Source organism: Haemaphysalis longicornis, unplaced genomic scaffold, assembly GCF_048455015.1.
Source record: "Haemaphysalis longicornis isolate Haplotype H1 unplaced genomic scaffold, Haemaphysalis longicornis Haplotype H1 scaffold_12, whole genome shotgun sequence".
Classification (NCBI taxonomy): Eukaryota; Metazoa; Arthropoda; class Arachnida; order Ixodida; family Ixodidae; genus Haemaphysalis; species Haemaphysalis longicornis.
In genome coordinates this window covers 4,484,833-4,623,702 of record NW_027526225.1, presented here as the reverse complement: position 1 = coordinate 4,623,702, position 138,870 = coordinate 4,484,833, and the positions used below count along the sequence as shown (strand labels likewise).

Here is a 138,870-nt window from a genome sequence, read left to right as displayed (position 1 = left end):
GTAATGTCTTCAACGATGTGCTTTGAAACGCAACTTCAGCACTGCAGCCGTTTAATTCTGTTTACGCGGTATGAAGGCAGTGGTATGAAGGCACTGGCTGCGATCAGTGACTTGTTTAGTGCTTCAGTGTGTTTGAGTCTCTTTCTTCGTTTTTCATTGTTCATTTTAAGACCGAACCACTCCCACAAAAAGACCGGTCGCAATTCCCGTGGCAGCTTCCCCTAAGTCAGGGCCCTCACTCGCGTGCCGCACGCTCACCCCTTACGCAGCACGCTTGTTCTTCCTCTCGTAGTACGTTAACGCAGTGGTGACGCACTTCGTATCGGCCTGGAGACCCTGGTTCAAAACCGACGCGAACCCAAATGTGTATTGACTGACTTGTTTTCTTTTTGATGGTGACCATTCTGTACTGTTCGGGTTGGCGACCACAATCAATTTTTGCATTTGATGAGACATGTAAGGCTTCCGCCTTAAAAAATTTCATATTTGCCGCTCTTTCGAGGCGCTTTTTCAAAGAAAGTGCTACGAGTTGTGCCGCGCCTCCGCCAGATGGCGCCACGGGTCCCGCGACCGAGAGAAGACGCAGTGAAACATCCCCCTCGCGAGGGGCACGATCAAATGCAGAGCATTTCCGGAGGCGCACGACGTTAAGTAGTTTGCGTTACGTTAATGTTGTCGCACTTGTGGCAACTGCTGACGAGAGAGCGCTCGTCAGCAGCAATTTGAATGAGTCGACGATATAAGGCGCGGTCGTAGCGTCCCAGTCTGTGTCGGCTTTGTGGCGCAGTGGGTAGAGCACCATGTACATTGCGTTCCGCCCGCAGGGTCGAGGGATCGAAACCTGGCACCGGATAGTATTTTCTTTTATATAGTGTAGGGGAAGGGGTGCGGACAACGACGGTGTGGACTACGACGGGACAACGCGGGTGACATCGTGAGTTACTGAAATGCTCTGCATTTAAAAGAGCCTTTTTCTTACTGTAATAAAATAATTTGTCACAGTTCCCCCCACCCTTCCCTTACCGCCCAACAGGCCTACATCCTCCGCCGACTACAGACCGAAACCTACTTTAACCACATCATTCTATACCACATTTCCCCTTCTCTCTTTCTACCAGACTGCCCACATTGTCACATCCCTCTCAACACCTACCACCTCGTCTTCTCCTGCCCCCAACACGCACATCCCCACCCCTCCCCTTCCCCTGAGCAGTGGGAGTCCGAGCTGACCAGCTCCGCACCGGAGCGCCAGGTCGGCGCGCACTGGAGGCAGCCCGGACAAGAGGCCTCCTGGACTTAGGAGGCTAACCACGCCCTTATATCCCTTCCCTTTAAGCTCAATAAACGTTTTGCGACCACCACCACCACCACAGTTAAAGGTTAAACCTATTCTTTGAATTCTTGGTGCTCCAGAAGGCTTTGGTTTGGCCTAGAAAATTTTCTAAAAGATTGTACGTCCGTGGGACGTCCGGATTCCATTCAGGCGTCCGAAAGAGGGTGTGTTTTGGATGTTTTACTACACGTACCGCACAACACACTACCGGCAGACAAACATAACACGGTAAACTTGCTTCACGCGTTTTGTTAGCAGTTCTCAATTCTTATATACCGTTCCCCAAAGAGATCATCATTGGAGTCGGTGAGCAGCTTCAAAAAGTTAAAATTACGCCTAATTTTGGTAATAAGATGAAACTTACAATACACAAGTCAGGGTGTTGATGTACACAATATTTTAATTGAAAATCAGTATTTTTTCTGTTTTGCCTTGTGGTAACTTTGTATGCATGTTCACGGGAGGATGTCCGTATGACATACGGAAATGTGTATCCTCCGTACAGCCGTTGCTGGATGTACACTGTAAGTCCGTAAATGTATACGTCCAAACATGGATGCACAGTGGCCGTCCAAACTTGGCATTGGTTGTTGGGCTGTTTTTCGAACGTTCCAGGGACGTCCGTGGTTGCTTGGGCATTCCCGGGGACCAATTCGTCCAGTGACCGACCCGGTGAACCTCCAGCACAGTGCCTTTCGGCCCAAGCCTGGAGTAGAGCGTCTGCCGAGCCATTCTCTTCAACAGCAACCCTCCAGACAATGGTTGGAAACCTTCTCGGAGCCCCCGGGGGAGAAGCTGCTACGATTCAGTGTGCCGCTACCCTGTGCGCACGTTCCGAGCGCATTATTCAATCAATTGACAGAATCGGATCCTGCTGTTGCTCGGCTTGAGTCATGCTGTAAGCTGGCCCGGAACGCAGCTGTTCCTGTACCATCGCTGTTCATCTCTCGCCATACAGTAAACCAGTTAGGTTTTTCATTAAACACAGCTGTTGGGCAAGTTGGTGCATTATGATTATGAGCGCTTGTCCGGTCGTTCTTGATTTGTGTCGTTGTCTGAGTCGCGCTCTATTTTAGATGCAACGCATCTCTATAACTCGCCTTGTCCCGCGTTGTCGCGGCGTAGTCCGCATCCCTTCCCCATTCTCCTCGCCGCGGTAGCTGCGCGCTCCGCCGCTCTCACCGCAGCGCCATCTGTGCGTCAGCGCGGTCAGCGCGCAGCTTGCGCTCGGCTGCGCTCGCTCCCGTCGCCGTGCCAGCTGTGCGTTAGCGCGCAGCTTGCGCTCGGTTAAAAATTTACACCATCTTCCCGCGAGGGGAACCATGGGGTAGATGCGACGCATCGGGGGTGAACATGCTGCGTAAATAGGACACACAACAACAGCAATCCACACGCTGACATCGCTAACATAACGTAAACGCAACGGCAACCCCCGATGCGTTGCATCTACCCCACGGTTCCCCTCGCGAGAAGATGGTGTAGATTTTTTCAGTTAGGTTTTGCCTCCGGCTTTTTTTTGCCGTCAACACCATTGCAGCTGCTTCGGCTAGTAGCCGTACGCCAGCCACCACTGCATGACGGAGGCGACGAAGCCCGGCTCGGGGACGCACGCCTTCGCCAATGTACTCAAGAAACCGCCAGACGCCCTCGGCCGTCCAACGCACGTTCATTCCGGCTCTAGCGGCCGTCCGTTTCAGAGGACATTCCATGTACGTCCGTGGGACGTCCGGATTTAACACTTCCGTACGTCTATTCGAACGTCCGAAATTGGATGTATTCTGGATATTCAATTAAAAATTTACAGAATCACAATACATTAACAATAAGCATATGTTACGAATACTATTGGTGGTGATATGTTTGAGTGGCGCCCCCTGGCTCTGACGTCGGCTTAGGGACTCGCGCCGCTGCCGTCTGCTACACTCAGCTTGTGAGGGACAGCAGTGTCTGTGCTAGAAATCGCCCGCTTTGTTGCTGTAGTGCATTAAAAAGCGTATTTCTAGGGATTCAGTTATTTTGCCAGCTTCTGACGCATTTGATTAATTTGAAGCTGTATCCCCCACAAGTTTGCGATACAAGAGGAGATAGAGAACAACTTTCTTCAGAGCATCGGTCAGAAGATCGCGTGTAAATCGTCCTTTCTAGCTTATTCGCGAGGATCAGCGCTCAGAGAGCTCCTCGATAAGTATTCAAAATGCGAAGGCTTGTCTGCAGTATTTTTGAGAGGCTCTTATGAAGATTCAACAGAGTAATGCTACGTACCAATCAGCGGGCCCCTACACGCGTATAGCACGGCAGGAAATACAACGGCTGTCTTCTATTTCTTTCGTTGTTCTTGTCTTGTATCAGATGAATGTTTCTTGTTTTTTTTTGTGCACAACGCATTAATTTTTCTGCATCATCACAAACGTCTTATTAGGAGGTTTGGGGATGTTTGGGAGTCTCACAAAGATACTGTGGATATTTTGTTCAGGTTGTATGGCACACATTCCTTCTTCGCAAATTGGCTTTCTTATGGCTGCGTGCAAGAAGGTGCATATCCGCAGCGTACGTTGTTTATTCGCATGCAAATATAATGAGAAGGTTTGTGCTACGCCACCGCGATCGCGCCCCAAACAACGTTGTCCGCAGTACTCGAAGGCGGCTTTTGTGCCCCGAATTTCTATCGTAACCATTGTTATCATAACGAACTGACTCTCAACCCGAACAATGATGACATAATTACAGCTTTGAAGGCATTATATACTCGCTAACTAACGCAATAAATACTATACCTGAATATAATACAAGAATCGAAACCGATGAATATTTCTAAGCAGGTCTTTATTGCTTTCCAACCATTCCAGGCGCAAAAAACAAATCCTATTTTACTCTAGATGGCGTTTTATCAATTGAAGAAAATTGCTTTTACTCCCTTCTCCTGGACTCGGGACCCGGTCCAATAACCAGGTCAATTTCATTGTTCTCCTCCCCGTCCTTCTCCTCCCCCTCTTGAGTGCAGTTTTCCTATAACGCATATCGGAATATCGGGATGTATGGCTGTGGAAAATGTACCGAAATATCCCTCCAGGTCTGAACAAACAGAGTGTTATTGTATCTTTAACGTATACGTGACTCGTTTTGCTCAATAAACCTCCCACTGGTTAGAAGCCTCGTATAAAACCAGCAGGCACCTATACATACAGTGGGTTATTTAGAACTCAACCTAGTTTTTGCAGCCCATAGTGAATGTCGGCAAACTTTCATGCCATGACAACGTAAAGTGATGTGATACAATACTTTCGAGCGTTCGGCAAGGTCGCAAAAACTGTTTCACGTTACATATGATTACCACGAATAATAATGCCTTCCGCCAAAGCCGATAGCCCTGAAGGACTAGAATTTGTTTTGGTCTTCCATTTTCGCTGTTGTCGGTTATTAGCAGCTGACTAGCCGCGTTTACATGAATGCGACAGAATGCGATAGCAGCGCGTCAGATTTCCTAGCGCATCACAAGTAATGCGATGCGCTAGCGTTTACATGTAGCGCATTACCCCTGGTGCGATGGTGGAGCCATACGGTGTCGCACATCGAAGGTAAAGCAGCGTTTCTGCCGCTTCCAAAGCTTCCGGAACGGCTGGTTCTGTTCTTTTTTCACGACTCGCATTTTCTGACGTTTTACACTCGATTTAAACGTTTTTAAATGCAAAGCTGCGTTTGCAAGGCTTACTTTTCTTGTCGACATAATTTCTAATGCGATGCGCTCGCGTTTACATGCACTTCGAAAGTCGACTTGCACCCCCCTCAGCACGCTTACCATCTTAACTACCTCCCCCACGACTGCGGAGGAAGTGGCCATTGCGCTGGCCCTCACCCAACGTCCAACCCCTCCCAAGTAGTCACGGACTCCAAGCTTGCTCTGCTGCATTTTGTACGGGGGACCATCTCTTCTGAAGCCCTCCGCATCATCCAGAGTAGTAACCCGCCTCAAAAGATGGTGGAGTTGGTGTGGGCCCCGGCTCACACTGGCCTGCCGGGAAACGAACTTGCCCATGACATTGCCCGCGATCTCACACTCCGGGCTGGTGTGAGCATCGTCCCCCGACATGGCGCGCGCTCCTCCAAAGAACGCCTCATCACGTTCAACGACATCGTGGAGCACTACCGACTCTCTCGTCGTACTTTATCCCCCGCCCATTCCTCCCTCACACCTCACCAAACCCGCTATTGGCGACTCTTGCAGACAGACTCCTTTCCATGCAGAGCCCGTCTGCACCACATCCACCCCTCATCATTCCCGTCTCCCAACTGTCCCCAATGCGGCCATCGTGCCACTCTGGAACATTCCATGTGGGCTTGCCCTTACGACCCCTTCCCTCAAATCTCCAGCAGCGAGCTATGGAGAGAGGAGTTGGGTAGCTCTAGCCAGGAGATTCAGGAGGCCCTGGTACGCAGGGCTACCGAAGTCGCGGCTGGCCTCCGCCCAGCCGCCACCAACCCTCAGTAACCGTGGCTCAAATAAAAGTTTTCTCTCTCTCTCTCTCTCGACTTACGCGTCTCAATCCACCCCGGTCTGGCGCATTTATGCGACGCGCTTTCCTAGCGCATTAGCCCCGTTTACATGGATGCGATGCGCTCGAAAATTGATGCGATGCGATGCGATGCGCCACTTGTCGCATTCATGTAAACGCGGCTACTGTTCTCTTTGTTCGAAAGATTGCTTAATACAGAAGCTGACGCCTAGCTCCGACTCGTCGCGCTCCGCACAGGACCGGCTTCGTAAGGAAGGGCGCGACGCCTGAAATGCTTCTTCCGTAGCGGTATCTAAAACTATACTTTACTCACACCATGAGCTAGTGTATGCGATTTTAATTATGATAAAAAGTTACCCACACTCCAGTTCTGGTGCGGACAAGCAGCGGACGTTGACTGAGCGCAAAGAAACAGCAGGGAGAGTGAGCCTCAGTGAAGCAGACGACAAATGCGAGAATCCTTAACCCTCTCATGCATGAATTAAATCCAGAGAATACAAAAATTATTTTGCACCAAAAAGTATTCGCAGGGGCCACAAAGACTATGAAAAAAATTTATTTCAAGTGATCAAGAGCCTCTGTATGAAAGTATCAACGTGTCCCCATTTGAGGACATCATGCTTTAAAGGGACACTGAAGTGAATATGTCAAGCTCCCGTTTTTGCTTGCACTGCGTAGACTGGCTCAAATTAGCCCACTTTTCATCGTTTATCCGGTTGACAAATCGGTAATTATTTTACAAAGCGCCAAAGAAGAAAAACTACCATGCGCGGTTTGCGGCGGCCGCACCAACTAAAGCTGTGACGTTGGGAGGAGCGGGACCGTGATTGGACGATGCCCAAGGTGAGCAACCAAACAAGTTTCGGTTTCGGTTTCGGTTCTGTAAAACACAACCTGCGGCGTTGTTGGATGGGCATTCTCAATAACTCAGTAATCATCGTACCGCGCTTCTGCCATGTTGTCAGCTGTAAAAATGCATAAAGATAAGCCTCCCAGGACGGCTTGGAATCGTAGCATTCACTAGCCGAGGCCTACGCAGTGCATGGACGCCCTCCGAGTACCCGCCGACGCACAAATGTCATGCGCTTCCCCCCGCCCCCCTATTTGGAGCTTGCCTCACTCATGTCTGTACCGTAAAATGCGTGTTCGCACCAGGCCACCAGGCCAAGGGTCTGTTCATTCTGGCCTGTGCCCACTGCCCGCAAGCAGTCGGTGCTTATGGACAGCACGCCAACGAGAACTCGCTAGCGCGCCAGTGCCAGCCTGCGCGCGTTCTGTGAACTAGTTCGTGGAGCCATGAACGTTGCGGCCCAAACAAAGGTGAACTCAATGTAGAAAACATCGGCAGAAAACAAAAAAGTTAACTTACAAAAAAAAAAAAAAAAAAAAGCACGTACCCGCGGGGACTCGAACTCGTGAATCGCAAAACACTCGGCGGTGACATACCTGCAGCCTTGGACAACTCGGCCACGAGACGGACTGCGCCGACAATGGTAATATTGGGTATATATTGTACAACCAGTTTACATTTTTATTTAGTTTTGGCATTTCAAGCAGCTTAGGTGACTATTTGTTGTATTGTGCTCGTGCAGTAAGCGTCCCCCGAGTTTCCGCAATAGCTCACGTCTAGCAATTGCATTTCGTAGACGGAAAAGAGTTCGCAGATGCGTAGTCGTGCTGCTGACCGTTGTGCTTGTTCGCCCAGCGCAAAAAAAGTGCTTCCCGCACCCTATTTTTACGCTGTACGGTAAAAAATAATAGTTGATTTTATTTCCTTAGTACCTATATTGACTTCGCTGACTCTTCTCCCGCCTTCAAGAGGCCTTATATTTTCCTACTGGCGTACCAGTCAGCGAAGCGTCGCATGTGCGCTTGTGTAGCGCGCGCTTGTGTGAAGCGACCTTGACTTGGAGCTAGATACAGTGTACAAACTAACCAAGTAAAGAAAGGCCCATTCTTCCATTCACAAACGTGTCCTGGCTTCGTTTCAACTGAGCGAACGAACTGCGACGACCCGTCGTCGTCCGGCGGACGAAACGCTGGGCCGACTGACTCTGTCTGAAGGCCGGGGAGCCCTGCAGATAGCTCAGCCAGTTGCGAGCTCGGCTCCTCTCGACGTCACACGAAAACGCCGCAGAAAATGGGCGAGCGTAAAGAGAGGAGGACAGCATTTTCGAATTAAGTTTTCTACTAAATAAAAGCGCGTAAACGCGCCCAGAGTGGTCGTAAAATGGCCTGGGGACCCCGGACTACAATTTGCGCAAGTAATCCCGCAATGTTTACATATCACTTCAGTGTCCCTTTAAGTTGATATTTTTGTTTGGTTTCAGCACACATGAGATATATAATACTCTAATCATTCTATTGAGCATTCATGCTAAAACACTGGTAGAAACAATTGCAATTCAAAATTGAATGCTGAGGATCAGTCTTGCACATTCAGCTTAGGTGCTGTGGAAGGACTGGAAGCACTCGGGACACAGAGGCACGTTGCACCGACCGCAGAGGTACCTTGTCTTGCTGCGGCAGGCAAGGCTTCGACAGCGGCTGGCGTACTTTTGTTCGCTCTTCTTTGGGAAATGGCGCCCGCCATCGAGCCTCTTTTCCAGGGGCACATGGTTGAACACTCTCTTCTTTATGGGGGCTGTCGGCGAATCGTTGGATGGCCGTCCTCGTCGCTTCGAGCTCTGTGCTGCTTCACCACGAAATATGAGCGCCTTGGCAACGCGACTTCGGAACTCAAGTTGGTCCATTGGATGCTCCACACCTTTGTCCCACCTCCACACAATCCAGGCGTTCACAACTGCGCGTTTAGTAGATGGAAGAAAATCCTCAAGTAGCCCCTCTTATTCCGGACGTCGTTTCTGTACCTTGCAATCAAGGAATCCACGAGGTCAACACCTCCCATGTGTTTGTTGTAAAGTTCCACGGAGTACGGCCGGGTGACATCCATTACTTTTCTCTCTTTTCTGTTGTACCTCTTGGTAGTGCCTTCAGGCTGCCGTCCGGCGTAGCTGGAAACAACGTGAACAAGCGAGTTGTCCAGCCACCTTGTCACTGTGATGTTGTCGGCTGAGGTGCAAATTGATGTGCTTCCCCTTCCATCCGCTTTGAGCTCCTTCAAGGGCTTGAGCTTTTTATCCGCTCCTTGCAGACGGTTTGCACGGCATGTACCGACAAACAATATTCCATCCTCTCTCAGTTTCCTGACCAGGGCCATAGAGGTGAATAAGTTATCAGCATAAACTTTATAATTTTTCCTTTCAAGTCCCTTGGACAACCTGATGACAACTTCTCCGGCCATACGAATTTCGCTTGAAACATTGGATCGCCCCCCTGTTGCGCCTTGGTATACCTCAAAACGGTAAATGTAGCCAGACACTCCTGCTCTCACCCATACCTTGAAACCCCAGCGCTTCGGCTTACTCGGAAGATATTGCTTTATGGAGGAGCGCCCCTTGAATGGTATCACCATCTCGTCGACGGATTGGTATTCCTCGGGATCAACTGCCGAGCAAAATGCTTCGTTGAGTGCATCAATGACTGGCCTCATTCCAGCTACGCGGTCATTCTGGAAGCTCAGAGTGTCGCTGTTGTCTTTGAAATGCAGAAATCTTCGAATCTCCTCAAAACGGTTGACAGCCATTGAATCGGCGACAAGGTCATTCGAAGTCCGGATTCCGTTGACCAGTAATTTCTGATTCTAGGATATCTGATGTAAGTCATTACCAGGCATATGCCAAGGAAGACCTGGCAGTGTCAACCTGAGGTTCTCTTTCCCTTTTTGCACGGCATACAAGTTTGTCTGAAAAACGATGTGCTCCAGTAACGATTCAGGAAAAAGAGCCAGGAAGTAGTCAATGGGGAGTGCACCGTGCACATTGACTTTATGCTTACCAAGGAAATCGGGAGCCTTTCCTGCCCAGTCGTTGTCTTTGTCGGCGATCCACGGTGTGCTGTTCTTGCTCACCATAGATGTTCTGGAGGGGGCTTTAGCTGCACCAGAGCTTGTCGAAGCGCCGTTATCACGCACAGGCTCGCTGTCTTCACTTTAGTCTCCCGAGCTGCTCGAAGTGCCAATATCGGTGAGGAGCGGCTCCCAATCATCCGCTTCGGAATCGTCACCAGAATCAGAGGAGAGCTCTAAAAGAGCATCAATTTCTTCCCTGGAAAGTCCCCGCTTGGAACACATCTTCGAAATGTGTGGTTTTGCCCAAGGTTTATGGAAGCGGGAGACTTTTTCACATTCAATAAACCGCGCAAAAGCAAACTCAACGATGCACGTAAAGCGCGGGAAAAAACAAGGACTTTCAGCACTGGCTTGGCATTTTACGAGTATTATTTTTTTTGGTGGCGCTGCAGGTAAGGCTATACGTTTCTTGCATATTGTCCCCACTTGAGGACATCTGTTCTTTTCTTTCTCTACGGCCCACCGCCAAGAAGAAAACTTTAACAAAAGAAGCTCATAATATTCAGGAATTGTTCTTTGCGACCATATTTTTTGTAGTTGAAAAACACCATAACCTGTCGAGCAAATGTTTTTTGTTTTTTTGGAACATTGAACGACCTTAAGCAAGCCTACTGCCCCTCAGAACCTGGCGATTTAAGAAACACAGACAGCTAGCGCCATCTGTGAAACAAGTTAGGAACTCTGACGCGTCCTCAATTGAGGACACTATGCGGCTAATAGCTCGATGCAAGTAACTGGATGATGTCTGTAGTAAGATAAATATGTGTCCTCATATGAGGCCCGTATGCATGAAAGGGTTAAGGGAGCACTGACACCAATTTTCGGCGTTAATATTATTGCACAGTTCGCTTCCTTCACTCAACAGAATACCCTGGATGAAATATGAGCGGCCTGCGACGCGAAGAACATAGTTCAATTGGATCTCATTTATCGCGCCGACGGAGCAGCGCGCGGAGCGGCACTCAGCAAATGGACATCAGCGTAACATCATCCCGGGAGAGCCAAAAGAAGTGACGCGGCAGCGCTCGTCAGAAGCTCGTGACGTCACTTCATGCGCGCGGCCCCACGAGCGGCGAGCGGGCGCAACGCCCTCTCAAGCGGGCGCCGGTGACGTCCGCACAAAGCGGTGAGGTGAGGCAGGGAGTATGCGCCGTTCGGGATGAAAGCGCGGGAATTTGAAACAAACGATTTTCAGGCCATTCAATGTAATTAACTATCGCGCGCTGAAGTATTTGAAGGGCTGTTTCAGATTCGTCAGGCCATTAAGCATCGATAAAAGCAATAAAAGTGTAACATGAAATTTTCGTGTCAGTGCTCCTTTAATAAGCTTGCGTCACGGAGACGCGCTTCGCAGCGCCGCCCGTGTTCGCGCTCACCGCCAATACCGTACAACGCCACCGCACTACCGGACAGACGAGTATACACGAACACGGTAAACTAGCGTTTTAATAGAGGTTCTGAATTATTATATTATGGACTTGAAATCACCACAAATTATGTGGGGTGCCGAAGTAGTCCTAATAAGACTGTCTAGCCGTGAAGCGTCAAAAGCAGCGCCTGGCTCGAGGTAGGCGGATATAAAAGTGAAAGGTTGGCGGCCGATAATAGTAGTGCCACAAACATGTTCGTTTGTATCGTGTGGTGTGATGGCAGTTTCAACGAATGGCATGTCGTCGCGAAAGGCCACAAATAGTCTACTTGTTTTGTTAAATCGCCGCGAATGCAGCATGTAGCCACTTAACCGAAACTCCTCTCCCACACGCGGTTCAGAGATGGTAATGAAAGGGAAGCGGTAAGTGTTCACAAGGTAGCGAAAGTCCGCAAGCTTTCAACGTAAGCCACGCGCATTCCACTGGAAAATGGTAGAGTTCCTAGAGATTTCTAGGAATTCTAATAGATTGCAATTTGACCTGGTCTTCCGAGGTTAAACGGTTACGGGCCCGCATTTCTTCGGCCACTCAGGTTTTAAAATGTTTCGCGGGTTTACGCTGGGGCAGCGATTGCCATTCCATGGTCATGCTGCACAACGGCTATATGGATGGTGTGCTGAGGTACAGCCTCCCAATCCTACAACGAATGCCAGACACAAGCAAGAAGAGTCTTGAGGCAGCAAGGAACAACAATTTACGCATCTGCCTTGGGCTTCCGAAGGGATCTTCGAGCGTCGGAACCCTTGCAGAGGCACGTTGTTTGCCTTTTGACGTGGTTAGAAAACAGGAGACTCTCCGTGTGTACCTGAGGCATCGGCTTCACTCAAGAAATCACTTTTTAAGTCGTATAACCTCAACTTCAAGCTGCTCGAGCTCTGGATTCGCCCAAGCAATTGGCAGAATACCCCTGTTTCCAAACCAACCGAAACAAATAATTCCTCGAAATTTCCCTCCATGGAACGTTACTCCCTTACAAATTCAATGTCGCATCCCAATTGGCCCGAAGAAGACAATGCCCCATACTGAAATACTACATATCGTGATGGAATAATACATGTATAAAATGCATTCGGCCAGAACTCACATATTTACGGATGGATCGTCCTCCCCGCAAAGCTCTTCATCTGGAATGTACGTGCCACTTACGGGTGAAATATTCTCATTTCGTCTGAAGCGAGCAACATCATCTACAGCGGCTGAGCTATATGCCCTTAAAGAAGCAATTGTTTACGTCCTACGCCACCAGCCGCATCAGTGGAGCATCTTTACAGACTCCAAGGAAGCTCTGCAAATTTTCTCAAGGAGGAGCAGGTCTTCCCCTCACCATACCGCAGCCTCTGATATCTCCTACCTTCACCACCTCGCTTGCAATTGCTGGACACTCTATAAAATGGCAATGGATACCTGGCCACTGTGGTATTAATTGGAAATAAAAAAATTGGGCCCATCTCCCCACGAGGGGGGACTCGAGTAAATGCGTCGCGTAGGGGGTGGGTGTATTGCGTTAACGTTAGTGTTTGGGGGGTGGTGGTGGGGTGGTAGTGAATGTGTTAACTATTATTGCTTATTACTATTAATTATTATTATTTCTTTCATGTATTAATTATTACTTTCGTGATTTTGCGACTCGAGTCCCCCCTCGTGGAGAGATGGGTTTTTCTTTTTTGTGTGTGTGTGACGCAAGAAGTGAAGGCAAGGAGTAGGTTGTTGTAAGTCGTTATTTATTTATTTGTGGCTGTTGTCGTTGTATTGGACGCTGAGAACGACGGCTTCGTGGTGGCTAAAGTGTGCGTTGCAGCAACTGGTGAAGACGAGATCGATGCAACTGCTGCCGTGTATCAGCAGCTTCTTGACGTAGTTTGAATGAGTCAAGGATATAAGGCGCGTTCGTACCCTTTGATTCTGAGTCGCTTTTGTGGCGCAGTGGGAAGAGCACCATGTACCTCGCGTTCCGCCCAAAGGGTCGTGGGATCGAAACCAGGCGCCGATAACTATTATTTCTTTTATATAGTGTAGGGGGAGGGGTGCGGACCTGTTGTTAAGAGCGAGGAGGGTAGCGTGATGCGGGAGAGGAGAAGTGGGGGAGAGGGCGCACCTGCGCGCTGAGCTGTTGCGGACGGACGGCGGACGCTACATGTGAGTTAAAGAAATGTTCTGTATTTAAAAGCCGATGATGCGGCCCGTATGAGCCTTAACCACCGGAAATACCGCAAAGTGTACTTTACGAAAACAGAATCTTAATTTCTACCATGGCCCATCGCTTTGCAGTAACTGAAAGAAACCGGCTATGGCGCAACGAACCGAATAACGAAACATTTTTGCATGCGATTGACCCTGAATTGACGTCAACACTTCCAAGACAGCTCCATCGTAGGCTGAAAACATTATATCATCGCCTACGACTGAACTCGGCCGGCCTACACCAAAGGTTACCTTTTTCGCCTCGGACTGACGACCAACCCGTACTGCGATAACTGTTCTTCCATAGAAACCGTTGAACATATTTTATTATAATGTGTGGCCTACTTGGCACCAAGATCCAGTTTTTTTGAAGATACTGAACGCCTAGATCAAGGGCCGGTAACTTTGAAGACCATCCTAGGACCATGGACTTGCCCCTCAAAGCAGCGTCAGGCTCTAAAAAGTTTGTTTTCATATTTGGAGGATATTGGCCACATTTCCAAATTATGAATTCTGTGACACAATCTACAAAATAGTCCGTCAAGCCCGTCAAGCCACGCCAGTGGTTTTTTGTTTGTTTGTTTGTTTTTTCTGCCCACATCTCTCTAGGGCCTGTTTTCCCTACATCCCCGACCCCTAGCAGAGAAGCATGTAGGCGATCGCAAACGCCGGCAAAACTCTGCTTTTTTAGGTGCAAGGAATCTCTTACACTCGGCCTGTCCCGCGTTGACCGGCGTAGTCCGCACTCCTCATTGCGCATGCGCAAACTCTACTCCGTTTTTCTCTCCGACAGCTGTGCGTTATGCGCTCTCTCCGGCTCATTATCATAACAACAGCCGGCGCGCTTCGCCTACGTTCGCATGTGCTCCGGTGCGCTTGTGCGCGCATGTGTGCGCATGCGCAACTTTCCTCCGCTATCTCCTCTCCTTCAAGCGCGCATATAAAGCGGTGAGCGCTCGGCGCCCGTTCAGTTAAGCGCGCGCTTTCGCTTGACACCGTCGACTCCGCTTGACTTTGCTCGTGCTTCGCTTGACGACGACGACTCCGTTGAATCCTCCGATGAAGACGGTCTTTACGTACTTGGAACTCTACGTGTGATTGAGCATCATTTAATGTTCACTACACTTCAACCACATTTGGGTAACCAACATAACGGAAACGCGAATTGAACCCCGTGAGATGCCTTTCATCACCCCAGGGTTCCCCTCGTGGGAAGGTGGCGGAATTTTTTCAATAAAGAGCCTTCTCTCTCTCTGAATTATTATATACCCTTCCCCAGATAGGTCAGCGTTGGAGTTGGTGTGCTGCTTCAAAAAAGTCTAAAAAAGGCGCTTTTTTTTTCAACGTTTATGGAAATGTAGAAAAAACACGCGGGGTTCTCTTGCTAGTGAATCAGACCCCCTTAGGAGTAGCGATAAGTTAAGGTTCACGACGGGTATGGGTGGGAAATAGCAAGGGAAAAATAGTGGTTTGGGTTATGAAATGCATGAGAGTGTCCCACACTGCCTTCGCTAAATTAGGTGGGTAGGAGGGACGCAGGAGATCATTTAATAAATTTGGTCGTAAGTTAGCGGGAAGGGTGTCTAGGAGAACCTGTCTTTCAGTTTGAAATCGAGGGCATTTCCAAATAATGTGTTCAGCGGTGTCCGGAATTTCACAGGGGATACACATGCCTTGATTAGGTGACGAATGAAAAAACTGTTGTCGTTTTGCAGGGGAAAGGTTGGTAAGTGTCATTAGCTGTCTTAGGCGGGCTTGTTAGAGCGAGAATAGGACTTGGGAATGGGAGTGTGGTTGACCAGGGAGGCGAGAAAGTCTTTTCGTTGCTGTTTGATGGCGGTCCGGTGCTCGTCAGGGTCATAATCGCAGTCCGAAGGCGTCAAAGCTGGCTTGGGGCACGGTTGTGAACGATGCACGTGCCGCCAAATGGGATGCCTCATTTCCGGGGATTCCGGCATGGCCGGGCACCCACGTGATGGTGACGCCGATGTTCTGTTGATGAAGGATGCTCTTGAGTTCTTGGATCTTCTTAACTCGTAGGCTATATTGATAGTTGATGGCGACATTCCAGGAAAGCTTCCCGACTATCTGTGTGAACGTGTATGAGCTTGTACATGGAAAAAGCTGATATATTATGAACAATATGTGAGAGGATGATACTTTCTAGTTCTGCCCCTTTAATGGTGGTATCTGGTGGCAAGGAATGAACGCTATTGAAGTTAAATGCCGGTATATGCCACGCCGCAGTTGTGCTGGATTCTGTTTTAGATGCGTCAGTGTAGATGCTGATTGTATTAGGGTGGCAAGGGCGTGTCTGGTGTTGTTTTGCAGATTTCCGCCTGTTTTGTGGTTGGGGATCGGGTTTAGGATCCGTTAATGATAGGGTGGTCCATGGTTTTGATGTGTTGGCTATGTCTGGCAGCTGCGAGGTATTGTGGCCAATGGCTTCAAGGATGTGTCGTCCGTACCGTGAGGTGGACAGTCGTTGACAACGACTTGCATGTACAACGACTCGTTGTACATGCAAGTTACGGAGTGCGTATTGCCCTGTCGGCGTATGTAGGCATGTCACTGCAGTCGTAAAGGTCATGAATTCTAGTGTAAGTGGGTAGGCCGGTAATGAGTCGTAGACTTTCTCTATTAAGTATTTCAAAGGTTTGTTGTTGCTTTTTAGTAATATTGAGGTAAGGATAGACATACATGACTCGTGAAATGAGGAGGGTGTGAGCGAGGTGTCTAAGGTCATGTTCTTTAAGGCCAGACTGGTGTGTCGTGAAGCGCTTTATAATGCGGAGGATCTGTTTGTTTTGATTGTGTTAGTGACCCATGTGGTAGCCTGGCTGTCTTGATCGCGTAAGCCTAGTACCCTAATAGATGATTTGCGAGGAATAGGCTGATTATTTGTAATGTACAGATGAACCCTGTCACACGGGCACTTTCAATCGCGATTGAGTCGATCCGGATCGAGTTCAATCCGGATCGGGCACCTGCTACACGGCAGTTTCAATCGCGATCGAGCTCGATCCCGCTCGAACTCAATCCTGGTTTCTCAAGCGCGATCGAGGCTTCCAAGCGCGATCGAGCGAAAGCCGCGATACTCTCGTCCCCGCTCAGTAATGGCACAGAATGTGACAACTTTAACTAACGCCACAAATTGTGTCAAATAACTTGACCCAATAAGCGTGAGGTAATATTTACATAGTTACGTATACCTACGACCGCGCGAAGTTACCAGACGCCGGCCGCAAGTACATGGTTAGCGCCATCTGGCGAACACGAGCGCAACCCGTGCAACTTCTCAACCGCGATTGAAACGTGCCGTGTTAGCGCCATCTGGCGAACACGAGAGCAACCCGTGCAACTTCTCAACCGCGATTGAAACGTCCCGTGTAGCAGCGGCAGCACGTCGAGCGCGCTCGAAAACTCGATCGCGATTCACTTCAATCGCGATTGAAAGTGCCTGTGTGACAGGGGTATTAAGGGTGTTGGTGTACAAAATCTTTTTAATTGAAAATCAGATAAGCTTTACTGATTTTGCTTTTATATTCAACTTACGCCATTATCTGATGCCTCGTTGAAACTACGTCCATGGGCGGATGTACTTCGGACATACGGAAAAGTATAGCCTTTGTACAACCCTTGCTGGATGTCCACTGTACGACCGCAAATGTTCATCCAAACAAGGACGTGCAGTGGACGTTCCAAACCGGCATGGAAGTTAGGCTGTTTTTCGGACGTTCCACGGACGTCCGTGGTTGCTTGGGTAACACTGCTGACTTCGCTGCAAGCGCCACCAAAAGACGGTGGTCTTCTGTCGCCCCCGCCACGTAAATGCCTATATCTTGTTTCCTGCCCACCTCTCACGCTCTCCTCCCACAATAGACAAACACAGTAGAGGCTTTTAAGAGGACTGTGATTTGGGCGAGTTGGTGAAAGTTCATGATTGACAATCCAGCGCGCTAAAACACGGCACAAAAAGAACGAGAAGAAACGGCACAAAAAGAACTCTCGTTCTTTTTGTGCCGTGTTTTCGCGCGCTGGATTGTCAATCATGGACAGTAGAGGCTTGCTCAAGTCAATTCAATTTTGCCATGTTCCACTGCTTCCGCCACCTGCTCAGGCATTTTGTGACTGTTGGACTTGGAACACTGCCGCAAGTGGGCACCGGAAGCGCTTTTTGTAAATTTCAGGTGAAAATTTTTAATTGCGATCAAAAAAATTATGCAGCCATGCAAATAATTTGCATTAGAACAATGCAAATGTCACTGATGTGTTGATTCCCCCTCAAATATGCCTGTCTTTCCTCAACAAAGTTGAAGCATTAACAACGCTACCAAATTTAGTACGGAAAAGCACGTTAAAGTATTCTTTTAACTTTTGGCCAAGTGGCAGAATAGAAGGACAGACATACCCAAATTTAAGCTCCCGCAGAAAGACTATCATCTTTAAAAGACACCACTTCTTCAGCAGTGCCGTGCAGTACCACTGGAAGAGGCCCCCGACACTGGGGACTTGACCGAGGAAGGATGCACACACGCAGGCGTTAGCAAAGCGTGTTTCCGGTTTTATTCGGGGTAGGTAGGAGAACAAAAAAAAATCTTCTTCAGCAGTGCTGTGCAGCGGCAGAGGAGGAGGAGGAGGAGGGCCCCTCGCCGCCGCTGCTCGCCTTGCCCTTGGGCGGCACGTAGGGCTGGACGAGGTGGCGGGAGAAGGCGCGCACGCGGTCGGCGCCGCGCACCTCCTGGTCGAGCAGGGGCAGCCGGGTGACGTGGAAGTCCTCGTAGAGGTCGGCGATCTGGTCCAGGTACTTGGCCTGCAGGCGGCAGCGGGCGGCGCACATGCGGCACGGCTCGGGCCCCGGGAAGAGCAGCTGGTTGACCACCACGTTGTGCGTGTCGATGCCGCACTTGGTCAGCTCCTGCACCAGCCGCTCCGTCTCGTACAGCGAGAGGAACTCGGCGATGCACACGCACACGAAGGTCGTCTGCTCGGGGTCGCGGAACTGGGCGTTCACCTGCCGGATCACGGGCAGCATCTCCTCCACCTTGGAGGACATGGCGTCCGCCGTCAGCTCCTGCAGCCCCAGCAGGCCGGCCACTTGCGAGATGAACGGGCTCAGGTGCGACTTGAGGCGCAGCAGCTTTCCCATGCCCTTCTCCATCACCTACAAGGGATGGGTGAAGAGAATTGCTCGCATTTGCACCGAGGAAGTGCTCACAGATGGTATTCTTGGCTTGGGATTTGGCGAGTAGTTTCATATTTACTGCCAATTTCAGACTGAACAAAAAACCAAGGACAGTAGAAAGGAAACAGGCACGAAGCTGCGAAAACATGAAGCAAGCACTTTACATCTTCACCGATTCTGCTAAGTGTCGGCATTTTGTCCGTGTTCCCTTTCTACCGTCCATGGTTTTTAAAGCGAAAGCTTTCTTAGTAGAACTGATGGCGTCCTATGAAAAAACATGCATTTCCCAATAGACTAGGAAGCTCTGGATGAAGAAGGAGTACAATAGTATACCTTCATCTCATAAACCATGTACTGATATACGCTTAGATTGTTCATAGATGCATTTACTTTGTGCGTAAAAAATCATCACATGGCTTTGTTCTTCGTTTCTGATTTGGGTCTTTGAAACAATTAAACACACTTCCAGCGAAGGCTGGATGAACTTTTAGCGAAGGTTCTGACACACTTCTGACGCAGTTTTGATGTCAGAAAGTTGTCACGCTTCTCTATACTTTCTTCAAGAAGGGATTGTAAAGTTTTTCGTTGAAGCTGAATTTTGCAGTCAATATTCCTGGCTCTTGGTCATACTGGTAAAGCCAACAGTGAAGCAGTGTTTGAGATGATGCCACCTTGAACAAGACGTACAGGCAGTTTCTCCAGTTCCGAGAGAAGTAATGAGAAGCTGACTAGATGCCAATAATGTGAGTGGGAGAACAGTGATAAAGGTGAGAAAGAGGACAATTTGTACTTAAAGGGACACTGAAGTGAATTTGTCAAGCTCCCGTTTTTGCTTGCACTGTGTAGACTGGCTCAAATTAGCACACTTTTCATCGTTTTTACGATTGACAAATCGGTAATTATTTTACAAAGCGCGAAAGAAGAAAAACTACCATGCGCGGTTTGCGGCGGCCGCACCAACTAAAGCTGTGACGTTAGGAGGAGCGGGCACCGTGATTGGACGATGCCCAAGGTGAGCAACCAAACAAGTTTCGGTTTCGGTTCTGTAAAACACAACCGCTGGCGTTGTTGGATGGGCATTCTCAATGACTCAGTAATCATCGTACCGCGCTTCTGCCATGTTGTCAGCTGTAAAAATGCATAAAGATAAGCCTCCTAGGACGGCTTGGAATCGTAGCATTCACTAGCCGAAACCTACGCAGTGCATGAACGCCCTCCGCGTACCCGTAGAAGCCCAAATGTCATGCGCTTTTCCCCCATAATTGGAGCTTGCCTCCCTCATGCCTGTATCGTAAAAAGCGTGTTCGCACCAGGCCAAGGGTCTGTTCATTCTGGCCTGTGCCCACTGCCTGCAAGCAGTCGGTGCTTATGGCAACAGCACGCCAACGAGAACTCGCTAGCGCGCCATGCATGTGCCAGCCTGCGCGTGTTTTGTGAACTAGTTCGTGTAGCCATGAACGTTGCGGCCCAAAAAAAGGTGAACTCAATATAGAAAACATCGGCGGAAAACAAAAAAGTTAACTTACAAAAAAAAAAGCACGTACCCGCGGGGATTCGAACTCATGACTTGCAAAACATTTGCAGTGACATACCCAGCGCCCCAGACTACTGAGCCACGGAGCGGGACGCGAAGGCCTTGCTAATATAGGGTATATATTGTACAACCGGTTTACACTTTTATTTAGTTTTGGCATTTCAAGCAGCTTAGGTGACTATTTGTTGTACTGCGATCGTGCAGTAAGCGTCGCCCGAGTTTCCACAGTAGCTCACGTCTAGCAATTGCCTTTCGTAGACGGAAAAGCGTTCGCAGATGCGTAGTCGTGCTGCTGACCGCTGTGCTTGTTCGCCCAGCGCAAAAAAGTGCTTCCCGCGCCCTAGTTTTACGCTATACGGTAAAAATATCAGTTGATTTTATTTCCTTAGTACCTATATTGACTTCGCTGACTCTTCTCCCGCCTTCGAGAGGCCTTATATTTTCCTACTGGCGTACCAGTCAGCGAAGCGTCGCATGTGCGCTTGTGCAGCGCTTGTGTGAAGCGAACTTGACTTGGAGCTAGATACAGTGTACAAACAAACCAAGTAAAGAAAGGCACATTCTTCCATTCACAAACGTGTCCTGGCTTCGTTTCAACTAAGCGAACGAATTGCGACCAAGCAATTTTTTTTAACCTCCTTGATTGCGACGACCTGCCGGCGGCCGGCGGACGAAACGCTGGGCCGACTGACTCTGTCGGCCGGGGAGCCGTGCAGTAGCGCAGCCGTGGCGCAGCCAATTGCCAGCTCATCCCCTCCTGACGTCACACGAAAACGCCACAGAAAATGGGCGAGCGTAAAGAGAGGAGGACAGCATTTTCGAATTAGTTTTTCTACTAAATAAAATCGCGTAAACGCGCCTAGAGTGATCGAAACATGGCCTGGGGACTCCGGACTACAATTTGCGCTAGTAATCCCGCAATGTTTACATATCACTTCAGTGTCCCTTTAAGCCCACAGACTTGCAATGTGCTACGACACCTCTGTTTTAGGGCCAAATAACAAGGTAGGCGACGAGAGAAGGAAGGAGAAATACAAGCAGTTCAACGACCAGTAAGGCGGCGCAAATCCTGTCTTGTTTCAGTGTTGATACAAAGCCGTAATGAAATATGTATGTAGGTATGCACATCTGCATGCACAAACATCTTGCTGGTACAAGGCACACGCCACATTCTGAGATAAGGGTTCCTCAGATGCACTTTATGCCTCCTGGTGCACTGGAAGGTAACTGAGAGTGACATAAGATGACCTGAGCTTGTCTTATTTTTGGAGACATTGCAATCAAGCACTACTGCTGCGCCAATATGGATTACGGGTGTGTTATACCCCTGCTACACTAGCGTCCGAATGTCATTTCAACCAAATGTCTTTTGACTCAAACGCCGAGTTGTGCTGCTCTACTGGGTTTTGAAATGCCATTCGGCTCAAATGACATTCGAGCCAAATGAGCACCCTGAGGGACATTTGGGGCTCTCGAATGCCATTTCTAGCACTCTCGCATGCAGCGTCTTCGATTAGCAATAAAAAATGTAATACTTCGGTACGTAAAATAAACAAAACATTTTCGTTTGTGGAGCTTTGTTCGCTGCTCATTTACTTACAATATGAAATCAACATATTTAATTTTCATACTCTCAAAACCAGTGGGTCATTTGTAAAAAAAAAAAAATGAAACTACGCAAACAACCACCACATTAGAGTCAAAACTCGTGTCTCTTCTAATCTGATATCACTTTACGGCCTTCGGCTGCTCCTAAATTTGAATGTACGAAAACAGAATGGGGCGACAACAGCGCCACTACAGAATGTGAAAGCTTTTAATTGCCATCAAAATTGTAATGTAGCATGGCGTATTCTGAATGGCATTGGAAGCACCCCATTTGAGTCAAATGACATTTGGTTCAAATGACACTCAGTCCCTAGTGTAGCCGGGGTATTATTCAGTTCCCACGCCAAGAAGGAACACACAGATTGCAAATGTGTTGTACTTTGTTCCCAGTCTTTGTCAACAGATGCACATTGTTGAAAGACGGAGGCACCATATTAGAAAAACCTATGCGTCTGATGCATGTCTAAACTGCCAGATGCACCCAAAAATGCCGTTTCGTTCTCAAAGTCCAAGTCCGCCCCTAAAAGCTGTGCCAAAGTGCCCCTATAACATAGGCAATTTTAAACCGGATTGAAATAAATCCAGGTTGAGGATACCTGTCCACTTTAAACTATAATTGAGATTTCCAACTGTTATCAAAAATGGGTGCTAATATTCTTGTCCTTGCTGTATGGAATGTTGAAGCTGGCTACTGGACTACTTTTCACATACAGTAGCCGACCGTTTTTTCGGACTTCGAAAATTCAGACTTGCTGGATATTTCGGACTTTCACGAGGAATTGCCAGTTGTCCTTAAGAGTAAAGGCTCACAAATTTTTCGGACTGCTTTTTTGTTTGGACTATTTTTGATTCCCCTCCAGATCCGAAAAATTGGTCAGCTACTGTAGTTATAACCTGGCAGTGTTGCAAATGCTCTTTCCAGATAAACATGTTCACTTCTGAGCCAGTTGTACACACACTGAATATGATGGCTCTGGAGAGGACCATTCATTTCTGCACTGTATACACTTGTGTCATTATTGCACATCAGTTTAACTTGCCTGTAAATGGTGAAAAACAGTCTTCGATTTTAGTTATTTGCAGACACTCGTTAACAGCACAAAAGGAACAGGATGGAAAAGAGAAACACATGCAACAAGTGGTGGTCCTCACAGTGCTGTTTTTTTTTTTTGTTTGTTTTGTTATTACTTGCGTTTTTCCCCGTCATAATTTGGGACTCACAGAACTACAGCTGGGATAAATGATGCGTGCCATGGCAAGCTGCCTTTGGCAGAAGTAGACCACTAAAATCCTTCAACAAGCTTGTAATGTGTATTCACAAGTGCTTTCTTCATTGCTAAAAAAATGCACAAGTGACTTTTTTGTGTCGGATCAAACACTTGAGCACCACTTCTGGAACTGCCCTGCAAACGTGCACAGCAACGGCTGGATCATCCCCAACAGTAATGGTGCCGACGCATTTTGATCACCCACACGTCTATTACCCTACGTGCCAACTCCACTGCCTCGGCACAGGCCGATTGCCAAGTCCTGGTTTTCGTGGATTTCCTTTTTCCAAATAACTCCATCAAGGAGTCCTTTTCAAGCGAAGCTTGTATTGACTCACTTGTGTCGTGGAGGCTCGTAATGGTGTTCCAAAAGCTTCCCAGCGGGTTGGGTGGTGTTTGGTTTGGGGTTTCGAGTTTTGGTTTGGTTTATACTGACTGGTGACAAGCTTTCCACACACCTGTTCTCTTTAGGGGAGGGGTTGGGTTAGTTTCTTTCCCTTTGGTCACATGAGGCGCCTTTTCACAAACACACATCCCACGAGGCTTTGCATGAGGGCAGCATGTAATCCACATTGTACCTTGCCCCTTCATGAACAACATGGTGCTCCCCTAGGCTGTGTTCTGGTGCCACCATTATTCAACTTGTGCTGTTCTCTCATGACCTGGTCCAAGCTCAACATGGACCACACCTGCCCAGCATACAGCTAGCCCACGACTGCTACCCATCTAAACCACCGTGTTCAAGCGTTCAAGAAAGTTGCATGCCAAAAGGGCGAATAGTCTGTGGCTCAGCTTTTTTGGGCTCCCTGCGCTGTCATAGGAGCTACTAAAGCAAGTACCACTCACGCTACTCCGTTGCCATTCATTCTTTTTTCACCCATAAGCTGTTGGTGCCGGGATTTCCCATTCCTAGTGTATGGTGCGGACAACGCTTGCAGAGAAAAAGAACAGGCTTCGCCACCAGATATGTAAGTTGCTTGCCATCGGCACAAGAGGATGGCATTGCTGCATGTGCCACTCAACAAGCACTGTGCATGCCTTCCGGGATAACTTTTGGGTGACACCAACGCCCACAAGTGTAACACTGGGCTGCACTATGCGGCCAGCAGTTTCAACTGCGCCAGTCCCAGCAGCCACTCACCGCATGAGTAGATGTTAGGTACCCACGAGAGGAGCGTGTTAAGGGCACAATATGAACAAGTGGGGAGCACGCAGTGGCTGCAATGTGAACATCCTCCCAAGGTTTGTGCTCATGAATTCGAGGCGTGACGGCAGCATCTCGATTTCCCAAGGCACTATTGCTGGTGAGAAAATTAAGGAAGTATTTAGTTGTTGACTTGATGATGAAACTCAAAGCATAAATTTGTGGTCCTCCTTCGAATTTTCCCCCCGTTACAATGATGTGCGTTTCAACTAGCCCAGTATTAGGTTGCATTTGTTACTGTAGAGGGTCAGGGTTATTGCTGTCCATACACTTGCACAACACTCCAACGCAGGTAAGGCCGAAACAAACTAGTGTAAAAGGAAGCACCGCACCGCACTGCAATATGACGCATACAGACGCCCGGCGCCAGTTTCCTTGTAAACATTTAAACAAAAGGAAGGTCGGCGGTGAGCTCTTTACACCGCGAGGTGACCTTTAAAGCTTCTTTGAGTGCGACCACGAGCACGCCCTTCCTCCAATCTGACTTTCTGGCCTGGCGGGCCGGCTCTAGGCCGTTTGAGTACAGCTAGCGGCGGGGAGCTGGGAAGCAGGCGGCTACTGGCAGCCAGTATAAGCGCCCCACCTGTGGGAAGGAGAGCAGTCGGAGGGTGTGTCCCGTGGGCGCCGTGTCGAAGATGACGACGGAGAAGTTCATGCTGCGCACCAGCTTCATCACCTCCGCGTAGCTCATGGCCTCGTCGATGCCCGGGAAGGCGCCCAGGATCTCCTGCATCATGCTCTTGCTGGCGCGGAAAGGGTCGCCCTCCTCGAAGTACTCGTCCGGGAGCTCGGAGAAGCCCAGGTTGGGGTCGATCTCCATGGCGTACAGGTTGGCGAAGCCCTTCACCTGCGTCGGCACCTTGGAGAACTTTTGGTCGAACGCGTCCGAGATGTTGTGTGCCGGGTCGGTGGAGATGATGAGCACGCTCTCCCGAGTCGCCGCCAACTGCACGGCCAGGCTGCAGCTGCAGGTCGTCTTGCCCACGCCGCCTTTGCCGCCGACGAAGACCCACTTGAGCGACTTCTGGTCGATGATGTTCTTCAGCGACGGCTCCAGGGGCCCGCCGGCTGACTTGTCGTCACCCGCCGTCTCCATTGCGGCCTGCCCGATGCCTCGCTAGCGATCGACTTTGAGGCGGGCGGACGATGTAGCGGCTGCAACAGCGCGGCGATCACAGACGCTGCTTTGCTGACAGGTTATTCGACGTGCCGCATCAACGTTGGCTCCATTGAGTGAACGGCAGTGGCCGAGCGGCTACGAGCCGCCTCGGCTACAGCTGCTTCCGCCTGCTGAAGCCATTGGATGACGTCATTTTGTTGTCTGCGAGAGCTCCGAAAGATGTCCGAAAGTTCGGAACGAGCGCCAGGTGGCCGGGTTTCCTCAAATTTGCATCATAAAAATCTTAGCTCGGCGTTGCTTCCCACCGGTGACAAGAGACATGCTAACTAGGGATAATAAAGGCGGCTGACTGAACCCGACGGCAAAAAACAAACAGAAGGCATGTTATTTTTTGCAGCAGACGACAAATGAAGAGTTGCGGCAGTACGTGTACGTGTACGTGCCAGAATTTCTGAATACGCGCAATTTTTACCTCGCAAACATTCGTACTTGTACAGGGAACGGTGGTTTTAGCTAACACTGTTATTCTTGAAATATAAAATACGTTTTGGGTAGCTTTGATGTGACGTGACCATCCTCCATCATAGAGGACGTGACCAAGGTAACCAAAACCCTGTGACAAATGCACGATACGCAACTGAGGCATTAATAAAACAATAATGTTATTAAATTTTAAGTTATTTGACAATATAATTCTTGTCTACGCGACCAAAATGTTTGACTTTTTGTTGCTAACATGAAAATAAACATCAATCCACGTGCAACATCATGGCGGCGTCCACATCAGCAATCGCTTGAGTACTGTAGGAATCGCCGGTATTGTGGGGCTTGCAAGCCCAGCAAAAAGGTTTGACACGCAAGCGTAGCACATGTCTGCAAAATCTGCGATGGGAAGAAGCAAAGGCGACGAAGGTACGCGGTTTTATGCATCTCACTACACCATTTTGCTTCCGTCACGAGTCATGACTCTCGACGCTGAGGTAAAGTTACGTCAGACGGAGCGTTGACTTTCATTTCGGGTTCCATTTGACGTTCCAGGCGGAATTGATTCTTACGGAACTGCACTTCCCGTAACTCGCCCTTGCAGCTGTGGCATCAGTTTTTCTTTGAGAAGGCTGTGTCTAGCGTTCCGTCCAGACGGAACGGCAACTGTCACTAAAGTTCCGTCCAGAGGAAACACAACTGGCGTTGAGAGCAGTCTTTCTTGATTTTTACATAACCGGCCAAACCGCTACCGCTCACTGACTAGCCAGAATCACTGATAATTATTAATCATTATTAATAAGTACAGATGATACAGATCCGGCCGACGCCCGCTCCACAATAATTAAGCGAGAGCAAGTATCGAAAACCTAAGAAAAGCAAATTGTATCTGATGTTGTGAACAAACCACGAAGCCTACGTAGTAAATGTCTGCAGATCAATCTATGCCATCTCGGTTTTTTACGTGCGCAAGAAAATTCAGACGCTCAGGAAAAACGCCTATCGTGAACATTTACAGTAACGCTTTTGAAAGGCAACCCACAAAAATGGCTGATGGCAGTGATCCGGAGCAGCCGGGCGTGCAAAACGAATTGGTTGCAGTTGGGATTATGGCAGTTTCTGGTGTCAACCGCTCACCAGGCAAGTACCGTTACTTCAACGAAAACCGACACGAAACCAACTGCTGATAACTGCGGTACATCAGGCGGATTCTGCAGTAGCTAAGCACCTTACTGCTGTCATCTGAACAGATCTGGCCGGATTCTAGCAGTTTTAGCCGCACGATAGTTACACTTGTGTCAGACTGTTTGCCTTCCGGACAACTGTGGCAACTATGGCAGCCTATCCTCTCAATAGTTGTTAGCGCATTAAGTTGGCCTGACGCGGTTGAGTTCTCCTGAGCTGAGGTTTCATAGTTTATGCTTGAACACAGCCCATGCCCCACTTGGTTTTTACCTGATTTTTTTTTTATGATAGCTCATCCTTTGGATACTGGTTGCCTCTCTTAGGAGCTACAAATCGTAGTTAAAGAGCCAAACAAACTCAAATCTGTTAATTTCCTCCGGGATGGCTCCATAATTTCTTCTTGAGGAAGTTTGGTGGAGTATGGAAGATTCAGTCCTTCAAAATGAGGGTAAAGTTGTGTGTCATATTCATTGTTTTCCGAGTGACCATGGGAGTCCTCGAGTTACTTTTGTTTGTATTGTGGGTACTTGAATGCACCACATCTCGGTGTTTCGGTGCTCTGGAAGCAAATATAATATCAGTTTTCTATCTATCCAGCATTTGCCTTATCTGGTTACGTCGTGTGGAATACTTGCATTAACATTCTTTTAAAGCTTGAGCTTAACTTTGCGTGCATTCAGAGTAAAATGGCCGGGAAAGGTGGTTTCGCTTGTGGGAATCCACAGAAACTTTTCAAAAGTGAAAGGGGAAGGGGCCACTACCTGGCACAACTATGGGATTGGGAAAGCTAAATTTTGCCTTTGAAAAACTGGCAAAATTGAAATATAACCAACATTTGTATAAGTACAGCTCCTTCCAGCCAACCCCCCCTCCCCACCTTTCTTGAGGATTCCAGTAGGAATGCTGAGCCTTAGTTTTAGTTTGTTCACTGCGCAGTAATTCGAGAAAAGAAGGCCAACTATTTTGATCAAATAAACATCACAGTAAATTATGTTGGTTTGACTTGATGTCACGTTTACGCAATGTACTTTGTGATGTACATGCAGCACAGAGCGATAAGGCTACATAAATGCGACTGGTTCATTCAAAACGACACCTGGGGTGCTGCAGTAGTACAAAACTTCAATGAGCCGTAAAGTAGGAGTGGTTCCCTAGTCTGGGAATCCAAGTGATGACCAGGCAACCGATGCCCTAAATACCATAAGTTGCTGGACATCCAGGTGGTCGGTCACTGGTAATCAGGTTCTCCCACAGCTGAGGGATGGCTGCGTTTTGGACATTTTTTCTGACTTGCTTTATGGCTAGATAAAGGACTTCCATGCCTTCTGCGGAACAATTAAAATCAATCTCGAGCTATTGTGAATGATTGCTTAAATAACACTTGAGAAACAGTTAAGATCTGCCCAGTACTCTGAACAAGCCTGACATCCCACGACATAACGTGTTATATATATATATAAAAAAATTGTCTATTGATCTGAGCGAGAAAGTCTGAAGGTGATTGCGGATTACTCTACGATTACAGCATCAATTACAAACATCCTGTCTATAGTCGTTGGTGTAACAGTCCCATTTGGTGCCTAGGCCGATCCCCCATCGATGGTAACGGGGATGAGTTTGCAGTTCAGCCAATCCTGTGTTGTAAAAGTCAGCAGCGATCTGAAAAAGTGTATTGGTGCACGCTTGTTGGTGCATGCTGATGTTAATTAAATAGCGCTGGAACGGGACCAGAGTGGCAAGAGGGACTCTAATGACTAGCTACAAAAATAGCGAGAATATCTCGATCAATGCAAAGATCATCGATCATCCGCAAGAATGTCTCTTTGCATGTTTCCTTTGTGTAGATATGAATTTGTTTCGAATCTCCTTATCGTTATTTCCTTCTTTTCTTCTTCTTGTTCTTTTTTTTTTTTCAGGGGTATATATTTCGCCACGGTGAAATATACTCATCGTTAGGCAGCACCCAATCGTGTCACTCTTTCTTTCCCTGTTCAAATGCTGCTGTTTAAAAATCAGTGTTAGTGACAGCAGCGATCACAACTATTGTAAATAAGGAAAGACCAATAGCCGCGACGTCCCGGCGATACGATGGTGCTCCTATTCACAAGATGGCGATGGAGAAAGACGAAGCAGCTCGAGCGAGAGCTGCTCCCGCGTGATGACAGGCACCGATGATGATAATCTATCTCATCGGTGCAGCAATGATGACCCCTATAAAGTTTCTACAATTATGATTTGAAATGGACAACGTAATTGCCAAAAATTTCCCATTAACAGCTGACTCTGTAAATCAGTTGTGCAGAGCTAAAATGCAAAATCATGCCCAAGTACACACTACTGCAAAATTTGGGGGCCTCAAACATGCAGACGGGAAAGAAAGGGGGGGAAAAAATTCATTTATTTATTTTACAGTTTTGGAAGACTCTATTCATTATTCTAAGGACCTTTGCTGAATGGGTACTTTAGCCATTCTCTAAAGACAAGACAGCATTGGTTTGTTCACGATGATTTATTCTCTGCAGGCAGCGGCGACGGTGGCAGGCAAGAGGCCGCCAAGAGCGTGTGCCTCGTACACCTCGACCTTGGGGTGGGTGGTGCCGAGCGGCTGATGGTGGACGCTGCGCTGGCCCTGCAGTCTCGGGGACACCCCGTCACCATTGTCACCACCCACCACGACCCGCAGCACTGCTTCCCCGAGACGCGTGACGGCACCCTCAAGGTACGAGACGGCACGTTGGGCCGCAGACTTGTGGGGTGTCTCATTAACCGTCTGATGACAGTAGCAATTTTTTAGTGAAACCGCTATTCATTCATTCATAGCTTTATACGACCTTTGTTTAGTACCTGGGGCTCAAGGTCAGGTGCACATTAGGTGTCAAACGTCCTTTTGTCTCCTGAATACTATACTGAGTAATATTGTCTCCTAAGACCGTGACCGTCACCTTTGCGCTCTCAAACTCTTAGTGGTGTCCCAGTGAACATTTCGGGGCTGTGATCACCGTGACTGCTAGGTTGGCTGTCAACGTGTTATGATCGCTTGTGGTCGCTCCGCAGTTTCCTGAACTGTGCTCCAATTCCAAGTGAACATTTAGCCAGTGCGTGTTTACCCCTTCTTTTATTTTTAATCTGACCTAGTGATCTCATGACCACGTGTAGTCGCTCCGCGGTTGCCTGAACTCTGCTAAAATTGAAAGCGAACATTTCCCCAGTGCGCTAGAACATTTCTCTAGTGTGTTTTAACACTTCTTTTACTTTTACCTCGAACTACTAAACTCTGTCTACAAACCTCTTGTCTTTTTTTTTTTTTTTTTTCATTTGTGTCATTATTCACCTGACGTAGCATGTTAGGCTACCTGCTGGATAGACCTCGTCAGCACCATTAAACTGCCTTCTCTGTCTCTCCTAATAACTAATGAGCGTTGCAGGTCCTATTGAGTGCGACTGTTCTTGGCAGGATGCCTACCCTAAGAAGTAGCTTGTTGACTAAAGAACAACAACATTTTGAAGCGAAAGATTCAAAACATTTTGTTTTCTTTCGTATTTGTGAAAATCGTTCAGGTGAGCACCAATATAAGCCTGGCCATAGACAAGAATTTGATCAAAGTAATTAACAATGTTATTAATCACAGAGGTGGGTTCCGCTGGAGGAACTCTTGAGCGAAAAAGCAAAATAAATTTACAGGCAGACGCAGTGAAATGTCTGCTAGTCGGAAACAAGCAGAAAAGCCAATTTATGATTTCTGGTGACCAATTTCAAGCGTACTGGATCTGCTGTTTGGTCTTCTCCGAGAATTTCAAAAGTGTCCGACCAATGTTTTCCTGCGTCATTGTGTTTTTAGTTTTGCCGCAGACCTCTGGTGCACGTAAGCTTGCCGTACTTCAGTTTACTTGTAGGTGGGGTAAAAATTTGTAGAATGTAGAAATTTGTTTGCAACTGCGAGTCTCGCAACTGCCACTTACTAGAAAGCCGCGTTAGGTGTGTGGGTTGCCATTTGTGGCAGTCACGGCAGACGGACATTGCTGCAAGGCCAATGTGCTTTCTATCCACACCACAGGATGCCGACAGCAACAGACCCACTTTGGGCACAGTTGGAGTGGTGTATTTAATTGCTATACGCAGGAAGAGGACACCTGATACATGCCATCCCAACGACTCTACTTCAAAAAAAAAATCAGTGTCCTAGCCTTATGCATGTTGTAGTTAAGAACTGTGTGAATATTTTCTGACAGATTAAACCAAGCATTCAGCACGTCTATATTGTCAAAAGGCACAGCCTGTGGATAGACTTTGTGCACGCCTGGGGTTGTGAACTGTAATCTGGGGGTGTCAGCAATGACACCCTAGGGGTTTGAAGAAGCAGTCAGCGGTTGTCAGTTACGACACCCTAGCTGAGGGTGTTGTGTGTTCCAGCGCACATAAAGGGGGAATTCGTGTCATGCCCTTCTCTAATAATGCAAAAGCATTATGTGCCTCACTAGTTGAAAAATCTGGCATTGTTGGCCGTCCGCATTGGATTACCTATACCAAAGAGTTTTGAGCAGAGTGCAGTGTATAGCACAGGATGGCACATAAGGAGAGCAGGTGCACCAAACCCGCGGAGCACTCAGATTTTGGGAAAGTATTGGTGTGAAGTGAAGGTGACTGTGTTTATGTGCTACTAAATGAATAAAAATAATGCAGCAAAATTTTGGCGGGCACTGAAGTCTGCTTACGCATGTCGACAGAAATCCATAATGCGCCTGCGTTAAAGCATGTGAGCAGACTTTAGGGCTGCAACAAACTTTTTTTCCCCAACTGGTTACTCTCACAGCTCAAATTTAGGATTTTAAACTTGCCCAAGCATCTGCTGGAGAGAAGTGCCCTCTGCTGTTTTGGTTGCCTCTCTCGGAAAAACTCTGCCACGGTGGACCTTTTGTGAGTTCATGGTGGGAAGAGCGCGTCGTATGAGATAGCACTGAAGGGTGTGGGGACCTGCAGGTGGTGACCGTCTGCGACTGGCTCCCGCGCTCCATCCTGGGCCGCTTGTACGCTGTCTGTTCTTACCTGCGCATGGTGCTGGCCGCCATGTACCTCGTCTGGTTCAGCGACCTCCGACCCGACCTCATCATCTGCGACCAGGTGCGGGGCATTTTCGGGGCGTCTGCGACCAGGTGGCATTTTCGTGACTCCCAGACAAGTCGTGAAGGGGGAGGGAAGATTGCACGGTGCCCTCTGACTGACGGCACTGTTTGAAATGGTCCTTTTAGGATGAGGATCGAGTTCATTTTAGATATTGGTAGGGCTTTTGTGGCAACTTCAAATGCAAAACATTCAGGACTTGAGAGCGTTTGGAGTTGGGGTACTTCTCTGGGTAGCTCAGACTCATCGCTGGCACCGAAAGGGCCAACAGTATCCTGGTGCTCAAAAGAGCAAGGTAGACCCTTATCAGCATTTGACCAGGGGAAGGGGAAGACCTAGTGCAGTTCTTTAAAGGATTTTTTTTTTTTTCTGGTTGCAAACTGTTCAGCCTTCTCTTTGCCAAGTAGCATCAGAAGGGTCTTTTCTTTGAGAACCTTTCTGAAGGCGTGCCCTAAGAAGCCAGCCACGCTAGAGTCTCCCTCCCCCAGTTACAAGGTGAATATTTGCGTTCGAAATTGAGGCTAGCCAGAGCCGGGAATTCCTGCCTCATGCTCCGAGGTTTGTCACAGCTTTCATTGTAGTAGATGGGCAAAACTGATATATTGAGAACCCTTGGAGGAGTACTGACACAAAATTTCAAAGCTGAGATAACTACGTAAAAGACTTTCTGTGTGTATGGAAATATCTCCCAGGAAGTTTGAACAGTCGCCGTTGAGTAGAACATATTTTGAATAAATTTTAATCTTTGCACGCAAGAGAAAGCTCAGAATGGATAACCTTTCGACATCAGCATGATGTGTTGCCAGACCTCCGATGCCAGGGCACCCGGGATGTAGCCAAAGTGCTGGCTGCTGTTGGCCTGCGCTCCTCTGCCTTGTGTATTGTGTCACAGTTTTGGGGTTGCTGCCACGCTACCGACCGAGTGTATGCGACCATGGCCGGTCTGGGCACGCTCACTCGCTTGCTCTATCGCACGTGTCCAGACCAGCCATAGTTCAACAAAAAGAGTGACATCAGGAGCCTGGTCCAATCATGGCAGCTGCCGTGGTATTGGTTTCGTTGAAACTGAAACTGACACAAATAAAGGAGGCTGTAAATAATTATTTAACTGTGGTCGCCCGTTTTAAGGTGCCATTCTATGATTACTGTGCTGGGAGGCACCCATAGCAGATAAAAATACCTAACCTGAAAATTCCATGTCAGTACTCTTTTAGCAGCATACATGTAAGTTTTCTGTTTGATACTGCAGGACTGATGGGGGGGGGGAATAAAGCATGCACAGTGTGATAGAAGCTCGCAGCATCCTTGTTGGGTGACGGTGCTTTATGAGGCTGTAGCCCGAACTGCTCAGACTTGGATGCTGGCATCAACACAGAGTTATAGCAAATGCATGCATGACAGGGGCAGCTGAAAAGATAGGGGCAGTTAGTTAGCAGATGTTTGTGCATGTACAGTTCCCCTACGGGAGACAGTTCCGCATATGTGCCGGTAGCGCTTCCAGCCTCAAACCTCCACAGCTTCAGTTGGCATTCTTTGTCTCCGTCCGTGTTGTGTGCTCATCGTAGCCAGCAGGCATGTGAGAGAGCGGCCCTGCCCCTGGCACGCAGGTGTCTGCGTGCGTGCCCGTGCTGCGCCTGTGCCCGGGTGCCCCCCGGGTGGTGTTCTACTGCCACTTCCCGGACTTGATGCTGTCCCCGCGGGGGGGCCTCCTGAAGCGCCTCTACCGCTGGCCGCTGGACGCGCTCGAGCAGTGGAGCACGGGCTGCGCACACCGCGTCCTCGTCAACAGCCGCTTCACCGGTGAGCAGCGAGAGCCTCGCCACAAAGTGGTTTCCCAGTTAAGCGTCTTCTCTGAGCATCTTTTTGAAGTGGTGGACAGGCGTTAATCGACCCCTAAATCTGGCTGATTAACACCTGCCCATCACTTCTGGTTGTCGATCAATTCCCTCTCGCATTCCTCCTCCTCCTAGCCTCCTGGTTAGCTCAGTTGGTAGAGCGACTGCTCCAGATAAGCGGTGGTGCCAGGTTTGAATCCTGGACCAGGACGAATTTTTCTTCAACCGCGAAATTTCTGGGAAAGCTGTACAGCTTTCCTTTGCGGCTGCACGGCTGCATGCGAGGTGGATGTCAAATTTTCCTTCACAGAAACTTACGCCACTTTGTGGACCACCTTTAAATCTGATCGATTAAGGTGTGGAGAAGCAAATTGGAGAGCAGGCACCCCAAAGTTAAAAAATCAACGAGTTGTTCCAATCATAGGAGTCTCTGGTCAACTTTATCTGTTCGGTGCAATTTGGATTTGCCATAAGGATGGCTTTTCGTAGAGCAGGCCCATTTTATGGCCATCAGTAAGTTTGCGGGAAGAAGGTCAATTTGACCTATTTGCTATAAATGTTATTCAAAAGGACATAATTAATATTGAGTTTTGCCTGAGCTCCAACTTGTGCACGGTCCGGACACTTATGTCAGCTGCGTTACTTGCTGACCCCGACTAGAAAGTTGTGTGGCACTCTTGCTGTGTAGTGTTTGCAAACATGGCTGCTTTGTGAACATCAGCAGAGCAACTGCTGTGTTTGTGACTTGCGGGTTTTTGTGTTTGGTTTCGTACAGACTATCTGCGTTCCCCTGAATAAGCAAGATCGTTTTGCTACGGCTGTGTAACGGCAAAAAAAAAATATCGGAATCGAAATGACCATTAATCATTGCTTCGTTGCAATTAGCGTGGGTCAGTTTAGCCACCATCCTCACTGTTGCTGGTATAGGGTTGCCACCTTTCCCCGAAGAAAAAACCGGCCCTTCAAGGGGAGAGGGGGGCGTGGTATGTAGAAGATTGCATGGGTGTTGAAAAAAAGCAGCCATGTTTTTTTTTAATTGAGATGCAATGCCATTTCGTGGAGCGTTTTCCTACAGAGAAATCAACATAACGTTTGCACTGAAGGTAATTGAGATTTTAGTTATTGCTCTGAATGTGCTGCACTGAAAAGTGACCGCAATTGCTGACTGGGCCGACGGAATTTTGTTGTGTTGTTCCTCCCTTTGGTCCTCTCCATCTCAGGAATCGCGCCCGGCTGCGTATTTTTTCTGCTCGCGTGTCTTTGCACAGCTTGTCGACACATATTTATTGTCGTAGTTGCTCTATTTACGCTTACAAAAGGCAAAAAAAAAATAACCGCGACACAATGGCCAAAAAAATTGGCCAATGTCGGCCGGTTTTAGATACAGACCGGCAACCGGCCCGCTGGTAAAAAAACTGGTCGGGCCGGTCTAAAACCGGTCAGGTGGCAACCCTACCCGGGTAGATGAACCATTGTTCAATGCCCTCTGGTCAGCCCTTGGTCAGTCCTGGAACGAGCATCAGTTGTGAAGCAAAACCATGTTTCAGCCTTCAAAAACTAAACTAATGGAGAGCGAGATGGTGGCGCTCTTAGGTTTGAAATCTCAGCCTCACTGCGGATAGTCCATGGGTAGCCCAAGGATATCCTACGCCTTAGGGATTTATACGAAAAAAAACGAATGCCTCATTGCTTCTCTGAGTCTGCAGTGAGTCCAACACTGTAAATCAAAGAGCCCCGGTCCCTGCGCGTTCTTCATGAGCAAGCCAGGAGTGAAACTAGCTGCAGTACTGGTTCATCTCTTCTGCCTCCTCCACTTTTGGCGACCACTAGAGTGACTAAATAAGCTTTCAAAGTGCCGCCACTGAAGCACGCAAGCGAGCAACAGTGGCAATTATAGTGTTTATCAGTGTTCCCAGGTGCCGCCTCTACGGTCTCTTTGCTAACTTTGACTGGGTCGTTTTTAAACAACACTGCTAAAGACGCAGCAACACGGCATCTTTGTACACACTTCAGCAGCTGAAAATGCGTCAGAGCGTGGGATCTTTGATTCGTGTTCGGAACGGCGTCACTTGCGCGCAGCCACAGAACAGGGAGGACAAGCTGAGGCGACCACAGTTGACCGACAGAAAAAGCGTAAACAAGATGGCGGTGCCCATGAACCTTTGCAGTGTAAACAAACTTCACGTAATGCGAATTCAACTGACCAATGGTCATGGTGGCAGCACGGAACAGTCGGAGAAAAGAGTGTTGGTACTCTGTTCCTTTATCTAGTGCAACTCGTGGGCGCGAGAGAACAGCTGCCGAACGTGCTTTCCCTTCGTGACTGAGTTCCTCTTCCTCTGCGCACAGGGGAGGTGTTCCGGCAGGCGTTCCCCCGGCTGTCGGGGGTGCCCCTGCGGGTGCTGTACCCGACGGCGAGCCTGTCGTGCGTGGAGCGCCCCCTCGAGGGCTCCCTCGAGGAGCTGGGCATCGAGAAAACCGAGGGGGCCCTCTTCCTCTCGCTCAACCGCTTCGAGCGCAAGAAGAACCTCGCCCTGGCCCTGCACGCCGTCCGTGAGTGCCTCTCTCCCTCTCTCTGTTCTGAGATAAGCCCACAGTGCTGGTGCTACGCACAGGTAAACTGATACTGTGCCGTGCCCCACCCCTAAACCGGCCTAAATGATAACGAAGCACCCTTATTTACGAAAATAATGCCGCAGGTGAGCCAGGAGACCATTTAACAGCAAAAAAAGAAAATTTCAGGTGTTGCAAAAATTTTGGCATTGCTGGGGTTTGAGCCCTTGTCATTCGCGCCAAAACCCATGATTCTACCTCTAAGCTACCGAGGCCAAAAAGTGGAGTGCTTTTGTGGAAAAAGTGAATAATCTGCGTACTAGTCTTCTAAAAAGGAAAAGAAAGAATATAACTCATGTGGATTGTGCCATGCAGTGAAGCAATGTCTCAACTCTTTACTGCGAAGGAAAGTTTCACATCCACCTGAATGCAGCCCTACGGCTACAAAGGAAAGCTTTCCTTCACAGAATCTTACTCAACCTTGGGGATTTCCCCTAAATCCCTTAATTATATGTTTGAAGAAAGCAGGAAGCTTTTTTGTTGGGGATAAATGTTTTTGAAGTCCTATCAAGGGCACTTATTGTATTCGCAACGCACGCAAATTTCTGGAGAAGTACCTGACGGCACAAAAAAAAATGCTGGGAGTTGAAGACGAAACTTGGTGGCGCAAACAGCTGGCCCAGATTTTTTTGTTTGTTTGTTTTTGTTGGGTTTTTTTCTTTTTTTGCTTTCATTTCCAGATCATGTACCTAGTTACTCACTGTCGTTTTATTAATCGCAACTAATGCCCCCATTACAAAAACTAACAGTGGCACTAGAGTCGGCAGTGGCAGACTTTTATTCTGCAGCAGTTAAATGTTTAACGTCATGTCCTTTGAGATGCACACAAACTCATAGCGCCACCTAGGTGCTGCAATAGAGAAAAGAACCTGCGGTTTCTCACTGCCAGCCATTTAGACGTTGCCATATTCACACTATCAGTCAGGTGATAGAGAAGTGCGCTGAGTATACTGAACCCCTATATATCGCCTTCATAGATTATGAGAAAGAATTTTACTCTGTCGAAACCTCAGCAGTCATGCAGTCATTGCGGAATCGGGGTGTAGACGAGCATTACGTAAAAACACGAGGATATCTGCAATGGGGCCACAGCTACCATCATCCTCCATAAGGAGATCAGTAAAATACCTATCAGGAAGGGTGTCAGACAAGGAGACACAATATCTCCAATGTTATTCACAGCATGTTGACAAGAAGTATTCAGAACGTTGGATTGGGAACAGGTGGGAGTAAGGGTTAATGGAAAATACCTCAGTAACCTCAGTTCAGTCCGAAACCGTCCACCCGGTGGAAATTCTCTGGGCAAACAAAATACGGCGTCCTGAGCAAATCAAAGGGACTGGGAGGCAGAGCAGTTTTTGTGCACGTTTCAACATTTCTTGAAACACATTGTTAGGCAAGTTGGTGCATACTTGTTCGAAAGATTAGAAGCGCTTGTCTGGTCATGTTTCTTCTGTCGCATTGTGGTCGAGTTTCAGAACAGTGTTCCGTGCCCACAAGGCCAAGCTTTCTACAGTGGCGTGTTAAAATGTGTTGGTTGTATATACCTCTGCGTAGGTATGCTTTTTTCTCTGTTGTGGCTTCTTTTTTTTCTTTCTTTGTTTTTTTTTTTCTTTTTTTTCGTACGAGTTTAATAAAAGTGTTGTTAATGTGTTTCACATTTGTTTTCTTTTTGTCTTTCAATATTGCATTTTACATACAACGCATCTCTTTAACTCGCCTTGTCCCGCGTCGTTGTCACGGCATAGTCCGCATCCCTCCCACATTCTCCTCGCCGCGACAGCTGCGCGCTCCGCCACTCTCACCGCAGCGCCATCTGTGCGTCAGCGCGCAGCTTGCGCTTGGCTGCACTCACTCCCGTCGCCGTGCCAGCTGTGCATTAGCGCGCAGCTTGCGCTCGGTTAAAAATTTACACCATCTTCCCGCGAGGGGAACCATGGGGTAGATGCGACGCATCAGGGGTGAACATGCTGCGTAATTAGGATACACAACAACAGCAATCCACATGCTGACATCGCTAACATAACGAAAATGCAACGGCAACCCCCGATGCGTTGCATCTACCCCATGGTTCCCCTCGCGGGAGGATGGTGTAAATTTTTTTTTAATGTATGCAGTGAGCTGTAGAGTCCTTGTTACTGTACATTTGTATTGCCACTCCTGCCCAAGGCCTGCCACTCAGGCCGACTGCATTCAATGAATAAATAAAAAAAGAAATAAAGCTAATTTCTCAAGCGAACGAAATGGGTTAAAACATGAGCTTCCTCCCGTGCAACCTGAGTCAAAGTCAAAGCCAAAATCCAAGCTGCTTCGACCACGTTGGAATGGCACAATCGGATAGCCGTCGGCTTCATAACACAAAAGACCCAGGTTCGATTCCGACCACGAGAAGCGCTTTCTTTCTCGGGACACTAGATATGCCTTAATGTCTTATCTTTTCTTTATATGTCGCATGACAAAAATGCGAATTAAAAAAAAAATAAAGATATGCCTTTGCTTATCATCACCACCGTTTTGTGAACCCATTGTTTAAAGTTGTCTTTTCTGCAGTTTACTTCCGCATTTTGGTGCCACCAGTGGGGCAATGAAAACTTCACTTTACCTAAATAAATAGATAAGGCCCGTAGGTGACAAATTGATCCCAGTGCAATATGTGTGTGTGTGTGTGTTGTATTCCAGAGCATGCCTCCAAGGAGGTTCCCTTGCACCTGATTGTGGCTGGCGGCTACGACCCCGAATGCCGCGAGAACGTGGAGCACTGGTCGGAGCTGACGTCGCTCGCCGAACGGCTGGGCGTGGAGCGGCGGGTGAGCTTTGTGCGGTCACCCAGTGAAGCGGCCAAGCGTCACCTGCTGCACGCCTGCCGCGCGGTCGTCTACACGCCGGCCAACGAGCACTTCGGCATCGTGCCCGTGGAGGCCATGTGCCTGCGTCGGGCCGTGGTCGCCTGCGACAGCGGGGGCCCCACTGAGACGGTCGTGCATGAGGAGACCGGCCTGCTGTGCGCGCCGACTGCCGAGGCCTTTGGCGAGGCCCTGGTGCGGCTCGCACGCGACAAGAGCCTGGCGCAAGAGATGGGCGAGCGGGGACGTGAGCGCGCCGAGGCGCTCTTCTCCTGGGACCGTTTTGTGGGAGAGCTTCATCAGGCTGTGTTTGACGACGAGCCCTGATTTCCACTCCTGTCTTCGAGTACTTATTCGTTGCATTGTGTTGAGATGTGGGTTGGTGGTGGCCATTTGTGCAGTAAAGCGCCCCCCCATGACACCACTGGTGTCGTCTCTGGTCCGTATTGACGAGCTCTGATTGGTCGCTTTTCTGTCGTTTTTGGTTGAAATGTGGCCTGTGTGCGGGGTCGGGGGTCGTTTTTGCAGTAAAGTACATTTGCAGCGCCACTGCCATTGCCTTGCTGCGGTTGCTTCAGGTTTCGTTGCGTTGTTGCACCGAATCTCCCAAATCCCAGGAGGCCGTCTCAGGTGATGGGTGGAACCTTTACTGGCCATTGGCGAAATTCGAAACAAGGTCACTTGCTGGACAGTCCGTATGATGTAGTATGTGTGGGCATGCCTCTTCTTCAAGCTGTCACTTTTCCGTGCAGTAATGTGAATCTTTTGGTTGTACTGCTGTTGTTATGCTTCGTGGTAGTGCCAGAACTTGTACTGACTGTTCTTAATGATGTGTGCTGGTTTGGTACAAAAAGACGAGGAAGATGCCAAGGATGTACGCTTTGTTTCTGTCTCATCCAAATTCCAGCCTCCTGTGTTATGTTGTCAGAAAGTGTTGGGTAGTCGCGTATGGGTGTGACTGTTAGCAGCAGCGATTGGCAGTGCTCGCTTTGCAGATGGCTTGTGGGATTGTAGGGCAGGGCAGCCAGCTGTTGACATGCATAGATGGGCAAAGTGGTGCAGTGCGGAAGCACCTGGTTTCTGCCATGTTCAAGATGCCTGCCACCAGTCTTCATTTTCATTTTCTGTTTTTAGTGTGAATTTGCGAACACTATTAGCCTACCCGTGCTGGTTCTGTGGGAAATTTGTGAGGCCTATTTTGTGAAGCCTCCCATGTTTTCAAGTTCATAACGTGCTTGCACAAAGGTTTATGCGCCGTAGAGGGAGGGGGCGATGCTTGCATGCGACAGCGCTACGTTTGGCCTAACGTCATGCCTTGAGATAATGTAGTCAGCTGGTACCCGCGCTTAGCATACGAGTATGGCGTTGCTTGGCATGTCGTACAGCTCACCGTAAAGGTTATACATAACATTAAGCCTAAACAAATGAGATGTTAGGCCTAACATCATGCTTTGAGGTACAACATCGTTAACCAGCTTCCCATTGGAGAAACTAAGTTTAGGCTTAGCATCTTAGGCTTAACCAATGCCTACCTGACAGTTGCTGCCACGTGCAAAATATGTGTCAGGCAACACCTCGGAATAAATGTTGCGAATTTTGTGCGATACAATAAATCACTGCTGCTGTGCTTACAGTTTGCACAGTTGTACACCACCAAAAACGAGGGAACGTAAAGTTTCTTTTGAGTGTCCCGCTTAAATTTTAGTACGCTTTCACTTCGACCACTGGTCACTGATTTCGGGACCAAGTTTGGAAGACACCAGCAGTGCAGGTGCTTACAGCCCAAAGAAGGCCGAATATTTTTTTACTTGTGCATTTTTTGTGTACCCTTCATCTTGTGTTTCCTTGTAAGGCAATTCTAGTCTTCATTCTGTTTAAAACTGTGGGTGATGTTACTGGATTTCTGTTTGAAGGGCATGAAATAGGGATTACCAATCGCTTTTTGGCAGAGGAGTCGGTTTGTAAGCGTTTGATACCGGTGATATGGTAACGTATTGGAACTCTGCAATGCCAAAGTTGTCTGTAACTAAAGTATTGCATGTTCTAGCTCTACACAAGTCTCATTTGTGAGTAGACACACCCTTTGGCATGAATTCGAGTTTCTTTTTTAATTGGGCATCCTTCTAGCAGCATTTTTCTTTCTCTTGTCTTTTGGCAAGTTGCATTGAGCGGTTTCTACTTTCGAATAAATCTTTGGTCTCTCTTTGCCTGTCTAGAACAGTTTTGAGCAGTTCCAGGGCACTCTCCCAAGCTGCTCTCGCCATAACGTAAGCAGCTGCTTTGAAGCAGTTCTGGGTAGGCCAAACTGACGTACAGAAGGGGACTTTTATCGCCAGTGCAGCCTACAGAGGGACGCAGATAGGCACATTAAGAGTAGAAAAAAACTGCACGTCAAAGACAAGACTAGTCCTGTCCCCTTTGTACTAGTCTTGTCTTTGGTGTGCAGTTTTTTCTACTCTTAAAATGCAGCACCAACTTGAGAGAGAGAGAGAGTTTTGCCGGTGTTGGCAGTCGCCTACATGCTTCTCTGCTAGGGGTCGGGGATGTAGGGAAAACAGGCCCTAGAAAGAGGTGGGCAGAAAGAAAGAAGAAAAAAACACTCGCATGGCTTGACGTTCTTGACCGACTATTTTCACATTGTGTCACGGAATTCCGGAATTCACTATTTTAAATGTCCTCCAAAGAAGAAGAAAAACTTTTCAGAGCCTGTCGCTGCTTTGAGGGGCAAGTCCATGGTCCTAGGATAGTTTCCAGAGTTACCGGTCCTTGGACTAGGCGTTCAATATCTTCCCAACAACATGCTGTACTGAGAGATGCATAACTGGTCACATGGCCGGAACACCAGCATGCGATACCACGGGCACTGTGCCAACGGAGGCTGCTACAAAAGGTACTCTTTGTTCGATGGTGATTGCAGGGATGAGGTAACACTCCAGGGCTGCCACGTGCTCACCAAGGCATGACGAAATGGGTGAGTTGTCAAATAAAAAAAATAATTGCCGAGGATCGCCCCGAGGAGATACAGCCACATTTGCCGACTTACGGCCATGCGGTTGTGATGATTCAGCAGGGAGAAATGAGCTCTCTGCTGTGTTACTTTTTCCACCATGGTTTCTCCACTCGAATCACAGAAACAACATTCCACGACGTCATAGAGACCTTGCTAAAAAATGGCTGGGGAGTCGTCACCGCTCAATTGCAATGCATTTGTGTACAGTAGTGAAGCCAACTTTAAAGGGACTATGGTATGTATAGCAGAGTGGTGTATGCTTTGCATTACTCGACAGTTCCCATTTCAGTTTCTACAATTTTTTTCTTTTTTTAAACTTCCTTAGCTCCAGTGTGACCTGTGTGACTCGTAAAGTCTCGTCCATCCAACAAGGATGTCCTTGTTTTTAATACATGTGGTCGGTGTTGTGCTTCGATTGATTGATTGACTGAATTTGGGGTTTTAGGCGCTGAAGTTACACTTGGCCTATCAGGCGTGCCATAGTGAGGGGCAGCTCTGGATTAATTTCGACTGCCCCCGAGATCTTCAACATGCACCGAAATCTCGACACACAAGCGTTTTCACTTTCCGCCTCCATCTGAAAAGTGGCCACCGCAGCCGGGAATGGAACCAGCACCCTTGGGCTCAGCGGTGCAACACCTGAGCCACCGAGTTACTGCAGCCGGCATGGTGTGCCCCGAGCCCAAGAATCAACACACTCCAAATCCAGTATCAAAAGCGCTTTAATCACCGCCCACATTGCTTCGGCACACAATATGACTAAGTGGTACTGACTAAGGCGCGTTGCAAAGGCCGCGCCACATAAATGGAGATGGTGCCTGCAATTGGCAATTTGTAGACGATTGGCGATCCCTCAAACATCCATTCCACACTGGCCTCGCAGTGTGCGCAAGACGAACTGAAAATTCTTGGTCATCGTGTTATCACGTCATACGACATTCCTTAATAACATACTACAATGCATATATAATCACTTCCCTTGTCATTTAAGCCAGAGATACCTGGTGAAGTGGAAACCTTCCAAGCATTCTGTGTTTTATCTGATAGCTTTAGGTGCAGTGGAGAACTTCGGACACCCTATGCAGCTTTGAAAGTGACTGTGCAACATAGGGTACCCCAATGTTGCCGGATGGCCGAAGTGGGTACAACCATGTATGGCAGGAACAGCATTGCAGGCCCAAAAAAACACACTGGTTTTGGAGCATACAAGTAAAGTCACCTTAACTCAGAAGCACTCCAAATCGTGATTATCAGAATCTGGCTTAAATACGGTGCAAATCAACACATTGGCTGTGGAAGTTTTAAGACAGAAGAGCAGTCAGGTGGGCTTACCGCCAGAAAAACAAGCGACTGCGCTGTATCGAAGACCCTCACAAACTACGACACGCACTCTTTTCCACCTGGACTGGCAGTGCGAAGATCGTGGTGGAATGAAGAGCGGATAAAGGACTTCACAGCAGGCATGTGACATAAGCTATGGTTGCCAGGTGTTCACTTGACAACAGCAATTCGGCTGCGATGATAGTGACGAACATTACGAGCTGATGACCGCTGTTTTTCGGTCACTTTGGCGATTGACCATCCTCAAGTGTCGCACTACTCCTCACCGAGTCTTCGCCGAGAAAAGTCTGCTTCCTTACAGCACCAAAAACGTTGAGTTTCACGGCTACTGACTACAAAAGCATTTCGTGTGTCCACAGATTGGAGTGCTTAAAAAGCTTGCTTGACATACGGCATTTCTTCTAGGCCAAAGAAGAGCGGTAATGGCGCTTCGTTTTACATAACCGTGAAGTGCTGTAGAAACAGGCCTTACAGTGCGCAAGACGACGTAGACAACAGTGCTGACAGAAACGCATGGTGCCAATTTTCCCATTCAGGGCCCTCGGCACAAAACTTGAGGGTTGCTGACGACTTGACTATGTGGTCCAGGCATAACCACTCCAACCAAGGGTGCAGCAGACCTTGTAGAGGGAATGCACTCTCTTCCTTCAAAACACATACAGACGACAAATCAATGCGTGCTTGCCTAACACATCACTTTAGGTCGGGTCACCCTAGACAGACATCCACGCATGCTACAATGCAGCTTGTAAACACGATGACTACTCCGCTTAATGAAGGCAGAACACACAAATATTCTCTGCTCATTAGAGGAGGCTTTTCGAGATCCTTAGCTAACCTGCACTGTCTGAAAACTTCTGAAAAACCACGGCATGCCCTTAGCAAGATCAGAAAACACTGGCCGGGACTCTAAAAGCAACCTGTGTGGGAAAAATCAGTCTAGAAACAAACAAGCACCATGTCTCGTGCGAAAACAAATGCACTCGCAGAATACATCGCCTAGACTACATTTGGCCTGAGACATCGCCACGCAGACCAACTGCTTTTTCTCACAAAGCTGCAACAATTGCAGTAGGGAACAAAACGAGATTTGACACACATCTGCTTTCAGATCCACTTACGGAAAATATAGGGTGCACTGGCATGGACAGGGAGGAAAGCCCAGTGTGGAACAACCAAATGCGCATTGCTTAGTATTGTAATCCGCAGTACGAGAATGTGTTTTAAGCCTTTATCTGCCGCACCACACTGCAGTGGACTCGTGCAACTGGCCACAAGAGGTTAAACAAAACGTCCTCGTTACTGCAGCTAAGGCGTTCCACCAGCACAGAGGCATCAACGCCATGTTGCCAGGACGTCGGATGCAACCTCGCTACCGATAAGAACACTTCAGCCTCTCAACACCTGTAATACCGAAGGCAAAGCCAAGGCCCCTGCTAGGACTGTCCAGTGAGAGCAGATCAGTGACATACTTATGTAAACCTGGGGCGTGCCCAAATGTCTGTGCAACAGAGATTGAATAGAGGGGCTACATTTAATGAGCCATCAGCAAGCGTCCACTTAGGCGTATTGGTTGTAGCCCCGAAAAAAATTTCTCGCAACTGAGAATAAGCAAGTCCTGAAAGTATCAGATCTATGCATAATCACGGGTACGCCCTTTTTGAAACGAGCCAGCTTAAATACATTGACATTGACCACGAAATGTTTTGAGGGATGCTTAAAATGCGATTCTGCGAGGCTGTTGTCCCAGCATTTTCACTAATGTGTTTGTCGCCGTCTGAACATGTTTCTGATGCGTCCAGCTGCCTTTTGGCACCTTCGATTTACCAATACTGGATAGTTTCCATGCGGTCCCACAACTTCCTTTGGACAGGAGGCCCAATAGAAATGAATGAGAAAAGTAAAAATGACGGGTTGTATTTATGGCAACTCCAGTGTTAATCATCCATTACGCAGCACAGTAGAAACCACACAGGGCAAAAAAAAAAATGTGTGAACTCATTGACACTGCTTTCGCAATGTCATCCAGATCAACACTCGCGAACGCAACACCGCAAGGGGACATGAAGACAAAATACAATCTAATTTGACAGAACTAGCATGGGGTAACTCATCCCACACAATTCTGCCCTAAAAGATGTTTTTAAACTGAATAATGATACTGAAAAACTTTCAAATTGCGTACTCACGACGTCATCGTATGACGTAATAGGGGGAATGCTTAAGAGTTACCAGCTAAGTAACCGTACGTGAGCATTCAAATGGTACGGTCAAACAGAAGTAGAGGCATTGCTACAACTAACTGCACAGTTGTTTCTTGGAACGGCATTAGGTCCCACCAAGAAAGTGGGTGGTGTGTTGTACTGTTTTATGTTTTTTTTTTTCCTCCTAATATCTACGCCATTAATGCGAGAATGCAAAAGCATTAGGTCAAAAATCCAGCATCCCTGGCATGCAAACGGCACACAAAATGGAAGATGGCTTAAAAAAAATTAGCACCAAGGCAATCGAGTAGCAACAGTTCTGTGTAAATTTGGGTCTGAACGGGATTTGAAGCAAGGATCTCGGATTGCAATACTTAGCACGCATCCCCGACACCATCACAAACTGGGAAACCTACACATAGGTTATAAAAACAGGCCTAGTGAATGCTTTGTGACCTTTGATTGAGAAACGTGCGTTGAAGACATGCACGGAGGCCTCCGTGAGTAATTTGAGCGTGCTAGTTACAGATGTAGCAATGAGGCAGAGTACTTCCCGCTACAACCTTTCCTTGCTTGGTGATGCGGATGCGAGTATGTGGGTCGTGGTGGTTGTGGTTTGCGACAGGAAAAGGAAAGGAAATGCTCTGGGGGCATTTTGAGCTCGGCAGGGAGCTCACCTGCATACAACCCAGTGCAGGGGAAGGGAAGTAGAGGGGGAGTGAAAGGATAAAATGGAGAGAGAGAGAGAGAGAGAGAGAGTATAAAGAGAGAGAGAGGGTATAAAGAGAGCTGTCAGTCCGGGAACATCAGTTCGAGCACTGCTGCACTTCGGGCTACAGCCGCTGCGTGAGGCCGGTCGTCTCCAGGTAATGGAGCAGATGGGCGAAGTAGGGTCACAGTAATGGAAAAACGAAAAAGGCAAAAAAGGGAAAGGGCGCTGATGATGACGATGAGATGACACGTTTGGAAATTGGACACTCGTGCCTTTGCAATCGCTAGATCAAAAGGGATGCTTAGGAGTTTTGTAACTCTTTGTTCGAACTTTGTGTCAAAATTGGTATCGCTGTTACTGGTACAAAGCAGTCTTTGTCGTAAACCGGACTTGTATTTTGTCTTCAAGGCCCCTTCAAAATCACTGCTTCAGGTTAAGGTATCTTTTCTTGAATGTACACCTACCCAAAGAATGCACGATACTTTCAAAACACCGCAAAGAGTGGTACTACAAACCATTTGAGGGCTCGTTATCAATAATTTTATAACAGTTTCGTGACTGCACCAACAATTTTGCACATTGTCCACGGTTCCAACCTAATTGTCTTCAAACAATTGAGCACACACACTTTAGAGGCAGTTAAAACCTAAGCAAAAGAAGTGGACTGTCGTGTGGAGACAGCACACTTGAGGGAGCTTTCTTAAGGCAATTTCTCCGCCGTGTCCACGGCCTTGTTTGCAAGTTAGTAGCACAGCCACAATATTGGCACATCAAAGAAAGCACTGGAAAGGGTAATCCGACACAAACACAAAAAACACAGGGCGCACAACACGTCTATCACAGTGTGTGCTTTCACAAAGATGCTTATTGGACCTCTTGTCACCGGTTTTGCAAAGAAAAAAAAATGTAAGGCACCACTTGTAAGTGTTGCCACAGGAATTGTTAAAATCAGTTCCGGCACGAGCCTTTTTTCCAACAAAGCAGCTTTCAAGCTCCCATCAGATCAGCTGCCTTGAGTGAAGCTATCGTTAGAAAAGCAACAATAAGAATACTCGCAATGGACAACGCCTCGTGAGATTTTTAAATCACCAGATTAGCAGCTGCCGACAACAAGACTATACTGCTAGGGCAATTGAGATAGCTATGTGGACCCAGATTTTTTTAATCGCGTTGCAAGTAGCCATGGCCTGTTAATGCTCGCATTAAGAAAGACTTGCCGGTCGTGCATACGCAGATGCAGATCTGTGGCCTCTCAAAAAGCCCGGTTCCAGAACACACACCGCCGCCATCACAAAACGAGACTCGCTGGTTTTAGGCGGGCACCCAGATACTTGGCAACAAGCAAGGCCTGATTCTCGGTGGTTGCTTCTCGGTCGACTCAGATCTTTGGCTGCCACGCGGAGAGCGGGAGAGACCGGCTGGTACTAGATCCTCGGCTGCGGTGCCGTCACACAGCCACCGGCGCTCCCTGCTCGTACTCGTCAATGTACCACTGCTGGTTCAGGTAGACAAACCGAAGCAGCAGCCGGTACAGAGTACTCCGCGCCGTCACCTCGACGTACATGGCCACAAAGAAAGCCAGAAAGAAGAGCACTCCGCAGGCTAGTGTCACCAGCTCCGAGTGGCTCAGGTCGCTGGACCGGCCGGTACCAGACACCGAGGCAGCAGTGGTGGCGGTACCGGGCACCTCCTGGCGGAAGCAGACGATCGTAACGCTGGCGCAGGCGACCATGATCACCACGGCAACCACGAAGAGGCCGTGGAGCAGCTTGTCGCGCGGCGAGCACGGCGGCAGCCGCCAGGCGCCGCCACCCGCGCGGAACTTCTTGTGCCATTGGTACTGGTACTGGCAGAGCTCGCAGCTTGGGGGCTTCCGAGACTTCTTGCTGAGGATCTCGAGCCACCGCTGCATGCGACAGAAAAATGACAGAGTCTAGGTACAGGGGCGCAGTAAGAAGCGAGAGACAATGGGGCTCTTCGGTTATCAGTTTCTGCTCAACAACACTGCATCTGTTTTCGTGACCACTGAAACCGTATGTGCAGTCATGAAAAAATGAAACGAAAACACGAAAATATGAACCAGAACACACCAAATTTAAAAATATGTTAGCGGAGGTCCAAAAATGGTGCGCTATTGGTATATTTGGAAAGCCACATTTTCAAACCTTGTTACTGTAATTGGGCTACACGGCGATTTGACGTGAATGGAAAGCAATCACGTTATTTGTGAGTTCTGGTTCATATTTTTGTGATTGCGTTTCATTTGTCCATGACTGTACAATGCACCAGGTACCAATTTTTTGCTTCTAACGTCTCCTCATACATTTGTAGGTCGTTGGCTCGTAAAGGTGAACTCTGAGGATATATTTTGTATGCAGTACTCGCTGAAGACTCCTCAAGAAGCGATCCAGCATTCATTTTTCACATGTATGTTTTCAGAATCCTCAGACTGCACGTGGACTATCCACCGCGAGTCCGGGATTGTAAACCAAAGATCCGCAGTAACGACATCGGGGGCTGGATTCCCCAAAAACGTGTGAAGCGATGGCTGCCACATCAATATGACGCTGATTTGCCATGAGAAATGTATGCTTTTTGGTTTGAGAGTCCTCAATAGGTGAAAAACAACAGTTGAAAGGCAATTTACTCAAGAGAGCCAGTTGAAACTCCGCTAGAAACCACACAACCAAATTGACTTGTTTCAAGTGATTGATTGTAGGTTTTAACGCGCCGACACAACGCAGGCGATGAGGCGCGCCGTAGTGGAGGGCTCCGGATTAATTTTGACCACGTGGGGATCTTTAACGTGCGCCGAAATCTCGTACACACGGGCTTTTTACCTCCATCAGAAAAGCGGCTGCCGCAGCCAGGAATCGAACCCGCGTCCTCGTGCTCAGCAGCACAACACCTTAGCCACTGAGTTGTTTCAAGAGGTGCTCCAACTCGCACTTCAAGCAGCACTTGTAAGTGTTGCCGTTTTTCACCTGCCAAGGCCACCCAAACCAGGAAAAGCTTACATCTCCCACGACAAAACGCCCTTTGTGCAATTTTAGAGAGTTCACCCCTGGACGGCCTCACTGAGAATAACCTGTTAGTGCAGTTCATTTTTAACATGAATTGCAACTACGGTGCTTGTCAGGCTATTCATAGTGTGAGAAGAGAATTTATTATAAAACCACATATCAGCACGCAGCGACTAGTGGTAACAGCGCTGCCCGAAAAACAGAAAAACAAAATCCAATCAGTTTCCAGGTACTCCGGGCAGTTAACACTTTGCACGACAAATGTCTATGGTGGTAAAACAAGCTACTCCGAAATAAATCTCACATGTGTTCACAGAAAGAGTTCAGAAACTCGTTCAAAGTCAATACGGCACAATAGTTATCCAGTCCTCACAAAGAGGGGATTGAAACGGATCGATCCATTTGTCACATCAATCCGACACAATTGGTAAGTTTCTTCTGCTTACTGAGCGGTGCAGAAGAGGAGGTTTAGGTGGAAACCTAAGCAATTGTAAAGCTAGAAGCAAAACAGCTGAAATGTTTTATGCCGGAAAGCTAGAGAAAACACGTTTCTTGATTACTGTCACAAAATATGTTTGTCACATTTAGAGGTAAAGCTTATTCTTTGAATTCTTTGTGGTCGAGAAGGCTTAGGATTGGCCTAGAAAATTTTGACAAAGGGGTGTACCTAGAAGCACATGCAAGCAAGAGAATTTCACGGTGGGTAGGGTACTGCTAAGGGAATTTTATGCTGAAATAAACTTGGTCTACAACATACTGATTTGCACTAGGCCTTATATTCCAGCTTAGTGCAATTCCTGCACAGAAAGATCCCAACTACAGCACGGGTTATCGCAGCGTGGAGTGTGCTTTTTTTGTGAAACAAGCAGCTACGTTGTGAACAAACCAAGGAAGTTGTTTTCAGGCCACAGCTGTATTGCACTGCGCTCAACCGATCTGCTGCTCTTGATGTTGAGGGCACTGGAAAGTAATAGGGCAGCGGTGTATTGGAACCAAATATCTGCACTCCACCTCCCACACCCTCCTTCTTGTTTTTTCTCCCGAAAGTCCTACGTACTAAGTCCTTGTAAAAAGGTGCGTTTTGAGTACGGTTTTAATATTTTGTGCCTTAGACTGTCAAAAAAATTTTGCCAGGTTGAGGCAGTAGTTCTTTTCGTTTTCTTTATGTAGCTTTTGTTGCGCCAAGCGTTACTTTCCAATAATCTTTTTAATCCAACTCAAATTGCTCTTGAGAATTGTCGATATCGACTTTTGCCTACACGGGATTCGCAAAATGTTCTAAATCGTATTTATTCACAGGTCACGCTTTTTTTTTTAGCATGACATGGAGACCATTTTAGAGGAGGAGGATGTCAAAACATTTCTCGTCGTAACGGTGAGATTATTTATGGTGACTTCAGTTGCAACGCAATAGAATCCAGGCACGTTGACGACAGTTGATGCAGATAAGGCACTTTCTACTCACACCAACTTTGCTACAAAAAACTGTGTACGAACCACGCAACTAACCACCTGCGCAGGTTGAAATGTTGTTTTCATTAAATTCCGTCTCCCGCAACCACTGTTGGAGACAGATGCATGCACTCGTCATTGTCAATGGCTAATGCGTCGTACAAGCTTCAATTCGTGGGTAGCACATGTGTGATGAAGATCAATTATTGATTGATTGTGGAGTTTAATATGCTGAAGCTACTCCTGGGGTGTGAGGTGCTCTGTAGCGAAGGGCTGTGAATTGGACCACCTGATAATCTTTAACGTGTGCCGAAGTTTCAACGCACGGGAATTCCCGTTTTCTTTATGCCTCCACCTTGGCTCAGCAGCCCAAAGACTTTAGCGCTGAGGTTAGTATGCTGAAGATGCTAGCAGCGGAGATGTGGTTTCATCCTGAGCAGGCGAGTAGTGTTCATGAGGTGTATACATGTACTGTCCGTTTCCAATCTGCTTCACGCTTGCATAAGGTCCGAATTCACAAAAATACGACTATTACATATCACACTTGTTTCCACATATGACCGCAGTAAAGTGTGTTTGTTTAATAGCTTCCGGAGCATTACAGCCCACTATAGTGTTCAGTAGAACAAACTCAACTTCGTGACTGGCCTGTTAAGATACGACAGCGCAAGGTATTCGCAGAATGAACACAGGCAACACAAATAAAATAAAAGGTGGATTAACAAGAGACGAATGCTCTAACAGTAATTTATCAATTTAAAAAAGCCTGCTATGGATTAAACAATGAATTATCTGCTTTTAACTTCATTTTATTTCTTTATTTATCTTATTATTTTCTTTATTTCTCCCTTTGGGATCAGTTTAATAAATTATTCACACAAATAACGTCCGGATCTGATAACTCGCTCTGCGGTACCTCGAGGTGCGTTAACCTTGGGGAACGTATGGTTCACACCGGATGCGCGTTATCCTGATCCGACAATAACCGTACGCATATATCCAGGCAGCACGGCAAAAACAAGCCTGGGAGATACCCGACACAAACAGCTCCCTACGTACGCGCCCGGGGCCACTAACGCTTTGCGGCAAGCGCTGTGATTCAGGGCGGATATGAGAACGATATCAGGGCCCGCGCGCGCCGCGACTTCAGCGCACAGTGCGTTAACCTCGAATTGGCCCGGGCCGCGAATCCCGAGTATCGCCCTGCCGGCGGCACGCGCTATTAAGCGCGAACTCGAAGCACACATCTGCAGCCGGTGCTTCCGTCACCCATCAATGAACCGATTTGCGAATTTATACGTCAATTCTGAGCGAATTCGAGAGCTATGCCCGAGCAGAGGTTAAGGCCCCGCACCCCGCAAACAAGGGGCTCGCTGGAATCATCGATCCGACGGTCAGCTGACGATCAGCTGTGAGTATATACGTGCCGTGAGGCATCCGCAGTGGATGTACTGCACGGTTCCGGAGCATCGGCAGGGGGAGATGAGCGGGTCATCGTCTCGCGCCGGCATGTGGCAGATCTTGCAGAAGGGCCGGCAGTCGTCCACGGGGCCCTGCTCGATGATGAGCTGCTCGCTGGCGGCCTCGTCCGCCGCCGAAGCGCTCACCGCCGTCGCCCAGACGTGCACTTCCTCGGCTTCGTCCATGGTACGCGCGAAACACCATAGCGAGCCCCGACCCCTCGGCTCCTTCGGGGGACCACCTCCGCCAAGGGTTCACGCCCAGGGACGCTTTGTTTACGCCCGGGCCGCAGCAGCAGACGCGCCGGCTGCGAGAGCTACCGCCTGCGAGCGAGGCGACGGACGACAACCACAACAACGGCGGCGTTCGGACTGCCGCAACAGCCAATGGGAGCCGCCTCGCGCGCTCGCAGCGTCGTGACGTCACCGACGCCGGGGATCGCCCGGATCAGAGATGAGCGGCAGCTGATACCGCTCTTGCGATTTATCCCGCTCTATCAGCTCTATCGCGAGGGGGGCTATCAACTTACGCGGTGCATTCGCGCTTAGTGGAGCGCGGTCGTAGAAAAACACGGGTATGCCTGCGACCGCCGCACGCGCGTGCGTGCGTGCGGAGGGAGCGACTGCCCTCTTTCGCTGGTTTCGCTCTCGATACTCGCTGCGTCGAGCGTGATGGGTAGGCGGCAGGAGGGACGCTTCGCCGCTTTCGACTACTCCGACTACTCCCTCGGCGGGGAGGGGAGGAGGAGGAAGCAGCACCAGCCGAGCAGGAGGACCCCACGGGGCGGCGTCGATCGGCAGCTGCACGGTTCCTCCTCGCCCCATCGACGACGGATGCACCTGGAGCTGATCGGACGGCTCTGTTGCCAGCTCCCCGCACCCTCCGTCCCCTCCGTCGCGGTGCCATGTGTGCCTTCCGGCTCGTCCCCGGTGGTGCCGACCGCGGGCCCGAGTTGAGCGTTGTGGCGGACTGATCTGACGTGCGCGAATCGATAGAACACATAGGGCGCGAGTCTCCGCACTTCTTCCGGACAAGTTTGTCGCCCGAAGTTCTTGCCGACTCCGCCGGAGTCGGCTGCGCCGGACTCTCTGCGGGCCGCTCTGCAGCTCGGTCATGCGTCTCAGGGCGTCCAACCATGATCGATCCGAAGGTGTTCGTCGCGTTGCTCGTACTGTCCACGGCGTTCATTGTGGCTGCCATCGTGGGAGCGGTCTGCTTTCTGTGAGTATGCATTTCACGTACCGCCGCGCGACGAAAAGTAAAAGCGAAAGCCCGCACACGCGAATGCACGTGCATGCAACCTGTTCCGCCTTCCTATGGATGCCTGCCAAAGTAGCGGCGACATTTCGCGCGTCCCGTCTTGGATAGAGACACCGAGCGCGTAATTGAACAAAGGGAAAAGCGTGTTCGGTCTGGCCGCGCGCCAGAACTCAAACCGGCATAGCGCCGCGACAACTTCGCTTGGTTTGCGTCGAGCCGTCAATCGCGGAGTGCGCGCGCTTTGACGGCCGCGAGCGCAATGTAGAACTTTCCCTTTCTCATTTCTAGGTGCCGTGTCCTCAAGAAGGATTCGCGCAGACGGCTCAAGGACGACTACGTTATAGTGCTTGATGTGAGTTTTCTGTGGCCATTCTGCCATTCACCGAGACACCGACTTGCATGCGCGCATTCTATAGTTCCATGCACTCTGGCGCCGTGCTGAATTTCCAAAATGCGAAGCGAAGTGCATTTATTAATTGCTTCTTCAGTTGGTTTTTCTTATTTGCCTGCCTGGAGTAGCCTTGATCCCAAAGACGCTCCCACCATAAAGTAAATAATAATGGGCGAATAAAATGCGGAGTTGAAATTTGGAGCAGTTCTGAGCGGTCGTGAAAGTTTGGGGCAACTGCTGCCCAGATTTTCTTTATTCAAAAATTTGGCAAGTCGTACTTGCGCAAGCAGTGACCGCAACATAACTGAACTATCCTGATGCCATTAAAGGCAGACGTGCTTTTTTTTAAAGCATAGGTTTGCTGTTCATGCAGTAGGAATTGTGTAATGAAAGTTTTTTGAACTGGCCACACGAGGTGCGAATTTTTGGCGACTTGATTCCAAGTAAATATCACATTACAAGTCTAGTGACTGCAGATGCAGAATTTTGAGAAAATTGTCAAGTGTGAAAACATGAAGTACCACAATGCAAAACAGCTGTTGGACTAGTGCATGGGGCATGAGGTTAATTTATAGACTTGCCAGTTTAGGCAAGATCATAGTTTAGTAATGCCCGTTGTGTTGTCGACTTCTGGTGGCATTGTCCAATTCTGTGAGCCTGAATTACTGCCAACTTTTGCTGAACTGTGGCAAACAAACTTTAAATTATAGCCTTTGTGAAACAATTTTAAAGGGGACATGATTTTTTACGAGTGCTGCGAATGACCATCCATACCCCCCAAGCACAATGAAAAAAGTGCTTTCCTTATGAAAATATCCCTGCAACTTTGCCAAACGGAGTTATTGTTGGGGTTAAAATAATGCTTGAGGAATTAAATTTTTGAAAACCAGAAGAGACACCACTCTTCATGGTGTTACAGGCACAAGTAGTTTCGTTTGAAAGTGTTCATTAGGGATTTCTCTTGTTTTTCCTTATCATTGCCCCCCGGGAAAAAAGGAACAGGGTAGGGTACTTGCTGCTACAGGGAAGAAAAAAAAGAAACGTGCCTCAAAATACTTACCGCAAATTGCGTCTAAATGGATGTGTTTAACATTTCAAGACGATCACACCACTCACATTGTCTTCTTTGTTTATCTGCCATTCAGCAAATTACAGTGCCACTGTACATTTCTCCAAAATGTCTGTGTAAAAAGTTCTAGAAAACTATGCGTTGTAAAAGTGCAGTGGAAAACTTTTTCTCTCAGTATCGTTTTTTTTTTTTTTTTTTTCGTCGACGCATTCACCATGTCTTGACCACCTGGATAAGACCAAATTGCCCGACCTCCCATTAACTTTTCAGCATACATCGATACACTGAGCGGTTCGAGCCCTCTGTTAGCATTGTGCACAACAATAGGCAACGCAGGCCACAGCAGTGGCACACTTCTTTTTGTGTGACACCATTTTTTTTTCCTCCCTTTTAGGGAACGGAACCACCACCCCCTTACAGCTGGCGAAGCACTCGGGCGGACGTGTGAATAAATAGCCTCTTTCTCTCTCTCTACTGTTGTGTCGGCCACTGAGATCATTGTCAGGAAATCGTTTCTGCACTGCGTGTTCACGAGACAGACCAGTCGCACAACAGTTTGCCGTCTCAAAACACCACACTTGGAATCCATTTCCACCACTCGCACACCTGATGCAGAAACCTGCACCTTGTCCCTTGTAGAAGGCCTTGACGCAGCAGTGTGTTGAGCCAACTGGCTAGTGGGTGCTTGGCAGTACTCGCACGGTGCAAAAAGCAAGGTGCTCCACAAGGGAGCGGCCTGTGTCCTTTCCTTTTCAATTCCCCCCCGTTTCGCGCACCATGTATGCCATCCAACGAAGCCAGTGCTTTCATGCTGTTGGAACACCTTGGTAGAAGCAGAGTTCTTCAAAGCCGTTCAGCCACACTGGCCGTGTAGAAGCACCCGTAGAACGGAGTCTGGGTGTCTCAGCGCATTGTGGGGCTTCCCCAGGTCACCAGGTATACGACGGCTGGAAAAGTTAGCTTGGATGAGGTGCTTAAATAGTTGGATGTGCAAATACCGCAGGTCAAAAATGAAACTGGGTTAGAAAATTAGTGCGGATTGGAGTGCACTTTAAAGGGGCCATGAAGACAAGGTATGTTTGGTTTATTAAACACTGCTTTGTCCCAATAACCACAGTACCGAATTTATTGCAAACCTCAAAAACTGATCTAGATATTGCGGAAAGTACACGAAGCAGCGACAACTCACCAGCAAATTTCTCGCCTTACGGCATCACGGGGACTTGTTTGTGCAATTAGCGGCCGCCAAATAAAGCCACTGCCGAGATTGTTGGAGTGCCTGTAGTTCCATTTGATCGTACCATTTGAGAGCCCCAACGTGAAGTATAAACACACGTTTTTTTTTTTTTTCGAAGGAAGTCTCACAGCGAGAATCGTGTTGAGCGAGTTGTAGAATGGTGATTCTTTTGGACTGAAGTTTTTGTTTTGTCTTCATGGCCAATTTAGGGAGGGGACGGTGGATGCCATGGTGCCAATGGCATGGGAAGTAAGAACTTAAGAAAGTAAGAACCAAAGCTGCACCTGGGCATTACAAGGCTCACCACTGTGGAGGGCTAGGGATTAATTTAGGCCACCTCGGAATCTTTTAACGCGCGCCGAAAGGGGCGTTTTTCGTGTCCACTGGACAAGCAGCCACCAAAACCGGGAATAGAATCAATCACTACTGTGCTACTATCAGTAGCACGGAGCCCCAGCCATCATGACGGGACGAACAAGAGCTGCCAATTTCTGCAACGACTGAAACCTCCAGGAAAACGCAACTCTTTGCAGCATCTATCTTGGAAAGGTGATGTCTTTATCGAAGCAGGTGGAAGCGCTTACTCTGTTTATTCCAGACTGCGCACTGGGAGAGGGGGGAATGCGACAAGTGACCACTAAGTGGAATGTGGTGTCTGCGAACTGTGCAGGTAAGACTATTAGCGAAGGTGTTGATCAAGGATTGAACTAAAAGAGAGCAGGGGAGAACCGGGTAGACAGGAGTAGTTTAAATTGCCAGGCTATCGACCCAAAAGTTCCAAGACCCTAGTGCTGCAAAGCAGAAATTCCCCCCTTCCTTGAATAAAAAGTGACATATTGGCCACTTAGGTTTGGGAACGCAAAACAGTTTGTGGACGTTGAAAGTTTTGAGCCGGGCTGGCAATGGGGATATCAGCTCATCTCACATTCTGGAAGCCCTGGGCCCAATTTCCACCGGGCCACCCTGGCCCAAATTTACCCTATTTTCTGTTCAACTCGATTAGTTTAAAGACAAGCTTCTTTCAGGAAAAGCTTCACAGAAACATCGTAGTCACCAAATGGCTAAATGAACGACCGAAAAATGATAACCGAGCACCATGTGTGACAAATGGGCGTACTGTCGACTTGGCCGTACAGTAGTAATGCACCCAACGTTTCCAAAAGTGCAGGCAGCCTGCGCAATGTGGTAAAAGGAACGCCTAAAACATGCTGCCAGAACCGCTGGATTGGTGCAAGGGCATCCTGCTTAGTGGAACCACGAAGACAAAATACAAGTTTGGTTCATTGGAAAGACTACCTTGTTCCAATAACTATGGTACCAATTTTGTCACAAACTTCGAACAGACAAAAAAGATCTTAAAGAAAACATGTGAAGCAGTGGCGACTTAAAAATTATAAGATGTCACAGAACCTTATTTGTGCAACTGGCGGCCACCAAACTAACCCATCACAAGACATGACTTGGCGGTTGTGGTGGGGCCTCTAGCGCCATTTGATAGCATAACTTGAATGCTAACATGCTAAATATTACATTTTTACTGCCGTCCCGTATTGGGTCACTCCTGCCCATAACACGTCATTGTAGCGCAAAATTCGAATGTTTTGCAACTGTTCTTGCGTCGTTTCGGTTAGGAAAACAGCCTTCGTGGCTGGAATGGAGCTGACTGAAGTGCTGAAGGCCAGTTTTTCAAAAGTAAACTAACTTGTATTACATCTTCATGGCCCTCCTAATAAGATGGGGAGGGTAACAGGGGCCAAAAGGCTCTCCACATAATTTGCCTCAACGTGGACTCATGAAAACTTTCCCAGCCGTCATAACATGGGTGCCGAACAAACAAGCGCGTCGCAGGTTGGCGACGGCAGCTCCTCTCGCAAACCCGCGAACTTCTTTTTTTCCCATTCGGGGCTGCCGTGGCAGCCGGGTGAGCCCTGTTGTTCTCTCTCGAACGGGGCGGCGCCATTGGAGGTCCTCCGACCCGTCGGGGGCTGACTAGGGGGAGAAGGCAGCGCGGAGCGGGCAGCAGCGTCAGCCCTCCTCCTTGTCATCCCTGCTCTGCTGCTGGGAGGAGGCGCCGCGCTCGAGCATCTCCAGCCTCTCGGGGTTGGCCATGCTCCGGCGGATGGCGGCGGGGTCCTTGCGGCTCCACTTGAGGAGCTCGTCGTGCATCTTGGTCGCCCGGGTCGGGTTCAGCGTCCAGAGGCAGCCCTTGCGCTGCTGCGAGCCGGGCTTCTCAATCTTCTCGAAGCACTTGTTCAGCGACAGGTTGTGCCGCACCGAGTTCTTCCAGCCGCTTGGCGCCGTCCGGAAGTACGGGAAGTTCTCCCTGCACGCAAAGACGACGCGCGGTTGGCGTTTAAAGGGGCCCTGCAACACTTTTTGGAAGTGAAAGCTTTGTTAGTGGGACTGATGGCGTCCCATCCGACCGAAAAACTAACGCATTTCCCCACAAACCAATTGATCAACCAAAAAGCTTTAATAAGATCACTGGGCACATGGCGCATGAATTCAAGCTTCTATAGTGTCAAAACAATCACGTGAAAATCGTGAAAAAGGAACGTTCTAGATAAGACAATACACGCATCAATCATGAAGAAGAAAGAGTAAATAGTATACCTGTATCTCATAAAGCATGTACCGGTGCACATTTAGATTTTTCGTAGATGCGTTTACTTAGCGCACGAAAAATGGTAGCATTGGTACTTTGGGTCTTTGAAAGTTTCACGATCAATCGGATGCACTTTTAGCGAAGATTGGATGCACATTTAGCTTTTGCACTTCTCTCAACTTTGCTTAGCAATGGATGGCGAAACGCAAGGTTGGTAGATCTTAAAATTTCGCTTTCAGGCGTTATAGAGAAAAATCAAGAAAACCGTTTCAGTCCATGGTGTTTTAAGTGACGCCGTTTTATTTGGGATTCACCAAGGCCCTTGACGAATGCTCCAGTGCAGCACCTGTGTGTTGCACCCTTACTTTGTCCCCGGCTGTTTGCATTGTTTGGTGCCGTGGAATAATGTGTGTTAGCCCACTCAGAGTTTTGTAGCAATTCTGCGAGGCCAATTAAAGCTTGCCAGTTATTCCTTCCAGGTATAAAAAACTGTATCCAATTGGAAAGGGAAGAGTAAAAACAACGCTGGCAGTGCAGATGAAACGACAGACAGAAACAAGCGCAAAAACGAGACAGGCCCTCTTCTGCCTGTCGCCTTCACTTCACTAGTGTCCCATCATCTTACACACGCGACCACTGTGCAGGACCAAATGGAGCCTGCGTGGCAGACGCCCTTACGTCATGAAGCTGTATATCTCGTTGACCGGCAGGCTGCCCGTGCTGCTGTTGCGCAACGCCATGGCGATGAGGCACGAGTAGGAGTAGGCCGGCTTGGGGTAGGCACCGGGAGCCACCACGTCGTCTGCTGGCGGCACCACGTCGTGCAGCGAGGCCACCACTGCCGCCTCGTCGTCGTCCGGCTGGGCGGTGGTCGTGGTCAGGTGCTCCAGCGTGGTGGTGGTCGCCGAAGGAGTCTGCAGGGTGGCTGCCGCTGCGCATGCACCCCGGTGTCAGCCACCACTCTACACTTCGCCACTACGCACGAAGAAAAAATTCTGGGTGTTCAATACACCAAAGCCACTGAGCCACCGTGGTGGGTTACGCACGGAGGAGAGGGAAGCCCTGAGAAGGCACGCTTTTCAGGGGTGGCCTTACAATCGCCAGTGCGGGATGTGGAATGTGCTTTTATGTACATGCTCTTTCAATTTCTGCGTTTGAGGCAGCTCTGTCCTTGCAGGGACACCAATGCTGTTTGGACTTGGTGTCCTTGGACTTCTGTTAAGCAGTCAAATAATGAGCTAAGCGAGTCACACGTCACAACACAGCCACACATAAGGCTTGAACTAAATTCACTTCAGTGTCCCTTTAAAAAACAGTTGCTTTCAGTACCAGGTTTGGGTGGTGGAGTGGTCCAAAGGGCCTAATTGGACCTGCCGAAAACACAATTGCACTTCCATTTGGTTCTAATTGAACAAGGGTTGTGTTTTCGGCAGGTCCAAATGGACCACCAATCATTTTTTTAAGGCCGGGTAAAAACATACGACTACGCAGGGTTAGTCGGACAAGTTGGGGGTTGTTCACGTTGAAGTGGTACAGAGCAAACAGACGAGGGACCGAGAAGAAAAGCACAAGGCGAGTGCATCCTCAGTTTGCGCTGTGGCGTTTCAACATGAACAGTCAAGCGCCCTGTAGTGTTACCCGTGTTCGTTGCCGTGACAGCTGCGGCGAGGGTAACGTTGAGCTGCAGCGTGCCCTGGGAGCTGGTGCGGTGCGTGGGCAGGCCCGTCTGCGGGTCCACCAGGAGGCCCTCGAGGCCGTCCAGCTCCGATATGAGGGAGATGCCCGTGGACCACATGGAAGGCGGCTCGAACGCGTCCAGCGAGTCATCGCCCAGGCCGCAACGCAGCTCACCCGCCGGGGAGAGGTCCGCGCGCATGTCTGACTCGATCATCTCCTGCAGCTTGAACGCCTCTTCGTACAGCTCCATGGCTGCACCAACCGTCGGCGGCGTCATGAGCGTGCCAACAAACTGTGACAGCAAACTTCCCCTCACCCACCCCCCCATCATGTACAGTCCTTGTGCAAATTTTCTAGGCCTAACATAAGCCTTCTGGACAACAGAGAATTCAAAGAGTAAGCTGAACCTTCAACTGTGACAATTATTTTATGACATGTACGAAAAAAAGGTGTTTTCTCTAGCTTTTCGGCATAGAACGGTTCAGCCTCGGTCGAGATGTAAGCTTGTACATTGAATTTTTTGCGGCCTAGAAAATTCTGACGAAGACGGTACATTCTGTCTGCTCCACATGAAAATACACAAGATTCCGTTCCCTTTTGGGTACAAGCCTGGCATTTCCTGTGGGCACCTAGCGCCATCTACTGCCTCGCTTGGAACTCTCCTTCTATTCTTTTACGCAACCGCTCAAAGAGCTGCACGGTTATACCCCAGCAGTGTAGGAGTAGAATCGTGGGTTATGGAACGAAAGCCCCAGCAACACCATATTGTTTTTCCACGATTTGTGATTTTTTTTTTTTACTGTTACATGTTCACTTAGCTCAATAGATCTTTTTCCTGTAGTAGTGCTCTGCGCATGTGCTACTCTCGCTCCCAGCGACTGATCCGCCATTATTGGGGGGGCAAAATGTAAACAAAATGACGCCATATTGGATTAGTTGCGGAATGCAAGCCAGCTAAGTGCCGCTCCATTTTCTGAACCCTGAAATCGGCCAACAGGTAGGCGCTACGCCTGCCATTGAAAAATTTCTCGGCCACCAAAACCTGTGTGGCGCCTGAGACGTCTTCCTCAACTGCGCTGGGCACGCACAAAAAAAGGGGGCATGTTCTTCTAGGATCTCCTAAGTGTGGTTCGGGCTCAAAAAAGGTCTATTCTGCCTATTATTTTCGTTGATAAAAGTGGTTTGGTATCTTGCAGGTCGCTTTGGACGAGGGGCACAGCATATATCAGCAAGTTTGATTGACATTCTGCACTGCACTGTAAATGCATCGCTTGCACCCACCTTGAAACAGAATATCTCTTACAATACACACACAAGATTACCACATGTTAAGTTAAAAGGACAGACAGCCGATTTTTGTGGAGTGGAGGCCCTCAACGTCGTACAAAAGCCAGTTTTTTATACAGGGCGGTAACTTCTACATAAATTGGCAGCAATAACTTTCGTTTGGCACTAAACTGTCTGAAGACTGAAAGATGGTGCTGTGCAGTGGCTGAATGCGGAGCTATACCAGAAAAACCATTTTGGTTCGAGATTCTTTAAGTGCTGCCCTTTCGTTTAAGATAGAGAGCATATGCTGCACTAAATCGGTTGGCTGTCCCAAGGTCAGCAAAAACCAATAAAAGATGAACCGAGAGCCACGCACGACCGCATGTTCCTGCAGTTTGTTCAAATTAGTCGCACCGATGCCATTTATTTGCTGAGAATTGTAGATGGTAGGAGAGTAGTGCAAATGTTTTCCGTGCGCGTGGCGGTTTTAGTCTTCAGTGCTGATTGTCATACGATACGAAAAAGGTAGATTTGCAGCTCGAGGGGGGAAAAGCACAATAAAACAGTACCGCTCTCAAATTATACCTAAAAAATGCAACTCACAGATGTACAAGCAGCAGCCTACTAAGAAAGACAAATAAATTGAAACTACTTGGCGAAAAAGAAAAGCCATGTTCAATGTGCAATGAGGCGCGCTCGTTATTTGCCGGATTAAAAAATGTGCCCTCCCCCGGGCATATATAGAGATTCCTTTCACGCCAGGGCGCCGATTTTCTCGCCAGAATGAAAAAGACGTTGTGGATCCCCTGAAGTTTCACTGGAAACGAGTTTGAAAGGGACTGTGGCAAAGGACAAAGCTCCCAGTCCGCATACGGTTCGCGCCTGTCGTAGTCAGTGAGCGCTCTTTCAACGCGGAAAAGACAAAAATCGCGGTTTCGAACACGCTGTGATAGGCGGTACAGTGGAGGGTAAGCGTCTTCACGGTACCGAATCCAAATATCAAAACGCGCGGAACATTGTCGACGGGCTCTACTCCCACCATTCTTTTTTTTTCAGATCTGTGGAGGGAAGTAGCTACAGCAGGGAAGCAAAGCATACGGAAGCTAAATGTCCAGCAATGCATCTGGTTTCCACCAGAATGCGTTAAAAATGGCCAATCGGCATCGAAGGTGTCAACGTCATCGGGCAAACCGCGCGAAGAGCGGCTGCTTCAAACTGAGCGCCCTTCGCGGCGGCCGCTAGCGCGCAGCCGCGGCCGCCCTTTTCTTTTCCGAGTGGTGCGCTTGATCCCGTACCGTTTTCCGGGCACATTCGGCGCCCGTCTCAAATTTTGCCACCGGCAGCACCGCGAAAACGTTCACCTCGCAAAAATAAAACCCGTAATACAGTGTCTCGCATCTTCTGCGCCGCTATTGTACGCGCCGAACGTTTCGTCACCCCCGACGCCCGGATCGGGCTTTGTTTCGGAGGCGCGCGCGAGATCAGTGGCGCTCCCGTTGAACGGCTCACCTGGTCGTCGCTGGATTCCGCTCGGACGGTGTCCCAAAGTGGTCGGTCGACGCTCACATTTGTCTCACCGGTCAGTTTTCCGCCGGACACGGGCAATGCAAAGGCAAATCGACGGCCGCGCGCGAGAGCACCTCGAATTTTCGTTGCAAGGCCCCAGGACAAAGGGGAACCAAATTTGAAAACCGCCCGCCGCCATTGGCCGGTTTGCGTCACGTGGTACGCGAAAGTCGCGCGCTTATTGGCGGGAGCGGCTAGCATAGTAGAAGGTGTGGCAAAAAGCACATGGAGTTGTATTCGTGCGGGGAGAGGAGGGTTCCAGTTTTATAGCAAAACAAAAGAAACAAGGGTAGACAGGTAACAAGAGCGGTCAGCTGAGAGTTGCGGAGTACGTTTGTATTTGTTTCAAACCCCGCCATTGCGCTCTCAGCTGCGCTCTTGTTGCGTACAGCCGTTATGGAGGCGCGCGCGCTTCGATGCAGCTGCGGGATGATCGAAAGGATACTACGCTTTGAAAGCAAACAACGCAGACTCCGCCTCGGGTTTAGCGGAAAATTCCATTTCACAGATTGGGTGGCTGGAATTTTCCGATGCTCCTGCACGTTGTACAGGCCGATGTGAGACAAGTACTTGCGGCAATACCTAACACACAAATGATGCTCGAAATTTCTCCTAACTGCGCACAGGCTTACAAACAATTGTTTTTTAAACAGCCTTTGTTCGGAAACGACCCATTTAAATTCGCGGGTACATTGTGAGGGTGTTATGGTTGCTTGGCTCCCAGCACACTTACACAAGGCCAAGTGCTAACGGAAAGTTAATGCAAATACAGCTGCACTAGATTTACACCATTATTGAGTTCTCTATGTCCGTAACGGTTGCCATCTAGTGCATGTTTCAGGCTACAGCAGAAAAATAAAAGCAAGGACTTCGGTAGCACTACGGGCTGCATAGCACTCGCATTGCCACTTTCCAGCTATGTGCCCTCAGCTGAAGTCGAAGATCTTTGGTTGCCAAAAAATTGAACTGGGAACATTTTCTGAAGCCCAGTCTGCCAGCAGCATAAGGTGTGGTGGCATCATATGCTTTCTCCATTATTACACGAAGCACACTTCCGCGCTTGTCAGAAAAAAGTTCAAGACGGGACGGACCCGAGCACAGGTGCTGAAAGACACCCTTTGCGCAGCTCCCAATCCATTCAGTTTTTTCCTGTTGTGCTGTCACAGGTGATAGATACGCAACACCTGCACAGAATGCGTGCAAGCTACCGACACGAGTATCATAGAGCACTTCACCTCGTACTAGAAGGCTACGGCCTAACCATATAAAAACTCTTCCCACATCCATTATACTTGGAATTCAGTCAGCACCGGTGTTAAGTACTTTGCTGACCATAGCAGTCCCCATCTTTCTAAACACTCTTGTAGAGTTGAAATGCTTTAGGGCCGGGAGGCTTTATTCCGCTTTTCGCCTCCATCAGAAAAGCGGCCGCTGTGACCGGGAATCAAACCCGCATCTTTAGGCCCCTATGTTGAACAGTCGTGTAAGTAGGGGCATTCCAAGACTTTAAAGAAGTCATCTAAGGAAGATGTATACCTAGGTCATAATTTCAGTGAACTTTAATGTTAGGCTTATCTTGGCAAACCCCTGTAGGGTGTTGATTGTTCTGCCGAGCAAAAGGTATTGCATTTAGCAACCTTACTCGGCATACGACGACCTTACGTTTGAGGTGCTCACAAATGAAGGAGGATACAACAACCCTACACATGAGGATCTGAAACAATTTGTGTATGGAAACTCTCTTCCATTACAAAAGGAACTACGGGGACATTTGCAGTGAAACTTTAGTGCACAATACAGGTTAGGTGATTTCTTAATTGCACATTGCATTGGTTCTGCAGCAAGAGCTGCTAACGCTATGGTTCCCCCGAACTATCAATGCTGCTAGAATACGTGCGATCTTTCAAAATACCGAAGTGATAGCCAGACAAATAGGAAGATATGCATACAATATCACTCGGCTAGCTCTCACTGCACTTTAGCCAATCCCGACAGGACAGGGGGGCCTTATAGTTTGTAGGCTTAGGAAAACATGCTACTGTTAGTTGTATAGTCATGGACAAATGAAATACAGACAAATATATGAACCACAACAGGCAAAATTGAAAAGTACTGTTTGTGGAGGTCCAATAATGTCACACTATTGGTATATTTGGAAACCCACTTTTCCGAACTTTGGTACTGTAATTAAACCATGTGTCCATTTGACTTGCATGGATAGAAATAGTGCTATTTGTGTGTTCTGGTTCGCAGTTTCGTGACCGTGTTTTGTCTACGACTGCACCTATATATACTTTAACTGAGACAATGGTATATTGTGGGTACTATTAAGGGAGCAGACCGGTCTTAGAGCTATTTTTTTTATTTACCAATTTTAATGAAACTGCACTGTGTTATAGATTTCAAATCTGCCATTAGATTTTTTGTAAGTTGATTACAATTTGAGTCAATGATTGCCATTATTTTGGGCCACAGTTACAAAATAACCACTGCATACAGAATGGAAATTACCACATGGCTAGGCAGACAAATGACTAAAGAATACAACATAGGAAGAACTTTTTTGATTCAGCTATTTTTGGTCATTTTACAACACAGTAAACTTTGCTTCTCCTGCACTCTGCCAGAAATGGCTCACAGGTGGTGCGAATTGAACACAATAAAAATTTTCCAAAGCCTCCATTTGAAGAATTTGCTTCCAACATTGTTATTCTCCACACATTTCGTATCAGAAGCAAAAAGAATTAAAGTTGCACCTGCTCTGGGTGCCAAGATATCTGAGGGCGAAATGCTAGCTTTGCATTGCAAGAAAAGTGCCTTTTCACCACCGAATTCTGCGCTGAGCTGTAGAGTGCATTATAAAATGACAACAAAATATGGTGCCTTTTGATGAGGAAATTTACATAGAAAAATGACTGTGGAGGCCGAAAATGCCAATTTTCAGAAAACGCTTTTGACCGTTTTTCGGCCCCCAAGACCCAACTGACCCCTTAACATGGTCAAGCCAATGCATGCTTCATAATACATTGAGGAACGCACAGATAAGGTTTCTTTCTTTTTTTTTTTTTTTGCAGTGAAGCTGTATACGGCGAGCATGGTAGGATTTATTGTGTCTATCAACAGCCTACAGGGCGTACCACTGGTGGAACGCACACTTGTGGTGGACTGGCCAAGAATTAAAGAAGCTCCACACGTTAATGCTAAGTTCTGGCGTCCTCCTCTAAACTAACTATCACTTGTCTGGTTTGGGGCACCCACACTGCAGTCGCTGACAGCTGTCACTGGAGTGTGCTTGACCACGTTTCACCCTGGCAAAGTTACAAATGAAGTTCTTGGAGTTGGGTACGAATGAATTTCTTGCAGGTTTGGGCATGTTTGAAGAAGAAAGATTCCGTCAAAATTTTGCCTCTGCGCCACACGCATCCCCACAGTCGGTGGAATTATTCTCTCCTCCCTGAAGTAACTGGAAGTAGAGGGTTTGTGGTGTTTCTAGGTTTGTGGTGTTTCTACACCAGGACGTCTCGCAAGACAAGAACAGACATGAAGACAACAGTTCTTCCATCCTTCTATTGACCGTGTCATATTTTACACCATTATCGCGTATTACAAAAAAAAAAAACCTCTTCCAGACACCCTTCTTGTGACACCTACACCCACACACCACAACTGCATTAGACGTGCCAGATGATGGCAGTTTGCTAGAGTGCAGCAGACATACGACAAAAACGGAATTTTGACTAGACCTGATGGGGCCAACACGAAAGTTGCAGTCGGAATTGCACTTGTGCTCAACGTTTCCCAAGAACATCACATGGACTGGTGAAATATTACACGCAGCTGTCAAAGCCCCGACACAATCCCTACGCTACGCGAACATGCTTCCCTGCGCCATTTTGCTGCTTCAACCACCGTTGTCATGCCTTGTCCCTAAGTCATGCGCATTATTTTTTCATCTCGAACACACGCAGGTTCAAGCGATCGTCGATTTAAAATGCTCTCGTGCACGCTGGGCTCTCCGCTTTAAGCTGTGAGAATCCTTGTGACCCGGTACAGGGTCCGTCACTGTGGGAAATGGAAGCAGGTGATGGAATGCGTTATGATAGGGTCAGAGTGTAGACTGGTGGCGAATTGAGACGCTTCTTTCCGACAAGAAGCTGATGCATTCCCATGGCAGGGAGGGCCGAATTTTGACACTATTTCAAGCTCCTTCCTTTGGAATTGTAGGAGTGTTTTCTAAGCGGCAATCGAGTTGTTCACAGAGCCGTGGTTGACGCCATCGTCTGGAGAACCACTTGTGTACGCCTGATTTTTCCTAGCGTCTTTGACACAATTTCTAACGACAACTTCCTAGAGCAGGTAACCTGCAGGAAAGCTGAGGGCATGATGTGCAGCCCAACAGCTGGCAGAAAGGAGAATTCCACTGAGCGTTTTTTGTGAGTCCCCAAACAGAAGTGTTCAACAGATTGTGTTCAAACTACCCTTGTAGTTTGTCCAATCGTACAAGGGTAGTTTGAATGGGACGTGCAAACTATCTGAAGCCATCCAATTTACCGAGAAGCGAGCCATGTGACCTTCCTTACACACTACCGTGTCAGCAAGTGGTTCTGTGCAGTGCTTGAGGTAGTGCTTTAAGAAAAGAAATAACTTCAGCTTCTATTGAGAGTGAAGAAATAAACCAAAAAATATTGCAATCCACTTCTTCGTGAGCAGTCAACTTTTCAGGGAGAAGACGTCCACGCCAAATGCGCTCGTGTCGAAACCATCGCACAGCCTACAAGGCCACACTTTTCCGCATGGACCAAGGCCAGCTCACAGGCACGAGAGTCTGAATTTTAACCACCGCGCACCAGGCTTGCGACCGCAGACGAGTAGTCAGGCGAGACTGCGTCCGGCGTTCCACGTCCACACACAGGCACCCGAAACCCCACATTCACCTCACATTCCCCCGAGGACACCACCACACTCAAGGGCACGCCACAAGAGCGCAGCTTTCCAGATTAAGCACGATCGCACGCGCCAGAGGGCGCAAGCAGCACGTCACTTCAAAGCCCACTTCAGTTCTCAGAGGTCCCTCCCAATCACGCCGCACTCAGAGCTAGGAGGCCGCCGCCGAGGGCTGTGCTGGGTACGGTCCCTGGAGGGGCGGGGCACTCAGGCGGCTGGCGAGTTCACTTCCCGTGACCGCCTGCTGGGGCGGGGCCACCACAAACACGTGCACCACCTGTTCCTCTGTCCGGCTCGCGTAGAACACCAGCTGGCCGGCTTGCAGCCTCAACGGTGGAGCCTGCCCCCCCTGCTGCTGTTGGAGAGCGGGCGGCTGCGGAGGGGGCGGGGGCGTGGTGGACGCGGTCTCGCCGTTCTCCGCCGGCTCATCTTCGACGGTGATCTCGTCCTGAACCACTTCCTCTTCGACCACCTGCTCCCCCTCTCCCTCCTCGTCCTCCGCAGCTGGGCTTCCGGTCGACGAGGAGCGCGCGCTTTTGCGGGAGCGGCGGGAGGAGGAACGAGAGCCCGGTTTCTTTTCGGCGCGGCGGCGCCGGGCGGGCTTCTCGGGCTTCTCAGGCTCGTCGGGCTCCTCCTCTTCCAGGCCTTCCAGGTCGAACTGGGTCGGGTCGGCTGCGTATAAAGAGAGACTTCCAAGTTGAGCAAAGAGGCCAAACGCACATTGACATGGTTCGGCTAGCCTAGAAACTAATGTCTGCGACATCACTAACAGCACAAATCACGTTCCCAGTTCAGCACCCGCTATCGCTTTTCAAAAAGCAGGAATAAACAGGAACATGTATTGAATATGGCTAGTTACTGCTCTCGCTGTGAACAGGTTAACTTAACCAACAGTGTACTGTGCACCTGACTTCAGCCTTAGCTTTTCTTAGGTCTGTTGAAAGGAAGACCAAAACGGCACTACCGTCAACCCCCCCTTTTCCATCCTCGTTTTGAAAGGTTCGGAGCTATTTGAGAACAGCAAAGGAATTGTCCAGTTGCTGTTAAACAACGTATGGAATAGCTGCTGCCGGTTATTCCCTCGGTCACCACCCCAGTCGACCCCTCCTCCATCTTCACCTGTCAAGGTAACTGGCACCTGTGATGTGCAGTGGCTGCCTCCACCCACCCAAGCTTGTTTCACCACTTGACCGCCGGTCAAGCACACCCCTTGCGCAACGCTACATGTTCCCCTGTAAACACACTCGTGAAGGAAATGATCCCTCATACTTGTGGCTCCAATCACAAATTGGCCGAAAAAGAAAACGGCGAGCAAGACCAAACACGGCGCTGAACACTGTTGCATCTTCACCTTGTGACACAAGCACAGCACTGCGTCCCACAGATTTCAAGGCCGAATGTTGCTCCAGTTTCGGCCACTAAACGGTGCAAGTTTTTCCGCCTACCCTCACTTCTTGGTGGAAATGCAGCAAAGCAGAACACTCGACCACCAACATCCCAACGGATTAGTGAACATACTCTCTGCATGCAGCAACTTGCGGTCTTTTGCACGGAGATGAAGCAACGTGTGCGTCACTGTGAATGGGACAACGCAATGCGCAGGCTAAGCCAGCGAAGCGGGGCGTAGCAAAAGTTGGAAGAAAAAAAGAAACGACTCACTGATGGTCTTGTCCACAAGCTCCCGATTGAAGCGCTCCTCTCGCTTGAACTTGTTCTGCGAAGAGGAACGACCGGGTTCACAGCTGAGCTCACAAGGCAACATAAAAGAGGACGGTATTCTCAAGTACAAGTTGTAAGTACAATCTCCCCAACAAAATGGCTGCCGTGATGGAGAGCAAATGGTTTCTATGAGGTGCTTAATGCCTGGCTTTAGAAGCACAGAGTCTAGGACACACTTCTGTTTTCGTGCTTTTGATAGGTGGCCCCCTATCGCTATATTCAGTACTATTTTAGACTAAGTTACGTTCACTGCACTCTAACCACTCAAAGAATCACCTTTTACATCGCTTACATTATTCTGGCTTGTTCCAATGCTATTCGTTAAGATGTAACTAAATTATTTATCTTCTTTTTCTTTTGTCAAAATGAACACATGATCATTGCTTGCACGCAAAATCAGAAAATTGCACTTTAACTGTATCACATAACTTTGATGCAACTTCATGTCCATTATTTCTATCCGTTACTAGTACAATCTGTCACTGTTTTACAGTGAGAAGTGAAGTGAAAAAAAAAAAAAATTGTTCATCTATCAGTTGGAAATGGTGCTGCGGGGAAAAACCCATGACTTTAGCCACCTTTTCGAGCCAGCTCTGAAACCTCAGGCTCAATGAACACCTCCTCCCCCAAGCAAAATAAGTTTTGAAAAAAAAAAAAGAAAAAGAAAGAAAAAAAGAGCCACATGAAACGTACTACCGAACTCAGCCACATGGCTAGAAGAGGAAGAAAGGCCGGTAATCACAGCACATTTGGAAGAGGTCTAAAGCCAGCGCCATTTTTTGTGGATCACCGTTCTAAAGGCACATTCCCACTGGCGATTTGTCTCGTCGCGCGACGGCGCGAGTCGCGCGATGAGGCCTTGAGGTGGTGTTCGCACTTGCGATGAGCGATGATGCGACTGCGTTCAGCGCAGCTGCTTCCCGACTTGTACATACGACCTCGTTGGTGCGTCAACCATTCGAAGTCAAAGAATACGCGACAAAAGCAGGTAGAAATCAAACTAAAACACATGCTACTAACCTGGAGCAATGCCGAAAGCATTTGCGGGTTGCGGGAGGAGCAGAAAATAACAAACTCACGAAGGCTCTTTTCAACATATTATTGCACGAAGAAATGCACACGCTTGCTTTCACGCCACAACACCCGCATCACGGCCCACAAATGTCGCTTCTTTTCACAGGCGCAACGTTCTGACGCCTCCGAACTCTACGCGTGTTTACCAGTCGCCGATAGACGAAGAGGCTGCAAGCACTGCAAGTCAACCTACCGTCTCGCTGTCCACCTAGCTCTATTTACAATCCATACACGCTTCTCCACACTGATGAGTTCCACGCTATTCGTTGATTAGTGCACGCGTACGCTGAAGCCACTGACCAAAGAACCGATGCACACGGGAAGTTGCTTGCCGGCCCGACCCGGGCGGGTACAGCGATAGCGGGCCAAGCGCCTGGCCGAGCGAGCCAGCGGCGGTGGCGGCGCTCGCCCGCCCGCCCGCAGCGTTTGCATACCGGATGTAAAGAAACGTTTCGTTTCCGGCTACGTCAGCCTACTCCGCGGCCATGATTGGCTTACCGGTTTTGCGGGGCCGTCGCGCGACGAGGAAATTCGGACCTAGAGCGATCTGCTCCGCCGTCGCAAAACTCCGAAAAGCGACGGCCGGCTCGTCGCTTTGCGACGTCGCTTTTCGTCGCGCGACGAGGCGCATCGCCAGTGGGAATGTGCCTTAATAATTGGAGGCACTCTTATTTGAAGCAGTGTTCAACATACTCTCTTTTAAAGCAAAGATCTGCATAATTCACTCGTAAAAATATGTGTTGCACTGTTCCAGTCGCTTCTTAATGCATGTGAAATACGGTTCTAAATACATAACAAACTGTTTAGCAAAAAGTTCAAGCTGGTAAATGGATCCTGTGTGGATCCAGATTAAGAGTGTAGTTAGGCCATCCAGGGTAGAAATCTCAGTTGGAATCCATTTCGAGAGACACATGAATGTGGGGCATGCATGCTTCCCCCCTTTGCTGTCAGTGTTTCAAAACAAGTTCCCTGGGCACACGCAAAACAGATGGCTTCAAAAATGTGCGCAAACTCTGTATACCCCCACCCCCATAAAACAATATCAACGCCCTTTCATCTAACGAGGATGGTTGAAACGCGGAGCGTTCTTCCATGCAACATTTGTCGAAGTCAAAAGTCCAAACTGTTTCACAACCGGACAGGCGTCGGCCTTGTAACACGAGGGACCCAGGTTCGGTTCCAACCATGGGGAAGAATTTTTTTTCTTGAGGAATTTTGCGTTTCATCACTATCATTGTCATCATACCGCCTTGTGGAAACCCATTGCGTAAATTTAGTTGGCTTTTTTTTTGTAGTGCATTCTGGTGATTCAATATAAGGCTTTCGGTTTAAAAAGTGTCACCTTGAGCTCCTGGCGGGTGCGCGAGGGGAAGAAGGTGGCCATGAGGGTGAAGTCGGTGCCGCACGCGCTCAGGGCCTGGTAGAAGCGTGCCGTCTGCGCCGCCGTCCAGACCTTGCGCCGCGTCGGCTGCCGCCGGAACGACTTGTAGCTTGTCTCGCCGCCCGTCTCGTAGACCACGCGCGCCGCGGGGCGCGCCGCGGGCCGGCGGATCACCAGGCTCTCCTCGTCGAGCGTGATCTCCCCGTTGGGGCCCAGGCGCACCCGGGGACCAGCGTCCGCCTCCCGCTCCTCCCCCTCTTCCTCCTGCTGCTCCGCCTCGGGCTCAACATCTTCCACCGCCTCCTCTTCCGCACGGGTCGAGCCGGCGTCGTCCGTCCCGTCCTGCTGCGAACCCTTGCTCGATTTCTCCCTGGGAGAGCAGGACAGGGAGAGATGTTTAGAAAGAAGTGGCCCTTCCGCGACAGTTAAAACGTCACGCGGAAAGTTGCTGGAAAATCGACACACTTGGAGGAAAGCGAGAGTGGGTTAAAGCAGCAGGGGAATTTTTCTCACGCATTTTCGCCCACATTGGGGTGCAGGTAACCACTAAAGGGTAGCTGTACAGCGCCACTAAAGTGGCACTGCACAGATACTTTTTGTTTTGGTACAAAGCGACGAGCACTTCTTGACTGTCACGCTTCCCACCACGAAACCATATTGCTGTCTAGAGGACCAACAAACGTGGACAGAGCTAGAGGGTAGGTGATGGTCAATCAGCGAGAACTATGCATGATGGCTCAAGTAATGCCTACACTTCTTGCGAGATTTTGGTGGCACCTAACGAAGCTAGCACAGCATAATTACTACAGAGACAGTGCAAAGACGATGCAGGACGAAAAGCATTTGATGACAATTCCACATAGTCATATGCAACACCAGCCATCGACGCCCTTCATGCACCCGAAAAGCCACCACCATTGCAGCTAGCCAACTAGACATGTTATGTAAAACTGCACCTGAACCCTTCATTTAATTTGCAAACAGCATTAACTCGTATTCGCACACGAAATAAAATTTGTTATCGCACATTATGTACACATATCTAAAACGTGCAATTCCCGACTTGAAGAAAACAATTCAGAAAGAACCAAAGTGTCAGAAGCAGAGCTGTGGGCATAAAACGGCAATCCTGTTCTGGTGCATACGGAAGCCAACTAATAAACAGAACACCTCACGTGCTCACCTGTGAAGATTTTTACAAATAATTCGTGCAAGCACAAGGGACCACTGGCTTCAACACGCAGGCTGCTCATGTGTGACCTTTGACCTCTGCCCCCATTGCTCCAAAGCAGAAATAACAGCTACTAATATAGTGCACAGCTGCAGGATACACCTAAGCTATCTCTCACGATGTAAAAATGCATGAGCATCACTTTTCACCGTGCTACACTGCCAATATTCTTCTCTCTGCTGTCTTTTCCTAATCTCTGTAACTGTGACCAAGAGCCTTGGACAATCAACCCTGTTGACCTATATTCGGACTTAAAGTTTAAGTAACCTTAACGTTGAGCCTAATGACATGACAAGCAATGCCAAACTCATTTTACGTCAAGATGAAAGTACCGGTTGACGACGTTAAGCCTAACGTTAGGCTTAGCGTTGTCAACCGTAACGTACTGCTCCCCACCCCCAGTGATGTGTCAGCAGTTTGGAGGTCAGCACCTACTATTGTTTGCAGCCGCACGATGTGTCACAGCCAATAGGGATGCTACGCTGAAGCACTGATTTGATTGATTGATTGATTGATTGATTGATTGATTGATTGATTGATTGATTGATTGATTGATTGTAGGGTTTAACGCGTCAAAGCTACACCTGGGCTATGAGATGTGCCGTGGTAGAGGAGGGCTCCGGAATAACTTTGACCACCTGGTAATGTTTAACGTGGCTGAAATCTCGACACAGGCATTTTCGCTTTTCACCTCCACTTGAAAAGCGGCCACGACTGCCGGGATCGAACCAGCGTCCTTGGGCTTAGCTGCACAATGCCTTAGCCACTGAGTCACCGTGGTCGGTGCTAAGCCAACACATATGCCCGCCTTCACGATTAATAGGAATTCATGTTCGCCGCCAATGGAATTTTTTTGGCCCAGGTTCTGGTTACGCATGGTCAATGGAAGTTTTGTGCCCTATCTTGTGGCAATGCGGATCTGGCGACCACATGTTTTTTGCCAAGTGATCCAAGTAATGCTTTCCTTCCACACACAAAGAAGTCCCTCTTGTGAATTTTCTTTGGGGGGGGGGGGATAACTTCGGGGCTGTTCAATGTGACATGCGGACGATGGTCACATGGGGGCGGGTGTGAAAGTTGCAACAAAGTGAGTGGCAAGTTGTTTAGGCCTGCGCATGATACGAGGCACAGGTGTTACTCGCTGAAATCTAAGTTAACAAGAAACAAAGAAAAGAAATCGTTACATGTGGATTTGTTCAATGCTATGCCTCTCCACTGGGACGAGCACCAGATGGGTACATGTAAGAGGCATCAGATGGGGTACACCACGGCCTAAAGATGACTTGTGCGAGATCTGACAACACAAATTGAATAACCACACATACACATTCCTTTTTTTTTGCTTAACATACTCGCTTGTTTAGCATTTGGCAATACAATGTGGCAGCATGTCTGTCTTGGTACAGTTTGGCACAAGTAGCGCAGCACTTGTGCACAGTTAGTACGCAAGTACACACAAGTACACAGTACACACAAGTACACAGTACACAAGTACACAACCTCGGCCACAGGTGAATTCCTCCGTGAATAGCATAAGAGCAGCAGGAGACACAAACTCACTGCATGGGATTTCCAGGCGGGTTGTAGTAGATGAGATCTTGCATAGTCATGGCACTGCGATCGGCGGGGAGCTTCCGCAGTGTCACGGACCTGGACCGCCGGGCCTGCACAACAGCGGGGGTGGGCAGCCGTTTCAATCACAAAGCGAGAAATTACGCAACAATGAAAGAGAAAGGCAGCATAAAGAACTGCAGGGTTTTCGAAGGAACTAGCAAGTACACACAACGTGGTGGCAAGTAACTACATGCAACCACAACAAATGAGAGTCTAAAGAAAATTCAAATTTTGCGGGTTCAACACACCGACACTACACCTGGGTTATCCTTGGGCACGCTGCAGTAGAGGAGAGCGCCGGATTCATTTTTACCACCCGGGGATCTTTCCAGAATCTCGAACACACAAGTGTTTTCGCATTCCACCTCCATCAGAAACGCAGCCACCGCGGTTGGGAATCGAACCCCCGTCCATGGGCTCAGCAGCGCAACACCTTAGCCACTGAGCCGCCGTGGCAAGCGAGAATTTCCTTCAGACTAGGAGCAGTAAAGGCTAGGTGCTGCAATGTATAGTGGGCAAATGTTCCAAAGGAATGCCTCTTGCTCAAATGTATTTATCAACCTACTGCCCACCCTCCAAGAATCGCATTATCTTCACCCCCTTTTGAAAGCTGCATAACTCCTCCAGCAAAAACAACCTATTTCCCCTCCAAAGAAGCATACAATGCACCATCTGCAAACACTACCAGTGATTTAATTTTGATTACAAGAGAAGAGACTTGTCTCATTTGATGGGGGACATACGGGCTGAGTAACGTGAACCTCATGAGTAAGCAAAAGAATTGACATTTGGGCAAGTTGGTATTGGTTTTTAACATCTAGAAGACAAAAGCGTCGTCCTGTCAACTGAAATTCTGAGTAAGCAAACAAGATATACTGCAAAAACGCAATTCCCTGTAGAATTTATGTTTTTCCGGAATGTCCCCTGCAATGTCTTTCACAGAATGTCTTCTGCAGAATGTCTGCTCAGCTGCAGAAGTACACAAACAAGACATTCTGCAAAAACATTCCAGATGACACATTCCAGGGTCTAAACTAACATCCGGGTGCAAAAGAAAAAGTGCCAGCAGACGTGTCGTGAGAAAAGCCGTTCAAGGATTCTCTCAGTAAATGTTGGTCCTTTCTTGAGGGAAGGGGTTCTCAACGTCGAAAGGAACCTAAGAAAGCGGCCATGCCAGGAGTTGTAAGCTCTGGGTCAGCGTCTTGGGTGTCACCACCGAAACACACTATCATGATGGGTTCAGTGATGAGTGATAAAGTAACCACGGATGCATCACCGATGTGCCAAGCCTGTTCTACACGGTGCGAATTTACCTCTGAAATCACTGTTGCAGCACTGCATATGCGGAAAATTATTTATTTTCGTTGCTTCCGAAGCTACAAAAATATAACGCTGCAGCAGCGACTTCGCAGGTAAATTCGCACCTTGTAGAACGGGCTTCAGAGGCAGCCATATTTTTGCAGTTCAGCCACATCTTATTTTTTTTTGCTTGCTATCTCCGTAATTTGGGTAGGCACTCTTGGAACTGCCTTGAGGCTATCCCACCCTCACAGTGGAGCATGTTTTGTTGTTGCTCACACCGGGCCACACCCGCCTCTCGTAGCTGAGATAGAGCACCATTAAGGTTCTCCCTATGGTGGGCAGCGGAGAAAATACCACCCACTGCTCCGCTTCAGTGCCCACTGCCTTCGGTAGGCCACCCACCACTCCAAATGACACGTTTAATATGCACGGCTAAGCAACTAGAAACAACCACTGTGCAAGAGTAATGCCAGCAGCAGCAGCAGGTCGCACCTCCTGCCATCTGGCTATGTAAAAAGGAGCCTGAACAAGTGGCTGTGAAGTCTCAAAGATTTCCAGCTGCGTGCACATCTTGGAGTCAATGCTTGCACTTATCGCTTTCTTTTGTTTAAAGAACTCCCAGATTTTTACCATGCCATAGCACCACAACACCTCGTGTTCGACCAGTTAAGTTTTTGTGATGTAAATTTGAAGTTCTTGAGCTTAACTGCAAACATCGTTTCTGTACAATGCTAGCGGCATTACACAAGGTTTCCACAGAGGAGAAGTGGCAGCTTTAACTAGCTCTTTGAACCTACAACTAACGTGCTCATTGAGCACCAATTTTCTGCTACCAATGAATTCGACAGTTCGTGAGAGATGAGCAGTGGTCGAGAAAAGTTCGTGCCTGCATGAGCTCTGCATTGCAATGTCTGGAGATGAGAGGCCCGCCTAAAAGAACACCTCTGCACTCTCCACCAGGAGTTCTTGAACGTGCACCCTTTCGGCACCGACAAGCAAGAGCAGCAATCTTCCATTTTGTATATCATATGGAAATTGCCCTTCCTGCATCCTGCATAGCCAAATGGATAAATTTCACATGGCCTAACTCAATGTAAAACATACCTAACCACTGCTATTAAAAGCGAAAGCGTAGTGGGACCGATGGCGTCCTGTCAGAAAACTAATGCATCTCCACATAGATCGGTCGGTCGACCGCAAGGCTCTGATAAGATCTCTGGACAGACGGCGTGTGCTAGAAGCCGGGCCTTCATTGTGTACAAACGCAACTACTTGAAAAATCTCAAAAAAGCCACGGTTCTAGTTAATACATGCACCGATCATGAAAGAGGAGTACAAGAGTATACGTTTATCTCAAAACGAAGTATCAGTGTACATTTAGATCGTTCGTGGACGCGTTTAGTGCGTGAAAAATCGTAGCATGGGTTCGTTTTTCATGCGTGATTTGGGTTCGTGAAGGATGGACAATTGATTGGACGCAGTTTTAGCGAAGGTTAGATGATGAACTTTAGATGATGTTTTGATGTTAGCAACCTTTCGCGCTTCTTTCAACCTTCTTGACAAGAGATGGTAAATATTTCTATGAAAAAATAGGTACAGATGTTGATTAAGAACAATCTCGCATAATTCTATACTTTAAAAAAAAAATAAAACCCCAGCTCAAACTCGGGCCATTATAATAGGAACCAAAAACTACCTTACAGCCACGAAGATCAAACAACGGCGGTGGGCCCTCTTAACAGTTGTGTAAAAGAATGTCCCCAGTGATAAAACGAACTGGTAGGCGCTTTCACTTCTGTATCATACATACCAAAACAGAATGGTGCTGCCTTGTCGGCATCAGAATCCACCCCACCGAGAGTGTATGCACCCCTGGCCACCTGGTTGGGCATCCGGTAGCACAAATAATGTGCCCGAACATGATTTAAAGCAGCCATGAAGACAACATGCAACTTTGTCCAATAATGAAAGAACTAGCATTACCTAACTCACTCAGCTACATTCCAGCCGCAAAAGACGTTTCGTTAAGCCAGGAAACGCAAGAAAGATTAAGGAAACTTCAAAATTTTGCACTACAGTGACAGAATGCGGGCGGGAGTTATGCAATAGAGGCCAGCACATAGAGGCCAGCACAATCAGTGTGCTTACTCCATGTTAGCGATAAAACGAATCAGAAGTCCCACTACTATCACCCAGCCATGTTTCTTGGGAGTGGCTTTAAGTCGGTGGCCACACATCGCGCAAACAAGATTCTGTTACGTCACGAAGAAATTTCCGCAAAGCAGCTGGGGTGTCGCCACTGCTTTTTCTTTCATTTCATTTACTGACCCTTAAAGGGGCCATGAACACAAAATACAAGTTTGTTTTATTCGAAAGATTTCATGTCCTATAGCGCCTCCAGCATTTGTCTGGAAGCAAACTATGGCTTATTCACTGTGAAATCAATCAATTTAAACTAAAATTTTGATTCTCATGCCAAAACGTGTGTCTGAACGACGTTTGCAGTGACATCATAAGAATGGGTCTTTCGGCTAAACTTGGTGTGGAGCGGAGACATGCTTACTGTTGTCAACCTAGATGGCACCACCACACCGCGGCAAGCTGTTTTCTGCCTTTGGTTTGTTTGTAACCGTATTTAAATCTAACTTGTTTTTGTTCATGGAAAAAATCATTTCGTGAAACATGGTGCTCGCTCGACAAATATAGTCCCGTAAGACACCGTCGCTTACGTCAATCGGCCAGTGTATTCTGAGACAACCCCAAAGCCCCGCAGTGCTGTGCATCTAAACCAAGCATAGTGCGCGCAGTACCAACAGCAGTATGCATCCGTGTTTATATGTTTACATGTGCTTTCGTAACTTCTGCTGTTTGTCCCGCTATTCTTACTGATATAAAAATAATGTGCCCTAAATTTAAGGGCAAATAGCTCGTTCAGCAAGGTTATAAGTTCTGCCTAATTTGCGTTTGCTTTTTTTGGCCTCCGCCAATCGCAGAGCTAGCTGGCATGACATGATATGTTCTGTTGCGGCAAATGAGCTAGCGGGTCGCATGGCCATTCCCTTTTTTACTAATTATACAGCTTATTTGAGCGAAATTTATGTTAAAATTGGTGTCAGCATGATTTTAACGAGGCAATCATTTTAATGAACCAAACTTGTGTTTTCTCTTCATGGCCCTTTCAAAAGCCCAAAGGCATTACATAAGGGGGGCTTTGTGAAGGTGTGTATCACGTACAATATCTGTCTTCCTTAATATCCCCATTATTTGTTCGAAGTCTGCGATAAAATTGAAATTGTCACTGGGACAGAGCAGTCTTTTTAATAAACCAAACTCGTATTTTGTCTTCATGGCCCCATTTAAAGGGACTCTGCAAGGCTCCCAATTAGCGCTTTCACTTTTTACTTTGCGTCTGGAAGCACTGTCACAGCTATAGTCATCGCCAGCACAGAGCAACCCTGTGTGATTGGCTCGCCACAGCAGCACTGTCGCCTTCCGCTTATGCCTCGCTTTGTGGGGCTTTTCCCTCAAGTGGCTATCGAATGCATTCCTTGCTGCAAAAGGAAAGCCAGCCAACAGCTGCTACACCACTCTAATAACGTAATTTCAGTGCTAAAACAACACCAAGACTCGAGAAAGAAAAAAATCTTTTGAGCAACTTTCAAGTTATCTGATGGGCACAGAGCAGTAATTTTTGGCTGAGGTACTTTGCAACGCCCTATACTAAGTACTAGATGTGTTGGTTGACTACGTTCTGAAAGCATTATACGCCTCGAGCTTCGCGATCGCTGCGCCGCCTGCCGCCGCTTCTCCGCGGCGTTGACGGGATTTGCTCTGCGTGGCTGATAGGGGCTCGTGCAGTGTTTTGGTTCTATTTCGCTTCTTTTCGCCTTTCCGCGCCCTAAAAAAAAACTTGTTATGGTGACGACTATAGGCAAAGAGTACGTTAACGTTTAGGTCACTTAAAAAGCAGCTGCGTCTTCGTAGAGTACGTGATCGCCTGCAAGAGCTACCCGGGGACGCGATTCTGCGCGCTTCGTCGCCGCTCTTCCGGGCGTCGGCGACGGCAGCAACATATCACCCATGTCACCTCCAAAACATCAGGCCCAAATGAATTATACTGACGCCTCGTTCAGACCTGATACTGGCACAATGAGAGGTTGGATTCATTTTGCAGCGAGGACAACGAATGCGGCTTCGTTTCGCATATATACGCCGCAGAAAAACATGTTTTGGGGATGTGATTACCCAATCCCGGACAATAACTTATGCCTTTTATAAGAATATAAACCATGCGGAAATGTAAAGTATATTCCAAGCCTCTGCGTCGTTAAATATGTGCCCACACATGCCATATAGCAAGAACCAAGGAAATGAAACCACGGAAAAATAAGTGCTGTAGCAATGCGGAATTTAGAAACATAATAGCTCTAACGAAAATGAAAAAAAAAAAAAACCAGTGCAGCTTCTGGCATGCTAATGACGTTCGTCTAAACTTAAGCCAGGAAGGTTTCACTAGACCAACTATACGCGAAATGCACTGCTGGTACCGGCTCGGCCGGCGCACCGCTCCGGCGCCCCACCCGGAACTAACACGACAGCAGGCAGTGCTACTACGCCAACTACAAACACAGTCAGTGATCACGCCGGCGCTCGCGCGTCACGTGTGCCCGGACGTGTACGCCAGTGACGTGTGTAGTGTGTGCGGGCAACATCGCGCAACTCTGGCCCACATTCTGTGGGACTGTGCAGTGCACCCCGTGGAAGCTGCCGACCTCTACGGCCGGCTGCCGGACACCATAACGAATGCCGTATATTCGACGGACCTGGCCGCACAAACTCTAGCCGTCCAGCAGCTCGAGGCTGCTCTCGCCAGGCAGAAGCGGAGCGAGTCGCAGACGGGGGGGAAAGGGACGAACTCCCGAGTACCTTTCGCGCACCGCTCACGCCGACGCCGGCGGGGCCTAGTCCCGAAGACGTAGTGAACGTGGGTGGGATGTGGAGGCTCTGCGTATCCCGACCTCCCACTCCCTGCTGGCCATAAATAAAGTCTTTCTCTGTCTGTCTGCTATTTCGCGAGACATCGGTGGGGGGGCGGGGAGGGGGACGCCGTGTACAAATGCGGAGCGGAATCAAGCAATGAACGTTTTATTAGTAATCCCACACATAAATTTCGCGTTCACTTTCCTTTTGTTTTTCTACTTCAACAAAGAGCTGATCGTACGGCGGACGCATTTTTGGAAGTATACAGGGTAGGCTGTTCAACAAGCGATGAAAGATGTCGTTGAAAGAGTGTGGTATGAGATAAGGCCCTCTGATTTCAGTTTCTGGTTTATTCTGCAGGCTCCCTGTGCCATATGACGATATTTCGAAGAAGCATTTAGTCGCGGACGCGGATTATACTGTAAGCCCGTCTCCGCGCTGCTCGCAGAGGATATATGTAGCAGATGAAGGTCTGCGGGCGCGCACCTCACGACGACGACTCTGTACTCCCGAGTATAATTATGCATTGTCCATCGTACTTTTGTTGAATATTCCCGAAATTAACACAGACTGGCTTGTAAATGGTGGTGATCAATATCTGAGGTATAATATTGGCAAACGTAACTGGTGTGCTGTCAGGTATGAGTGCTCCGCTGATTATGTATACGCACAAAACCGATTTAAATCGTAGTGTACGTATAGCCGTAGCATGAACATCTGAGGAACCGGTGGTTACGGAGACACGGCTAGTAAATTCAGGTCAGTGTAACTACAATCGGCTCCATCATACGCTGGTTCCGCAACGCTGGCCTGTGACACACACCTGGCGCTTATACAAACCGAAAATACCACACTAAGATCGCGTCGGAAACATTTACACTCTCGTAAACACACCCCATTTGCGAACAGAGGGACTGCTTCACACAAACATGGATTTCAAACGCTTACAAACGGTAAATCTCAGTCGTGAACGTGCCGCAAAAGCAGCGGCGGCACTGGGGAGCGGGGCGCGGACTCCCGCGCCTGCTTTCGAAACGGGCCGCTAGGGGGATTTCAGTGGCGCCCCTACAGGCCGCGCTCGAGGCGTATAGATTTAGAAAAAAAAGTTGAAATGAGTGTTGCAGGGTCCCTTTAAGTCAAATCCCAGCGCCCACCTTTTTCTCTGGCTTGCGTGGCCGGCACTCGGGTGACGTGCTCCTGACAGGAGCTGGTGACTCCTCCTGTGGAGGGGGAGGGGGGGCCTCAGCAGGAGGGGGGGAAGGTTCCCTCGGAGGGGGCGGAGGGGCCTCTTTGGAAGTGCTGCTCGAAGACCCCCTGGCCACCCTGCAAATCAGGAGGAAGGGGCCAGAAAACAACTTAGACAGTGAACAGCACTCACAGCTTATCACACCAGCGAGAGGCACGCAAGCGCTTAAAAATTCACCCGCATTTCCCCAAAGGGGAGCATGGGGAAGTGCGAATGCACGGGTGATGCTATGAGGGGGAGTTATGTTGAACTGTGTTGGCATTCGCCCGTTAGTTGCATTTAACACCCCCGCGTGATCAAGTGGGGATTCACACACCCCGTTAGTCGTTCTCTGGAAATCTTGGTGAATTAAAGTGTATGTTCGAGGAGATCACACACACACGCAAGTAAAGTGAAACGACAGTATTCTTTATTCAGCACTTGTTGGTGTTGTCGTTGTAGTTGACGGTCATTATGACCGCCTTGTGGTCACTGAAATGTACGGTCAAGAGTTGTTGCAAGACCGCGTGTATCAGACAGTTCCTCGCAAAGGCCAGGTCGATGTAGCTGCCGTTGATGGTGGTGGGAGCCTCTAGCGGTAGGCACGTCATGGAGTGGTTGGCGAGCATGTATTCCATCAACCACTCGCCGCCCTTTCGCACGTCCACGTTAAAGTCCCCAACAACCACGACCGGGTCCGAGGGCTTTACGCGCCTGGCCACACTCTCCATCGCCGCGTCCACGTATTCGACGACGTCGTCGCGCGAGATGTTTGGCGCGAGGTAGAGGGTGACGACCACCATTTCCGTCGCCCGAGTACGCGTCGGTGTAGACGGCACTGTACGGCGACTTGTCCCTGACCAGCGAGGTGGACACGGCGTGCGACACGAGGTTCGCGTAGACGTGACCGACGAGGTAGACGCCGCAGTACTCGCCCCGACTTCCGCTCCTGGCGAAGCAGAAGCAGTCGATGGGGAAGTGGGAATGCACGGGTGATGCGAAAGAATTCTTCTTGGCCAACCGCCCTAAGTGGGTATGTGCTAAAGAAATTAGGAACTCTTCTTGGCCAATCGCCCTAAGTGGGTATGTGGTGCGGATGGACGGATGGCGGTGGACGCGTGATTCAGGGTCGCTTAAGAAGTGCATTCGCACTTAAAAATTTACACATACAAGAATCACTAACAAAATTGCACCACAAAACTGAGGCCAACATGTTTCCGCATGCCGCCAAGGCAGAGCTGTGGATGCCAGCACAGCCCCTTGACGTGTATTTTCGTGCAGTAAAGACATTTCCCATGCAAATGGCTCCCCCCCGTCTACCTCCAGTCAATGTTCACCAAGGCAATGCAACCGTGAAGGTTCAAATGAGCTAGTTTTATCTGTTTAGGCCTCTTTAAAGATTGCTCAATCAAATGAAGTTCAGCATACAACTTTCACACAAAATGGCAGTGTATTCTTAGCTTCAGTGTCAATCGGAAGACCAAACGGAGAAATAAAACCCCGTTTTAGTCCAAAACTGGAGCTACTACAAGCGTGAACTCATAAGGAAGGTAGACATGCTTTTACAGAAGTGGGGTAAGTGAACTGATTTGAAGTCGAAGGCCGTTACAGCAGTAAAGACCGAGTTCACCGTCAGGTTGACACGGTAAACGTGACTCATTCCAGAAACTGGTGGAGGGGAAGCTTGAAACGATAGTGACGTTCACCGACAAGGCGAAAAGGCGAGACATACAACAGAGGACAAATCCGGCTTGCTATACCTATTCAGTTCCCTAGATTTTCCCGGGTTTCCCCAGGCCCTGTGCAGTTTCCATTACACGAGAATTCACATCCAAAAGGACAAATTTAAAATTATTCAGTTTCAAAACAAATGACATGACACGCGGGCACCATTCAGCAAGTTCTAGGAGGTGCCTTGGCTATGTGCTCCTTCTCCTAATTATTCCATGCATTTTTAAAATCTATCATTTTTTTTTATGGTGGTGAAAAACGACAATGCCAGTGCGTTTACATTTTGGCTTAAGCTAAAGAACCCCAGGTGGTCTAAATTAATACAGTAGAATGTCGTTGATACGTTTTTAAAAAAATTTGAGGTAGAAAAGCACTATGGGGTATTTTTAGAGTTCACAAGAACGTAGTAACCACGAAATTGTATGAACTGGGAACGTATCAATGGGATTCTACTGTGCTTAGCCGCCAACTATGGTGCACCTCATAACCAGGTGTAAGTTCAGTGCACAAAACACTGAAACTTAAATTATCAACGAAATTTCTTGTTATTTTCGGCTGAAGCAGAAACGTACGCCACCTTCACGATGCCTTAAATATAAGATTTCCAGCCGTGCATATGACAGCACATGTGGGAAAGAAAGGCGTGTGTGCCCTTCACTTGGAAGCTTTGAAGATTCGCTACCTGCCCTTGTTTACTAGGCTCTCAACCGGTTTATCAGTTTTTTCACTGCTTAGACTATGAAGCACTGCAAGCCTCGTCTTCCAGGTCAGCACTGATACGTCAAGCTGATAAGCCGGCGAGACTTGTAGTGCCCTGCCGGGACTGTGGCGGGATGCTGATTACCCCAGGATAGACATGCAAGTGGGACTTTGCCCCCCACAAGAGCCGTCAAATGGTGCACCCCGTACCAAAAGCGATGTGTTGCATTGACCGATTTTATTCTGGCAGTAACGATCATAACGCAAGCAGCCAGTGGAAACTAGTAGGCAATGGCAACGAGGCAGACTGTTAGAACACATCCTGAACGACCACTAAGCAAGTTCGTGTGGCATGCGTTCGGGCCAGCAGGAAGTCAGTTTTGCCTTACGTCCATCTTTTTCACCGGTGGCTATCCAAGCAACCTGTATGATTCTCGTATGACAACCGCAATGCTCGTGGATTTCTGCACTTTCAGGGTATTTTTCAACAAGCGATGACATTTGATTCTTTTGCGAGGATGTTGAAAGCCGTCTCTCTTCTAGATACCATACATATAACCCAGACCACCTGCTCAACACGTTTTTTCACCTTGATTGTTCACCTGTCGACATTAGAGGCATTTGTTTTTAACCTGGGCTGGTGCAGATGAATGCAGTGTCGCGCAGACCAGTGAAGAGTGCAACTGGAACTATATTCTAGTAAAAAAAAAAATAAACATATGCTGCACTACTTGCACTAGTGCAAGTAAAATATCCAGGAAGATTGAAAATATACCCCCCCCCCTTCCCTAAGTGATGCAAAATTGCGATCTTTTTCGGGATACCTCGCACGAACAGGCTCGCTTACTTTGGAGGCGAGTGCGGGGAGGGTGGTACGGTGGACGGGCGCTTGGGTGCCTTGACCGCCCGAGGAGGCTCGGCCACGGCGGGGGCTGACTCAGCTCCGGCGGGGGGCTCGTGGGGCAACTCCGCAGCGCGAACCTCGGGTCGCTCCTCGGTCGGCGCAGTGGCCGGCTGCTCCGTCACGCTGGGCTCGGGCGGAGGGGTCTGGGCCCGCGGAGGGGCCGGGGCTGGTGCCGGGGCAGGGGCCGGCTTCCGGGCTGCCGGTGCGGCGGCGCCGTCGGTCTTGCGGCCCAGATTGGGCTTAACCGAGATGCGTGGTCTCCTCGTCGACATCGCCACGCTGGAGAGGTCGGCCTCCTTGGCGAGCGATCGCGAGCCTTCGGGTCGAAACGCCGCCGAGCTTAGCGCAGGCGGTGAAGCGCCCTCCGCTGTTCTACGCGGATGGCTCGCCGACGCGGCGGGGCGTGTGCACGCGGCGGCGTGGTGGTATCATGTCTCGTGAACGGCCGCTCGAGCAGCGGACGCGCCACAACACCGAATGCCGGTCGGCGTCGCTACAAGTAGGGCGTGACGCAAGGCTATCGTCAGCGTGTCGTGGCGAAAAGCGGCAGTTCTGCGCGGCGTCGTGGAATTTGAGTCGCAATCGCGGCGTCTGCCCGCGGGGGCGGCGGACTGGGAAGCGGGAGGAAATGAGTCGTCGCGAACGGGGAGGTGCGGACGGAATCGGCCTGAACTGCCGGCTGGCTCCAAGGGGCGGCCGACGAGGCGACACGACGATCAGCTCGGTGGCGTTGGCATGGCACGCGTTGCGTTCTTCCCCCACTTGCCCCACGCCACGGCCACTCGACGGAAGAGAAGTAACGGGCCTGCCGCTTCTCGCAGCGCCACTGGGATAGCGCGTGACACCGGTGTTTGCCGGTACAGCCGCTAGTTTTGGTGGGGCGCCACATACCGGTAAGTGACCCCCGTTTTTGGTCCGTGAACAATATACGGCTTTCCCTCGATCGCGTCCTAACCGCAGAGAAAATTAAGATACTAACGCAAGTATCGTACAAAAATGATCTCCAATATCATCTGATTGACAACCCCACGTTTTTTAGAAGTTTGTTGAACTTTCCCAGCCCAATAATTGTCACACACACACACACACACAAAAACATTGCAGCGCGCTCACCTTCGCTCAAAATTCGAAAGATAGCATAACAAGCAATTATTTTGAAGAAATCAAGATAACAAAACCATTTTTGTTATCGCGGATCACGCCTGGCTCACACGTGCCGATTAATTTTAATAGCACATCTGTTAATTGCTGGAGCTTGGTCTCTTGGCGTTTGCAAAAAAAAAAACGAAAAACAAACTCTTGGCATGACCTTCGCGCAGTGGTTTTAGCAAAATTAATGCTGAGCGCACGTGTGCGTGCGCCTCGTGAGGGGCGCACGGCGTCGTCCAGGCTTCCACGTGGGCTTGTGCCACGTGAACCCGCCTTCGTGTGCCTTCGTCATCTTTGGCGCGGTGGCTTCCGTGGCGCGCCGGTCGCTGCAGGCCCCCTCCCCCTCCTCCCCGCTGAGCCGGACGTAGGAGGCTCGGGCTGTCGGCGTATCCTGTTGTCGTAGTCGTTTATGTAGTCACGGTACTAAAACACCGGGACACTTCCAACGCCTCGCGCTAACGCGTACTAAAAGAACACACCGGGACACTCGTTTTCCAAACGCCTCGCCCTAGAATGCTTCGAAGACACGATACTTTTACAGCAAAGATGCCAACGGTTTGATCTCCGTGGGCAAAAACGCCAAGGCACCCACATGCTTCACTCCTTCCCAGGTTTCACGTTAGTGGGGATGGCCCGGTTTTTTTGGTTGGTTGAGCTTGAATTCCGTGCAGCGTTGTTGAGACGGGAAAGCCCTGTGAGGGACGGAGGGATGGCGACGCGCTCGCGATTTCGGTCGGCGGCGACGACGTCTTGGGTTGCCACTCGCCGTACGAGGAACGTGCATATATTTGCTCTTCCCGCTCTCCTGACTGTCAGTGTGGGGAGAAGCTGTACGTATAATCCGAGCTCTGCTGTTTCTCCAGCCTTGCACCACTATACGAACTGCGCCATTTTTTAAACAGCGCTGCAGAGCTGTTTGGACCGACACAAATCCGTCCGGCGTAGACAAAAAAATTCCCCCGCATTTCCCCGAGGGGGAGAATGTGAAAGTGCGAATGCACGGTTGTCGGCCCGCTTGCGGCGCTTGCGCTCGGCCCCCGCAGCCCACCGCCTCGCCGCCTTCTCTTCCATCGGGTTTGTAGTATCACGTGTACATCAAGCCGCTATAACGCCGCTGAGTCGCCAACGCACGCCGCTGACGACGTAGTTTGAATGCGTTAAAGATATAAGGCGCGTTACTCGCTGATAACCGCGTGGCGTCCGTGGCTTAGTCGGTAGCGCGTCGCGCTGCGGCCGCAAAGTCCTCGGATCGAAACCTGGCGCCGGATGCTGTTTCCTTTTTAAAAAATTCCCCCGCATTTCCCCGAGGGGGAGAATGTGAAAGTGCGAATGCACGGTTGTCGGCCCGCTTGCGGCGCTTGCGCTCGGCCCCCGCAGCCCACCCCCTCGCCGCCTTCTCTTCCATCTCTTCCATCGGGTTTGTAGTATCACGTGTACACCACGCAGTTATCAAGCCGCTATAACGCCGCTGAGTCGCCAACGCACGCCGCTGACGACGTAGTTTGAATGCGTTAAAGATATAAGGCGCGTCTAACACTGATATCACCGTCGCGTCTGTGGCTTGGTCGGTAGCGCGTCGCGCTGCGGCCCGCAAAGTCCTCGGATCGAAACCTGGCGCCGGATGCTGTTTTTTCTTTAAACAGCACTGCGGACGCCAACGCCGCCGACGCCGCCGCCGCCGGCGGTGGATGGTTTGGGGTCGCTTATAAAGTGAGAAAACTCCGAGCACACGTGAGCGCGTGCCTCGCGGCGACCATCCGGCGTCCCCGGCCCGAGGCTCCGGGCACGACTGTGGCTTAGCAAAAAAAAAAAAAAATCACGAGCGCACACGAGCGCGTGCCTCGCGGCGACCGCCCTGCGTCGTCCAGGCTTGCGGATGGTGGTGGTGGTGGTGGGGGCTCATATTAGGGGGCTCGGTCAAGAAGAGTTCTTTGTTTCGGATGGGCTTGCGCCACATAGCTCCCGCCTCCGACATCGTCGTGTAGCGACGATGTCGGCCGAAGACGGTGACGAAGACGGTGACGACGAATCATGTTATCCCATCCTTTCACAATCACACGTGGAGACGGCCACCGGACCAGCTGACGAAGAAGTGGCGGTAAGCTACCAAGGCGAGGTCGAGCTACAAGAGGATTCCCTACGCGGCTGTGCCGCGCGCGAAACCTGAGAGAAACCTGAGAGACGCGATGTGTGAAGTCGCGCAATGATGCTCTCCTGGTGGCCGTAATATCTGTGGGATTCTAATAATTCGCTCAGCAGCACATTACCAGTTTTCCGGGAGCAGCCAAGAGTATATTAGACAAGTACCTTTATTCTTGGCAGCCGCAGACCTGCGTGCAAATCGAACTACGCCGACCGAGTCCCAAGACCATACGCGGCAACCGCGTCGTCTGCTAGCGGTCAACCACCAAAGATGGTGCCGGTGCCGCTGCCCTTCTCGTCTCCTCGCCCCCCCCCCTCCTCCCCCCATCCGCACAAAAAGCGAAGAAGGCAATGTTTCATCGCATGCGTTAAGTCCCCTAATCGATCAAATGTTGGATAATTCTGCTCCCTGCTGTAGTAACGTTGTTGCTGTACGCCAGCTGGAACTTCAACTTGGAAGGACCGCTGTCAGTGCCTTCGATTTGGCTGTACTCACTCAGGCAGTACAGCCTTGGCCCCTCTATTTCCCAGTGCAACTAGCGGCACCTGCACCTTCCTCTTCGATTTTCCAACGCTTCAAAGAGTGCAGGATTAACTATCGTGAACATGGTGCAGTGCAAAATTCGCTACGCGGGTGTTCGCCAGACAGAAAATAGGAACGCGATCCGGGGAGTGCGCGCGAAGGGGCAACGCCGGAGGAGGGTTCTCGAAAGAGCAGGCCACTGACACACGAGCCGCCTCGAGAAGTGGTGATGGTGCGACGAGTGGACGAACGGGATATTCTCCTGGTAGAGCCCTGGCGATGGCGACCGTCGAGAGGAATGGGCTTCAGAGGGTGCTGCCCAGGGGCTGACCAAGCAGTGATGGGCGTGACCGAAAAGTTAAACGGAAAGTTCAACAGCAGAATTTATCGACAGGATTGAGGCTCCTGAACGAGCTTCGGAGGATGCTGTCCAGGGCCTGGTCAAGTGGTGCGGCGCGGCCGCAAAGACATCAACAAAAGTCCAACTAAAAGCTTTCTTCGCCTTCCCATTCTTTGAACGTTCTAAGCTACCCCGCAATAGGTGTATGACGGTGCGCCGGTTCACAACGCCGGCTTTTTTCGACCCATTAGACACGCAATTCTTTGCATAAGTAAAAAAAAAAAACGTGCAGCGAGATCGTACTCGTACCGCATTACTTGTGGTACGCCTATTTTCAGTTCTTTCCTCGTAAAGGACCGCATAAAAAACATCGGCGGGCACCTAAATACTTCTTGTGAGTTGTGGTTGCGAAATGACCGATTGGCATCGTTGAGTATCCAATTTTTGGCGCCTCGGGCTGTTCTGCACTGCGCAGGGCGCCCTGGATTGCTGACATGACTGCTGCGCCGCTAGGTGAGGGGACAGAGACGCCTTTCCGCACGTGTTTTCCTGATCTGGAAACCTGCAGCCGGCAGCGTCCAGGAACACGCATGAAGCCTTCAAGCATAGCTCGGCAGGCTCACTGACGAGTGCACTCACGCACTCTTCACTCACCACTCATGAGTGAGTGGTGAGTGAGCCTCGCGATCGTCTTGGACTGGCGAGAGTGAGTGCGAGTGCGAGCCCCACGCGCCGTGAGCCCCGAGTCACCACTCGCGCCATTTGCGAGATGAGCGCCACTATTGCGCTTGTACTTGCCGTTGGCTATTCATCACAGGTGAGAGAGAGAGAGAGAGAGAGAGAGAGTTTTATTTTTAACCAAAAGAGGGGAAATGTCTCTGTCGGAGAGCTTCATGGAGTCTGGGTGCCTCCGTCCAGGCTCCCACTGATGGCATTCTCGATGAAGTCCACCAGGCCACATTGCTCGTCCTTGGTCTTCTGGGTGGCCAGCCACTCTATAGTGTAGTGTCGTCTAATATGTGCATAAATGGGGCACTCCCATAATATGTGTTGTTGGCTGGCGATCACATTACAGGTGTGGCATAATGGGGGTGCATCTGTCTTTGCCGCTCGCTTTGATGGTTGTTAATGGCGGTGTTGCTTTTTGCTTTGGAAATATGTAGTCACTGAGCTCCTGCTATGGGGCACTCTGGAATTATTTCTCTGGTGGCGTGTTGATTTACGAATATGATTTGGATGGACAGTTGAAACTCGATTTTACGAAACCCGATTTTACGAATTTCTTGATTTAACGAACAAATTAGGATTCCCCCCGCAGTTTCCCATAGGCTTAAGGCTTTTACGAACTCGAAATAACGAAACAGACTTCGCCGCCAAACCCGATTTAACGAATCAATCTGGGAAATAAGATGCATAGAAAAAGAGGTTTTTCCAAAAATGTCTGGCATTGCTCTGCCAGCGCAGGAGCGGTAGCAGACTGCCTCCGCACTTTCAAAGGAGCTTCCACACTTCTACTTCCGAGGCTGCGTCGGGCTCCACAAGCCCGCACCACGAGCAGCAAGAGGATATCGCCCAGTTGTTGGGAAGAGCTTCGTCGGCGTCGCGAGGCGGCCGCAGATCAGAACTTCGACGACTTCGTGAACGCCGACACAGGTGCACACACTGACACAACAGAAGTTCTCGACGACGATGAGATAGTGCAGCTTGTTTCCGGCGCACAAGAGGAGTCCGAAGATGCAAAATATATCCGGATACTGTCGAAGCTCCTGTGCCCACCCCAAGTCAGCTGATGGACGCCGTCGACCTTCTGCGGCTGTTTGTTGGGGCACACGAGGGTGCCGAGGACGCTTTGACTTCACTGGCCAACTACGAGAAGTACGTGCTCCCGAGGTTCACGAAGCGTGCAGACGAAAATCACGAGCTTTTTCGCTAGGCAATAAATTCGTCGTTCTCTCGATTTTACGAAGTTCCCGATTTAACGAAATAATGTGCGGGTCCCGCCGACTTCGTTAAATCGAGGTTCAACTGTATATATACTGTTCGGTTTCATGACACATGAAGTAAGGATCTGCTGTACACACTCACGTGCGGGAGGAGACGACGAGTGGTGAGCGCGAGTGAGTGCGAGTGGTGACAGCGAATATGGTGAGCGCGAGTGAGTGCGAGTGGGGATAGCGAGCGGTGAGCGTGAGAGCGAGTGAGAGCGAGTGGTGAGGGCGACTGGTGAGCGTGAATGTGAGTGAGCGTGTGAAGGAAAATATATTTTTCTGTGTGAGTGTGAGTGAGTGGCGCCCAGTTTTGCCGATATATGCAATGTAAAGGCTATCGGTTTCAGAAAAAAAAGAAAACAACAACAACAAAAACAAAAAACGCGTACGTCTATCAGCCCGCTAGTGGTGGGCTAGCAGGCGCACTGGCTACCTTTCTGTCCAGCCGTGCACACCACTGGGTGGGCACGCTCACTGTGCAAATAAACTATGACTAAGGAGAAGGGCAGCGGAACAGTTGCCGAAGCCGTTCTCTCCGCATGCCCGGGTGTTTCGTGGTAGAGCGCGCGCTGATCATTATTTGTGTTTTATTTCTGAGGCGTGCGCTTTTTAATTGGAGCGTGTCGGAACCAGTGAGAATTTGTGCGTCGCGATTTTTCGTGTATTTTGAAGGCGGCGGCCTTTTCGCTTTAGGGGTCACTTAAGGTGCACTAGTCGGCTGGCCGTCTTCTCTTTCGAGTGGCCGTACCATAACCGTAAGCCAACGTTTTACAGCGAAGCTATATATAAGATCCCACGGTCTCGCGCCCCCGGCAACACTTTACCCAGCGGCCTGTGTTCAGCGTACGGAAAAAAAAAATATTAAAAATATAAAAAATCTGGCCTCCATGTTTTCATATGACACGGCCTCACTTACCCCTGGAAGAACGTCTTCCCAGCGACGCATTTGTGCTTAGACGGGAAGCCGGCTCTATGCGGATTAGTGCAGGGAATAAGTTAGTGCACGAATTAGTGCGGAAGCAGTGCAGGGAGATATGGGTTGGCGTCGTTTGAAGTTCTAGAAGCGCAGAGCAAAATATGTTTTGAGAGGAGGTTGAGAGCAATGGATCAACGTAGGTGGGCAGCTAAGGTTTTTAGGTACCTATACTTGAAAAGCGTGGACACGAAGTGGCTATGAAAACTAGAAGGCTAACGATGAAATACGGAAAGTACAGTGGAGAATCCAAGTCAGCCAAGGTAACAAAAAAAAAAGGGGGGGGGGGGGGGGGCAAGGCAGATATAAACGGATAAATGGAGAGAAAATATGGAAGCTAAAACTTCGTTAGAGATGTACAGGGCTGAGAAATTAGACATCAGAAAGGAAAATTTCTGCGATAATTCCCAAGACAGTGCTTTGCTTTTTGATGCTAGAGCGAATTCGAATTAAGAGCTTTGTAGGGAACTGTACACAAAAAGATGGGGTATGCGTGGTCTGCGGAAAAGAAACAGAAACTATGCGGCACTTAATGTTAGAACGCGAGTGTATATATCCAAATCTACATGAGGGAAATATTCGGCTTCCAGAGGCCCTAGGATTTAGGGGTAGCACAGAGGGAGTTAACTTCAAGACTTTCGAGGCGACGGAAATAAGATTATAATGCTTGTGGACGAAAAGCAGAGAGGGGAATGTTGCCTAGGACAGCTACCACCTGTAACAGGGAAAAAAAGTATTTTGTGCCTAAGAAGTTTTTTTGTGCCTGCCCTAAGCTATTATTAAACGAAGAGTGCAAAACATACGTATATTGTTTCTTTTTTAGTTTTTTTTTTTTGGCAAGATGACGCGTCATCACCCCGCTACAAAGGGGATACGTGGGGATACCAGTATCGATCATCATCATATATCGTGTAATTGAAGGACTCCAGCTGGTCACTGGAGTAAGCTTGGTTTATTCTAAGCAGGCTTTCCCATACTATATTATAGGCACTACCCATACCGTGTGTTGCACAGTGAAGAATTGCCATGCATCTGCGGAAGGAGCATCGTTACAGCGCCACTTCATACTCCTCTCCACCACCGCGCGTAACCTGACACTACCGCCGCGTATTTTCAGAGTCGGTCCCGCGCGGCGTCTCCCCCCCCCCCCCCCCCCCCCCTGACATTGCGCAATGCCGTGCTCTCACCGGCATCTCACCGGTAGCCACCTGTGTGGCGCACTAGAGCCAGTGCTGTGATTAAATTTCACATAGCAGAAATCCTACATAGCAAATATAAGGGCAGCTTCGCTGGACTTCCCTCTTCACAGGGTGAAAGCGCTTCGATTTTTTTCTGTTTTGTTGCAAGGCCAGTGGCGCGAGACGCAAAGAGCGCGCAACTTTTTTCACTGGAAAGTGAGTGATCTGACAGGCAATGTTGTAGGGGAGGCGTTGACCGAGCCGTCCAGTCGGTCGCAAAGTCGGTCAACTAGCCGACGCGAGCCTCACTGGCGGCCGGCGCGGGCGACCAGCATTTCCGTGGTGTTGCGTTTCCCTGGCAAGTGACACCGGCGAAATTTGTCTGTGTAGCAAAAATTTGCCCTTTTGAATAAATACTTCGTCTTCACTTCCGGCACGTGTGAAAGTTGCAGCACAAGGTTAATAGCGTGTAGCGACGCTTTCGCGCTCTTTAAGGACCGATCGCTGAGTGAATCGTGTAAATACCAGCTACCGGACAATGTTTATCAAACCCTTCAAGATCAAGTCCAACGTTCGGCTCAGGAACACTGACCGGTACGTTTAATTTTTCCCTGCTAACGGTCTCGCATTCGCGCTTACGTCCGTGCTGCGAGTACTATCAACCTTCACCGTATCATTGCCTTTGCAACTTTCTCGGGCACGCGACGTGTAACGTACAAATTGCTTTACATAGTGCATCGAATTGTGAAAAGACACGCAATAAAGGAACCTCGGAACCACTGCTCTCTTCACACCCATACTGCCTCCAGTCTCGTCGAAACTGCTAGTCTCCGTACACGGCCATATGCCTTGCGAGCTTCCAGAATTCAAGCTGGTTTCGACTAGTTTCCCACTCTAATCTCCTACCCAAAGCTTTGTGACGCCACGGTACCCGGTGGTCTCTTGGAATGGATCCGCTAATTATTTGTTTGCCGCACAAAGAGAATAGCATATCTGGAGAAGTTTGACAGCTGTGCTTATCACCTCGTGTATCCCGCAGGGCAATGCCTTACGCCGTACATTATTCAAAATTTTCGTGGGTGATGTCACTTGCTAACGGCGCAGCACACCCCTTCTGCCGGCGACCCCAGCATTGCAGCCGGACAAAGCTCTTGCGACTATTAATAACTGCATGCTGAGCTTGACGACACCGTGGAATATTGGGAGTGTAACGACCTTGCATTGAATGTTGCAATGCAATGCACATCACTTCCTCCAGGCAGTGCAGTCATACACCCTGACACTTCACCCTTGCTGAAGCGCTTGTCTCCTTTACGTTTAGCCCTAAAATCTTCCTGGTGGGCTCGGAACTCAATTTTGATGCCGAAATCTCTTAAGTTACATCCAAGGCTAGAGGAATGTTAAGTTCTTATGACTGAGGTTTCGCGATGAATCAAGGAAACCGTGCTGAGGCTTCAATACAAAGCGCTGGTGCACTTGAAATATGGCACATTGATATGGGACCCGTATTAAGCCACCCTTCTAAGAAGTGTACACATGCATGCTGTACATAACCTTCCTACTCTGTGAGGGCTCTTCAGTACCACCGCGCCAAACTACAGCTATCAGCACTGTGGAGTGATTTCGCCGTGTCGGGTGGACATCGCTAACCGCACAGAAAGGGCGCCACAATCCACATGCTGTACACAAACATTGTGTGATGGTCATTAACGCTGCATCAAGGAGAGCTTGGTGAGGGGTCTTGTCATATACAAGAGGTGGGGTGCTTGCATGATAAAATGAGCATGTTTTGCTGCGGAAACAAACAGCCGGGTGGGTGTTCTGAAATATGGTTTATTTTGCCACCCCTTTGCAGCAAGCGCCTGCGTGCCCAGCTGGAAAAGCAGTTCCCCTCGCTGAGCCCCAGTCAGCTGGACCTGGTGTGTCCTGCGTCGGGGGACCTGTTCCAGCTGCGGCTTCTCTGTCACGGGGGCGACTCGGTGACCGTCTACTGCCTGGACGCAGAGCCCGTCTTCTTCGAGCATGCCGGGGACACCCTCTTGCCCACCGTGTACACCCTGTGGCGGCTGCCCACCCTGCTGCCCCACCTGTCCACCTGGGAGAATGTGGTGGAACGGCTGGCCGGTGAGTCTCTTCCATGGCAGGTTCGTTGTGAGTGACCGAAGTGCTTTATTGTTTAAATTTTTATTGTTATTTGTGTTTAATGCACCAAAGGTACACCTAGGCTATGAGGCATGCCGTAGTGGAGGAGGGCTCCAAGTTAATTTTGACCTCCTTGAGATCTTGAACGTGGGCCAAAAGCTCGACACACGGGTGCTCTCATTTTTCGCCTCCACCTGAAAAGTGGCCACCACGGCCGGGATTGACCCCATGTCCTTGGGCTTAGCAGCACAACGCCTTAGCCATGGAGCCACCGCGACGGTTGTGACCAAAACGCACCTCCAAGGGCATTTCCTTTTCTCTCGGACCAGTACGACATGCATTAATTTGAATTAATACCGTTTCGATCAGATGTTTAGGCTACTGGCCAGTAAAAGCAGAAAAAGAGTATCCTGGTGGTGTTTGTTGCCTTTAAAGAGACCATGAAGTCAAACTAAAATTTTTATTTACTAAAGAAACTTCTTTATCCTGATAACTATGACAAACATTTTATTGCTAACTTCAAACAAATAATGAGGCTATGAAGGAAAACATGAAGTAGTGTTGACCCACCAGCTACTTTCTGAGGACTTCTCTCTATGGGTTCATAGGATGTCGTTTGTGCCATTGGTGGCCGCCTAAGCCACTGCCAAGAAACAATTGGTGGAGCATCCTGATTCATTTCGTGTGTGTCACTTGAATGCTAACGTGTAATTAACACACTGATAGAGATGTCTTTAGTGCCGGCCCATGTCACGTCACTCCTGCCTATATTATGCTGCCGCAGCACGAAATGGGAAAAGTTTTTCAATATTTCTCTCATTTCTTCGATTAAAGAAATGTTTTTCGTGGCTGTAACGGAGCTGAGTGCATTACCAAAGCCGGGTTCTTTCAAGCTGAACGAAGTTGTGTTTTGTCTTCAACAGGGTTCGCACAGGTCCTTGAAAACCTTGAAAACCCTTGAATTTAGAAGTGTCAATTTCAAGGCCTGGAAAGTCCTGGAATTTTTAAATGGTCCTTGAATACCCTTGATTTTTCCGGAGAGAATCAATGGCCCTGCCTTTTCACAAGAATTTAAAGTGTTTGTCATGGATTTTAGGTGTTAACAAATGTAAAGAAACATTGTAAGAATAAAGTTTCAGTGTATTGCGTGAAATTACAAGTTTGGTGGATTTTCATTATTACGAGGCAACATTGGGAGCAGGCACTTGTCAATCCAATCCATATCATAATACAATCCAGTGAAAGCCAGCTTCTGTTCTCTATCTTGCATCTTCCATCTAGTCTGTGCCTCATACGCTCCATCTACGTTTGCTTTTACGTGTAAATGGCGGATGTGCACATAGTTCATCCTGCCTTGAAGCAACACTTGCTCCAGCTGATGCTCTTGCTGACAAAACAGGAGGTGCAGGCAACATGGACTAAGTTTTTAAATCAAACAGCCTCAGAAAAACACCAAGAAAAAAGAAAAACGTGTAAATACCAGCCTAGAAATAAAAATAAAGCTGGGGGAGCATTTACGAACCCGTTAGCACCTATCTAAATGTGCACTAATGTGCTTAGGTATTGTGCAATAAAAAACTTTTGCATTGTGTTGGAAAGGTTATAAATAATCCCAGATAAAACATTAGATGGGAACCTTGAAAATGTGTTTTGTGGTCCTTGAAAGTCCTTGAAAACCCTTGAATTTTTGCTTTTGAAGCCTGTACGAACCCTGTTCAAGCACTGTTCCGGTGAAAGAACACGCTGGGGCTGTGTTCAAAGGTGAGTTTGGTCTCACAGCTTGCGAAGCAGAGACAGCGGGCAGACCATACCAGCAACAAAATTGGAGAATTGAAATAGAGGGAGGAGTCTCGACGATTACAACAGGAAGAAGACGGCGACACAAAGCAATTAAAGAAGGCACAAGTCGTCTTCTTTCTGTTGTCCTGGTCGATAATTCGCGCCTTCAACCAATGTTATACCGATTCGGCCAAGCAACCACCTGTGCAAGAGGGAGGGGAACACGTGTGGTTAAAGAAAAGTGACAGGCAAGTTAGGGATGAACCGTTTTCTACGTAGGTGGTGCAGACCTGATGGCGCCCGGTCTGACCGGCTGCAGCGAGCGGCTGTCGGAGGCCCGTGTGGGAGACCCCGTGGCCGTCCGGGTGGCTGGCAGGGCTGCCGCCGTGGCCGTTGGGCGCTTGCTCCAGAGTCCGCAGGTCCTCGTGGCTAACGAGCGGAGGTCGGGCAAGGCCGTGGCCATCTTGCACGTCCTGGGTGACCAGCTTTGGGTGCACGGGGGCAAGAAGCCGCCGCCACCCCGGCTCAGCGATGCCAGTGGTGAAGAGGACGGAGAGCAGGGGACAGGGGTAAGCCTGCCCTAACCCATATTAAAGATGATGATGATGATTATTGTACGGTTTAACGCGATGACGCGCGCCGTGGTGGAGGGCTCCGGATTAATTTTGACCACCTGGGGATGTTTACGTGCGCCGAAATCTCGTACACACGGGCGTTTTTGCTTTGCGCCTCCATCAGAAAAGCGGCTGCGCGGCCGGGAATCGAACCTGCGACCTTGTGCTCAGCAGCGCAACGCTTTAGCCACTGAGCCACCGCGGCGGGTCCATATTAAAGACAATAGTCTTTCGTGGGCTGCTCAAACACGAAAATTTTGCCCTATCTGACTGTCTGTCCGTCAGTTCAGTCACCTGGCTAAACTTAAACGAATCGTTGAACGAGGCATGTATATAGGCAAAGCATTTCCAGTCTTCTAAATCTAGAATCCTGAAGCATATTTTTCAGCGTCATTCCCCAAACAGAAATATTAGGCATATTTGAGGAAAAACATCAATGCATAACTGGTACTTCGAGTGTTATTATAATTAAAAATAGATGTGGGCTCAACTTTCGCACTAGTAAATTAAAAAAAAAAACTTGTTTAAAACAATGTTTTAACCACAAAGAGGCTCATGCTAAAACCTCACCTTCTTTGCGTTTATGACGGGTGGACCGAGACAGGAGGGAAACAGTGTGAGAGGTGGGTGGAGGACACAGGCGAGGCAGTTATGTGGCGCCAGAAGACGGTCGTCTTTTGGTGACATTTGCAGTGAAGCAGGCAGATACGTGGCCAATTTTTTTCTCAAGCGAAAGCTTTCTCAGTGGGCCTGATGGCTCCCTGTCCTAAAACTAATGCAGTTCCTCATAGACCAGTTGGTCGACTTGGTAAGATCTCTGAACGCAGGCCGCGTGCGTTAAACTGGGCTTGCCTGATTGTTTCAAAACGGTTACTGGAAAACCGCAAAAAAGGAATGGCTCTAGATTAGACAATACACGCATCAATCATGAATAAGGAGTACAATAGTATACCTTCGTCTCATAAACCGCGTATCAATATATGCATTGGCTTAGTGTGTAAAAAAATCGTTGCATGGGTTTGTTCTTGGTTTGCAGTTTTAGTTTGCGAAGGTTTGACAATTCATTAGATGCACTTTCAGCGAAAGTTGTGACGCACTTTTGACGCAGTTTTAGTGTGAAAAAGTTTTTGCGCTTCCCTCAACTTTCTTCAGGAAGGGATCGTTAAGTTTTTCTTTTTTTGTTCACTGTTTTAACGTTTGCTTGAGAGGAGTTAGCTCGCCTTAACATATACAGTGGTGGAGCTCCGTTCATACGTTTTTCACCGGACCGGGAAGACAAAACGTAACAACCAGGAAAACGCAGCAGCGAAGAAACCTTCGAAAGTGAACAAAAACAGTGTAGCTTTGACTTGCTACCATGTATTTCTGCAACTTTAGCTTTTGACCCTTAAAAAACTTGAGAATGTAGGATTGCTGCTGGTTGCAGTCGCTGGAAAACACTGCGTGTGGCAATGCAAGGTCCCTAGCGATGTCGACTCTTCAGCACTGGCTGCTTGTCTACTGCGTTTAGTACGTCAAGCTTTTCCTCAAGGGAAAGTGCCTTGCGTTTTCGCGATGCCATCAAGGCATGGCAAAGTTCGCGGTTGCAAGTTCAACAGTGTTCTCAAAGCTTGAAGCGCACGATGACGACACAAGCACGTACTATCCTTGCGGTGGTGCTTTTATGGCAAACATGCACTTCCGGCATTTCGAAGTGAAACTTCCGTGGTAAGAGCAGTGATGATGGTGATAGCATGAGCGCGGGTTCTCAAACATCCTGGGGAACCCTGCTAAGCTCCATTAAGTGCCAAGTAAACCCCATCCCCCGCCATTTTTCATTCCACACTACATTCACGTGCAATAAATTCAAAAGGAAGCAAGCTTGTTTGCTTTTGAAATGATTTATGTGAATGTCGACTTTACGCGAGCGCATACGCTAGCAGAACCTATCTCCAAACAGAAGAAATGTGCATGGGGGTAATATAAGGCTGACATTCAAGTGCAATAGTTTAACCATGTGGCCCATTTTCGGAGTCTGGCTGTTTACAAGCTGCTGGTGGGATTTATTGTGCAGCTCGTGCCTTTGTGTTATGCACTGAGATGTGCTTACTGACACTCGCGCATGAGTAATGGAGGTTCCTTAGATTGATCGCACCTAGGGTTCGCCATCTAAGTTACTTGACGAGTGCGTAACCAGGGACAATTTATCAGTGGCTCGCGGAACCCCGAGAAGGGGCCTGCGGAACCCCTAGGTTCCGCGGAACCCACTTTGAGAAACCATGGCATAGAGTAACATATGGCCATCTAGTGGTGACGAATCACATCCGCGTACGGCTTTATGCAGTCAGTTCCTAGCCAAGACTGGCCAAGGCTTGTCAAACGTCAAAATGGCAGTCTGCGCATGTTGCCTGGGTGGGTTCGGAGTGTCAGATTGCGACGAATGATCCGGGAACGTACTACGCGCCATGACGTAACAGTGAGAATTTTAATACATGGAAGTCTATGTGAGCTGCGCCGGGACTATACAAAAACAACGTAGCAGCCGGGAAAATGGAGCACTGAGGAACGTAAGATTGGGGTTCTACTGTATTTTGGTTCAAGGATTAAAATTTTGTTTATTGTTGTCTTTAATCAGTACAGTACAGCATGAAATGAGTTTATAGAGAGGGGGGTCACACACTACTATGCTGTAGTGGGACTCCTTAGTGACATGGAAAACAGGTTGCGGTGTAAGCACACTAACCTGGCACTGTAGAGAGTGAACCAACACTGCTTTATTTCCTTACAGGATAAATTCTAGTGTGCATAGGATGTGTTTCATGCTTTTATTTTTTATTTTCTAATGTCCTGGCTAGTCCACAGTGTTCAATTTAGTAGATTACGAAAAAGTTTAATTTGCATACACTGTGCAGGAGTAAAGGCTGAGCTGATGATACCCAGGAATGGTTGATATTCAACTTTTTGAGGAGAAGAGTGACATATTTAACCCTGTCGCTATCCAGCTTGACGCCACTGTGGTAGCTTCTTAAAGGGGCGATAAAGACAAAATGCAAGTTTGGTTCGTTCGAAAGATTGCCTCGTTAGAATAACACTGACACCACTTTTAGCGCAAAGTTTGCACAAATAAGCTGTATAATGAGGAAAACAGAATACCCATGCGACACCCTAGTTAATTTTCCACGCTGAACTCGCGACGTATTATGGGCAGCTCGTTGCGATTGGCCGAGCATGACAAAATTGAGCTCAAAAACTAAACAGGGCTTATAAGCTTGCAGAACGAGATATCTGTGCTTAAATTTGGTACACATTGTCTTATGCCAGTAAGAATGGTGGCGTAAACATTGAAAATTACAAATGCACCCATAAGCATAGTAGCACCAGTGCATACTGCGCGCAATATGCTAGGCATAAGTGACATCACTACTTATGTGATCCTGTTTGTTGAGCACACCAAATGTTTCTCGGAACGATTACTGTAAACTGTAACAAAAATAAGCTAGGTACAAATCCGGTCGGACGGTAAATAAGGCGACAAAAGATGTTTCACCATGGCCTTAATCAACATGCTAACATTCATTTTTTGTTCCTACCCTGGATGCGTCACTGCTGACAGCCTGAAACACACGATTTAGCAGGAGAATTAAAATTTTGGCTTAAATTGTTTAGTTTCTCAGTGAATAAAGCATCGTTCGCTGCCAGACAAGTGCTCGGGGCACTATAAAACACCCAATCTTTCAAATAAAACAAACTTGTAGTATTTGTCTTCATGGCACCTTACGGTGGCCACCACGGGTGCCTGGTGCTTCCTTGTTCCGTGCCTTGCAAGCTAACGACTTCTGTTAAATATTGAAATGAAAGATTTTGCAAGCCGAGAAACACTGTGCAGCCACAAAATAGGGTTTGACAAATTCACTCGGGGACCCTTTTGGAGCTGCAGTCGTTCGTCCAATAGCATCATGCTACTCCTCGCTCAAAAGGTCAACCGTCCATCCTCTCTCATACACTGTCGCTCCGAACACTTCGCCCTGTCACGCAGTATACGGGGGTGAATGTGCCTATAACAAACCGCAGGCGGCACTACAACATTCTCGTCAGCAGCACAGTGTATTACATACGTAGCATTTTTCGTTGCGCATTTGCCACAACTGGGCATTTGTCTAGCCAGAAATGTGTTGCATAAAACGGCCCTAAACTGAGAGGGATTGGATCACACATTGCAACTCAGTCGCATTGCTGGATGCCTCATCTTTAGGAGTGCATTAGTTGTGCTTCCTCCTAGGATCACCCATGCATGGCCAGACAAAGGCCGTGCAATAAAAATTAGCACCTTTATACATCGTACTGTCACCATTAAAAAAAAAACGGTTCTGTTTTGTTTTGACGCGCATCATTTTGATGCTGGCAATAAGTGGACGATCTGGCAGGAAACACGCAGAAAAGCTGAGGCCTAATGCGGCACCATGTTACCAGAGCACGCAAATGGGGAAGAAACTCTCCTTTGCTTGATACCTCACCAAGACGAGGGGGTGGCCTTACAAGGTACCCTCGTTATAAGGGAACAGTCATTAATCTACTATGGGGACCAACTTGTGGCTCAACACTTGACATCACTAAAGGCTAGGTTGTCCTCCGGTTAGTACTGAGAAGCGTTTTGGGATGATGATGATTATGATGGTGGCGGCGGCTGCGGCGGTAGTGGGAATGTCGTGACATATGTGCGAGGGAACAAGCTTTCCCATGAAGCTGGACACACATTGTATTCTGATAGGAAAAATTAAATTAATGCTGGTAATATTGTTGCCGAAGAAAAGAAAACAGAAGATTTTTATCAACTTCTGGAAATTTAAAAAAATGAAGGTACAGAGTGGTGCTCACAGCTACTGAGTTGCGTACTTTGTGCAGCAAAAATGGGGTAGCATCAGTGTTACTTCGAATCCAAAGGCTGAACTCTGGTTTCAGAGCTTCAGTAACTCCCTGCATCACCAAACCTTGAACCGACCTCGGTAGAACCCAAGGCAGGGAAAAAGTTTCCTCTTTTGATCCGTGTCACACGAAACTGCGTATCACGTGTGCCTGCGTTATGTCTTCTCGGTTCTTTGCATCTTGCATTTGGCGTAAAAGTTTACATCCCTTTGATTGCTCAGTGTTCTTTTTCCCCATGTGACAATTGCAGTGTGGGGATGCGGAAGAGGCGGGAGCAGAGGAGCAACCCGAAGGCGCTGATCATCCAGCAGAAGAGCTGCCACGGGGGGACAAGGAGGAGAAGGAGGAAGAGGAGGAGGAGGAGGAGGAGGAGGCAGCACCAGAAGAAGAGACGGTCAGTTGCGTTAAGGATTGCCTTCGTTTCTCAAGACATGGCACTTGTTTTAGGGTGCAGCACTTAAACGCCCGCTCCTGTGGTTTCGCGGCACCATAATTTATTGACGTAACTGAGTGAATGAAGGGGACAGTGGAGATAGATGAGACAGAGTGAGCAGTGCGGCAGAAGTGTGAGAAGGAGGGCGGTACGCTGAGACAGCGCAAGATATTCTCTCCAGCGGCGATGTGCTATGAGATAACTGAGAGAACGAAGAGGCCACCGGAGACAGAGCAAGCGGAGAAGCGGAAGATGAAAGTGTGGCAAAAGGCGCAAAATGTCCTCCCTCGTGGCGACATGCTATGAAATAACGCCAAAGTATATTGCACGCCTTCATGCGTTCGCTGATGCGGTGATCACTTTGTGAGATGTAGCAGGTGTGCGCCATCACCCACAGAACGGCAGTTTGCCCTGTGCACAAATTTCACATTAAGGGGTATCGTAATCATCAGCCAAATTATTTAAAACCTTTTCTTTGGACTAATTTCGGACTTATGTGAGCATTCTTAATAGTTTCCATGCCTTTGAACAGCTCGCAGAGTGATAAATAACCCCTGCCCTCCTTTTACCTAGGTGCACATGGAAGTAACAAGTGTGATTATGAAATTTCGGGACTGCGAATCGAATGGGAATAGTAAAAGCGGGCTGCAAATTCAATGCGTAGAATACTCCCCAATACAAATAGTAGAAGCTGGCTTCAAATCAAATAGAATACTCTTGAATATGAATGGGAAAAACTGGCTGCAAATTGACTGCGTGGAGTACTCCCTAATACAAACAGTAGAAACTGGCTGCAGATTGATTAGAATACTTTTGAGTAGGAATGGTAGAGGCTAACTTCAAATCAAATACAGTGGAACCCCGATAATACGACTTTCAAGGGGCCGCGCGAAAGCGTCGTATGACTGCATCTTGGGGAACAGCGCGAAATAACAGGGACACAAAAAGAAAGAAGTGGACAGGACTAGCGCTGACTTTCAACTCGATTTATTGGAAAAGACGTAACTACTTATACATACACAGAATCCTCCTCCCCCACCACGCCACGTGCCCACACCAGCCAATGACATACTATCAAGACCAAAACACTCCACTGTTGACAACGCTCATTTCTTAACACAAGAACACCTTATCGCGACGACTGCTCCAAATAACCAAATTCTTTTGCGTCTGTTCAACTTCGTATGACTGGGCTGTCGTACGATCAGGGTGCGGGTAAATTTCGGCCTAGTAGAGGGTCTCACACGACAGATGGGCTGAGGACTTATTTAAGCTACCTACTATGTTGAGCGCGTTCTCGCGTAATTTGTGAACCCCTGACTGAAGTGTAAAGTTTCTAAAAATAAAACGGCTATTTTGTGCCCCCCTGCGCATCTGCACTAGCCTGCCAGCCCTGCACCTCATGCGTGCGAGTTAAGGCCGATGCGGTTGAGCAGTTTGAGAGGGGAAAAGGTGAGAGTGTGAAACTGCCTAGGCCAAGCGAAGTGAACAATAGCGCAAGGTGGCAAAGAAAGGAGCGGAGCGTCAACATGGCTTCGAAGGACACTGATAAGCAGACAAAACAAAGAGGGGGAGAAAGAGGACATCGTCAAAGGAAGAAACTTGGACCGAGCGGGAAAGCGGGTGTTCGGTCGTTGCCACGGGGTTGCTATCCTCCTCCTAGACTCATTGAGGTGCCCTCAGTTAGTGAGGCAGTTATCGGCGGAGTCAACTTCTCCTTTCTCTTTCAGTAAAGCAACACCCGCACGTCGTGTATTTTCACATTTGTCGGCTCGATGGGAGCTCCAAATTCGCGGTCTGCCGGCCACCTGGACCGACTTCTCACGGCTTCCGAATTGGCGTTCTGCTACCATGTGGGGCCGTCGAAGGTTGATTACCGCCCGCCAGTACCCACCTGCTTGCTTGCGTCTGTTCAGCAAGTGGTCTGGCCCGCCTTTGGACCTTTGGTCTTCAAGCAGCATCAAATGGGGGTTTAGAGTAAAGAAAGGTCGAGAAGCGGGAGTGAAGCAGTGTAAAAGATGGGAAAAACGACGGTTTATCGCCGTCAGGGTCTGTCGTATGAAGCGGACCACGTGCACCCGAGAATTGTATATTCAGGGTTTTTAATACATTGTTTGTATGGGGAGTTTGCCGGAACGGCAGCGATCTGTCGTAAGAAGTGGGTCACCGTACATCCAGGGGACGTATCAGCGGGGTTCACTGTACAAATATCTGTGTTCCAGTGTGGATAGAGCTTCTGAATTATAGCTACAAAAAAAAAAGAATGGCGCAGCTTCCACTGGTGGTACAAGGCTGGAGAAACAGCATAGCTTGTGGCCCCCCTCGCTTCGTCGGAGTCCCAGCTGTTGCATCTCACGTATTTCTGAGCTTGCTGCTGAAAGTTCTCTGTCACTGCAGGGTCGGATTGTTTTGCTTGCAAACTTTCACATCTCTCCCAACGTGGACCACTTTAGCACATGCTAGAACCAGAGGCAACCGGCTTCGCGAACTTGGCGCCTGTGCTTCTCACTTGAGGAGAGAATGCACGTGAACTGGTGAGGAGAAGAGCATGCGAGAGATCACACCACGAATGCTGGGCAGAGTGTTCTCGAAGGTCGAGCAGTGCCGACGCGTGCGATGTGATAGTTAGGCGAGGCCTGGCGCTGCCTACTTGACTGGACGGAGGTTGTGCTGGGTGGCGCGCACCAGAGTTTTTTTTTTCTTGGCATTTCTTTTTGTGAACGCCAGCAAACCAAGCTCAAGCTTAAACAACTCTGCTGTTAAAAAAAGAAAAACTCAAGCAATGAAGACTTAACGCGTCTCACTGTTGGCATATGACATATTGAATATATGAAAATTGTACGAAAAAATTGAATGAGAGATTGCGATAAGATGGTAGAGCAGTGGAACAAAAATTTGGCTTACATTACCTTGGGGAAATTTTGCACAAGTAGAATTCCACTTCGGCTAACATACACCAGAGTCAAAAAACGAAAATAAGAAAATTGGATAACAAACTGAAAATGTAACGTTTGCGCACAGGCTATCTTTCCTTTTGTGTTCTTTTCTTGCTGGCGATGTATAACACCCCCTGATAAGTATTTCTGGCTACATGCTCTGTGCAGACGGACTCGATGGACGCCCTGCTGGACAGCTGCGTGCTGTCAGCGCTGCGGTCCAAGCTGCCCCTGCCCCTACTAGCCAGCAGCTTGTACAGCGGCCACGTTCTCCCCCGGTGTCCACCCGGCCGGCGTCTCGACATCCGCCGCACCTCCTACAAGAAGCTGTCTGCCTACCTGTCACACCTGCAGGCCGTGAGTCGCCTCGCCGTCCGTTCCCCTCTTGACAGTGTCGCGGCGCCTAATGCTACAAACGGAAATTTCAACCTCTCAGTTTGTGAAAAAGTGAAGGAAATTCACACTAACGCGCAAGACTTGAAGGTAGCGAAGCTGTAATCAACCTTCATGACCACCACGAAGGTTTGAGTCCACGATTGCAGCCGATTTGCGTCTCCTTCACTGCTGCAATGACCTTTACTCCATCGTTGTTGCTATAAATGTGAGCTTCCTCCATTTTTTTGAAGTGATAATCATTGAACATCACCTTGGAGGGGCGTACGCGATGATGTGTCTTTCTTGTTGCGAGCCGGTGTTGCCACGATTACAACAAACGCTGGATTTTTTTTTTTTGTAAATCTTAACCAATCTCTGTAAGTGTGTAGGCTAGGCTTGCAAACTACCTCTGGGGATGTTGGGTGGTCGTCACCAGGCACGCACACACAATTGCTAAATAGCTTTGCTGTTAAAATGTGTGGTGAAAGGTTGTCTGAGTTCCTTTGGTGAGAAAGTATTGGGTGTGCTAACAGTTGAAACTAAACTTGCGAGAACTTTTCAATTGGCATGTGAAATGTTTTGCTCGTCTAATCAGCAGGTATTGTCTTCTGTGGTTGTGTAATTCTTATATTTTGCTTTTCTGCGTTTTGCCATGTCTTGCTATATAGTAATGCATTGATGTATTGAACCGGATGCTAGCCCTTGGCTGTCTATTTGAATATTTGTTGTATTGTTTCCGAGACGTGTTCAGTAAAGGTAACTAAAAATAAAGGTAAATAAATATATTAAAAAAAAAACCTTTGCAGGCATAAAAGTTTACGGAGTACTGACACTACTGTTCAGTTTCTAAAAACTGATTTTATTCGGTTCGTGAAAAGGCCAAGGGACTTTTTTACACTTACAAGAGTCAAACAAAGATTGGAGACAAAAATTGATGTTGTTGCTGTGGTCCCAAGGTAGTGTGCTTTCAAATGGGCCTGCTGCAATGTGGATGGCGTAGTGACGTAGAATGCTTCAGGAGATGAAGAAGCGAGAAAACTTGTCAAGAGAGATGTACATTCGATTGGTAACGTTGGTCCAACAATGCAGTTGGGGGAATAAAATGCAGGCAGTTCTTGAGTTAATGCCACGCTTCCAGGACACTGCACTCCAGTTTAATGTGGTAAATAGTGTCAGGGTAGAAGCTATGTTCCTGAGTGTTTGAAGCCATAAAAATAACAATTTGTCATCCATGTAAAACCCTTTTCAGACTGCACGTTCAGTGCCTATAAAATCTCTTCTCCTAGCATTGCGTAGTTGCATTATTCAAAAGAGCAGAACGGCCTGCGGCTAGTGTGGCTGCATTGCCGTTCTGTCAACGGTGCTAAAAGCACCGCGATTGGGGAGAAAATGTTATTGATTTATTTGCTTTGAGCTACAGTGCAGCGCTAAGGAACGTCCGGGGCTTTTGGCACCAGACCGCAGAGCATGAATGGGAGGGGAAATGCCCATTGCGGTGGGTGCGGGCAAGTGAACAGATAATGTCACAACGAAAAGTAGTGTGAACTACGATGTTTCGCGGCTGCGACGGCAAGGAAGGTAATAGCGGCACGTAGCAGGTGAGTTGGTAGTGGCCACAATTCACTCTGTGACTGCGCAACGATATGCCGATCGCGGCATCTACGCAATTTCTTCTCCCACAGCGGTTGCCACCGGCTGAACGTGCGCCAAGTGTTTGTGACATTATCCGGCCACCCTGCGATGCGCAGTTTCGCCTCCCGTCTCGTTCCAACTCCGTGCACCAGACAACGCCGGGAAACTCTCTGGCAGTGCGATTCACTTCGCAGTTTTGTGTTTCCGGGGCACTCCTTTGATTTGTCTCTTAGGGGACAGTCATTCGGAGTTTTAAATAAGGGTTGCTGTTTGTGCGGAAAATACGGGGTAGGCACAAATGCGTGTGTCCCCATCACTGTTGCCTCCCCCGTTTGCAGGAAGGCGTGCTGACCCTGAAGGAGCTGAGCCCCGGCGTCCAGAGCATCGCGACGGTGCGCAGGGAGCACCTGCGGCTACGGAGTGTCGCCCCCATGGAGCTGCCGCCGCCACCCGAGCCGACGGAAGACTCCGCAGCCCGATACCAGTTCCCGGCCATCCGGGAGCTGCGGACCGTCACTGCGGCCGTGCTCCCGATCTTCCCGGGCCGCAAGTGAGAGGGAACTCCACTCTAACTTACCCCACGTTGTTGTCACACAGCACGGTGAAAGCTCAGTTCAGCCAAGCGAGTTTGCTAAACACGGGAGTCCCTGTTGAAGTGTAGCACTGTTTCCATTTTCTAAAACGTGTGCAGCGGGGGGGAGATTGATTGATGAAGGATTTTATTCGAAAGAGGAGGACCGGATGTTGCTGGTGTGGGAAGAGGGGTGATAGGGAAGTAGGTAGGCACACACTAAATCATGCCCGCCAGGCTGCTGGCAACGCAGAACTATGCTAATGTGACTAAGTGTTGAGGCATGTCCCTATGAACAGCTTCAATGTCAGGATGTTGAAAAGCACTATGGTTGTGTCGATGCCAATCAAAAGCAGAGCATTCCCGGCCGCGGCGACCACTTTTCTGATGGCGGCGAAAAGCAAAAACGCCCCTGTGTATGAGATTTCGGTGCACATTAAAGATCCCCAGGTAGTCAAAATTAATTCAAAGCTCTCCCCTACGGCGCGCCTCATCGCCTGCGTTGCGTCGGAGCGTTAAGCCCTACAATCAATCAATCAAAAGCAGAGCAGTGCAAATAAGACGTTGCATATTGGCTTAACATTTGTTGTCACTTTTTTGTCATCCTTTTTACCCCCTTTTGCGCATATTCATGCACATGAGCTGTTATGGCAGGGCTGCACACGTTCGCTTCAGTCGCTTGGCTGGTCACGCAGAAATCTGCATCTGCTGCCCAGTCAGTTCCAAAGTGCTTTGTATCTACCGCAGGTTGATACGTGTATATTGTTTGGCTGCGTGCTCCGTTCTTACTTTAGCAGACGAAACTTTCTTCGAAGATTGTTGGGTTAGAAGTGGGTAACTTCAGCACGACGAAAGGCTCTGCTTCTGAAAGGTTGCCTTATGAGGAACCTGAGATTTGGTACCCAGAACTTTTTTCCCCGGGTTTGAGTCGGTCCTGATGCATGGTGAAATTCGTAGGGCATTAGTCTTTGCTTCTGGCATGTTTGCTCAGATGCTCGCGTTTGCTCATGTTTGCACCTTGTCAAGGTCTATGGTCTATGCATTTTGGAAAGGAAAAGGAACGCAGGCTTTGTGAGGGGAGGTGGCTGCAACAGTTTGCACTTTGGGGAAGAAAAAGGGAGGGGAGATGTTGTCTCCGGCCACGATTTCTTTTTCTGGAGTGTGAGGAGTAGGGAAGGGGGGAGGGGGGGGGGGGTTAGTACCGTATTTTTGCACATATAACCCGCCCCTGCATATAATCCGCACCCCCATTTTCAGCCCGCGGGAAAAGAAAAAAAAAATCCTCGTGTATTGCCGGCACATTTGATACAGGAAAGGCTGCACCAAAGCTACTGCTCAAGCCATGCATCACATACTGTGTGGACAGAAAAAGCGTATATTTAGCAAGTAGAACACACTGACTGCAAGGCGAAAGTCACAATTCACCCAGTGTCACTGCTCTCGCTAGAGCTATCACTTCAGCCGCAGTCCTCACTGTTGTTTTTGATCCTTGTCCTTGTATGTTTTGTGCAGTCGCTGCCATGGAAGGCTTAGTCAGTGTTACTGAGTAGGAGCTTCACGGCACAATGCGCATCGCCGTGAAGCTGCACTAAATAAAAAATCCCGCGTACGTACTATCCGCACCCCTACTTTGCCAGTGAAATATTCGCATCTTTAGTGTGGGTTATACGTGCGAAAATAGGGTATTCTTATTAGCAACATTTGCACAAGATGTTTGAATGTGAATCAACTATAGATATATGTCATTAACATGCAATAAACACTGGATCCTTTTAAACTCCAACCATGATTTCTGGCAGCTTCACGGAGAAACTTTCATTCTTGTCATGTTACATTAAAGGAGCACGGCTGAAACTGTCTTCCTTCACAATAAGTGTGACTGTAGTTCATAAAGCCACAAGGATGTTGTCAAGCTTGTTTCACACACTGTTTTTTTTATGTATTTCTCTTTTTTCTGCGGTGGAAGTTTTGTAACATCCGTGCAACCCTGCACTTCGAAATCTGACGGTGGATAATGTCTAAAAAGTCAACTCTTTGATCATAAGGTCAAATAAATTCAGTCTTGTGCAAGTGTGAATCATCATCATCATTGTCGTCATCATCATCGTCATCACCAGCCATATCTACGCCCACTGCAGAGCAAAGGCCTCTCACATTATTCTCCAATTACCCCGGTCCTGTGCCAACTGTGACCAATTTATCCCCGCAGACTTCTTGATCTCATCTGCCCATCTAACTTTCTGCCGCCCCCTGTAACGCTCGCCTTCTCTAGGGATCCACTCTGTTACCCTTAATGACCAACGGTTATCTTGCCTTCACATTACATGCCCTACCCACGTCCATTTCTTCTTCTTAATTTCTACTAGTATGTCCTTAACACGCGTTTGTTCCCTGACCCACTCCGCTCTCTTCTTGTCCCTTAATGTTACACCTTTCATTTTACGCTCCATTGCCCGCTGAGTCGTTCTCAATTTAAGTTGAACCCTCTTAGTGAGTGTCCAAGTTTCTGCCCCGTAGGTTAGTACCGGTAAGATGCAGCTGTCATACACTTTCTTCTTCAGGGACAATGGTAGGCTGCTATTCATTATCTGAGAGTGTCTGCCATATGCACCCCACCCCATTCTTATCCTTCTAATTATCTCTGCCTCATGGTTGGGATTCGGGGTCACAACTTGGCCTAAGTATATATATTCGCTTACCACCTCCACTGCCTCGCCCCCTATCCCAAACTGCTGTGCTGTCCCGAGGTTATTGATCATTACTTTAGTTTTCTGCATATTAATTTTCAGGCCCACGGTTCTACTCTGTTTGTCCAGTGCGGTAAGCATGCTTTGCAATTCCTCCCCCCAGTTACTTAACAAGGCAACGTCATCAGCAAATCTGAGGTTACTGAGGTATTCTCCATTAACCCTTACTCCCACCTGTTCCCAATCCAATGTTCTGAATACTTCTTGTAAACATGCTGTGAATAACATTGGAGAGATTGTGTCTCCTTGTCTGACGCCCTTCCTTGTAGGTATTTTGCTGCTCTCCTTATGGAGGATGATGGTAGCTGTGGACCCACTGTGAATATCCTCTAGTATTCTTACGTAATGCGCATCTACACCCTGGTTCTGTCATGCCTGAATGACTGCTGAGGTTTCGACCGAGTCAAATGCTTTCTCATAATCTATTAAGGCTATATATAGGGATTCAGTATACTCAGCACACTTCTCTATCACCTGATTGATTATGTGAATATGGTCCGTTGTTGAATAGCCTTTACGGAACCGTGCTTGTTCTTTAGGTTGACTGAAATCTAAGGTTGCAGAAATTCTGTTAGCGATTACCTTGGTAAGTAACTTGTAGACGACTGACAGTAAGCTGATCGGCCTGCAATTTTTCAAGTGCTTCATGTCACCTTTCTTATGGATTAGGATGATGTTCGCGTTCTTCCAAGTTTCCGGTACACTTGCGGTCATTAGGCATTGCGTATACAGGTTTGCCAGTTTTCAAGTACAATCTCTCTGCCATCCTTCAAGAGGTCTGCTGTTATCTGATCCTCACCTGGTGCTTTGCAGCCTTTCATTTCTTGGGTGTTTTTTTGTTTGTGATTGTTGTGTCCAGCCCTTGGTTACTTTGAGTAAAGGGTTTTGCAGCTGGATTGGGCCATTTAATTCGCATTTATCAGTGCGCAAGCAGGCATGCACAAATTTTATATTTGAGGTTTGATGGAGCAGCATAACAAGTATTGTTAGCATAACAGGCACTGTTTAGGAAATGAATGTATCCCTGTTCCAGAAAATGTGTTTTGGTGTCGGTTGCTGTTTCATGCTGCATCCATTTTGCTACTCTACAGCAAGCTGCTCTAAAAATTTCGCGATACGTAAGGCAAAAAATGAATTTCGTTCATTGATTGAATGATTGATTCATTTATTGAATGAATGAATGAACAAATGAATGAAGGAACAAATGAATGAATGAATAAATGAATGAACAAGCGAATGAATGGATGAATGAATGAATGAATGAATGAATGAATGAATGAATGAATGAATGAATGAATGAATGAATGGAATACTGCTTTGTTTCTCCATAGCACTCTTTTTGGCTGATACGAAATTCTGTTTTGCTGCTCCAAAATGATTTGGGCCAATCACGCCTCTGCTTTATTACCCTTTCCTGGCAGCAAAGGTCGAGCCTTGGGATTGGACGAGGTACGAGCCGCGATCCGGGGCTACGTCAAGGAAAACGAACTCCAGGACCCTGAGGACAAGAGGCGAGTGCATTTATGAGCATGGGGGGAAAGTGTACGGGCAAAGCGGCCACTGAGCATTGGTTGAGCAGAGGGTGGTGTCGGTTGCAAGCACTCAGCTCCTAGTCACTAATGTTGGGGGTTTAGGGGGAGACGGATTGATCGTTTTCTGTGTACATTTTGGAAAGAAATGGTGACTGACAGCGAGGATAGGACGGCCTGGCTATTGCGAACCAGACGGTCACAAGTGCAGTCGCTGCACAAGCTCCATTATGAAGGTCCTCTGTGCATTGCTGCCCATTTGTGCTCAATTTTAAGCCACTCGAACCTTTTTTTTTTGTTTTCAAACTACCACAGCAATTCTATGAATTGCCCCTGCATTTTTGGGTTGGAAAGAGACGTCCAAAGGAACGGTGTAGCTTCTTTCAAAGGGCTTTGTGAACACCTTCACTTCAGGCTCTATTGAGTGTACCACCAGTGGCCTGCTTTGCGTTTCGTGGGGCTGGACAAATAGCTGCAAAGTTTTAACAATCAACTGAGAGAACTCCTCATTATTATTTTTTTTTGGCCAGCAAGTTGAAAGTTCTTAGGAGTGCTTTACTGGGAAGCTATACCTGCCTTTTCAGGTCTATGAGAGGTCCTAGTTTGGCCGACTCTATAAACTTGAAGGGGAGATGTAAGGAGGTCAACCGGAACCTGTTTGGCTACGTGACACTAGTGCAGGGAAACGAAGGTAACTGGAAAACTAGACGCAAAAGCAAGGGTCGAGGCGTGCACTTACTGTACAATGCGGAATATACCGTAAAAACCCGCGTATAATACGAGGTTTTTTTCCAAATTTTACTATGTAAAATTTGGGCCTCGTATTATATGTGGATCCCAAAGTTTTCAGCCGAAAATTTGCACTTTCGGTTTCAGCGGAGGGCGCGCCATTTTGATTGTTTTGACCACGCGAAGGCTCTCGGCACGTTCACCGCAAGTCTATCACGATGTCGGGTGCACGAAAACAGTATTCGGCTGCAATTAAAAGAAAAGTTATTCTATGTGCCGAGACCATCAGGAATTGCGCCGAAGGATGGCAGTTCGGCGTCACCGAAGGCAGCATTCGTGGGTGGAGAAAGCAACTGGTGCTTGACTGGATAAAGACTGTGTGGTGTCGGCGGCCTGGAGCACTGTTGGGGATTCCCGTCAGTGCTCGTGTTGGACGCCTTTCGCTGCCACCTGGCCGATTCCGTGAAGAAGTTGTTGCGCGAACCCTGCACCGAACTCATTGCCATGCCAGGAGGAATGACATCCCAGCTGCAACCACTAGACATTTGCATCAACAAGCCTTTCAAAGACTGCATCAGGTCCTGCTACCAAGAGTGGATGAGGTCAGGAGACCCGTAAGTGACAGCTACCGGATGGCTGACGCGGGCTTCTCCAGCGGTGCTTTGTGGCTGGATCGCGGATGCGTGGGCCAGCATCCCAGAGGAGCTCGTCAGTCACTCTTTTAAGAAATACGGCATCTCGAACGCCATTGACGGCACTCAGGACCACTTTCTGTGGGAAGGCATTTCCGACAAAGCGACTTCAGGAGACAGCGGCAGCGAACCTGACGATGACTGAACGGACGTCGAGAGACAGTGCCAGCGAAAACTGGGAAAGACTGAACAGTAACTGCAGTGCAAATAAATGTTTTCTGTGCTCTTTACCTCGCATTATATGCGGATGAAAACTTTTTTTCTGATTTTGCTGTCCCCGAATTACACCTCGTATTATACGCGGGTCCGTATTATACGCGGGTTTTTACGGTAGGTCGAGCCGGAATTTAGGTTGACCCCCTTACCTTGTACAGTTGAAAAGTGCGAAAAAATATTTCGGTACACAACATCATTTTGAGGCTATTAACTTGTCTCATCTCAGATTACTCGTTAGGGCTGTCTGAAATGTCGTCAGACGACTGCTTCGCACTGGCTGTCGCCCACACAGCAAGTCGTCCTTGGTGCAGTCCAGGGAATTGCTTATGCAGCACTTCTTAGCATGTTTGCTGTGCCTTGCTTTCTTGTGGTCCCGTCTTACTCGCGACGTGACCCATCAGTGGGTCATTTTGCATATTTCCCAGGTGCGGCGTGACCCACCTGCGGGTCACGTGCCTATGCCTGTTCCATTTGCTCCAACAGAGGTGGCGCTGGTACCTTTCTTGCGGGCGTTTGGCGCATTTATTTGAAAGATCCAAAGCTGTAAGATACAAAGCTACAAAGAGCTGTATGAGATACAAAGATGCGAAGCTGAAAGATGGAAGGTACAAACACAACAGAGAAATAGGGCACCACTCCGCTTCTCGAGACCAGTGGCGCCACCCCATGTCCAATACAATAAATATATATATGTTTCAGCCTTAAACTACGGGCTCACCAAAGCGGAAAGGTAAACAAATTAAACTTTTCGTCGTTGCATGGTACCCAGTTACAGTCGGCGCGCACACAGAATAGTACCAAACAGTTGTCCAATGGCTGCCAAGGACAGAAGCTTGGATTGATGCTATTTGCATGTAACTAGAGCCACCACATATGCTATCTAGTGGTGCTACGTGCCACTATGCACTATCTCTTCTATCTCTCTGACTCAGCCACGGTGCCACTAGATGCCTCCAGAACCTGTTCCAGGCGCCGCAAAATTACGCCCTGTAGAGCAGAGCACTTTGACACAATTTCACGGATTTTTATCAGAATGGCGCAAGAATGGCACAGGTAGAATTTGTAGTCCGAAGGGTCGTGCTGGCGCCCTAAGACTGGCACTGCTTGTAAGCCCCGTGAAATTACTGAACTCTACTAGGATGTCGCTGTAAGTCAAAGGTGGCTGTAACGGTCACCTCAAGCCCTGCTCCAGTGTTGCGAAGACGAGCTACGAACAGCCTATGGCAAATTTCTTACAACCTGGCACTCTACAACTGCTTCTGGCTGCGAGATTTATTAAAGCGGAGCTTTCTGTGCCTCACTGACGGCGACTGTCCCGTCACCAAAGCGCAGTGCAGGAAACCCACCTTCACACATTGGGTTTCACGAAACGATGATTGTGATAGGCGAAGCCCTACCTGCCAACTCTCCCAATTTGCGCGGGAGACTCCCAATTTTTTATCTCTCCTCCCGATTCTACAAGAATGGCCATAAATCTTCCGGAAAAGTGGCCCAACCACTCTGCAAAAAAACACGTCAAGCAGCTCTGCCACATTGTAATTGCAATCATGAGTTGAGTAGCCAGGCAAAGTCAGCAGAGGTCGTATCCAAGCCACATGAGTTGCGAGGGCGTGGAGGCCTTTCTATATATAGCTCCATTTGAAAACATTGCGTTGTCTGAGTCGAAGAAGAAGAAGCATGTGTAGTTTTTCTTAAGGTCTTATGCTACAGAATCTCTGTGTTTTGTGTGTTTCCGGAAAGGCGAGTACTTTGGATTTTGTACCACTTGTGCAAGCGACGTGAGCACAGGTCTTTCTTTCTGTCTTTCTTAAGGGGGGAGGTGGGGATCGGAGCAAACTTTTTTATTTTTTGACATAGAGTAATGAAATTTGGTAGGCACATTGGAAAACACTCCAAATGGTGAATTTTGAAATTTAAGAATGATACCTTCAGTAGTTTTTGTGTTACAGAGGTGTACATGTTGTCCGCTCGTGGAAAGCCTAGCAAGGTATTGACATATGGTAGGAAGTTCAGAATACTTTTAAATTGTAGTCAAAAGAGCACTACAGGGTATGACATTCTTCGAATTTTTTTTACACCCTTCATTTTTTTTACAGAAAACATTATTTTCACCTGTAACCAGTAGCATACAGCTGACTTGGCCGTAAATGTCACTTAAAAAAATATCTAGGCCCTAAAATGAAAATCCGAGAATGTCATACCCTGCAGAACTCTTCAAGGATTGAAATAAAACAAACAGTGTCGAAATCCGCCCAGTGGTTGCCATGCTATCCTTTCCACGAGCAACGAAGAACTCGTAAAACGCACTTTTGAGAAAACGGCTCTTGAAGTTTACAAAGACTTCACGATTTTTTGAACTGCACCAGCAGCATAGTCCTTGCTGTCCTTGCTTGGGGACAACCTCAAAGAACTTTGCCCTTCGATTTGGTGCATCTGGGAGGCCTTCCTGGCCAATTGAAGGTTTTCATGTGCAGGCCTTCAGATGGCAGATGCACCAGTTTTACACCTAGTGTACCACAAAGTTTGCTATGGGCTACTAGGGTACCTAAACTTTAATTGATGTATGCCTAATGCATAACTGTCTCCAAAATGAAGAGTAAGGCATGGTTTCGTTTTATATTAGTAATATTCCAGCAGACTTTCAGCAGATTTCTGGGTTTCATAACATTGCCAAAGCTACAGCTTAGTACATGAGGCTGTTCGGTGTCAAAAAGTTATATCTGGGCATCACAAGCATAAGATGAGCTATTTGAAAGCAGAGTATAGATTTTTTACACAATTACAACATTGATTATTATTAGCATACCATGCTCTTCACCTTCAGGAGAATCAATCATTGCAAGATAGACAACAGAATTGCAAACATTGCGAAAATAGAAAACCCAATAAAAATATCGAATTGTGAATGCTGCACCCTTACGGCGTCTTTTCTAATTTATTTAACACTGAAAATATTATTTTGTAATCCCAGACTTCGTTGTACGAACTAGTTTAGAGCCACGGCAAAAGTTTCTCAAATAAGCTAAGTGACGGTTCATTGCACCCCCCCCCCCCCCCCCCCGCCCTACAATCCCCTACGCGCGCGTTCCCCACGATCGTAATTTAGGTAACCTTGATATGGTTGATAACTTCGCTTTTCCCATTAAATTTCACTTCCCGTACATCAATTATTATTACTCGCGTGCAATAGCAACCGATCCCGCAATCGGCCGCTGCCCGAACACGTCGCGCCAATGCAGCGCGCGCCGCAACTTCTGGCGAGTCGGTCATTCCATTCCCGAAGCTTGCGAGCACGCTGTGCAACACAGCAATAACTCAGCGTTTTATAACATCGCAATGCTCACAATGCGTCCAAAAGTTCGTTTCACGAACCGCAATTGTAGGCGCACGCACCGCGCTTCCCACTCAAGGACAGACCACGGCGACGTCGCGGGCACGTTTTCGATGCGTCTTTCGAGCCGCGCACCTCCCTATCTGGCGCACGATCTCAACATTATCGCCGCGATAACAGTAATGTCACTGTTCAGTACCGCAACAGATAAAACGAGTAAACTGCTACCGAGTCGACCGGGAAACCTTGAAAACATCGGGAGCGCAGTGCGCGTAAAATGCGCAGCAGCCCGGCGGCCATGTTTTTGCTGGCATGGCGGCGCCCAATCAGGAGAGCCGTATCTAAAAACGCGGCCGGACAGCCAATCGCGTGTTACCATCTATCGGTTGCTTCGTTTCACTATCTTTCTCTTTCTGCCGTTTGTGCGTTTGTGAGCGAGCGATGACAAAAGGAGCGACCGGAAAACGAAAGTTAAAGAGTCGGCCGATCTAACGCGACCAAGATGGCGGCGCCCGATAGCGTCGTTCCGGAGATACAGCGCTGCGAAAATTGCCGTGTTTTCGTCATTTTGAGGAAATATTTTGCCACCTCAGCCGATATAAATATTTTTATTTGGCACTTCGCGATCGTTTACGGCGGGGAAACTTTGTGAACGCATAGAATATAAAACGTGCAATCCGAAAATGTGAGTTTCGAAAAAACGATTTTTTGGTCACTTTCCGAAATCTGATCCCCGCGTCCCCCCTTAAGAGAAAGAAAGCACTGGCAGCATCACGATTGGTCCGAGAGTCCTGTGTCCTTTAAAAAGTTCAGCGGTGCACGGAACATGTTCTCACTACTGGAAGGCGAACAGTCCACAAACAACAGGTTCAAAGGTGTGCACGAATGCAGTCTCGTGTTTCCCGTACGACGCTGTAAACTCAGTTCGAGTCACGGATGTTGCAGACATTCTGGATGGAACGTTCGCTTCATGTGCGAGCCACCACAACAGTTAGGGTAGCCGCCGGCAAAGGGTTGGCTCGGAGTGCACCTGGAAAGTTGTAGTGATAGGCAGAAACAGCCCCCGTTGTGCAGGCCGTAAATGCGGCAAGTGAGCTCGTTCAAACCGGCCATGATTAAATAAACTGTAAGAGTATTTCACTACTGAGATACAAATACAAGTGTATTTCGATACTGAAATACAGATACCCAGTTGTATCTCCAAAATAACTGACCATATTTAGGGGAAATCCCCAATGTGGAGTAAGTTTCTGCAGAGGAAAATTTGACATCCAGCTCAACGCAGCCGTACGTACGGCTACAAAAGAAAGCTTCACAGCTTTCTCAGAAACTTTGCAGTTGAAGAAAAATTCGTCTTGGTATTGCAATACTACCCAGCCCTAGTGTTTTCGAACATCGAAATTACTCTAAAATTTATTTGAAATGTTTGACTAGTGCAATTCGCTTCGAAGCCTAATGGAATTTTGCGTCATTTACATTAGTATTCGAAAATTTCAAATATTTGCACACCCCCCAAAAATGACCACAGTAAGAAAAATTTAACTGCATCCAAGGTGCTTCTTTCAGTGATCTGTTACAGTATGCTTAATTAATTTTTTGATATTAATTATAGTTAATGAACGAGTCTTTCGCAGTTTGGTGTGCATGGACCCCCGGCTGAGCGACGCTGCGGCCTGCTCGTCTGACCGGCTGAGCTGGGAGGAGCTCTTCAAGCGAGTCATGTCCCGGATGCAGCCCGCGCACGAGGTGACGGCCGTGGGTGGCGCGCCGGTCGTCCACCGCGGTGCCCTGCCACCCATCTCGTTCGCGGTGGCCCAGAGGACGGGCAACAAGAAGGTGACACTCATCGAGGGCCTCGAGGCGTACGGCATCGACCCCTCGCGCCTCGCCCATGAGGTGACTGCTTCTCTCTCTCTCTCTCTCTCTCTCTCTCTCTCTCTCTCTCTCTCTCTCTCTCTCTCTCTCTCTCTCTCTCTCTCTCACACACACACACACACACACACACACACACACACACACACACACACACACACACACACACACACACACACACACACACACACACACACACACACACACACACACACACACACACACACACACACACACACACACACACACACACACACACACACACACACACACACACACACACACACACACACACACACACACACACACACACACACACACACACACACACACACACACACACACACACACACACACACACACACACACACACACACACACACACACACACACACACACACACACACACACACACACACACACACACACACACACACACACACACACACACACACACACACACACACACACACACACACACACACACACACACACACACACACACACACACACACACACACACACACACACACACACACACACACACACACACACACACACACACACACACACACACACACACACACACACACACACACACACACACACACACACACACACACACACACACACACACACACACACACACACACACACACACACACACACACACACACACACACACACACACACACACACACACACACACACACACACACCGTTTTTTCGTTGTGACACTAACTTGAGCGCCTGCAATGCGAAACTGGACGCAATCGAGCTGTGTCCAGTGGGGACTTTCAGGGATTCCTCCCTCGCTGTAGAAATATATGTGAGAAATGAAACCTGGATTGCCTCTCAAGGAGTCCGTGGTTAGTCTGGGACTTGTAATCAAAGAGCGTCAGTGCTGCAAAGTTCATTCAGTGGCATTACAAGTGCACTGCTGATGGCTGCACCAGTAAGCAGCTTTTTGACGAACCTATCGCGGTTACGACAGACTACACTTCCCAAAAGTGCTTCCCTGTTTCCTTCGTAATCTGTGAGTTTGGGGCTGGTCGCATCATTGCACTTGTTTGCTTGACTGTTGAAGCAGTCTGCACAGCCTGAAGCTTGCACAAGCAGCATTGTAGGATAAAACGTGCGAAGTTTCGCAAACAGAACAACTGGTGGATTTGTAATGCGACATATGCAAGGGGTTCACAGAAAGCGAAGTGCTTGAGGCACTTTTGGGAGCTGTGGGTCTACCATTAAAGTCTCGCTGTTTCTAGTCATGACACACATCTTGCACGTGTCAGAACTGGGCGTTTCTGAAGTACTGCGACAAGGTTCGCACAGGTCCTTGAAAATCTTGAAAACCCTTGAATTTAGAAGTGTAAATTTCAAGGCCTGGAAAGTCCTGGAATTTTTAAAGGGTCCTTGAAAACCCTTGATTTTTCTGGAGATAACCAATGGCCCTGTCTTTTCACAAAAATTTAAGGTGTTCGTCGTGAATTTTAGGTGTTACAAATGTAAAGAAACATTGTAACAATCAAGTTTCAGTGTATTGCGTGAAATTACGAGTTGTGGATTCTCATTATTACGAGGCAACATTGGGAGCAGCACTCCTCAATAGAATTCATGTCACAATACAATCTCGTGAAAGCCGGCTTCTGTTCTCTATCTTGCATGTTCCATCTAGTCTGTGGACGGCCTTTCATTGCATGTTTGCTGTGCCTCATATCTGCGTTTGCTTTTACGTGCAAATGGTAGACGTGTACATATAGTTCATCCTGCGTTGCAGCAACACTTGCTGAGTTAATTTCAGCTGATACTCTTGCTGACAAAGCAGGAGATGCAGGCAACATTAACTAAGTTTTGAAATCAAGCAGCCTCCGCAAAACACCAAGAAAAAAGAAAAACCTCTAAATATAAACTATGAAAAAAAAAAAAGATGGGGGAGCATTCATGAACCCATAGCACCTATCTAAATGTGCATTAATATTCTTAGGTATTAGGCAATATCAAAATTTTGCATTTTGTTGAAAAAGTTATAAAATAATCCCAGATAAAACACAAGATGGGGACCTTGAAAATGTGTTTTCTGGTCCTTGAAAGTCCTTGAAAACCCTTGAATTTTTGCTGTTGAAGCCCGTACGAACCCTGTGCGGATATATCTGGGTATTTGTTCACTTTGTGTGGAGTTACGTCTCAAGAAATTAGGACATTCGATATATGCTTTTGCTCGAGAAATTTGTGGTTATTTCACTTTTGTGTAGCTTTTTGAACCGAGAAGAACTTTCATTATGCGAGGGCCATGGTGTTGCTGTCGTTGGACCTGATTAGAAGCTATTACTGCTGGCTACCTTATTTAGGGAGTTTTCCAGCCAGCATTAGCGTATCTAGCCTGAAAGTCTCCAGCATGGCATCAGGTTGAATGGCCTGCACTGCACTCTGTCGCAGGTTCAAGTGGGCGTGGCTGCCAGCGTGTCGGTCAGCCCCTTGGCCAATGGGAAGCAGCAGCTGCTTGTCCAAGGAAACCAGGTACTGTGACGGGATTGGTGGATTGCAAACTGTTGGTGATTCGTTTACCTTGAAGAGGGGGGAGCTGAAAAAGTTGTTGAAGGAAGGCCCAGGGATAGCATGCTAGCATCACATGTCACCCTGCTTGAGAGAACATGTAGCGGGGACTCGAATTGGGGATGAAATATGCTTTGCGAATGTTAAGCGTTTGATTTGATGTTCGCAACGTTTTCTTTTATATTGTTACATTGTGGCAGGACAATTATGAGGCGATCATGGTTGATGGTGAAGTGATTGGTTTACAAGGAGATGCGATCAACGTATTTACAATATGGGCATGGCGGCCACAACAGATCCGGCGAAGGCTGGACGTCAGCCACTCCCTCTTCGTCGTTAATAGTCAGCCATAGCGCCATGGGGAATTGTTCACATATATCCCCTGACAATATGATTTGATGTGCGGTTTGAAAACTACAATAAAATCTCGATGATACAAATCTCGCGGGACCGCGAAAAATATTCGTATCATCTGAAATTCGTATGAACCAACACAGACCAATAAATTGAGCCCTAAGAAAAGTTTTCGTTTATTTCTTTTCTTACTTTCACGTGGAGAAATCTGTGACGTTGTTCTGCTTTTTTTTTAACCTCCATGTCGCCGAGCGGTCCTTTCTGAACCTTTGTCTCCTCTCTCGCGGTGCCCAAGCTCACTACACGCTGTATGGAGCGTTTTTGCACACGATTCGTGCACGTCGGCGTTGCGCGTGCGATATTTTCATGCCCGCATCAGCGATTCTGCGCCCGCGGCCACCTGTGAATGATGCGCGACTCGCGTGGCAGTGGGAGGAGCCTGACGACTTGTGCCAATGGGGAGGCGTGCGCCTCATGGCGGCAGTTTTCGAAGCGTGCGAGACAGCCAGCTGGCTCCGCCGGAGATGCTTAGGTTTAGCACGCTGGCAGATATTTCATGAGCGCTTTCACTAGTGGCGTGGATCATGTTTTAGAGCACCATTTTCGTCCACATTATTAGCTCATTTACCGCACAGGAAACTTTGTGTGTGCTTTGAGCGGCATTTTAAAGAGCGGTTAGAAGCAGCCGCTTGAGTGCCCGCACCACTTCGCGACCGAAGTCGCCGCCATTGTTGCTGCGGCCGGCCACGCCCCGCACAGCGTGTAGGTGGTTTCGCAGCAGCGTCAGCGCGCCTGTGGAGTGTGCGGCGCGTTTCCGCAAGCAGAAAAGAGCAGCCCGGCCGTTCCCGAAGAAAGGGTGCCAAAGAGGGGAGAGAGAGCCCGTACATCACCGTCGCTTGCTCGCTTGGCAGTCGGGCGCCTCGCCGGCTCGTTCGTATCATCCGCCGGGCCGTGCAGGTCTGTTTGTAAGAGCCGAAATTTTTCACATTGCAAACAATGCAATTTTGCTGGGACTTATCAGAAATTCGTATCATCCCGAAATTCGTGTCACCTGAAATCGTATCATCGAGATTTTACTGCATCGCTTGGGCTTTCAAGCACCTTCGATATACAGACTGTTCTGGAGTGAGAATGCGCTGATCGATGCAACGTGCCCAGAATGCTGTTGCGTGGTTGCAGCTCTGCACTTTGTGTTTATTGGTATTCACTAACAGCAAAGTAAATTCTGTAGAATCACATCTAGCTCAGGGTGTGAGTCACTTTCTTGGGTTGCTGCAAGGGCTGCTGCTTGCCTAGGATTCCCGTAGCCTGACGTGTGTGTCTTGCAGGTGGCATTCTTGGAGCGGCTACTGACGGGATCGTCGTATGGCGTGCCGCGCAAGTACCTCAAGGGCCTTGAACACGCCGCAGCAAAGAAGAAAGGTGGTGGACGGAAGTAGGCCTTTCCCGTTGTTCTTCAGTCGCCCTGCGTTGCGGCACCTTTAACCCAGGAGAAAAGAAGTTGGAAGGTTGGGACCGCTCAACTGCTGGAGTGGGTGATGTGGACTGACTTTGATGACCGATGCAAGGACACGTGGCATCACTGAGACTTCTGCACTGTGACCCCCATGACGGGGGGCAAGGCGATAAAGTTTGCATGTGTGCATTTTGACTCCACTGCCTGTGTGTTTGCTGGTTTCTTTCGAAGAAGGCTGCCACCTTGTTTGTGTGGCCCAGTCATGAGGGTGACGGTCGGCTCACGCTGACTCTCTCAAGTTGGAGCTTTTGTAAGAGAGGGGGTAGAGAGTGGGATGAAGAGCTGCAAAAAAAAAAGCATTGTTGCGGTAATCCCTCTTGTGGAGGCATTGGTTGCAACACAGAATGTGAACACTGGTGATTGGGCCAGATGTAGACAGTGCTGAATGCGTGAATTGCCCAAGGGTGATTCTTGTGGCACAAGTTTAATGCTTAAGTGCTGAATACCTTGTGGCCAATCTCCTCACCTTGCCCACGGTAAGGAAGGACAATATTTAATGTTGCTAAACATAGGGTGCTCCTGTGGAAAATCAAATTAGTGTAACCTGGATGCAGGGAATAGGAAAGTTAAATAATAAAGAACTGTTGGTGTGCACACTACCAGTGCTACAGGAACCAACCCCTGTAGTGAATTCAGATCCGCTGTGTGCGAAGTGAGTGTATGATTAAAATGGACAACTTGGAATTTTCAAAACGAATTGGAGGCAAGATGGTGGGAAAAGGGGGGGAGGGGAGGGGGTTATGTCGAACCATTTGCATGGTGAGGGAGACTAGATCTAGAGAATGTTCCAGCCAATGTGGCTGAAATATATTCAGGATGACCTGTTCAGTGCAATGCTTACAAGACTATTCTGTGTGCAATGTAAACTTATTCGGTTTTTTCTTGTGCGCGTGGCCAGTTGCACTCAAACTTCTGTCCAGTGCGAATACCACTTATGTTGGCTACTATATCATAGATGTTGCCTTATGTGGACAACATGAATGTATCTGTTTAAGCGGGATTCACACGACGGAGAAACCCTCTTTTTTTGGCCCTCGGTGGGGATAGCCCGCGGTGGCTCCGCGAAAGAAAATGCCTCCGCATGTTTTCGCTCGACGGCGGTGGCCCTCGGTGGGGAATGGAACCTGTTCCTCAGCGCTGTTGTCTGCTAGTCACTCCGCGTAGCTCCGCACGTGTGGATGCGCCGCCAGGCCGGATAATCCGGTCACGTGCTGTTGACGTCACATATCCGTCCGCCTCCGTGAGAGGGTTTCTCCGTCGTGTGAATCCTGCTTTAGGAATCCCCGTGTACGGGTTTTCTTCCTTCCTTAAGGTAAGTGAGTGTGACAAAGACCACCACGACTGTTGAAGTCAGGCAGACTCATGTCCATGGTGCGCCGTGAAAAAAATTCACCAGGAATAGTTTCTGGACTACCTGGGTAGAAAGAATGACTTGAAGGAGCTTCAGCCATAGTGACTGCAGTGTGGCTGCATTATCCTCCCTCGAAATGAATCAACGCCAAACTCGCCCACATGACACTCTTTTTGGTATTAGCAGTATTCTGAACTCAAATATGGTGTGGCGTGCCAGTTTAATTGTAAATACATTGGGTTGGGTGTCTTTAGTTTGCTGCCACAGACCCGCTGCGAGTCCGCAGGTAGTCCAAAGATTCTTTGTGCCTTAGGTATATCCGGGTTGCCTTTTGGGGAGTGAGTGGGTGAAAGTCTTTTATTAAGGGCTAACTGCACTCAAATTTCACCTCGACCAAATTTATTTTTAAAGTGTAGTGCATACCATCAAATCAGTTGGGACATGAGTAGTAGCCCCGTGAAATGCCTCGTTAATCAGTCAGAAGTGTTTACAAAAGCTCCGCCGCAGACCACGCTGCACCTGCCGGGGGATCGCGTCAGCTCTGGATCGCGTAAACGGCCATGACGCGCCTGTGACACTCCAGCCGGCCGGAGTTTCTTCCTCTGGCCAGCCACGCAGCTGGAGAACCGCTCGAGCTCTGCTGCGCACGCTTCACCCATCTGCTGCCCCGTGCGCCCCTAGAGCTTGCGTGCAGGCTTTTCTCCCGAGCTGCTGGCCGTCCGGCTGCTCGCTGGGCGGCTGCAATGTCACTGCAATGGACGCGCTCTCCTCGATCTCGATTTCAAAATCGCTGATTTTTGCTGATCGCTTGCGGTGTCCGCACGCGTATTTCGGCTGTCATATTTTGCATCTTGCTTTGTGTTTCAGCAGACTATACAGAAACAGTGTTTTCAAGAGGTCGAAATTTTGAGTACAGTTGGCCTTTAATACAAGGACAGCCCAGGGACTGGAAGGGGGAGGTGGTCAGGAGGTGATGTTCGCTTGAAGATCCCGGGGAGAGATATTCAGTTCCTCAACGCACAGATAGGAGTTCCAGGCACTGCGGCTAGACGACCTTTGCGAGGCCACTCTCGAGAGCGAAGCACCCAAGGGCAACAAGGAAATCGGCGTCGCTGAGTGTCGCAGGGGATATCTCGTTTGGATTGGGTAGGGCATTCAGCATAACAGGCCAAAGGGATTGGCAAGCAGGGCACTGCCAAATAAAATGTGTCGGCTAAAGTGTAGCTGTATGACAATGTGGGCAGTAGGGCGGAGGGTCCTCACGTGTGATGTTGGGGGTCAACTCCGTTGACGAAGTTAACTTCGTCAACAGAGAGTTTTGGCATAGCGACTAGCGTATACTGGTGGCGGGTACCGGGACCCCATTGCGCATGCGCGCACAAGCACGGTGAGATGGGCTCCGGAATGAATGCGCGCATGCCCAGTCGGGTCCCGGTATCCGCCTCCGGTAGCGTAGCGCACGCTACCGCTATGCCAAAAATTTCTGTTGAAAAAGTCAAGCAGGACGAATTAGTGAGGGGGCGTTATGCAGGGAACCTAAAGGAGTGGCATCCGCAAGGCAGTTGTGCCTAGCCTGTCGAGCGCGATCCAGCTGTTGCCTGAGGGAGAGTAGGGGAGCAGGGCGCCGTCAACCAGTGGAGTTACTTGAAGACTCTTCTGCGCTGCTTTGCGGGCAGCCTGGTTGCCGGAACCCTGACCCACGTGTCCCGGTATCCACGCAACACAGGTCCGCGGTAAGCCCGGGCCACACTGCGTACGAACTGCGTAATTATAGCTGAAACAAAAATAAAGTGCGAAAATTTGGTGTGACCTTTTTTTTTTTTTGCACTAAAAATTTGCAGCAACAAATAATGTGCAAAAATTGGGCACACGTTTTTAGTCGGGTTAGTAGGAAGATCCTGAGCAGCTGTGGTACGAGCTGCCCCAGGTGTGTTCCAAGCAGACAGGCAGGGTCCCACCGCGAGTCAGGGACCCGCTGAGATAACAGCTCGGTTGCGCAAGAACATGCACCCGGTGCACCGCGAGGGCTGGCGATCGAAGAGCTGAGGCTACGCAGAAAAGACTGCAAGGCAGGCAGGGCGTGACATACGTGGACGCAGCCGAATGCGAGCACAGCAAAAAAAAATGCCTCATGCTGCAGCGTGAGGCATTTTTGGCTTTGAGGCAATCGCCATTGCGCTGGCTTTGATGAGTTCTTGTTAACTAAAAATCTCCAATCAGAATCGCAAATTTTGGTACGGGCTCTCAGCTGCATCAGTGCACAATCCGTCGGCCAGCCTCCGGCGGAGTAGTTTAGCTAACCTGGACAGCGGCTCATCAGGGTTTGCGAGGAAACGAGAAGGCAGCCGCGCTGGCCCGACAACTCGCCCAAGCGAGGAACCCCTACACTCCGCGGCGACGAACTGTGCACTTTTCAGGATATTCTCAACCATTACAAGCTGGGATGTAAGACTGGCCCGAGAGCAGGATATAACCTTAAAAAAAGTGCAAACCGGGGTGTATTTGAATTTGCAATTGCTGAGCAAATGGCATCCCGATCCCCTCGGTGTCAGCACGTCATGGAATAGTGAAGTTCGTCCATATGGCGTGGACATTACCTTGCTTTAACGAGCCAGATAGAGAATCCTGGGAGTCCTTGCTACTCAACCAGGAAGAAGGGGCTCAACGTCAAGTCATCGATGGTCTCGCCCTGTCCCCACGTCCCAGGGAGTCCCGGCTGATGCATGTTGATTGATTGATTGATTGATTGATTGTAGGGTTTAACGCGCCGACGCAACGCAGGCGATGAGGCGCGTCGTAGTGGAGGGCTCCGGATTAATTTTGACCACCTGGGGATCTTTAACGTGCGCCGAAATCTCGTACACACGGGCGTTTTTGCTTTTCGCCTCCATCAGAAAAGCGGCCGCCGCGGCCGGGAATCGAACCCGCGACCTCGTGCTCAGCAGCGCAAGATGCATGTTGATGATTGCGGCCCGGTCCAGGCAGAAGCGGCCCGTCATCTGATTGACGGCTGCAAATCAAGTGACTTTTCTTTTTTTTTTTTTTTGTTCGTTTGTTTAATTGTTCCGAAAGCCATCATAAGATGCAAGAATTCCCAAACTCCATAATGCACTTCTTTAAACACCGACTTTATGGCTCATGTTTATGTTACGAAATTGTGGGAAATTGGTGAGCGTAGCTAGATGACATTGGAAAAATCCCAATTCTGGCTTATGGGGAGAGATATGCACCTTCAAAGCTGTCCCTTGTCGCTCGCGGGGATTAATTACGCCAACGTGTGCCTGTAAAGGGTACTTCACTGCAATAAGGACACAATGAGCAAAAGCCAACCTTCAACTTGGTGCAACACGGTTAATAACCACATGGAGTGATTTTGCAAGCGAAACGGGGCGCGAAATGACGAGCGACGAACTACTTTTGCTGCGCAGGAAATCGCTTTTTGCTTCGCTCGCTTCTGACTCGCCAGAAAACATAGCTCATCGCCAGGAAGTGGCCTGAGCGACTAGAGCCGTAAGGGGCGCAACTTCCTGCTTAGGAAGAGAACGAGAGGAAGCGGCGAGCGGCAGCACAGGCCATCCTAGAAACGTACAACACAGTGTTTACTGAAATACGTTTATTTCCAGTTTTTTTGGCGAATTCACACATAAAAGACCTTGCGGACGTGTGCACTTTGATAGTCCTATAGATGGTATTCACTGACAAGCTTAGCTGTCAATTTTTTCGCTTGGCAACACGAAACTGCCACAGACATGGCCGAAGCTAGCGCCACGGACTAGGTGCGGCTTGTGCCAGTGCGCCTGTACGCCGCAGAAGAAAAAACACCAGCGTGCGTCGTCTGCTCCGTTTCAACCCGATTCTAAAAGATGGTGTCAACAAACACGTTATTAATCGCACCCTCATTGGAGTCGAGGCATTACTTTGCGTTCGGTGGGGTAGAGTTTGGAACGCCCAACACACATCATGTGCTTACCGCCACCCCGTGGAGCCCGACGTAACAGCGACGGCGCACTCACATGGTTGCCTGCATGCGTGCCTCGCCAGTGAATACAACCTATATTGGGCAAAATGCGGCAATATTGGGATCGCCGTCACTCGTGCAATCGCTCTCATGTGGCTGCCTCAGTGAGCGATTGGGACGAATGATTACGGATCGCGGATACAATTGCTCGTAGGGTTGCCACCTTTCCCCCCAAAAAAACTGGCCCTTCGGGGGGGGGGGGGGGGGTGTCGAGGTATGAAGAGTGTTTAATTTTTGTTCAAAAAACACACCATGGTTTTGACCTGCACTGCCATTTATTATCGTGTTTTCTTAGAGAGAAATCAGCATAACGTTTGTACTGAAAGGGATTGAGAGCTTGGTTATTAGAGAGTTTTAGCTAACCGTTTTCGACGGTCCGCTCCGGTATCGGCGGCACGCTCAGCGCAACCGGAGCCAATGCCGTTCGCGGCCGAGCGCGCCACGCATGCGCAATGGCGCTCGCGCTCGCTATCGGAGCGGAGCGGACCGTGAAAGACGGTCAGCTAAAACTCTCTATTGCTCGGTATGTGCTTCACTGCAAACTAATCGCAATTGCTGACCGCGGCGGCAGCATTTCGTTGCTTTGTTCTTCCCTTAGGTCCCACTCCATCTCAGGCAGCGCGCTCGCACATGTATTTTCTCTGCTCGCGTGTCTTTGCGCAGCTTGTCGACACATATTTATCGTCTTCGTTGTTGAATTGACGCTTATAAAACGCCAAAAGGAACATAATCACGGCGCAATGGCCAAAAAACCGGCCAACGACGGCCGGCAACCGGCCCACTGTTTAAAATACCGGCCGGGCCGGTCCAAAACCCTAGTCGCTCGTAAAAATCGCTTTATGTGGTTACCACTTTAAGGCTTCTTCTACTACGAGCAATTGTATCCGGGAAGTGCTCCAATTCATGATTGGACTTGCGCAAAACAAACGGGGACGTGGAAGGAACACAAGGACGAGCGCTCGTCCTTGTGTTTCTTCCACGTCCCCGTTTGTTTTGCGCAAGTCCAATCATGAATCGTTTCCAACTAGGCCGGCTTGCTGTGATGCTTCAAGTGCTCCAAAGCAGCTCCCAGCCGAAAAAAATTCCCCCGCATTTCCCCGAGGGGGAGAATGTGAAAGTGCGAATGCACGGTTGTCGGCCCGCTTGCGGCGCTTGCGCTCGGCCCCCGCAGCCCACCGCCTCGCCGCCTTCTCTTCCATCTCTTCCATCTCTTCCATCGGGTTTGTAGTATCACGTGTACACCACGCAGTTATCAAGCCGCTATAACGCCGCTGAGTCGCCAACGCACGCCGCTGACGACGTAGTTTGAATGCGTTAAAGATATAAGGCGCGTTACTCACACTGATATCAGCGTGGCTTCCGTGGCTTAGTCGGTAGCGCGTCGCGCTGCGGCCGCAAAGTCCTCGGATCGAAACCTGACGCCGGATGCTGTTTCTTTTTTAAAAAAATTCCCCCGCATTTCCCCGAGGGGGAGAACGTGAAAGTGCGAATGCACGGTTGTCGGCCCGCTTGCGGCGCTTGCGCTCGGCCCCCGCAGCCCACCGCCTCGCCGCCTTCTCTTCCATCTCTTCCATCGGGTTTGTAGTATCACGTGTACACCACGCAGTTATCAAGCCGCTATAACGCCGCTGAGTCGCCAACGCACGCCGCTGACGACGTAGTTTGAATGCGTTAAAGATATAAGGCGCGTTACTCACACTGACATCAGCGTGGCTTCCGTGGCTTAGTCGGTAGCGCGTCGCGCTGCGGCCGCAAAGTCCTCGGATCGAAACCTGGCGCCGGATGCTGTTTCTTTTTTAAAAAAATTCCCCCGCATTTCCCCGAGGGGGAGAATGTGGAAGTGCGAATGCACGGTTGTCGGCCCGCTTGCGGCGCTTGCGCTCGGCCCCCGCAGCCCACCGCCTCGCCGCCTTCTCTTCCATCTCTTCCATCGGGTTTGTAGTATCACGTGTACACCACGCAGTTATCAAGCCGCTATAACGCCGCTGAGTCGCCAACGCACGCCGCTGACGACGTAGTTTGAATGCGTTAAAGATATAAGGCGCGTTACTCACACTGATATCAGCGTGGCTTCCGTGGCTTAGTCGGTAGCGCGTCGCGCTGCGGCCGCAAAGTCCTCGGATCGAAACCTGACGCCGGATGCTGTTTCTTTTTTAAAAAAATTCCCCCGCATTTCCCCGAGGGGGAGAATGTGAAAGTGCGAATGCACGGTTGTCGGCCCGCTTGCGGCGCTTGCGCTCGGCCCCCGCAGCCCACCGCCTCGCCGCCTTCTCTTCCATCTCTTCCATCGGGTTTGTAGTATCACGTGTACACCACGCAGTTATCAAGCCGCTATAACGCCGCTGAGTCGCCAACGCACGCCGCTGACGACGTAGTTTGAATGCGTTAAAGATATAACGCGCGTCATTAACACTGCTATCACCGTCGCGTCCGTGGCTTGGTCGGTAGAGCGTCGGGCTGCGGCCCGCAAAGTCCTCGGATCGAAACCTGGCGCCGGATGCTGTTTCTTCTTTAAAGAGCACTGCGGACGCCGCCGCCGCCGACGCCGGCGGTGGATGGTTTGGGGTCTACCCCAAACCATCCACCGCCGGCGTCGGCGGTGGATGGTTTGGGAGAAACAGCATCCGGCGCCAGGTTTCGATCCGAGGACTTTGGGAGAAACAGCATCCGGCGCCAGGTTTCGATCCGAGGACTTTGCGGGCCGCAGCCCGACGCTCTACCGACCAAGCCACGGACGCGACAGTGATAGCAGTGTTAATGACGCGCGTTATATCTTTAACGCATTCAAACTACGTCGTCAGCGGCGTGCGTTGGCGACTCAGCGGCGTTATAGCGGCTTGATCTGCGTGGTGTACACGTGATACTACAAACCCGATGGAAAAGATGGAAGAGAAGGCGGCGAGGCGGTTTGCTGCCGGGGCCGAGCGCAAGCGCCGCAAGCGGGCCGACAACCGTGCATTCGCACTTTCACATTCTCCCCCTCGGGGAAATGCGGGGGAATTTTTTTAAATATAAAGGAGCACTGCGGACGCCGCCGACGCCGCCGCCGCCGCCGCCGCCGGCGGTGGATGGTTTGGGGTCGCTTATAAAGTGCATTCGCACTTAAAAAACCATTGGCCGACCAATTGGGCCAATTTGCCACCCAATGGGTCCAAATGGAAACCCAATGGGTCCAATTGGACCTATTGGAGCGATCCGAATTGGGTCCATTGGCTTGATTAGGATGGCCAGTTGGCCAATTGGACCCATTGGCTCCAACCATAAAGTTACTACTACCAGAGTCCTTCAATGTTTACTGGTCACGAAACTGCTCCGTAACTCAATGGGAGAGCTTCATATGCTGCGTTTGGCCGCCGCGCGGTGGCGCCACCCTCTCACTGAGGTCACTCCTCGGGCGGCGTTGCGCTGGCTCGAACGGCGGAGCCGCGGCGAGTTGTGTTTGTTTTGTGCGGGGAAAAAAATGTAACGTGCATATCGCGCTCTTGTGATGCGACTTAAGCAGTGCAACGACGATGCCGAACATGTGTTGCGTCTCGGGGTGTCGTTCCTTGTACAACGACACCACAGAAAATGTTTCCTTGTTCTGTTGACCGAGCGACGGGCAGCTGCGTGAGAAACGGAGGCGCGCCATTCCAAGGCAAGCAACGGGAGATTTCAGCTTCCATTATAAGTGTGTGACAGTGTGTGGAAATGCACTGTGTGAGAATGGAAAAAGCAATGTACCCTTTTGAGAGCATCGTGGACCTAAAATTGTACAAGGCTAACTTAAAGCCGGATTTTTGTCATATCAGTCAGGTTGTAGCGGTGCTTCATTACCTGTTTGCAAACTTGTATTACCTTGCGCTCAGGCTCGCGTGTAAAAAAGCTTTGGGACGTCCTTGTGCTTTTACTTTTCATATTTCCGCGAATTATCCCTTAGGGTTGATTTTGTTTGTTTTGTAACCGCGCGTGGCCGATTCCGGTTTCTTATCTGGCGTTTCAACCGGAGCGCCCGTCTGCTCTTTTTGTCGTACGTCCCGTCGGGCAATATTGTTTGATATGGAAGGGGTGCCACCTTGTCGCTAACTTGATTTTTTGTTTCTTTCACAATGTTCTCGATCCTATTTCCATGGATCTGGAATTAATAACGTTCCGAGAGTAATGCATGCTTAGCTTACGCCACACAATTCACTTTATCGACGTTCATCTGTGCACGTCACACTGCGGACTGCTACTTCGACATTTGTGTTTCATTCTAGTCTTTTGTAGTGCAGGAGCTCGCTGCGTTCAGAAAAGTTTTGCGTCGTTCTTAGCTACGTGGCAATATTCTGTTTCCTCCGTGTGCTGCACATCGCAGCGCGAGAAAATAATTTTTTATACGCTGGACCATGCTCTTTTGTCTCCCTCCGTAACATCGAAATTTTTTGTTGCGTGTGATAAAATCAGTTTTATTGTTCTTTTTCGCTTCCTGTTTTTGCAAGGATTGCAATGCGTGGAAGCAGAGAGACACATGGTGCAACATATATCTCTTCGTGCTTTGATCCTTCGCGTTTCTGCAGCGTTTTTAGATGTTCTCAAGTATGTACCCATTCATCGAAACGACAATACTATTGGGCTATCTCTTTTAGCGTTCTGTGCATTCCAGAGTAATCAACGAATTCATTAAGCGTAGTCTGAACGACGCGCACTTGGTTGCTTTCAGTTCTTTTATTGTATTATCGATAGGCCCGCAGCAGTCCGTGAGTACACAGCTACCGTATGTGTGGTATTTACACTTTTGCTTTAAGAAAAGAAGCAATATAGATTTAAAAATCCATAAACACGACGGCGCAGCGCTTGTGCCAGAGCACACAGAAGCCGTTGCCGTTCGCGGACGAAGTCTACGCTAATTTACTTCGAAAAATAAAACCCCATTGAAGGCAGGTGATATACACAATGACTGGACTATGCATCGCTAACTACGACGAAAAAAACACACTTAATCAGCGCGCGGACACCAAAAGCAGCGAGCGTTTGCACGCCAAGAGCTGGCCAATACGCCGCACGCGCGGCGGCTGGATGACCTTCGTGCGGCGGTGGCGCTTGTAGTGGCGCGCGCGGTCCCTATATGAAACTAGCGCCGAAGTTTCGTGACCAGTAAAGCATTGAAGGACTCTGCTACTACTGACTGCTCCAACATAATGACCCAATCGGGGAGCCATTTTGGAAAGTATTTGGATAGTATTCAATTACGACAACCATTTGCTGAAATTTAATTCTCTCTCTCACCCTTAATTTGAAACCTTCAGAAATGTTCAAAACTTCAACCTTTACAAATGTATATTTATGAGGCAATTAATTTTGATATTACAATCAGCAATTCAAGATAAAGTTCTGAAAAAAACAACAAGCAAACACTAAAGAAAACTTTCCGACACGAGTAGCAAAATTGTTTTGAAATAAAACCGCGATCCAATCCAATCGAATCCAATCCATAGACGTACAGTGGATAAGTGGTATTCAACGTGGTGCTGGCAGTGACTCTAGTGCTGGCGGTGTAGGTAGTGTAGGCGTGTTGGTCGGTTGCACACGCAGTCTTCTCTGACTGTGCATTGCATTGGAAATGTAAAGTGGTCTGCAAGAGTGTGAGAAGTGGCGACGATGATGTCGCATAGCAGTGTGTTTCAAGATGCATCTTTACGCTGAACGCCGCTAAGCCTCGCACCGAAGGAAGAGTGACTCTGTTTATGTGAGTAACATAGCTGGTTCAGTTTTCCTTGCCATTTTCACTCCTCATAGCGTGAGCGGTATTATTAAGAATTAATTTGTCTGCCTAAATGTATTTCAGGGCTGTTCATGTTACGATTGACGGGTTTACGACGTCGCCACGCAACGGAGTTCGCCATGCATGGGACGTTGTTGAAGAGGTGAGCTCACGCCACTCAACATTTCAGTGCCTTGTTGTTTTAATGCGCGAAACTGCGGTTTATTATAAACTTAACCCATTGTTCGCTTTTGCCACTCACTTTGTGAAGGTCCAGCCAGCCTGCGGCGAGCGGAGCACGGCATGGACAATGGCCTGTGGAAAATTGCTTAAAGGACGAACTGTCTGCATGCTGTGTATACAAACAGAGCAATAAAGATATTCATCCATTCCAAGAGTTCTATTTGTGATACAGGTAACCAACGCACTGCAGCGGCAGCTCAGATGGAGTGGCTGCAGCAATGAGATAGAACCAACTAAAAGTGCAACAAGTTGGCGGCCAATGGGAAGACCTATTGGCGTTCCAATTGGTCGGCCAATAGGTCACCCAATGGGTCGGCCAATAGGTCGCCCAATTGGCCGGCCAATGGGCACGCCAATGGGTGCCTAATACATTATTGGCCGACCAATTGGCTGACCAATTGGACGACCCATTGGCATTCCAATTGGTCGGCCAATGGTTTTTTTCAGCTGGGCTCCGTATTTCATTTGCCCACAGACGAGTTAATATGGCGAGAGCAGTTTTACCTGCCCAGGAGCTGCACAGAACTGGTATGGAAAGGCAAATAAGAGAGACTAATAATGTTGGATTCCAATGGCAGATCTGGAGCACCTTAACAGCACCGTTTTTGTTCCATTTGGAGCAAGCACGTTCCAATGGCAGATCGGGGGCAACCAAATCTTCTTTCAATGGCAGAGGCATTTGCACCGACGCAAGTAGATACACGCACACTTTTTTATAAGGCAGTTCTTGCACTCTCACTGTCCTCAAGCAGCCAGCCTCGTGGAACCTCAGGCTTGCTGTGAAGCCCTGGCTGGATTTAAGAGGCCTTGTCAATGTGGCAACGAAATGTGTCTGAATGTTCATTTCCTTTTCGAATGTCTTAAAGTCCCACAGATTCCTTCCGCTTTCCTCTTCCAGGATACGCCAATTATATTGGTCTTTGCAACGTAGGTACATTAGCATATCATCAACAACAGCTAGCCTGTCTACGGTGGGATAAAGGCATCTCCCATCGATCTCAAACTGCTCCTTTACTGCACCGCTTGCGTTCATTCTTATTTCGTCCCCTGATTGAGTTACTGGCCTCAACTTCTAGTTGCGTCTCTTGGCATCCACTCGGCATCCACTCGACCGGTGGTCCACCGCTTGTCGTTTCGTCTAGCTACATGTTCTTTTTCTTTATTTCAGCCATATCTCAACTCTAGTTTCTCTGATACAGGACACTCGTTTCCTCTTCCTATCAAGCTTCTTTCCATGGCCCCTAGAGCCGATCTAAGTTTGCTTTCAAGTCGTTTAGTGAGGCGCCAAGTTTCTCCTCCACATGTCATCAAAGGCAGGATGCATTGGTTGAGTATTCTTCTTTTGAGTGACAGGGGTAGCTTACTTTTCATAATTTGGGAGTGCTTTCCGAGTGCTCTCTAACCCATACCTATTCTGCGCCGGATTTCTGTCTCGTGGTTGGGGTCAGCACTACCCATCTGTCTGAGGTAGTTATATTCTATTACTTCCTCTAGCGCTTCATCTCCTAAGCTGAAGTGGACGTTTTTGGCATGCTCATTCCTCATTACTTTAGATTTGTTCATATTCATTTTTAGCCACGCGCTTTGTGATTGTAGTTCCTCAAGCATTGTTTGCAGGTGTTCTGCAGTCTCACTCACCAATACCATGCCGTCCGCAAACCTCAAATGGCTCAAGCATTCCCCGTTTATCCTTAGCCCTATGTTTCACCAGTTAAGACTCCTAAATATCCCCTCTAGACACGCTTTGAATAGTTTTGGCGAGTCAATATCTCCCTGTCGTACACCCTTTCTGATTGGAAAATTTTCGCTTTTTCTTG

General features: G+C 48.7%; 6 protein-coding genes and 1 long non-coding RNA gene across 8 annotated transcripts; 3 read left to right on the top strand and 4 right to left on the bottom strand.

Annotated features, from left to right (window-relative positions):
• Window positions 1–17,968: 17,968 nt before the first annotated feature.
• Window positions 17,969–25,545, bottom strand: LOC144162297 (ATPase ASNA1 homolog). Its single transcript, XM_077692773.1, has 2 exons — window positions 24,808–25,545; window positions 17,969–18,589 (listed from the first exon to the last, which is right to left on the bottom strand). Exons 1-2 carry the CDS (start codon window positions 25,318–25,320, stop codon window positions 18,029–18,031), a joined length of 1,074 nt encoding a protein of 357 aa, XP_077548899.1. The 5' UTR covers window positions 25,321–25,545; the 3' UTR covers window positions 17,969–18,028.
• Window positions 25,546–26,093: 548 nt separating this feature from the next.
• Window positions 26,094–39,896, top strand: Alg2 (alpha-1,3/1,6-mannosyltransferase Alg2). The gene is made up of 6 exons (XM_077692772.1): window positions 26,094–26,256; window positions 29,535–29,731; window positions 31,991–32,131; window positions 33,739–33,931; window positions 36,316–36,519; window positions 39,259–39,896. The coding sequence occupies exons 1-6, from the start codon at window positions 26,214–26,216 to the stop codon at window positions 39,747–39,749; spliced, it is 1,269 nt and encodes a 422-aa protein (XP_077548898.1). The 5' UTR covers window positions 26,094–26,213; the 3' UTR covers window positions 39,750–39,896.
• Window positions 39,897–43,136: 3,240 nt separating this feature from the next.
• On the bottom strand, window positions 43,137–52,990 carry LOC144162294 (E3 ubiquitin-protein ligase MARCHF9-like). Its single transcript, XM_077692771.1, has 2 exons — window positions 52,592–52,990; window positions 43,137–48,595 (listed from the first exon to the last, which is right to left on the bottom strand). The coding sequence occupies exons 1-2, from the start codon at window positions 52,808–52,810 to the stop codon at window positions 48,137–48,139; spliced, it is 678 nt and encodes a 225-aa protein (XP_077548897.1). The 5' UTR covers window positions 52,811–52,990; the 3' UTR covers window positions 43,137–48,136.
• Window positions 52,991–53,161: 171 nt separating this feature from the next.
• LOC144162295 (uncharacterized) lies at window positions 53,162–55,819 on the top strand. The gene is made up of 3 exons (XR_013320651.1): window positions 53,162–53,846; window positions 54,174–54,237; window positions 55,740–55,819. It is a non-coding gene; the product is annotated as an uncharacterized LOC144162295 (long non-coding RNA).
• Window positions 55,389–66,598, bottom strand: Jumu (Forkhead box protein N4 jumeau). Of its 2 annotated transcripts, none has more exons than XM_077692769.1 (4): window positions 63,643–66,598; window positions 60,826–61,116; window positions 59,866–60,118; window positions 55,389–58,905 (listed from the first exon to the last, which is right to left on the bottom strand). In XM_077692769.1, exons 2-4 carry the CDS (start codon window positions 61,112–61,114, stop codon window positions 58,608–58,610), a joined length of 840 nt encoding a protein of 279 aa, XP_077548895.1. In that variant the 5' UTR covers window positions 61,115–61,116; window positions 63,643–66,598; the 3' UTR covers window positions 55,389–58,607. The 2 variants fall into 2 exon arrangements, with proteins under 2 accessions (XP_077548895.1, XP_077548896.1); XM_077692770.1 differs by lacking the exon at window positions 63,643–66,598 and adding an exon at window positions 62,510–63,628.
• A 1,728-nt stretch (window positions 66,599–68,326) lies between these two features.
• Window positions 68,327–87,337, bottom strand: LOC144162292 (uncharacterized). The gene is made up of 6 exons (XM_077692768.1): window positions 86,447–87,337; window positions 83,099–83,267; window positions 75,609–75,712; window positions 72,779–73,187; window positions 70,303–70,357; window positions 68,327–69,315 (listed from the first exon to the last, which is right to left on the bottom strand). Exons 1-6 carry the CDS (start codon window positions 86,773–86,775, stop codon window positions 68,795–68,797), a joined length of 1,587 nt encoding a protein of 528 aa, XP_077548894.1. The 5' UTR covers window positions 86,776–87,337; the 3' UTR covers window positions 68,327–68,794.
• A 7,735-nt stretch (window positions 87,338–95,072) lies between these two features.
• LOC144162291 (eukaryotic translation initiation factor 2D-like) lies at window positions 95,073–125,854 on the top strand. Its single transcript, XM_077692767.1, has 10 exons — window positions 95,073–95,390; window positions 96,652–96,920; window positions 98,997–99,286; window positions 104,484–104,627; window positions 107,771–107,959; window positions 109,948–110,159; window positions 114,349–114,438; window positions 121,059–121,320; window positions 123,733–123,813; window positions 125,532–125,854. Exons 1-10 carry the CDS (start codon window positions 95,335–95,337, stop codon window positions 125,640–125,642), a joined length of 1,704 nt encoding a protein of 567 aa, XP_077548893.1. The 5' UTR covers window positions 95,073–95,334; the 3' UTR covers window positions 125,643–125,854.
• Window positions 125,855–138,870: the final 13,016 nt, after the last annotated feature.

What these genes read in the sequence shown, in the direction of transcription:
- LOC144162297 (XM_077692773.1), bottom strand. Translation starts at nt 25,320, where the DNA reads ATGGAGACGGCGGGTGACGACAAGTCAGCCGGCGGGCCCCTGGAGCCG. An exon ending in GACTGCTCTCCTTCCCACAG is followed by an intron (nt 18,590 to 24,807) that starts GTGGGGCGCTTA and finishes CATCCCTTGTAG; the next exon opens with GTGATGGAGAAGGGCATGGG.
- Jumu (XM_077692769.1), bottom strand. Translation starts at nt 61,114, where the DNA reads ATGGAGCTGTACGAAGAGGCGTTCAAGCTGCAGGAGATGATCGAGTCA. An exon ending in TGTCACGGCAACGAACACGG is followed by an intron (nt 60,119 to 60,825) that starts GTAACACTACAG and finishes GTGCATGCGCAG; the next exon opens with CGGCAGCCACCCTGCAGACT. An exon ending in GAGATATACAGCTTCATGAC is followed by an intron (nt 58,906 to 59,865) that starts GTAAGGGCGTCT and finishes CTTTGCGTGCAG; the next exon opens with GGAGAACTTCCCGTACTTCC.
- LOC144162291 (XM_077692767.1), top strand. Translation starts at nt 95,335, where the DNA reads ATGTTTATCAAACCCTTCAAGATCAAGTCCAACGTTCGGCTCAGGAAC. An exon ending in ACGGAGAGCAGGGGACAGGG is followed by an intron (nt 99,287 to 104,483) that starts GTAAGCCTGCCC and finishes TGACAATTGCAG; the next exon opens with TGTGGGGATGCGGAAGAGGC. An exon ending in ACCTGTCACACCTGCAGGCC is followed by an intron (nt 107,960 to 109,947) that starts GTGAGTCGCCTC and finishes CCCCGTTTGCAG; the next exon opens with GAAGGCGTGCTGACCCTGAA.
- Alg2 (XM_077692772.1), top strand. Translation starts at nt 26,214, where the DNA reads ATGTCTGCAAAATCTGCGATGGGAAGAAGCAAAGGCGACGAAG. An exon ending in ACCTCATCATCTGCGACCAG is followed by an intron (nt 32,132 to 33,738) that starts GTGCGGGGCATT and finishes CCTGGCACGCAG; the next exon opens with GTGTCTGCGTGCGTGCCCGT. An exon ending in CCTGGCCCTGCACGCCGTCC is followed by an intron (nt 36,520 to 39,258) that starts GTGAGTGCCTCT and finishes GTTGTATTCCAG; the next exon opens with AGCATGCCTCCAAGGAGGTT.
- LOC144162294 (XM_077692771.1), bottom strand. Translation starts at nt 52,810, where the DNA reads ATGGACGAAGCCGAGGAAGTGCACGTCTGGGCGACGGCGGTGAGCGCT. An exon ending in TCCACTGCGGATGCCTCACG is followed by an intron (nt 48,596 to 52,591) that starts GCACGTATATAC and finishes TGTCGCATGCAG; the next exon opens with CGGTGGCTCGAGATCCTCAG.
- LOC144162292 (XM_077692768.1), bottom strand. Translation starts at nt 86,775, where the DNA reads ATGTCGACGAGGAGACCACGCATCTCGGTTAAGCCCAATCTGGGCCGC. An exon ending in TCCCCGCACTCGCCTCCAAA is followed by an intron (nt 83,268 to 86,446) that starts GTAAGCGAGCCT and finishes CCTGATTTGCAG; the next exon opens with GGTGGCCAGGGGGTCTTCGA. An exon ending in GCACCCGCCAGGAGCTCAAG is followed by an intron (nt 70,358 to 72,778) that starts GTGACACTTTTT and finishes TCCTCTTCGCAG; the next exon opens with AACAAGTTCAAGCGAGAGGA.